The 144,179-nt window shown below is 43.5% G+C and overlaps 1 protein-coding gene across 2 annotated transcripts; it reads right to left on the bottom strand.

Annotated features, from left to right (window-relative positions):
- Positions 1–27,182: 27,182 nt before the first annotated feature.
- SOBP (sine oculis binding protein homolog) lies at positions 27,183–140,679 on the bottom strand. 2 transcript variants are annotated; one of them, XM_084203365.1, is made up of 7 exons: positions 140,533–140,679; positions 131,211–131,349; positions 129,213–129,398; positions 117,038–117,189; positions 77,524–77,619; positions 41,227–43,181; positions 27,183–28,881 (listed from the first exon to the last, which is right to left on the bottom strand). In XM_084203365.1, exons 1-6 carry the CDS (start codon positions 140,626–140,628, stop codon positions 41,229–41,231), a joined length of 2,622 nt encoding a protein of 873 aa, XP_084059491.1. In that variant the 5' UTR covers positions 140,629–140,679; the 3' UTR covers positions 27,183–28,881; positions 41,227–41,228. The 2 variants fall into 2 exon arrangements, with proteins under 2 accessions (XP_084059491.1, XP_084059492.1); XM_084203366.1 differs by lacking the exon at positions 77,524–77,619.
- Between the last annotated feature and the right edge of the window lie 3,500 nt (positions 140,680–144,179).

Raw genomic sequence — 144,179 nt, 5'->3', positions numbered from 1 at the left:
CTGCTCTAAGCTCTCTTCCATTTCTTCAGCATTAGCTTCCAGGGCTAGTGAAGCATGTACAGGGCTTTTTTGATGTATGTACAGCTATCAGTTTTTGTCTTGCTAATTGGGCTCAAAGTGTGTTAGCTTTGATTTTTATTGTTCTGTAATTTGCTAGATAAACCTCCATTTCTGCAGCAGCTATATAGGTAGGGCATCTTTCATCACATCTTGCAGATATTTTATAACATTGGAATTGTTTATATATCTGCTAACCTTGAAAGGTGAATGACAGCTCTTTCCTGGTACTGTTCAACCTTAGGAGTATATATTTTGTAACAGGTGTCACATATCAAGGGATGATATAGTTATTTTAATTTTTTTCAAGCATATGTAATATCTGCTAGAGAGAGTCAAACCTGACTAGACAAGCAATTTGGTTACAATCAAGAGTTCAAACTCACATTTTGACACTCCCAAGTTTATTACAGCCTATACCACCTACTGTTGATAGATACCCCATCTCCACATCTCGCACCATTAGAAAACCACATTTGTGACTGCTCTCATGCAAATCCCGTAGGAGATAACAGGAGCTTGTCCAGCACACGGCACAGGCTTCTCATCAGTGACTGCTCTCATACCAGAGAAATCAGTTCAGATACAGTAGCTTAGCAGGGTTCCTTCACCTGCCAGACTATATATTAAAAATAGAATGTAAATAACTAGATTTCATATTTATTAAAAATATGCTGTCATGATAAGATTATGGGCTTGAATGATGCTTTTGACTCAATCAAACTATTCTATGATTCTGTTCTACGATTCTGTGACTCGATGTGAGGTGTGTATAAGGCTGAGGATTTTCAAAAGTCCTCGGCTCAGATTGTCCCCCTCCTTTCACTGTCCTGTGTGGTTTTACTTGGCACTACCACACTGCTGTCACCAGGCTCCTGCTCTATTCCTGCTGGCAAAAGGCAGTGAGGTTTATTTATTTATTTCTTTCTTTATTTATACTGGCAGTACAGCATTGTCAATGGCAGCCCCGTGGGCCGTGACAGGAGTGATGCTGCCTGAGTGCCCCCTTGGAAAGACAAGACCAAGTCAACTGCTCTCAGAATTCTCCCACCCCTGTCCCCAGTCCATAGCACCACACAGCTTTACAGGGTGTTTGAGCATGTCCTGCTGTGTAAATATTCCTTGCTGCCTTGCTGTTTCTTTCCTGATGCTGATATAAATCCAGATCATCCCCGCCAGCCTCGACGCAAGGCTACCCATGGCACACTCACTGACAAGAGAACAGTCAGGGTTTCTGTGTTCATCTTTTACACATCTTTGCCTTAGTGCTGTTTTGTTTTGCTTTCTTTCAATGAGGAACAAGGAAGCATCTTAGCCTGTGAGCAGTTTCAAGGCCCCCACGCAGCAATGCAGTTCTGTGCCAGTCCATGCCAAGCCTGAAGATTTGTACCATTGCCATAAGTCCTGAGCTTTGTCTCAAGCTGAATATTCAACATGCTGAAGAGAAGTAATTTCTGATTCTGGAAAGCTTATTGTTCACTCTGCTGTCCACTCATTTTACTTATCACCATATTTTAACATTATTTTTCTCTTATTGTCAAGAGAGAATAAACAATTCGGGTTGCTTAGACGCCTACATAGATTTAGATGCCTACAGCTCTTCTTAATACAAGCCTTCTCAATTTTTGACCAAAAAGTCTTACTAAAAGTGACATACAGGATAAATTGTTAATTATGCCAGGATAACCATACGATTCTAACAATCATCAGGGAAAAAACATCTGCCTCTTAGTTCCACTTATTGGAAAAACAATGCAAACCCTTTCATACTTTGCTGTTTCTCAGCTGTCAAATCCTCCCTCAGTAAATAATCTGTAACAGTGAACATTGCATTATATTGGATAGTTTTGTATTCACTCTGCCAATGTGCAAACCTGGGAGAGCTGAGGTAAAATTATTGTGGAACTTACAAGTGGGGATAACATGCAAATAACATGCCTGGAGTCCCAGGAGTGGCTCGATTATGACAAACAGTGTATTAGTATTGCTCTCACCCTGCCTCAAAGGGTTTTTTGGAAGTGATTTGTCTTCAGCTGTGGAGGTGTGTGCCTTTCTACGTGTATGTACACACTGGCCTGATGTATGTACACGGATATGCACCTGCCCACCATGTGTACACCTCATACATATTCATGCATCTGAGCCAAATAAAGACTTATTTTAGCATGTTCTGTATGGGTGGGTCCGATAAAATCATTCTTTGTATGTAGAGTGTTTCAGTACATGTGCAGCCATTTACCAAATATAGTGTCAAACTGTGATTCTTTTTCTATTTCTTCAGACATTGTTCTTTATTAACTGCAACTTATTCCCTCCAGTGGGTTCTCTGTCACTATTTAGAGGCATGTTTCAATGTATAGCTGTATATTGCCTGTTCCGTGTGCTTTATGATACTGTTTGCATCTTAAATAAGCTGAGTATTTCTGGTCTAAATGTTCTTAATTTTGTACAGCAGACTTTTGCGTGGGTTTCACAAGTTGATGGAGTATGTTTAAGAATGTAGTATGGAAGGGGACCAGCTGTGATAAAGTAAAAAGGTCCTAAAATTTCAGATTTATGTTTCATAGAAAAAGCTAGTAATTTCTTTTACTATTGCAAAATTATTTCTGTATTTTTTAATAAAGAATTGGATTTACTTGGTTCTATGTATGTTTTCTCTAATAAACCTTATTTTTAAAATAAGGATCTGGGCTCAGTCTTTATGCATCTGCAATGTTCATTGTGTTCAACACACAAAGCACTTTTACCTACCACGCTCCCTGAAGCTGAGCCTGCAGCTCTCCTAATGCCAGAATTACCTCCTATCCTGCCCAGTGCAGAACTAATCTCATGTATTTATTCACCTTTCTCTGCTATGCAAACAAGAGATGGATACCGAGGTGCCAGCCCCTTGATAAATCCCCACTGCGATACATTAGCATCAATGCTCATTTGCAGGGCCAGCAGTTTCTTGGGTTCTCCACTGAATTAAGGCTGGGGTGTCAATTTGAGGCAAGGGCACAACACACAGGCAGACGCCTAATCCCTCAGGCTGCCTCTGCATGGCCATGCCCTGCTCTCATTTGTGTTGATGTAAATCTGAGGTGGCTCAGCTGAAGTCATTACAGTTATTCTGGATTTACACTGGGGAGAAAACAAGAGCAAGAGTTGTCCCAAGACCATAATATTTCAAGGTTGATCTGCCCCCTTTATACTCTGGCAGCTAGTGGAATACTCTAGCAATGTCTCAATAAAAAGCCTGAAAAACAGCCAAAAAAATCTCAGCTCAAATACCATTAAAATCTTCTCCTAGAAAATGAGAAATGCCTTCCCTGTTGTATAGAGTCAGCTCTAACTATCCAAGAAATACATTGCATTGGATGAGTCCCCTCTTTTCTGCCCTTTAATTACATTTTCCTCCACGATGCTATCAAATCTACAGCCTGATGAAGTTTCCCTTGAAGTCAATTTGCCATCCATGTCAGCGAAAGTGAGTACAGACCCTGGATAATAGTCTTTGGGTCCTATCTTCTTATTGCTCTTCCTAATCAGATAGAAATCAGATGCAAAAACTAATGTTACAGGAAAAGTAGATGAATCAGGACACCCCTTGATTTCATTGATTCTGGGCTCTCTTTATGAATCCTGAATTTAAGGTAGACTTTAAAAAAAATGTTTAAAAGCTGTTTCTTCTTATGCTATGCCTTTGCATGCTAAAAATGAAGACTTGTGAGACACAGAGCAGCCCAGCTGCTGCTCATCCCCAGCTGTGTCTTGCGGCCGTGCTTCTATTGCAGGGACAGTAGAAAGAGCAGGAAAGTACATATCCCAGTTCTGAGAGCCCAAAGACCTTGGCAGAGTTGACAGGAGGCCCTGGGCCAACTCCTGCTGATGGCCAGAGGTTCCTCTGCCTGGTATGGATGCTCATATTCTGAGTGAGTCACAGAATTAGGTCCCAGTTCATACAGCAAGCCTGACTCAAGCCATGTATTTCCCTTGTGCCCTCAAACAATCAAGTGCAGCATTTTGGCTCTTCTGACAAGCAGAAATTTGCCTTTTTTTTTTCACCAGACTGTTCTTTTATCTCCAGGCTTTAAAGCCAGAAGAAAGTTTTCCTTCTGACTGAATATATTTAGAAGCTGTCTGAAGTCATTTAGAGCCTGGTTTTTGAGGTGAAGCAATTCAACTTCATCGCTGGTTTATGTGTCTGCAAAGGGCTCTGTGGCCTCAGTTTGAAGCTCAGACACTGTCTGTAATAAATAGTGGGGGGAGGGAGAAAACTCCTTTCTTTGATTATAAGAAGTGTATAGAGTAGACTGGACTTCAGGAAGCCGGCATTGATCTTGAAGATCACTGAATAACAGGGTCCATAAGGCACTTTCATTTACTATTCTGTCTAAAGATCCCAGCTGGGCCTCACATCCTGGCTCCACAAGGAATCACACAAGGAAATAAGACAGCAGCATTCCTGCCTTGCACAGCAAACAGACCATGATTTAGACTTTGGGCAATGGATGAATATATATATACACACGTGTGTGTGTCCATATACATATAGAGATGTGTTTATAAAAATATATACATGCAGTATATGGAGAGAGCAAAACACTATTTGACAAAACTGGTAATGCAAAGCAAACAAAATATCTGGATGCTTTCTGTAATTATTATGTAAATTTTTATTTTGTTTTCCTTCCCCTGGTTACCTGGTGTGATGGCCACAGGGGCTTGGCTGTCCTTCCCCATAAAGAATTCTCCCTATACAAGTCCATGTGAGTCACTTGCTCATGCAGCTGTCTGCCTCTTGCACTCTGGTCAGGAGCCTGTGGTCCAAGAGCTGGGATATGGAGAGTGATGATGTTTTACACAGCCCTCTGCACAGACTGTTTATCTGCTATTACCAGGCAAAAGGGGAGTGTAATATGCCAGGGTATTTCCAGGTTTTTCAGATCTCTGGAAGGAAAGCCTGCCCACCTTCGCCATGGCAATCTACACTAACACATCTGGGAAGGATTTTCATATGATGCTATTGTGAGGAAAATTTCTGGTTAAGAATTATGTCCAGACAAGATGAGTTATTAAGCTGGAAAAAGCTGTCAGGAGATAGGAGTTGCTTCCCATGCCCTTGCCTCACTCTGCCCAACCAGGAGAAGGATCAGAGAGCTCCAGTTCAGCAAAGATTTACTCTGGAGGCAATGTTGTGCGCTTTTGCAATGCTGTAAATAATTCCAAGATCTGTCTGTCTGAGATCTCTGGAAAGAAGAAACAAGCCCTGTTCATGCCCCAGCAGTGGGACTCAGTTCCATGGACTCATCTGTCTGCCAGTGCCTTCTTGATTGCACTCGTGCCACCAATGGCTGAGCGGGACTTCCCTGCCCAGCTGTGTGCAGGCCACTTTGACATCTGGCACAGAAGCAAAGAGCACGAGCATACATGTCCTTTGCAAACTTGCCCAGTGCCCTGTTAGGACCTAGAGAGCATGAAGGAGAAAGATGTATCCTGAGCAGGGTTTCAGAGCTGGGTCTGAGGGATGGGCTGGTAGGAGAATGGACAAAAGCCTGGAAATAAATGAGAGATTGGGAATTGGTGGTACTCCCTGAGACTGGGAGAAAATAGGAAAGACAGGAATTGTAAGCAAAATGGGAATATGCTGAAACATGCAAACAAAAAAAGAGTAGGACAAACTGGTGAAGGAACTCTCTTCTCTCGACTGTGATGGTTTGTAAGAAGACAATGCTGGTTTCTGGGGTTCTCTGAACCTGGGAATCGCTGCAGGGACCTGGAGCACCCATGAAGAACTGCAAGCAGCAGCGACTGAATCTGCATAAGCTCTCCCCAGCCCACAAACACACGCTCCATGTGACACCATGCCAGACACTGAAGAGCACAGGGCACTCTCCACCTGCGCCCTGCGCCCAGCAACCATGGCTCCCCTCTTCTGAGCCCACTCAGATCCCTGGGTTTTCCTCCTCAGTGCTGATTTTTCCATTTCTCTCTTGCATTCATTTTTATCCCTCTGGCTTTTTAAACTGATGGGAGCTCTTTGTTCAAAAATAAGCCTCTTTTGAAATAGTGTTACTTCTCTCCTTGAACTTTTCCCTGTGAATGACTTGACATTAAGCTGATAGTTGCTCTTAACCAATTGTTAACCTATTAGGGAAGACCATAAAAATTACTGAAAGGCCAAGGCTAAAGCTGTTTAAATGAGAAATATTTCTACAGAACTCCCCCGAGACGAAATAAAAAAAAGCTCCTGCCGACAGAGCGGCTGCCAGTTTGAGACTAACGGGTTTGAAGATGATGTTTTGCTAACAGCAGTTAATCAGTAAATTCCCATTACTAATAAGGACATCACTCTTGGCTGAAGCTGCAAATTACATGTTCTGTTTCTCAGCGCTGAAGATAAAGTGTTCTTTAAATTCTGCGTCTGCAAATGTAATGTTTAGCACAAAACACCATCAGGAAAAACAAGAGGAAAATTGAAAAAATGTCACACACATTCTGCATCAATTTGCTCCACTGTCACTAAAATTACATATCTTTTTTGTTTTGGTATTTATTGCCACCTTGAAATTTATATTTAGGAGGGGAATGGAAACCATGGTTGCTTAGTTTTGATTTCAGGCATGCTGCTGCAGCATGAGAGGCATCCTAAAGTCAGTCATAGCCTGATGTAAGTGAAATCAGAACTGGCTCCTCTCACAAGACAAAATTAAAATGAAAACAACCTGAAAAGTTTCATTATAATGCTGCATCTTGATTGTCATCCAGATCTTTTGCTCGCTTACAGCACTGCAAGTCTGGCTTCCTTCCACTGATGCAATCATCAGTCCAGATTTCAACTCTCTTACTAAGAGAGTAGAATCTTTGCCATCAGTGTCCAAAGAAGAGTACAAAAATGTGTTTTATTATGGTTAGAGAGCTGGAGGCACTCCTTAATTACCAGTCCCTTTTGTACTGCTTTCCCTATCCCAGACCCAGCCAAATGCAGAGCCCATCCAGTTGCTTGGAAATGGAGGATGAAGAGTGCCAATAGCTAACTCGACAGCAGGGCTTTTTTCCAGTGTGAAGTGTTCTTTATCTACATTTCCAGAGACAGTCATGCAAAAGTCAGCTGCTTCAGGCAAAACTCCTCCCTCCAGTGCCAAATGGGGTTTGCAGGGACACGGCAGCCTCACTTTTGCTGTCCACTGATTTCATAAGAAAGTGTCTACATGACTGACACCCCTCCATGACTTTCAGCAGCAACTTCAGACTTACTGGGCTGCTGGTAAGAGTGGGATTTTGCCCTGCACTCCTAATTCTGCATAGGACTGGTGCACACATACAGGCAGACAGATGCCAACCCCACAGCAGTGAGCATGGTCCCACTCAGGGTTGGTGGATGTTGCCTGGCCTGCAGAGCACAATGTTCAGCCTCTGTGCTTGGGTGGGTGCAGGCAGGAGGCCCTCACTGTTGGTGCTGATGGGGGTGTTCCCCTATTCCCCTCTCTTTCCCCGTTTTGGAACCAAACCCCCTTTTTTTTTCCAATGCTGCTGGGCAGCCGCTTTCTGGAGCATGGAAAAAAGCCATGTTCCCCTGAGGAAGGAGGGGTGGTGGAATGGTGTATGGGCAGCAGACGGGAAGTACTGTGCTTTGGTTCAAGGGAGGTTTTTCCCCCACAGGGAAAAAGCTGAAAGACAACAGTTGTTTTGAAGGAGAAGCATATGTGGCCCAGGAAAAGACAAAATATGTTGGGCACTCTGTGATATCCTCACTGGAGCAAGCAGTGCCTGTCAGAAGTCAAGAAGTGCTCAGGACCAGAGGGTCAGAGCCTGATACCAGAGCGCCTTTTGAATCCCTGGTGCTGTGTTTTCTTGGCACTGAAAAGCTTGCCTGTGAATTTCTCAGTCAAGATGATGCCGGCTGGTGATGTCTGGTGTTTTCCTCTTCACTTTCATTTCTGTTAACACATCTTCTGCTTTCTCTTAGAGATATGTACGGCTTCTTTTTGGGTGGAATACTGCATTTTTTGGCTTTGCTCTACTTTCTGCATTTTCTGCACACATTTTCCCACTTTTGCTTGCACCTCCGTATCTTTCCTTCACTTAGCAGCTAACCTTGCATTAATATTTGCTTCCCTGTCCCTTGCTCTCCTCACTTAGAACAGCTCGGTTCTTCTCTTACAACTTTGTATTTTCCACCAGAAAATCCACTTCCAGGTGGATCCCTCCTTCAAGATCACTGTCTAGGAAACAAAATGTCAGCTAGGAGTTTTCTGCCTTGAACCGGAAAATGCTGACAGCCATGAAATTCAAGTTCCAGGGAACAGGATCAAGTTCCAGGGTCTAGAAAGCTGGAAACTCATTTTCTGTTGCAGCTGTACAATACGAAGTCTGTAAGTGGCCTCCACTGCAATTCTCAGTTTTTCTCTTCCTGTTGCCAAGGATGCTCAATATTAAGTTAACTCTATCAAGTCACCTCGGTTTTACCTCAGTGCACCAACCTGCACACAGCACTTAATAACAATTCTTCTCTGAATGAATATTTTTAGACAGTATTTCTCAGGTGCTGGCATCCACCTGAAGTTTTAACTGCCACAAGCTTAAAGTTAGGCACAGTGAAGTAGGAGAAGTTGTCTCATATAGTGACACATACACATCTATTTATACACACGCACGCACACATTCACATGAATGCAGTGATCACCATGTGCAGCAAACTGCACATCCCAGAGATAGGAGATGAACCTGGTCTCTATTTGAAGTGCCCTGACTGACAAAGTGCTCAGCCTTCCCAAACTGCTGCCTCCATGTGTTGCACTGAAAGAGCTTCAGCTGGACCCATGTCAGTGAAATTCTTTCCAGCTTGTCTTCTTGACTATTTCCCTGTCTATCTCCTTTTGACCTTCTACCTGCTAGCCCTTTGACCAGTTTGCACAGCTCAGCCAGAGGGTAGAGGCTCAGGGATGCTGAGATCCTTCCGGTTTTACCCATGGAGTCCCTACACTGACACAAAACCCTTTCTCTGTGAAGCAGCCAGGCCCACTGTTACTATGACTGGTGTGCCCATTGCCACGAGCAGCTACTTCTATTTCAGGGGCAAATGTCTCAAGTTGTGATCCTCAGGGCTGTTTTTTAATGTCACTTCCACCAAAAGGTCCCTAAGGACCACATCCTTCACCAGGGAAGCGTCCTGGGGACCCTAACAACTTGATTTTGAGCACGGGCAGTGGTTTCTAGCCCACACCAAAATAAGAATCTCCACCTTACTCATACTTTCAAAGTACACAAAATAAATATCCTTCTGCCTTATGTCACCTGGCAGGGGGTTTAAAGCTTTCTCCTTGGAGATGCAGATTCTAATCATCTCACTGGTTAGCATGCAAAACAGAGAAATCATAATGCCCTTCACTGGGGCTGTAAATTTATGGTGGCATATTCCACACCTCAATAAGCCATCTAGCCACCGAGCTGCCAAATAAAAGACCTGCCACCATGTCACCAGGCTGTCTTTTGGAATGACTAGGCCCTTCTCTGTTTCTGAAAAAAAAAATATTTTTGCCTCTGGTTCCAGGGGGTTTAAGGCTATGAATCCTAATTGAAATAAAGCACCTCCTCCAGCAAATGGAGCTCACCCACTCTGGGATGAGGGCATAAAGTTGAAGATGAGCCCTAGTCTGTAATGCTTCTCAGCAAGCTTCAGGAAGACACACAGCCTTCACACACTCACAAATGAAGGGGCATCTTGTGCAGGGGCAGGAGCATGAAAGTCAGATCACAGAGTTTTGAGTACTGTTCTGAAATGAATGATTTACAAATCTCCTCCGGCGTATTTAACAGAGTCAGCTAGCCCAGCTGAGTTGCAAGAAAACCTTCATCTGAAAGCAACAAACTCAGAGTTGACTGCAGGAATGGGGAAGGCAGGAAGGGGGTGGTTTTTCTTTAAATTTCCAGGTCTTAATTTTCCATTTCCACACATGAAGCTGTCTCCTGTGTTTTATTTATCCAGTTTGAAGTATTTCAACTTGGTCTTGATTTTATTGACTTGGGTATTTTTGTTGGCTCTACCTTCCCTCATCAGCAGGGACTGAGAAGGGTCCTTCACAGCCAAACCCTGTCCTATTCCTGCCTGTTAGCAAGAAGCATCAACGGTAGCCATGGGCAGCAGTGATCTTCCCTCTTCTCCAGAGAAAAACTACCCAAAAGAGTATGCAAACCTTCAAGGCAAGGCAATCTGTGATATTAGAAGAAAAAAAAACCCCTCCATTAGAACAAATGGTGCACTCTGGGTTTCCTTTGGTGGTTAATGAGGTGACTGGTTGCTTCTTTTGCAGAGAACTGGGAAGCAGGGGTTCTCAAGTGTGAACTGGTTCATTTTAAGCCAAGTGTATAGTTCCACACACCAGCTGCAAGGAGCTAGAACTGCAACCCTTGTTTAGCTCAGAACCAGTTTCAAGTGAGCAATCTGAGTAAGAGACTCCCCAGTTTAAGAAGTAAACTGAATTAGAAAGCATGATTAATCTCTACAGTTTACTGAGCTTCAGATTTCTCTGCTTTGCTTGCTTAGCAGAGAAATCCCAACACCTACATTTGCTACAAATAAAAACACTATTTGTGTTAATTGATTTTTATATTGTAAATTTATTACCTACAGTTTCATGCTGCATGGCCATGTGGTTTAACAGTCTGCAGCCCACCTCTGGCTCAGAACAGACGCTTGAATTAAAGCTCCACATGGAGAATTCTGCAAGTTAAACACCCACCACAACACAGAGTTCAGCACAACAGAGGTTTCCCAAATTCACCAGACCTATCCTCAGGCAATGAGCACTGAGGGAAGAGCCCTGATGGTCACAGGAACCATCCAGGATCCGACTCAGGGGTTTGAGAGGAGCTTCAGGTCACAGAGCCTGCGTCAAGCCTGGAGCTGTGCACAGAGAGAAGAGGGAGCTGGAGGCTGAGCAGCACATGGCAGGCAGCACTGCTTGAAGAGGCCTTGAGCTAAAAGGAAAGGATGCAGAAAAACAGGAAAGTAAAAATTAGTTATATCTTCTAATATTAAAAAAATTACTTGGTGATTCATGCAAAATTCAAAGCGTCAGTAATTTCTGAGGGTACAATAGCACTGTTTGCCTTTATTAAATTTTGTTCTCTTAAATTATGACCTCTGCCTGGATGTTGCCATTTCAAAAAGAGCAGAACCATTTTTTTCTCTCTCTTTTTATTTTTTTCCAACTTTCCAGAAAAACCTTCACCTCCAGCTAGAGAGGAGGCCTGGAAAATTTCAGCCTTCTAGGTGAAACTTTTGGATAGTTGCAAGAAAGTGAAAACAGGGAGATATAACATAATGGAAAAAACTTTGGCAGCCTCAGTTATAGCTGTCACCAACGTTCCAGCCTTAATGAAAACTTTCCTGAAGTGAGGCTGGGGTAGAGGAATTAACCCAAAGAGGGCCTTTCCTGACCTTGCTGTGGTTTGCAGGCAGGCTGAGCCCCTGAGACAGAGAGAGCTGCTCAAGCTGCCATGTTCCATGTTGGAAGGGGCTTGCATCTGTAAATCAGAATGTTATTTCTGCCCAGGATTTATTTCTCTTCACCTCGGGGTGAGAGGCCACAATGACTCGCCCAGGACAAGAGCTTTGCAAAAAATCCTGTCTGGTAATCCCCGAGCACCAGCAGTGCAGCTCTGGCCAGCTTCCCTGGACCTGCCATCCTACCACCCGCCAAGTTTCCATGGAAAGGACACTCAGCCTCGCCTGACAGGAGACAGAGATGTTGTGTGCTGAACTGCTGGACTCCCAGCAGACTCAGATGAACAGTCCTTGGCTCCTGGCTCGCCTTCCCTCACAGGGCACCCCTGACCCTGCAAGGTCAAGAACGTGAGCCTCAGTGCAGTGCCCCAGCCCAGCAGCAAAGGGTGCACCAAGGTTTCTCCCACCACAGCCTGCCCACAGCAGTCCCAGACAAGGAAACAGAGCTCCACCATGTCCATCCAATCCAGTTCAGGGCGTAGGCGCCCTTGGCCCCCAAAAGCTCTGCATTTGCTCTAGGTGACCAGCTGGTGTTTCTGAGAAAGGTTTGTGCTGTGTTCTGCACTGCTGGCTGCTTTGCAACATGCAGAAGTGAAAGGTGCTCCAGGTTACAGTCATAGAGTATCCTGAGTCAGGAGGTTTGATGACCCACAAGGATCATCAAAGTCCAACTCACATTATACCCCAGGCAACCCACATGAACTCTACGGTCTTGAAATGCCACAGCACTGTCCCAGTGGCTTCCAGGGAGAGCAAAACCCAACCAGCACTTCACTCATCATCATTTGTAACTCTGTTACCTGAGAATCTCATCAGATGAAACCAAAATAATGATTTAGTACTTGTCACTTAAAATAATTAATTTTTGGCCCAGACTTTTACAGTGCTGCTCAACTTCAAGAATTCAAATAAAAGAGTTTTCCTCATTACTTTGCAAGGTCCTGCACCTGGGCTGGGAAAATTCCCAGTGTCAATACAGGTGGGGAGGAAAGGACTGAGAGCAGCCCTGTGGTGAAACACTTGGGGGTTCTGGGGGCTGAGAAGCTGCACCTGAGCCAGCAGCATGCACTCACAGCCCAGAGACCCGGCTGTGCTCTGAGCTGCATGAAAAGAATGGTGACCAGGGGGCTGGGGGAGGGGATTCTGCCCCTTTACTCTGTTCTTGTGAGACCCCCACACGGAGTGCTGCATCCAGGTCTCTAAAGGAAGGACATAGAATTGTTGGAGCAAGTCCAGGGGAGGACCACAAAAATTATTAGAGTGCTGGAGCACCTTCCCAGTGAAGGCGGAGAGGGCTGAGATAGTTGGGGTTGCTCAGACAGAGAAGAAAAGGCTCCAGGGAGACCTTAGAGCACATTCCAATGCCTAAAGGGCTTATAAGAAAGATACAGAGGCAGACTTTGTCATCAGGTTTAGCAGGGCCTGTAGCAATAAGACAAGGAGTAATGGTTTTTAACTAAAAGGGGATAGATTTACATGAGATATTAGGAAAAAATGTTTCACAATGAGACTGGTGAAATATTGGAACAGGGTGCCCAGAGAGGGAGTGAATGCCCCATCCCTGCAAACATACAAGGCCAGGCTGGGTGGTTACAGGTGAGTATTGGTTTATACCGACACACACAGATTTTTTGGTGTCTATCAATCAGGAATACGTCAGACCTGTGGTGACAGCTGCCAGTTTTGCTCTGTAAATGCAATTGATCATTGGTTTGGAAGAATATAATAAAAAACAATGATTGCTTGTGTGTTGTTCCTCTTGTCCCCTTAAAAGAGGGAAGTTTCTGGCCCCACAGCTGGAGGATTGCTGGAAAAATGGTTGATTTTGCATCCAATATAACTGAGGTATGGGAAAGAAAGGGTAAAGGTTCCTCTAACAGCGAATCTACTATGGGTGGAGAAAGTTTTTCTTATGTCAGAAGCTGCTTGACACAAGGCTGCTGCCTCCCCTGCTTTACTGCTCATTTCTGCCTCCCCTCCTCCTCCTCCTCCTCCAAATCCCTTCCTCCCCCAGGATGAACCAAACAGCAACAGTGATTTTTGCAGAGCTAATCCAAGTCAGGGCTAAAAGCTTCCAGGAGAGGTTTGGAACAAACAGCTGGGGCTGCTGGCAGAGGTTAGAGGAAAATGTAAAATATTAATAAAAAGCAGTTATCATTTGTAAAAGGCAGACTGGCTACTGTATAACAGCCCTACCTGTGACCAGGATGATACTAATATTAAAACCAGGGATATCAGTGATGCCAAGTGCTCGGAAAACATTACATTTAAGCACAAAGGCTCTTAGAGGATCAGTTCACGTCTCGCTGACATACAGCTATCAGGCCACTCAGAGTCTCTGAGATATATGAAGCAATTGAAAGGACACATACTGTAATTACAGGGATATACAGATATACATGTTCAACCTTAGCTTCAGAGCAATAAATCCTCCTGAGGTAGATAAATCTTTGGTTGGTAAGAGAGGACTCTTGCCACTGGTTCCTGTGAAGTAAACGTGCTCTCACATTAATAAGCTTTTAAAGTGAATGGTTTCATTGATTTTGGTGGGGTTCCTTGCAGAAGTGAGGATTGTAATGTTTCTTCCAAAGAAATCTGACTAGGACACATTTTTTGCAATGTATTTCAGGCACATTTGCAGAAAAATGTAGTAACTTTTCCAGACTGGGGGGTCAGTGTGTTTCTTTTCCATTATTAAGCCAGTGATCTACAACAGACAGCATTTTTCTACAGAGTAGTCCTTGATACATTTCCTGCTGCAGGTAAGATGCAATGGTTTCCCTACCATACAAGGGAATAACCTTGCCAGTATTATCCTGTCTTGCACCCTGCATTTACTGCACCAATGGGTGAAAAATAGGGTCACAAGGCTCACAAAATGCCAACAACTGAGTGTGTGTATCTTCAGGGTTTACCATTGTATCATCAAAGGACTGACTTGTCTGGTTTTTATGTGTGCAAGTGGTTGCCTTAGCCATGGCAGGGTTGCCAGGAGCTCCAAGTCCATTTCAGAGTGCAGCCTCTCCCTGACTGGCCCTCAATGGAAGCATCAGAAGAAGATGCAAAAACCACAGATATACCCAGGTGTTTTGCCTGTCCCTGACAGCAAACAGCCGGCTTGTGCTCTGGAAAAGCTAACTCTGTTTATCTTTCTGTAAACATGTTATCCTTTTAAAAGTCCCTCTGCCTCTGATGTACTCTGGCAATGGTATTAATATGCAAGGCTAAGAAATCCTCATACTGATTTCTTCATTTCTTTCCACGCTGTGAAAGATAAGTCGCTCTATTTAACCTACCCCTCCTTTGCCATTGTTCTGTGTTTCTCTCCCTGCAAGGATAGATGTATCCATCCACCTGTCCTTTGCATGTAAATCTTTTCACACTTCCAACTGTTTTTGCTACCCATCCTCAGTCCCCATGTATTTCCCCCACAGTTATGTCCAGGTAAGCAGGTCCAACTCAACCACAGCATGGATTATTACATAGGATTCTTGCACCAGTCCATGTGTAGGGGCTGGCATTCATCTTATTCCGTGCCAACAAGGTCTTTGGATTGTTTTTTCCTGTTTTCTAGACAGTCTGTGACCCTGAGGGGCCGAGTCACTGGCAGGGACTATTTTGACAACACAAATAATTAACCCTTAACTAGCTGAAATCTCAAAGTCTAGCTGAACCCTTAAGCCAGGCTTAAGTTAAGCTCAGTGAGGTTTGGGAAACTCAGTGGCTTGCAGAATAGTCTCTCTTTTTTTTTTTTTTTTTTTTTTTTTTCCTCTGAAGTACTTTCCCAATTAAGTGGTAGTTCAGAAGAGGCTGTGGAATTTGGATCGTTATAGGTGACAGTCCTTGGGAGCTCCGAGCAAAGGGCCGGAGGGAATTATCCCCTCTTTCACTTGAGCAATGAGGTGACTGCCCTGGAAATCACTTCTTTTAGTGCCTTATTAGTATTCTGACACACTGCTCATCCTATTAAAAATTACCTTGTCACCAGTGCCTTTACTAACTGTCATAAGCACGGATGGGGCATTAACAGGCAATTCATTAGCCGTGCTCCCTTCCAACACTCTGAAGCTATCCACAGCTGCTGAGGCAGGGTTTCTTCCACAGGGGATGGAACCTGCCCTAGAAACAGCCATAAAGATGCACACACCTGTAAGTAGGTAGTCCAGAGGTCACAGCATTATTTCCCCCAGTGTTGCCTGCTGAGCAAGATCAGGTTTGTTTCCCCTCTGAGTCAGAAAAAGTGGGGAAAGCCATAAAAATAAAGGGACTGTTAAGGGCATGGGCAGGACAGGGGCAGCAAAATGTTTCAAAGAGTGTCACTGCTCTTCACCCTGAATCCTTCTTGAATTTTTTCAAAAAGGATTCCTAGATGAAAAAAAAAAGGTGCAGAAAAATATTCCTCTTTTTTTTTTAAGATAGTAGTTATTGGTATTTTTTCAATTAGTTTTAATCATGGGGATTAACAGTACAGCTAAAGATACAGAAAGTTTACAGAACTTTTTGCAGATAAAATCCCAAAATATGGGAACTACTGTTTAAAGATCTACACCCCCTTTGTAATTTTATTTGAACTGTGGAAATAACTGTTTTTCTCTGATCACATTTACAATAATAACTCTTTGGACATGAAGAAATATTAATTCTTAGTTTCTTTTTATCTTTCAAGTTGCTTTCTACATCCAATTTAGGTTAATTCTGATCCTGAAGTGAAATTTCTTCTATTAGTTTCTCTCTTTAAGGCCGTGGTGCCTTGCACTCCCCACCTGACTTAGGCCATCCTACAAGAAGGCTTATTTATATGTATGCTCTTTGGTTTTGTTTTTGTTTCTATGGAATATAACCTGCAGGAAATCTGCATATGCACTTTTTATTTGAGAAGAAGAAACCTCTTCAATGAGGCATTCTCTGTGCTTGAACACTTTAGAGAACAGAGTATAAAATCAGTTAGATGGAAGCACAATCCAGAGCTATTCTCTGCCAGAAACACCATCTCAGCTCTCTAGCTGTAGCAGACCATACGTGGGGGAGCAGCCTTCACCCTCTGCTCCACTAGCATAACTCAAAAGCAGAGCCATGGAGAGATCATCCTGACATCATGTGGGATTAACAGACCTAATCCAAGAAATCATCAAGTCTAAAGGATTCTTTGGATCATATACAGTCAAAGAATGGGATCATTTCCTTTTAAATGTGCTCTGCTTTCCCTTCCAGGGTTTGCATTTCCAGGTGCAGACAAAGCATTTTCTGAGACATCATTTGACCGCTCACAGTCCTGCAAAGGGTTGGCTGTAAGTTTATACACAGTAGAAGCCAATGTCAATCTGCAATGAACTCTAGAGTTCATAATGAAGAACAGGTGAGAAGTCAGTTTCCTGCTCTTTACCTGGGGGACAAGGAGCACTGTTTTGGGACCTGGCTCCTCAGTAGACATCATAAATAACCATGCACAAAGCAGAAAAAAGAAAAAAGCTTCTCTCTTTCCATGAGTTAAGCACATACTTTAGGAGTAAGTTAATCATTCTGTTGTTTCCTGTCTCCTACCAATAAAAGACTTATTTTAAGTATGATGTATACTGGTCTCCAACAGAGCCACTCAATTTTTACAAAGAACCGTTGGATCTTGTTGGCAAAATCCACCAGCTCGCTGACTCCAGGTTTATTGGAGCTGCCAGATCCTGTTTGATGGCTTCCCAGCAGGGAATCCAGGCTTGGAGAAGAGAAGCCTGCAGGACTGCCTACAGGAATGAGAGGGACCTTGGCAATGTCGTTCCTTTAGAGACCCAGCGTGCCATTAGAGCGGCCCTGCAAGAGATGCACCTGCCCACAGCGGGTGTGAAACCCAGCAGCCCCACAAACCTCGGTGTGATGAGGTTTCAGGGCCAGTGGACTTGTGCTGCCAGCTCAAAACACGGCAGCCCTGGTCCCAGAGGTGGCACCTCTGCCGCTGAACCACACACACTGACAACATTTGGGTCTCTAATTCCTTCTGGAGTGCTTTGCTTCCTTGAAACCCCTCGGAGATCTCAATGCCTTTGACGCAAGTAGGTTCTTCCACATCTTCGATGGATCTTCCTTGAACACGGAGATTTTCATATCCGCAGGACCCCGCAGAGCCGCGGGCATCATCCACGGCCGACATCTGACGGCTTACAAGCCACCCTGAGAGCAGGGCCTGCAAGAAGCGTCCCTCGCCATCCATCACCCCACGGGGAGAAGCGGCGGAGGGGACGGCGGTCTCCGAGCGGTCCCCGGGTCCCGGCCGCGCACCCCGCGGAGCCGCCGTCGGGCGCAGCCACCGGCGGGGCCCCTGCCCGGAGCGCGGCTGACACCTGGCGGCTGCCGGCCCGCACGTCGGCCCCGGGCGGCGGCAGGGCCAGGCGGCGGCCGCGGGTCCCTCCGGAGCGGGGGCCGGGGCCCGGCGGGATGGGCGCGGGGCGATCTCGGTGCGCCGCCGCCGCCCGGGGCAGCTCCCGCCGCGCGCCCGCCGTGCCCGGGAGCGGCCGGCAGGGGGCGGCGGCGGGCGGCGGGCGGGGATGAGCCGCGCTCGCCGGGACCCCGCGCGTTCGCTCCTTCGCTCGTTCATCCATCCTCAGGGAGCATCCCGGCCGCCCCCGCCCCTCAGCACCGCCACCCCGCTCGGCGGCAGAACTGGGACGTGGAGAAAGGCCCCTTGCGGCAGCAGGACGCGGGCTCGGGGTCTCTCTCTGCCTGGCAGTGGGTCTCAGGGCTGCTGCTGTTCCCCTACCTTCTCTTTGAATCACACCTTCCCGATGCTCCTGCGGCAATCTGCTCCGCAAGGCACCTCGGAGATTTTGGAAGCCAATATTAACCACAAAGACCATTTGTGTCTCTCTTGTCAGAAAGCACGAGAACGTGTCTTGGCTTTTTCATCAGAGAAATAGCATGTGCTTTGGACAAAAGAGGCTGGTTGAACATGGGCTGTGCCGTCCTCCATCTCTTTGGGGTCTTGCTGAGAGCTGCTGGTCTTTCTTTTCCCCAGTAATTACCAGCAGAGTCTGTAACTAAAAAAAAAAAAAAAAAACCTACATACATTTTTTCACGGAGGTGTCATGGTTTTATGTCCCCCCTTTTCATTTGGAGTACAGAAGCAGTGCAGACTGTGGTAATGAGTCTGGCTGGCCACCCCAGCCCAGCTGGGGTGAGTGGCAGAGCCTGGCAGAGCTGGCTGGCACATTCTGGAGAACATCATGAACCCAGGTGATTGCCAGACTCCGAGGTGAAGTTACAGAGGGGCCTCATCTGACTTCACTCATGTGGCATTTCATTGGAGGGCTTTGCGCCGATCAGAATGATGGAGCATAGGCCAGCGTGTTGGCTCTGCAGGCTAATTAGTCTCTCAGACCTTCTGCTCCTCTGGAAGTCCCAGCCCGGCTGGGCAGGACGGGGCTTTGTGCTGCTCGTGTGGAGTGGCCAGGTTCCACATCTGTGGTGCTGGTATTTCACTGGTCTGCGGGGCTCTCATTTGGCCCATAAACCACAAACATCTGCTGGGGTTATGGTCGGCTTGTTGGCTGATTCCAGCAGGGGTGGTGACCTGCTGTACTAGTCAATCAGTTCTGGAAGAGCAAACTGGATGTAATGCAGAGGAGTTTGAGAGAGCAGGAAAAGCACTCAGCCAGTCAAAAACAAAAACTTGGTCTAAAAAAGAGTTGTGAAAATGGTAAAAGGCTGCAGCTTAATAACCTGGGCAAAGCACGTACTTATGCTCAGGTGATCTTACTCTTTTCCACACATTCTCTCCCTTGCCACCTAGATAGTTTTTTTTAATGCATGTTGACAATAGAGCATGCTAGTTTATCCACCCAGTAAGATAAGGAAAAGTCTAGACTCACTTCAGAGGAAGGAAATTTCGAGAAGAAAATGTGCCTCACACCCACACTGATAAAGTCCTCTTAATTTAATTTAGTAAGGGAATAGTTTATTTGAAAGTGATATAACAGTGATAAATTCACCGTAGTAGCTCAGGTTGCAATGACATCTTCAGCCATTAATGCGGATGTCATGTGTGTCTCAGAGAAATGTCATCATAGCTTGGCAGCCTGAGGAATGACGTATAAGAGACCAGCTCTGCTCTCCATCCCAGCAGTGCTGCCTGGAAGAATTTCACTGACCCTTCCCTCCACTTTCCTTGGATTGACACAGATGGACACTAAGATAGGAATGGACTGTCAAAGCTCTCAGCATTCAGCCTCATTTCTTTAAAAAAGAAGTCCCTGCTGCTGGTCTGATTCACCTCTCTTCTGTTCCACGGTAGATCCAGACTGATTCTGGGGGATTTGCACCGGCAGACAACAGAGGTGTCCTTTCTCAAGTGAAACGTACAGAGTTCTTCCCATTTAAATTCAGTTTAGATGCAGGAGTTTGGATGAAGGACTGTTGAAGCTACTTATCCCACCAGTTATTCTATAGTCTCACTGAGAATTTATTTCCAGGTCAAGCAGGGCACTACATGCTGAAAAGGCAAGGATGGAGCACAGCTCTGTGTAAATAATACATTAGGCCTGTACTGGACCAATTTCTACTGGCAAAACAGACTCTTTTTACAGGAACCTGGTCCAATTGGGACTTCCAGCAAACGAAAGTATTTTATAGAGCAACCTTGTAAACTACTTAGGGATTTTGAAAATAAACAAATAAAAGCGAGGATACTGTTCCTGTTCCTCAGTGTCTGATAATTTCCCAGGAGCATGGATGGCTGAAAAAAGATCTCTTTTCTCGTGGTTACATACCCTGCTATTTCAGGGATGTCACTCACTGGACTGCATTATCAAAAACATTTAATGAATCTCCCCTTGGGTTTGCATTCCTGAAGAAAGCCACAGCAGCCCAGATTGCAGTTCATGGCAGCCTAACTGCTTCTTGAAGCCCTGCTTACCCTGCTGGGCGACCTCCTTAGGTCTCCCCAAAATGCATAGGAGTTCTTGGTCCCCTTAGGAGCCCTTAAAAAGCCCGGCCAGAGTATTCACCAGCACGTAACCCTTTCAAAAGACAGGGGCTGGACAGGAGCAGTGTCAGGAGACTTCTGTAAAAAGCAGTCTACAAACCTGTGAGCTTAATGGACACTGAAATACGTGGTACTTTTTTTAAATCAACTCCTGTAAGTATTAGAGTAGGGAATAAAAATTTCCACTAGATTCTATATGGTGGGAAGATTATCTCTTTCTTTTGAATTCTCTTGGATTTTCCTGTGAGAGCAAATGTGTCTGACTGATAGTGTGTGGCTATCAGACACAAGGAAAATTATCTAATTTATAGCCTGTACTGCGAAAGCTACCAGCAGCAGAATAAAATAGTTCTCCATATGGCACCATAAAGGTTCCAAAAACTATAGTTAAAGAAAACAACAATGCTCGTAGAGAAATTCTCCTTCCATGTATCAAAAAGGGGTTACAGCAACAAGGCTGGTAAAGACTCACAAGAAGGAACGATGTCTTTGATTGTCTTAGATGAATTTATAGCTTTTATGTACAGGATTACAAGTATTAGATGCATCTTTGTGCTAACAGGGCTCATGTTTTGAAGTACAAGAAAACTCTACAGTTACATTCTGTGGAGGCTTCCACAGTTTGCCAAATGGAAAAACATTTGGAGGTTTGGAAAAATCTTGCACATAAATTACTAAAGGCACGAAGCGCCTGAAAGATGGATGAAATCAGAAGCCAAGGAAAAGCAGCGTGTGTGCCAAGGAACAAAAAAAAACATGTAATGATTTCTTTTAATGACTCTCCTGCAAAATGGAGAGCAAGCTTCCAGGGCATGTCATATTCTCATAAAAGCAGCTTGCCTGGGTGATGAGAAATACCCTGTAAGTGGTCAGACCGAGACCAAATTTTTCATCCTTTCTGCACGTAGCTCTCCATTGATTATGTTAAGTGCTACCCACTGGTTAAAAACACAGCAAGCTCATTGTCTCTGCCTGTGGCAAAGGGCAGCTACACACTTGCTAATTTCCTGATTTATGACACCCTATAGAAGGAATTGAAAATGGGCACAAGGCGGGGGGACACACACGCACTCTTAGGACAGAGGGAGATCAGGAAGTTTGCGATAAAGAAAAGGCAGGCTCTCGTCTGACATGTAATCTCTCTTTTGGCTTGAAGTAAACCTGCTCCTTCAAGGCTATGCCATCAACAGGGCCTGGCTCAAGTTTCACCACTAAATCTGAGTCAACAATCTCTAATCTGGACACTGGGCTCAGGATTCAGGCTCAGGTTGCAGTTGGAAGCAGACAACAGGGACACAGGGAGGTGGGGGTCAGGGGGAATGGGGAGAGGAGGAAAAAGACAATCTTTGTTTCTCACTTGACTGTCCGCATAAGGCTCAATTGAGGTTTTTTTTTTTTTTTTGTCATCTCCGAGATAAAACTTTGCACCTCTCTGGCCCTGAAGTTGCCTTCCTGACACTTATATTAAGTACAGAAGATGTATGTCCGAGAATGGGGGACATAAGTTTGCGGAGCAGCTCAGATTTGGAGTTCTTTTCATCTTTCTGACATGTGATACCGTGACATAAGCTGCCTGCAGTGGGGTTGCTATGCAGATATACAGTTTCTGAAAAGTTACACCAGGAAAACTAAAACCTACCGATGGATTTAGCATTTCACAAAGAAGAGGGATAAAATGTGTGGCAGTTAGACTCAAAAGCTGGAAAAGGTGAATTAAACTTTCATGAAAACAATCTCCCTAAAAACCCAAAAAGGATCAATAAGTATAGAAGTATCTTGTTGCATTCCTAGCCTTTGGGCTGCTGACTTAATCCCGCTACTGTATATAATAAAGGACACCCTGTGTGTTTAATGGCAGGGACAGAAAGAAGTGGGATATACTTGGGTACTGTTCCTCCTAATTTCACCCTCTTCCCCCGTCTTTGTTTCTTCTTTGCCATAATTTTATTTTGAAAAATAAAGACTAGAATAAAAAATATGTTGTCTGAGGCTTCCAGCCAAAAATGTGCCAGCACTTTCCCTTCCCACCGCCCCCCCAATCCTCCTCAAACTCCTTAGGCCAAAAGCCTTAACAAAAGCTGTTTTCTGTTTGGAAGATCTCCGGGTCCTGCGCTCTCTTTCCTAACCCCTAACACAGGAAATGATTTTATAATTCACGTTATTAAGGAATTCTACTCATGCTCCCCCCTCTTCCCACCTCATTCCCTGGATGTCGACCGACAATAAGCCTGTGGGCTGGCACCCATCCTCTCTGACCCGTCTGTGTCAGCTCCTCTACCTGACCCTGCTCATAAATCATCCTGCTGGGTCTCCAGTGAGGGTGTGCAGGCAACAGGGAGCTTTCCCCAGCATCCAGCTGTGCTCCAGCACTCGGGCCCTGCTCAGCCATGTGTTTTGGGAGATACCTGGGAGTTCTACAGCGGGCTGTTCCCGAGTCCTGCATGTGTGTCCAAACATTACGTTTCACATAAGGCCTGCCATGCCAAAGGCCATGATAGCAACAGGGATGTACTGAGTCAATCTCCCTTGGCTAGAATGAGAAACCACATCTCTGTGCCGAGGTGCTCAGGAGAGGGCAGGTAATGAGGGCCAGCATCACCCAGCACATGTGGGGCAGATGTGTCAGGGCAGCCCTGCCAGCCTGGCACGCTGCCCTGCTCCAAAGCTGCCTGGGTGATGCTGCCAGTGCTGCTGCCCCAGGGAGCTCTTTGGCTGCCTGCCCTCCCTGTCCTGCTGTGCTGAGGGCCCAGGAAGGGTGGAGGACACAGGGCTGCAGCATGCTGAAGTGAACTCCTGGAGCTGGCTTGGGGGAGGCTTCCTTTGCTTCAGAAGTGGGCTCTGTAATGGGTCAGTAAATGCAGCAACTCTAAAGCCCTTTTGGGTGGAGGAGCAGATGCCCTTGCTCCAGGAGAGAGCCTCAAGCACTAACTGGAGGACTGTGTTCCTCTTCCTGGCACTGTGGATGTCATCTTCATGTCTCTTCCCTGCAAAATGAAGAGACCCTCTCCTGCCTTTCTTGGCATACCTTGTGCCCCAGTAGACCGGCCAGGACAGATTGTATCACATCAATTCTGGCTTGGGACATGGGAAGGGATCACAGCCTCTCTCCACAATTTGTTTTGCATGTGCCTGTGTGGGCTTGATTCCTTCAGCTGAGGAAGGGGAGTGAAGCTGAGTCTCCTGGTCCCTCGGCAAACCCCCAGAGTACAACACTTTTCTGGAAAAGAAGGCAGCATTCCTTCTTCCTCAAGCCTTTTTCTTTTACTAAATAAGTCCAGCAAGCTCCTTCAAAAGCAGGCCTGCTGAGAGCTGAGAATCACAACATATCTCTGTCCCCAGCTATCTTATCAACAAATAACAAAAAACTTTCCTTCCCACCTGGGGCAGGATTCCACCTGCAGCATGGGCTGCTCAGATGTCACAGAGCTCCAAGAGGGAGCGGGTGAGGCTGCCCCTTCTTTGGGGACAGTCATGTGCCTGGACTATTGATGTAGGGACACACAACTTTTAGATGTTTGCATCATTTGTAAGGAAGGTCCTGGGCATCTGGCATTTGGTTGCCTCTCTGTGTCATGAGTATGCTTGGAAAACTTATTTCACTAGGGCAGTGGGTGAAGGGGCTGGGATACACCTGCTCCAGCAGATAGGTGATACTTTAGAGACCAGGGAATAGCTAGGAGAAAAGACAGTGTCAGTGGCCTAAGTTACTACTTTCTTCTTCCTTGTGGCTGGCCCAGTTCTTCACATTGTCACAGAACTTCAGGTCCCAGCAGGTCTTGACTGGCCAGCATGTCAGGCTGAGGGGCACCCCTGGATGAGATACCCTGTGCCCCTTGGGGGGCTGCAGTGCCCTGCAGTCAGCATCCATTGCACCTCTGAGGAGCCATGCTCCCACCATTCCTGGAAGCAAGCAGCCAGAAGCTGCTGTTCTGCTGTGCTTTTTCATAGCTCTCTGTGTTTTGCTGGTGCTTCCCATGTTTTGTGCAAAATGCCCCAGTATTGCTCAAGGTGGCAATGCATTTCTTTGCTCAATACCATATAAATGACAACTAAGATGTGTGGAAGTCTATGAAAAGTTGTTCTCCCCATTTAAAAACATTTCAGCTGTTATGTTCAGTGTGAAGCTGGTTCAACTCAGTTCTGGGTTCTCTCTCCCTGTGCTGCACACGTGTGGGTACTGAGTACCACCTTCCCTTACTCACAGATCCCAAATATCAAGTCAACTTCCAGTGAGAATGGAAGGCAAAACAATTTAAGAGACTGCTTCTTTTCTGAGTTACACCTCTGTAAATCCAGAGCAATTCCAGGGGAATCAACCTGAACCAGCATCAGCAAATTTGCTCTTAGTTTGCACACAGAATGTTTGTCATAGTTGTTATTATTAAATGATGTCTTTATATTCCAGGTCTATTTTTAAAACAAAGGCAATGAAGTTTGGCCATCCAGTTCTATATATGGACACTCCAAATGGCATTGAAATGCCTCATGCATGTGTTTGGCTGAGTGTTGATTTGAGTGTCCAAATATGGACCTCAGAATGGGATATCTCACTTGGATAAGCATCCTTGCAGATTTGGCTCACAGCACTTATTTGAACAAAGCAAATTTATTTCTATAATTTAGCACGGAAAAAGCACAAATTGTTTTCGTTTTGAGGGACATCCTTATTCACAGAATCGGGCCACTCAAAAAACTGTCATGTGTAGTAGTTCTGAAAAAAATAAAGCTCTCAAAATCATCTAAGACAACAGGGGAGGAAATTAATGCAGAGTGCTTGCAGTGCGCAGACCCCCTTCTATCACAAGGGCAAAATTCTCGCTGACAGCAAGAATTCAGTGCTAGCAGAAGGGCCCATGCAGCTTGATCACAGCAAATTCCCCCTCTGCCCCGGCAGTGTGAAGGGATGCACGCACGGCCAGCTGCTCTGAGACCCGAGGCAAAGCCGCCTCGCTCTGCTGATGGAGACGGTCTCTGCATCCCAAAAACTGCATGGCAGAGCTGGAGCCGTGGCTGCTGCACACAGGAACCTTCCCCTGTATCTCCCAGTGCACAGGATTTTCTTTATCTGGCTCGTTGATGGCAAGGCTCCCCAGGAAAGAGCTTGGCTTGGCTATTAGGTCTTAGTGCTCAATAAATAATGTCAGCAGCAGGAGAGCACTGATCTGCAAGTGTTTGCTGGGCTCCTGTTAATTGCAAAGGACCTCTACATCCTTTGTGTAATTCCATTCATTTTGTTGGCATCGTACAAGGGATGGATTTGGCCTCAGAAATAAAGCAGGTTTCTCTTGAATAATGTATTGTACCATTTGGTCTGCATTTTCCTCAAGGTTTATGTATACTTGGATATTCCTCCCCATATATGCAGCTGGAGATATTTTTTTAATAGCAAACAATGAACTGATTCAGCTGTTCAAAGCAGTTGTTCGCATTCTGAATTTTGGGGTAAGATGTTAAGAAAGTATAAGGTGAGCAAATTCTCAGGAAAGCTAAGGCAAGTTTGTGATCACTGGAAACATGTGAAGCCAACTCTAGCCTAGATCACTTTCTCTACCTCTGCTGTCCTGATGATTTTTGACAAGCTGATTCCATTTCTGGAAAAGAAAACCAGTTCACCAGAGAGAAAGATTTCTCTAAAGAGTCTGTTGTTTTTCAGAAGAGTGAAAATGTGTGCTAACAATTCTGGACCACTGACAAAAGCAAAATCAATACACACGGCCTTCGTTTTACAGCCAAGTTCAGATGAATAAATAGAGATGCAGCAAGCTGTTTACTAGGGAGACAAGCTTTACTCTACATGCCCTTCCAAGCAGGCATGCTTAGGCTGTTGTTGTTTGCCTTACATGGCTGGTTAATGAAATCAGTCAAATAGTTCCAGAGCTCACCGGACATTTCCAAGCCCTCCATCAGCAGCGCTGGCTGTGCCGGCCAAGAGCTGGGAAGCAAACGCTGTTGTGTGAGATAGCTGTGGCAGAGGTCTGGGGGCACTTGGGAGGAGTTTGGTCCTTTGAAGAACCTCTGATTTCAAGGGAGTTCATGCACAGAAAAGCCCCATCCTCACAAAAGGCAGGCAGAATACTCCCTGTACATTGCCCCAGAGGCGGCATGAGAACAGTGTGCTTGCACAGATCCTCCCGAAATCAATGAAGCTGCAGCCACTGCATCTATCCAGGGATCTTCTCCAAGATCAGGACCTAACTCTGCACTGTGCTAAGTGCAGGATTTTTTCTCCCCACACCTTAAACACTGCAGAAAGTGAGAAGTGTCAAGGGAGGCATGAAGATGGAAGGGACATAGATACAGCTTTCAAGAACAACTTACACATATTTTTCTGTGGCTTCAGACTCAGGGGTCTTCTTGTCTGTGACCAGGCAGGTATAGGAATGAATAACTGCATGCACAAAGAGGGAAAAAAAAAAAAGAAAAATAAAACAACAGCACATTTAAGTGCATTTTTTTTTCTTGGAGATTTATTTTGTTTTAATAAATCTGACACCAGTCAGGGAGAGAGAAAAGCGTTGCAAGACCGAAAGGAAAGCAGAGCACGCTGAGGGTGCTTCAGATTCTTGCTCTCTTGAAGATGTTTCATCAAAATGTCTTTGAGCTCTCTCCCTAGACTCAGGAGTTGTTGGATTCCCCCCCCACCCACCCACCTTTTTTTTGTTGATTTTTTTTTGTTTGTTTGTTTGTTTTTTTAAAAAGCGAGCTTACTCGCCCGGTGTGATTTCCAAGCTTTCACAGCTCTAATAAATAAGGAGCACCTGTAAAACAGTAGCTTGACTTAAGTGAATCTGTACAAAGGAAAATATAGAAATACAGTATATACATAGTGCTCATAGTGCACCATCACTACAAGGCTCTGGTTCAACTGACTCTGCTGCCCTGCTCCCAACACCACTGACACAGAGACTCTGCTCCCTCCTCTCTTCCCCGCAGCAGCCTTATAGAAAAGGTGTACTCTGAACACTCAAGAGTGAACAATTGCTTTATTCGAGTTAGTAAACAGTTACACTGAATCACAAGGTGATCTGAATTTTTTTTTTTATGTTTTTTTCTTTCTTTTTGATTTTTTGTGGGGTTTTTACGTGTTTTTGTATTTTTTTTCTTTTCTTTTTTTTCTTTTTTATTTGTCAGAATGGGATACTCCACAACTCTCTTACCAATTCAGTGCCAGTATAACATGCTCTAGTGTACTTTTGGACTCTTGGCTACAACTGTACAAGTGCACACAAGTAAATTCTACCCTGTTATCCTCCACCCACTGATTGAGGATCAAATTGCACATTTCTCTTAACCATGACAGGAGAAAGCAAACAGTGAAACAGAATCATGGGGGATCTTTCTCACTTTACCCTTGTTTTCATTGGTTTGTCCATACCATTCTAATTATCATGAAAGGGCTATGCATATGGAGAGATTGTCTCACTGCCTTCCTGGATCACTGAAAACCATCAGGGTTGAAATTTCATCCAAGTCTTTCGTGACGCCCAGCAAATATTCCCCTCAGATTATTTTACACCTTGAGGGAATTTTGGTCTTTAGTTCAACACTCTTGCTCTGTTCCCAAATGGGGCGCTATTTAGGGGAATTTAAAGAGAAAGCTGAGAAGAATAAACATTTACTGAGTTCTCTTGGCATTCAGTCTCTGAAAAACCACAGTATAAACTATTCATGCTGCTTCTTACATCTGTCAAATCAAAAATTAAAAGCCATAAAAGTGTAACACTGAAAATATGGCATTAGAAAGGATAAAGGTGGCCTTTGTAAAAATAACAAGGAAAGTATATTAGCCAATAAAATATTCTAACTCTTCATTTAAAAGTGCATCATGGGTAGGATAGAGATGACTCTGAAGCGTTGCTACTCCAGTATTACCCCTCTCCCCCATCAAAACTTGAATAGGTCCAAAACCATACAATGCAAATCACGATTCTTAGTGTAGCAGCAAAACCACAGCAGTTTTTCAAAGGAAAAAAAAATTTAAAAAAAATCCGTATCATTGTCCAGTCTCAAATATCTGAACTTCGAAGTCAGTGAGGGAAAAGTACCTATGTTGGTCCATGTGGTTTTTGAAACCCGGGTGAAAAATCCCCCCCAGCAAGAAACGAAGAGGAAAAAGCGTTCCGAGAGGAGAAGAGGGGTGGTTGCAGGAATGCTGAGCACACTGTGTGGATCTATGATGTGCTGTCTTCTGGGTCAAAGGCACCCGTGGGACCGAGACTTCCTCAGGGGCTTCATGACAGGAAGCTGCTTTCTTTGCTGGACTTTCAGCCAGAGGGGTGGTGAGCGGACCAGCTGGTGTCATTCGGTGCAGTGACGTGGTTTGCTCTGCTCCCTTTCTCCATGCAAGGTACCCTGTCAGTGAGCGCTCCTGCAAAGCAGACAAGCAGAGGGGGTCAGGGAGAGCGGCAGGAGGCTCACTGCAGGCAGGCTGGGCGCTGCCTGAGCTCACGTCCCACTCAGCTGGGCAGGCAGCCAGGCAGGCACAAGCCCGCTGCTCCGGCCTCGCCGGCCCCGCGTGCCTCGAGGGCCATTGGGACACGCACCCTCCAAGGCTCCTGGAAAGGAAGATGGAGGAACTCCTGTGATATAAAGCCAGAAGTTTTATAGTCAATTCTGAACAACACCCTGGCAGCTATAAGCTCCCGAGTCTTACTGTTTCTAGGGGACACTGGGAGATACACCATTGACTTCCCTTGTCAGCTGGGCACGTAAGCTACCTTGCAGCAATTATCCCCCAGGTCTCCCTAGACAGTGAGCTTTGGACTTCATCTCCTTGGATGGGATCTGACCCTACAGATTTGGACTGAAACTCCGCAGTACTTATCAGCCTTAGTTTTGGTGCTGGGGCACACTTCCCTTGTCAGTCTGCTCCACGATCTCCCTTTCACACTGGCTCCTCTGCAATCCCCCTCAACAACGTGCCTGTATCCCCTTGCCAAACCTCCACCCTCCTTACAGCAGAGACTGGAGGGCACATGGAATATGTCGACCAGCATAAACTTCCATGGCATGGAGACCATGATATCTAGGTTAAGGAGTAAATGTTTGTGCTTTCAGGCAATGTGCCCAGTGAGATGAGCTTCTTTGTGTGTACAAAGAGCTGTGAACAAGAACTAGACTGAGAATTGGGATCTATCCACCTACTAAGGTGAAGTACACAACTGCTTTCTGTCACATTTTTTGGCTTGAAGTCTTGGTGTAAAAAGGGAAGCAGAGAGAATTAAACCCGCAATGTCGGAAGCCTTACACTGCTCTCTCTTTCCATACATCAATGGAAATGAATTTCCATACATCAATGGAAATGAATTTCCATCCCTCACTAACCAGTCTCACAGTACGTGGTACAGCACAGACCAATAAGGGATTTGGGAGGGAAGGCATAAAGAGGTTCAGTGGCTATTGATGCTTTCTGCCTGGAGCAGAGCTGTGTAAGTTCTGTCTATTTTCCCCGGGTGCAGATGGACTCTTGTAACAGGGTGTGCAGAAGGACGAGAAGGACCTTCCCTGTTGACTGGCTCATATGGCAGTAATCGCGTTTGACGAATGCATCTTTGTAGCAATCAAGTTACAAAATAAAAATCCGTATCAGGCATCACAGGCAAAGTTCTGTAAAGAAATGAGAACACAGCAGTCATCACTGCTTCAGAGCTCAATGCTACGCACCTCGTGCCAGCACTAGCGTGCATGACCAGCACAATAAAGTCAGCTATTTATATCTCCCCCCAAAAAAACCCCAAATTACTTTTTAGGAGAGCGACATATGCTCTTCACCCTAGCTGAACCTGCTTTCAACACACACCAAATATTGCTGATCAGATAGAAAAATTGCATCAACCACAGAAGAATTTTCATTAGGGTAAAGCCATGGAGCTGAACTTATGTGAGCTGTGCTGAGGTAAGCACACTGGGTTTTGCTTGCTTTCCAAAGTCAAGTAGGTCTGGGCTGATCCTGGGTTGGAAGACCACCTAGAAGTTAGAGGCAGGCTGTAGTTCAAACTGAGGAAGCAGCATGGAAAAGATGAGGGAAAGAGAACAAGTAAGAAGGCTCATTTCTGCCCTATTGTTAATGTGGGGGGAAGGAGAATAACCCAACTGGATGATGACCCAGCTCAAGCAGGTGGCTTGGAGGTTCATCTGTGTGGGCTCAGACAGGGATGCAGTGCTTCCATGCAACTGGTGAGAGCTGCATTGGTGCCCTGCATGGCTGTTAGTCAAAACCTGAGCAATTGGCAGCTGTGACACAAGCTGCACTCACCCACACAGAGCTTCCTCTTTGGCTGATGCCTGACATGTGAGGATTTAAGGACTTAAGTCCTTGCTCAGAGCAGCACAGAATTAGAGCATGGCAGGACAATTTGGCAGCTCAGGCAAAGCCTCCCCCCTCTTTGCTCCCTCTCTGCAGTTACCCAGCTATTTCCAGGCGCTGTTGCAGAGCCACAGCCCTTTGTTCTGTGGTGGGAATCTTGGTCCTCCTTGGTAGAGCCAAATGCTGGAAGTGTTCCTCACTTCCCTGCCCCTCCATGCTGAGGAGCTGGGTGGCTCAGCTGTGGGGAGATGTCTGCTCCCCCACAGCCAAGCACTGATCCCTGTGTATCTGCTCCCAGCACTGCCCCAGGAGCCAAGCTTGGCAGCACGCTCCTGATGGCCTCCAGAAAGAGCTGCTTTTCCACAGTGTCCTCCCCAGGCATGTCCTGCTCCCTCAGAGGGCCATGTCATTGACATGGCTTTGGACTCATCCACACATCCAGACGCACACACAGTTTTTTCCATGGTTGCTTCCCTGTCATTCTATGCCCCATTGAACACTTCTGTCTCCAGATTCACATCTTATTGTTCAGGAAAAATTAGAGACTGGGTGGGGAGGGCTGAAACAACCGTTGATGTGGACTGGCATGGCAGAGTTTCCATAATTTAGCACAGCACTTAATTCACCCAGACAATGAATGCTGATGTGCTAAAAGAGGCCTGGTTCATCTGGGACATGCATGGCCCTAGAGTAAAGGCGCTGCAATTATTTTCTCAAGGAAACTGTTCTGAAGATAAACCACAAGAGTGCAGCTAAAGTCAGCATGGGAGCAAGCTCAGCCCTGGAAACACTCGGGAATCATCTGTTACTTGTAATAGTTCTGTAATTTTTAATTTTTTTAAATTTTTTTTTACAATTCTTAAAGCAGTTCAAGCTTCTTCATTAAAACCTTCCCCATTTATCTTTCCGTGAGCAAACGGAAGGGATGCCACATTGCAAAAGACAGGGAGGGCTTTTAGCTCAAATGGGAGAACAAGCTGAGTCCTTAAGCACCAATGCTATATTTGAAAGATAGTGATTTCCTTCTGCTCTGACCTTGTAAGCTAAAGATCCTCCTCAGCTTTGGGTCGCCTGTGAAACTCAGGCTCTCCCTTCTACTGAAACATGAGCTGCAATCTGAGCAAACATTGAGACTTTAGGGAATGCATTGGGGAAGAGCCCTGGGATTTGCCTTCTATGCCTAGGGAGAAGAAGTGGTAAAGACACCCCCAAGTCTATGAATTATTGCACCATTTTCTCCAGGCTGTTACTGACAGGGGGGGGTCTCTGGTTTATATTTTGGGGCATTCTGAGGTATGTACATGGATCATGCAAAGAGGAAAATGCCATCATGGTTTTGGACTTCTAATCTCTACATTGGAAGCGACCCCTATGGCAGACCACAGAGCCTGCCAGGGCCAGTCCTGATTGTAATTTGGTATATCTCCACAACAGCAAGGCAGCCCAGTCTCCTCCAGTTAGTGCAGCACCAGTGTGTTTGCCAGCCTTGTGAGTAGTGAGCTTGGGGCAGATGTGGCAGAAGATATGATTTTCCTCTGAAAAAAAAACAGACAAATTTTCAACAAATTCTCCCATTCTAAGCTGGGATAAAATTGAAATTTTGCAAGGTACTTTTAAAAAATAACAAAAAAGCAACCACCCCCCACCCCCTCAAAAAAAAAAAAAATCCAAATCAAACTGAACCAAACAAAAAAAAAAAAAAAACCCAAACTGAAAAACTGAAACAGAAGATCAACCAAATCCAGACAGTTTCTACTCTCCTTTCCTGAAAACAGGCTACCACTGTGATGCGATAACCCTTCTTTAAACCTCCAATTTTGTCTGAATCAGAACAGTAACTTCAACTTGCATTTCAGCAGTCTCCTGTGAGCCTAAACCACTATTCCAAGGTGCTTCCCAGTTTTGTTATTCAACCTGATCTCTCCAGTAAAACCAGTAAAATAGCCAGAGAAAGGCAGTTTAACTGTTGTTGGTGGTAAGGAGGAAGGTGAGGATGGGTGTCTTGCTGAGCCACAGCCTGTACCTCCCTGAGAGAGGCCTCCTTCTCACCTGGGCTACACCTGGGCCCGGCTTTTTAACCTGAAATGTTACTGTGGGCCAGAAAATTATAACAATTACAATTACAAAATTTTCTGAAGCAGCAATGAACCTTCTTAGTGAAAAGTTTCAGCATCCGGTATCAGGAAGCAATCAGCATTTTCCCATTTTCCCATGAACAACTCCACTGTCCACAACCACCCAGGAATTCATGCCTGGCACTGTCCCCACGGGGTTTCTCCCTGGTTCTCACTGCCCTTCTTCTGGTTCTTTTCAAGTCTAAACAAGAGCAGATGCACACTCATCCAAAAGCAAGGGGGCATGCACAGGTAGCAAAAATGGATTATCTTGTCACATGGATTATCTTGTGGGAGAAAGAGGAAGAAAAGCTCATCCAGAGCACATAAGGAGCAAGTGGGTGAAACCTGGCATAGACCTCAGTACAGTGTCAGGCACCTTAGGGCATCTCCCTTATCCTCAGCACTGAACTGGGCACTGAAAAACCTGGATTGAGCCCAAACACTGCTTTAGATTTTCTCTATTTCTCACCCCAAGAAGAAAGGAACAATGTTTTTACCACCAAGATAACCATTTCTGCAATAATTGGCAAATTGCTTCAAATAAAGCTGAACTGGATTTTAGCTGGTCTTTCAAATTTAGGGTCACAATTCAAATTTTCAATGAATTTGTCATGTATCCTTTCTAGTCGTGTTCAAGGTTCTCTCAATTGGAGAATTCCTGTAGGAAAGGGCTTTTTTTTTCTCCTCTTTTTGGATGAGGAACTTAGAAGTTGCAGCACAAGTACTTCATGAAACCTTATAAATATTTGGAGCATAAGCAGACGACACAAAGTTTTATATTTAACCACGTGGGCTCCAAATAAATAGCTGAAAATTGCCTTAACCATAGGTTTCAATATCAATCACCTGATGATGGGATGCAGATCTTTCCAGAGAGGTCAGAATTCCATAGTTATGTCACTCAACACTACCCAATCCTGAAACCCCCTATTTCTTAATTTATTTTTTTTTTAAATATCAGCCTTAATAGAAGAGGATTACATTATACTGCATCAAAGTCCAAAACTGGGACTGGAAGATGGAGCACAGCAGGGAGTAGGGGTGTCCTCTCAGCAAACACACTTCAGCCTCTGTGCCTTTAGATAATTTGTTACTGAAGGTTGGCTCGAATTTAAGGCAGCAACGTTTCAGAAACACTTGGAAAAGCAAGCCAGCTGCAGGGCGGATATCATTACAAATTGAGACACATGTTGTACAGGAATACCATTCTTCTCAAATACCAAAGTTGCGTCTGGGGAAGCAAAGCCACGCAAAGGAGTCGGAGGCAGGACCTCGATCTGCAACGTGCCGAGGGCCTTCAACTTGCATTAGAGGCACCAAGCACTGAGTGCACACAGTACTGAGCAGGATCAAGCCCAGATATTTAATCAGCTGTAATTTTCATGGTAGAAGCAAACATTAAATAGTTGAGGGTTCTGCAGAATGTTAGAGGTTACTCCAATTCATGGCACTCACGAGATGATCGCACACGTTTCCAAAGACAACTTTTCAGTCCCGCGAGTGCACTGCAGCTCATTATCAAAATAATGTAAATAAGGTCATCATTAGGAGGTCACAGCTGTGAGGCTTTGACTGGTGGAGGGACCCAGAAACGTGCTTACCTTTATGGGACCAACAGGAGAGACTCAGCAGGTAATCTGGAAACAAAAATTGCTTCAGAAAGTCTCGCTTGCCACCGTCTGATTTCCGTCTGATTTCTTGGTCAAAGAGCTTTGTTTCTACTTTTCTTCAATCTTCCACTGTGTTTTTTTAAGCAATAATTTAATTTTATCTTAAAATCTATACCTCACTGCTTGAGTATGTCCAACCAAAGTCCTCAGAAGTATTTTGCTCCTTTCTCTCACACTTTCAGGTATTGCTTATAAGTCTGTCAAACAGTTTATAATCTTCTCACAGTTGTTCAGAGCTCACTGCTCCGCACTGAGGTTGGCCATGGTGTTTCAGGGTCAAGCTTCACAAAGGCTGTGAGGTGCTTAGCTCCTCATCAGATTTCAGTGGCAATCAGGCACATACCATCCAGCATCTTGGCCCCTGCATGTCAAGGCAATCGATGTCCAGATGATGTTTTTACAAGTGTTTTTACAAGAGTCTGTTTTACTATGGTCTTTGTTGTTAGGGGCTCTGTATTTAATTATGAGTTGTGCTTTCCTCCCCACCCCCATAAAATTTCCCTGTACCACCGACTTTAGTAGCTCGACAGCACAAGGACAGGCTGATGAAGAATTCAAGCCTCCCCATAGGGCTGTTTCACACTTAACACTTTTCAGTGCAGCCAAACCTGCTTTGAACCAACTTAAATAAGAGGAGCATTTTAGACCTTATAAGTATGAAAGTGCCTGATCAGTCTTTAAAGCCTGGCAAAGAATTATGAGCAAGTCATTGTTTTAACATGAATGTGGGTTGCACCAACTTAGGGAACGCATGGTGCTTATTTCAGTTCAAATTATTTCAATTTCATAAGACAATTAAAACTAATAATGGCAACTAAGCACCAAAATTATTTCTGAAATTGGTGGTCTGAGGTCCTGGGAGCTGTCAGGTAGGCTACAGTCCATAGGTGTCATAGATTCTTCAGATTTCTGTGGGTCTGTCAATTGAGCTATGCCCTTTTTGGCTGTCAAGTTCTGGCCGTGTGTGTTGCTTGCCAACAGCCCTAGATGATTATTACCTTTACAAATCAGACCAGGTGTAGTTATTTTCTAAACTGAGTTCAAGAATCAGATTTCATATTTGAAACATGTGCCCTAGGAGGTTTTATAGAAAAGCAGGAGGAGCCCATCAGAAATCAGCACTTGTTCCTTTGATTCAAAGAGTGTGCAGTGATCTATGGCAGCGTACCACGAGCCTGCTATTTACTGCCACTGAGACGGAAGTTAGCACTCCCACACCCCGGCAGCAAGATGTGGGAGCTGAAAGCTACCGTGGAAGTATGTCATTTTATACTTCACTATTTTGAGAACCTTTGTTTCACTTTTCTTTCCTTTTTTTTTTTTTTCCTGGGAAATCCTTTTTCTGATCTAATATACCTGAGAAGGTATACAGGCAATTTTGAAACATAAGATCACACTGCTAGAGTCAGGCGGCTCTCAAGGGCAAAGCTTCAGTTCCAAGCAAATGTGTTTAAGGCTTTGTGGTGTTAAAAGTCTCTCCTCTCCCCCTTTGGATAAATGGAAAATTTCTGTAGGCTCAAAAGAAGCCAGGTGAAGGAAAACTTCTGAAGCAGAAGAGTAGGTGTTAAGTGTATGAGTCCAATTACTCTGCTGATTTAAATTAGTTTGGCACCAGTGGAACTATATCCAGTTAAAATTAGCTAAGGCTCTGGCCTGTAATACCATGTCAACAAAGATGACTAGCAAAAAAATGTATTCAAATACAGAAAAACTGTTTTCAACTACATCTTTAAGGTCAAATTTTGTCAGAGCAAGCTGGGAAGAGGTAAGAAAGATGTTGGTAGATAGATACCACAGTGACAGAGGAGATCTAAAATCTCTAAGGCTAAAAAATGGAGGTTAATAGCTATGCCCCCTGCCTCAGGAATCCAGAGCAGAGTGGGAAATCTCATGCTGGCTCATTATGGGCAGAGGAGCTCAAAATGGGATATATACTACTTCTGCTCTGAACTGAGTGTTCTGCATGCTGTATATTTTTACGAGTACAGTGCATGGACTAAGTTGAAGGTTTGGGCCTTTCACACAGTAGATGCTGACCCTGGGACCGACAGGTTGGCTCTGTAGGTGGCCATACACCGACTACTACTTCTGAAAGAAATTCTGCTGTCACAAGCAGGAAACTCCTTCCTTTCCTGACCCCTCCGTCCCCAACATAGGATTACCCAACACACACACGCACACACACAGAAGCTAGTTGTGAGTTCAGCATGTGCCACTTCATTTTCTCATTTAGTTTAACATAACTATCACGTTAAATCCAAGCAGACCTCAGTGTTTTCATTTCTTTCCTTTAGGAAACATTGAGATCAAAGCTGGTGGGTTAAAACTGATCCCGCCAGGGCATAAAGCATGTAGGCAGGCAACACTAACACTGCTAATTTTAGAAACTCACATTGCTCAAACTTGAAAATATAACACTCAACAGAATACTCTTCCTAGCTTCATTCCTTTATCATAGCAGGACTTTGGCACTGAGACGTCTTTTGATAGTTTTTCAAACTGCATCAAGTTAAAACAGCTTGACAGTCCACATCCTGATGGAGAAACTAAACTTTAACATCGAGGATTACGTTGCTGATTAGCACTTTCAATAATCAAGTAATTGGTACATTAAATAATCCAGAAATTGGCAACTTGCCCAAAAAGGTCACGCTTGCACTGATTCCTTTTTAGAGAGTCCATGTTGCTGTTACATGAATTCAATCTGCCTGTCCAGAACTCTAGCGTAAAAATATTTGGCTAATTTCCTTCTTGTCACACAATTTGATGGGAAATAAAATCCAGGAAAAGTTGCACATTAGAGCAATATGTTCAGATTTTCCAATTCAAGTAGGTGAGAAGCAAAAGGGAAAAGACAACTGACTGGGCTTTTTTTCTCCCAGGTTAGTGTGGCCAGTGCTATCAATACAAACCTCCAAGGGCCCAAATCAACCCACTTGTTAGTGCAGCTTCTATCCTCCTTCTAATTTATTAGAATTTGTATGAGGTTGGAGTGTCTATTAAGATATCTTCCCCACAACTGGGCTGCAGAAGAAGGGTATTATCTCCCTGCTTCCTGAGGCCTGGGCAGGAAGAACTGACCCATGGGCATGGCAGAGGTCAGGGCTGCGGGTGCAAGAGGCTACACTGATGCTCTCCTCTCCCTGTTGTCCCCCCTGCACAGACACAGACAGACTCTGAGCCCTGCTCAGTCCTCACAGGCAGAAATCCCTCACAGGGGAGGGCAGAAACCTAAGGCAGAGCCCTTCTGCTCCCCCAGACTGGCTGTGACCAGCAATGCTGAAATAGCAAAAGGGCTCTGCAGGAAACCACAGAGTCCTCACCTCAAATCAATCATCAGAGCTGCACAAATCACTTGTGCGTGCCTTGAGACGCTCAAAACCCACCCGCATTTCACTGAGGTACCCACTGGAATGAGATGGTTACCGTGCTGTTTACTTCTGTAGAGTATTTGGAGTATCCTCTTTCCCGTGGAGCACGTAAGGACCCTGGTCTCCCATATCTTCTGCACAGAGACTACTTCTTTTCTTTTCCTGGAGAACGAGGGGATGGACACAGACTAATAACCATCACCATGCCGTGCTACGCTACTGCACGAGCCCCAGGGGTACGGCAGACGCCTAGGCTGGGCTTCTTAACTTCCAGTGCCTATGTGGACATCTAGGTTTGTGCCAGTCACCCTAAGTTTGCCTCATTGCAGGCAGAAATAGGCACTCCTGGGGCACAACTCATCTGAGCTGTCTTAGCTGTTGACTCTGGGATGAGCTCAGCTGTCTCTTTGAAGTGCCTGCTTCTCTAGGTTAAAGAGAGTTTAGACAATTAGCTCAGCTGCATCTTTGTTACAGATGTCTGTATTGGCGAGATTAATCTTGCTTGGCAACCTGAAAACTTTCCTGTAAGACAACCCTTACACTGAGGCAAAGAAACATGAAAAACTCAGGATGAAAGGGAAAATCGCTATTGGTGAGGATAATCACAATGGCAGTTATTGACATTTAGAGAATACAAAGGGCTGAGGACAGTAACTGAATGATAAAGAATCCTTGTCTTTCCAATGCAGCTTGTTCAATTTGCCAACTTTCTCTCTCAAATACTATCTGTGATGTCATGAATAATCATGTCAACAGGCAAAAATACACAACTCGGTGGAGCCAGAAGTCTCTCTGAGGGTTTAGGCTCTGGCTTTGAATGATACTAAACTCTTCTTGGGACTGGAACCTTGAAGAGGCAGCACTGCTGTAACCTGGATAGTCCAGGCAAGCAGAAATAGATGCTAAGAACCAGCCTGTCTTTGACTACAGAGTAAGCACATAAATGTGGAAGTGTTGTAGCACTGTCTTGAAATAAGCAGCTATGAGGAGCTTCAATCAGGTGGGAAAGGAAGGGTTAACCATGGCTCTCCTGAAATTTAATAAAAAGCATACAGCAAAATAGAGGCCTTCTCACTAGATCAAATCACTATCCCTAGGTAGAGGCATGCATACATTTATGAAGGGAATCTTCATAACACAGGGGTTTACAATAAAGATATCGATCCTGAGGGATATACATTCCATATCTCAGGGGTGGGTAGGGGGATCCCCACTAATAGGACCTAGGAGTGTGTAAAGATTTTAAATATTAATTTGACTTTCAAGTTCCTGTATATGCTGATTACTAGTCCAAGGATGTGATAGTTGTCCTCTCTTCTTATTAGTGTATCTTTTATATGTGTCAGTACATGCTGAGAGCAAAGAATAATGGTTGTATTTCGCCAAAGAAAGTAAATAAATACTGTTGGTGATCAAGGGAAGAAATGTTTCCAGCCCTGCAACTAGCACAGGGAAGGCTGTGTTAACAAATGAGAAGGCAGTCCTGGCTATACTATATATCTTTGATGGTGCAATTAGCCCACACTGATGGAGCAGGGAGATACTGCAATGGCCCAGATTACACAGCCTGCTGCTGCTGCTATCTGTGGCTGTAGGTGCCAAACACCACTGCAGCCATTATTTGTGCTACAAGGAACAGGGATTTACTGGAGGCTACAGAATATTCCATGGATTGTAATGAAATCTGGCATGTCACCAAGCCACATCCGGCAAAGCATCAGTATTTTACTGCTGAACAGATTTCTTGCAACACCCACCATTTCCCCTTTTCCTGAAAGAAGCTCTCTGTGCTTGCGAATCTAAATAAATTCCATTACATTAGTTTTGTTAAGGAATATATTCAGTGCAGGTAGCACAGTGTGCAGCTGCAGTGCCAGCTGCAGGTTGAGCTCTGGGGGGGCCAGAGCCCAAGCCTGAGCGCCAGGCAAGAGGCTGGGAATGGGCACTGATCCTTTCTACAACAAAGGACACAGGGTGACCAGATACCCCCAACAATCCCCAGACTGTGCTTAGAGTGTGAAGGTATACAAGGTAAAAAACCCAGGGCTTCCTTTGTTCTGGATCCCTACTCAAAGGCATCAGCTCGAGCTGTTGTTTTGTTATTTATTTATTCCATCATGATGAAATTATTTAAATGGGATATCTGAGAACTCTGTTATGGAAAACCTGGGGTCGAGCCAGTGAGGAAACCCGGTCTGATTGTGTGAGTGTGGGGTGTGTAGCTGTGGAGGGGCTTTGTCCCAGCTCAGGTGGTACAAGAGTGACTGCCAGAGCCATTCTTAGATGTACAGACAGGGAAGATTCATTATAAAGTTTCTCACTCGCAGGTTTGAAGCATCAGACACGTACTAAACAAAGAGTTTTACAAAGGTGCTATGCTATCAGAGGGATTCAGTAGGCTAAAAATTGGAAATGAAGGATGAGAGGTTTCTGCATCTGGAGCACTGTCCTTGGACAAGCCACGGGGGTTGGTGAGTTACCCATATCTCTGCCGCGCTTTGCAGCCCTACCAGGAGCCACAAACATACACCAAGCTCAGCTGCTTTTCTAAGGTGGGAGACTTGCACCAAAGGCAGATATCTCAGGAAGGGCAGTAAAGCCCCATGGCAGAGGTTTTGCTGCAATAAGCTATAGTGGGCAGTTCCCAAACAGCAGGCAGTCCCTAAGCACCAATACATGAGAAAGGAAAGCCCATGGAGAGGAAGGAGTTCAGTCTCTCGAAAACAGCTCAGTGGAAATCCAGGATGCAGTCTGGAGGCAGACCAAAGTGAGATGGTTGGAGGTGACCATTTGCTAAGTCCATTGGATCTGAGCTAGCAGGAAGCTGCTGGGTCATCCAGCTCTATGCTGCGCTGCAGGGCAATTTCAGTCATTGTGAAGTCTTGAGCTGCTGTGTAACTCAGCTGGAATAAGTAAGCAGATTAATGGCCCAGACCTGTACCATATTCTAGGCAGAAAACCACCGATTTTGACATACACAGCACAGTAACTTCACAGCCAGAATCATCATGATATGTTCTGTGAGCAAAAGTGTAATGAGGCTGCTGATGAATGGAGTACTGACAAGTACAGATGCAATACAACACAAAAAACAGTACTACAACACAAATACCAATAGTTTTCTGAAAGTGCTCATAAACTGGAATTTGTATCTTTCCGTTTCATAAAGGCCACATCCACACGAGTTTGCCCTCATACCTGAAAATACTGAATTATATTCACACAGAAGGCAGTAGTGATTACACAAACCTTTACTTATTCTGATTTCGAATTCGGAGACACCTCCTTTTCAATGGTGGCTCCAGATCCTCTGGCCCTGTGCTGAGCATTGGCGTTGAGATAATGCACGGCGCAATAGCAGTCTTTTCTGCTGGTTTTGGCACAGGCTGGATCACGCAACCTGTCTTGGGCAGCATCCTCAAAGCATACGCATGGTCCTCGTCTGCTGGATTGTTAAGGTTCGGGTCCTGTTTGTCTCCCCCAGCCAGGGGCTCCTCCCCAGCCTTCTTGCCAGCCTCTCCCTCAAGGTGGCAGTTCGAGGCGCAGTTGTTCTCCTTCACAGACTCCAGCTCGCTCACCGCCAGCTCCTCCGGGGACTGGGGCTTTTTCGGCTCCTGGGGCGGCTCCGGGTTCTTGGAACCCTCTGTGCTCTTTGTGCCATTCACAATGACGTTGCACACCGCTGCGCCAGCTTCCAGTCCTGGCGTGCCAGAGGCCAAGGAGACGGGACAGCAGTGAGCTCCGTCACTGCACGGTAACGTTTTTGAGTCAACCGGGCTGCAGTTGTCCCTGCAGTCACTGCAGTTCCTTTTGTCTGAGCTACCAAAAGCCAAATTTACAACACTGTTAGGTTCACGTTCAACTTTCACTTGGGCGTGCAGAGCCCTGTGGATGACATTGTGCAGCCTAGACCGGTGGCCTACTGTTAGGTCTATCACACCATCCTGTGGACCCTGTAGCACACTGGGGAAACCAAATTTACTGTTCGCTGGACTACTAGGTCTGACAGTCAAATCAACAACTTCATTTTTACTGTGCTCCTGAAGCACTTTAGCTTGATTAAGGGACTGGCCTGAGCAGCTCGGTGATGAGTCAGAGGATTTGGATGATCCTTGCTTTGACTCTCGAGGGGATGAAGAGCTATTGGCTGGCTTTGCCCCAGGCGTCTCGCTGGAGGTACTCGGAATGAAGCTTTCGCCATTGCTGGAGAAGCCGTTGGGGGGTTTGGAGTCGTTGATGTGAGGGATGGGGATGGGGATGGGGATGGGAACGGGCAAAGGGACAATGACAGGATATGGCACTAGTAGAGTTGGGGGTGGCACCAGTGGGGCAAGGGATGGCAATCCAAAGTTCATCATCTGTGGCATAGGCATAGGACCATTTGGCATCATGCTGACAGGGGGGAAGGGAAGACTGGGCAAAGGAGCTCCGGGAGGGGGAGGCGGCAACAAGCCAGGAGGATTCCCAGGCATGGTAGGTGTTGTGGGGGGATGGATATGGGGGGAAAGCATTGGCCTGTGCATGGGGCTAGAGGTGGGACCCATATTTCTGGGACCACCTGGTGGGGGACCAATTCCAGGAATCATAGGATTTGACAGAGGGCTGTTAGGATTTGAGGCATGGTGAGGTGGCCCACGAATAAACGGTGGACGGATTTGCTGCATAATTTGCTGTTCCATGAATATGGGCAGAGGAACTGGCCCACGGTTTGTCATCACCATGGGAGGACTGCGAGGAGGGACACCAATTGGAGGCACAATGCTAGCAGGTGGCTGGACAGAAACTGGTGGAATATTTGGATTCTCACTGATGGGAATAGGTTTGGGAACTGGCGTGGGGATTTTAGTGACAGAGCAGTTGGCAGTGTCAGACGGAGAGGCAGTGGTAGACGCTGATGGTCCAGGGCCTTGAATTTGGCCAGCTGCAGACGCTGGGGATGGGGCTTTTCTCCGAGCATCTGCTAGCGGTATATTCCAAGAATCTGGAGTCAGCAGCTGCACCCCAGTGCCTTCTGCTTTATTTTCGACTGGAGGATGTAATGTACTGCACAGTCCAGCTGGAAGATTGGCCTGTGTCTCTTTGTAGAAAATGTCCATTTTGTACTGATTGAGACATTTTGCACTGCAGAACTGAAGCCTTCTTTCCCCGTCCCCAAAATCCAGATACTCTTTTGTGTGTCTTATGTGCTTACACCAGTCACATACCTACAACACAGTAATAAAATCAAATCAGGTAAGAAAAGCAATCTTCTCTTCATAGTGTTATTTTAAAAGTAATTTTTCAGTTGCTAAACACATTATTTTTCTAACAGGAAAAAAAAAAAGAGTTACATTTGTGAAAACTGCCCCGTTTTTTTTCCTCCCGCATATTAATGAATTGAATGCCACTCCCTTTCCTGGCTCCCATGATCTCAGCTCTACCTTATACAACGCTTTATATGTCTTAAACCCAAAGCACAGAGAAGAATCCTCAGCTGGCATAAACTGTTATAACACGCATATGTAAGCATGCAAAGTCCATATGAGCATGGCTGTGATCACTCCTTGGTGGTAATCTAAGCACGCCTGTGCCATCTGAGATGCCATACTACACAAGGAGTGTGAGAACTGGAAAAGGACTCAGAGAATTGCTGGAAATGAAGGCAAACCATTCTCTGCTGAACTGCAGCGCACAGTAACATTTAGTATTCTACCAAGGGTATCAAATAATAAGCTGGAAAGTGTGTGATATTTCAAAATGGCATCACAAAGCAAAAAGTATCATTGATTCTTTGCACTTCGTTCCAAGGAGAAACTTGGAAAAAGTGGGGATATTTGCGTAAGGTTCGAATAGTCCCAATTTGTGATGTTTCAGCAAGCTGGAATTATTTTCTGAGCTGTTTGCCCACTCTTGTGTACAAGTCACTTTGAGTAAAACTTCTTGGCAAGCAAGGACCTGTTTAGCAACTCCTCAAATACTACGGCAAAAAGTTTGCATTGCAGGCTCAATTTTGTTTTGTTTCTCTGCTTTCCATTTAATCCTTTTTTTGTGTTGCTATTGGTGTGGTAAAGGCACAGCCAATTTTTTTTTAAAAATAAGGCTGCAGAACTAATTAAGCTGTGAAAGGTTTTCCCAGTTGTAAACCACTAGACACCAAAGTTCAAAAAATAGTCATTCTAGGCTTCAGAATCCATTACTTCAGAGAAATTATTGTGATTTCATTAACACATTAATTTTGCAACACCAACAGCTCTCACAGATGGTGAAGACATGATCTACAATTCAAATATGACTCTTGTTTGCACAAATGCCTTTCCTTCATATGGCATTTTAAACAAGAATTAATATGAGTAATCTTGCCATAGCTATAAACAGATAAACAGATGTCAGATTTTTCAGAGCCTCACTTTTTTGACAGAATTTTACACACACAAACCCCCCCCCCCATTTTTGTCATTTACATTAGTTCTCAAAATACTCCACTGACAGAGATTTTTGGTGCTTTCTAGCAGCATGTTGAGCCTATGACCATGTCATAATATATCCTGGTATTGTTTGCTCTGCCTTTTCCAAATAGCCCATATTAGCTTGTTTTGAAATGACTCTATCTTTTTACAAAGGAAAAAAAACACACTAAAAAACCCCAAAGAAGACTATGATTGTGAAAAGACTGCATTAAAAGGATAATTAATTTTAATAACTATTGGCCATATAAACAATTCAAAACAACATATGCTGGGCATCTGATTACCCATCTCATTTAACTCTCAGCTTTCCTTTAATATAAACAGTGGCGACATTCTTGAGTTTTCAGTAATATATCTTTAATGTATATAGACACACACACACTATATGCTATGGCTATTAGCCCATTTAACTCCTCCACCTTTTGGCTACCCTGTCAGGTCGCTGTTTGTTTCCCTCCTGCTCCCCTCCCTATTCACACACACAGGCACACGCTCCCTCTCTTTTATCCCAACATTTAAACCAAGCTAAATAATCAGTTGAGAAGCAGCAACCCCTAAGTCAGCCCTGAAGTTTGCAAATGCAGGACCCAGATTTTTAGCTTGGGCATGCAGACACTGTGCCCTGTGAGGTAAAGCAGAGGGGCTGCTGGTGCTGCTGGGCACATGTGGCATCAGCAAGGCTGTATTTCCAGCATGGTGCCCCATGGTAAAAAAGGAAATTTCCTGGTGCAAACAAGTCCAGCCCTGCATTGAACACACAGTGACGCTGTCACACCCTAAAATGTGTGGGCAAAAAGGCTGTGAAACGCACAGAAGTGCTGAGATGAATGCCTGCACTGCCATGGTGCATGCATCCCCCCAGGCATGGGGCAGATGGTAAAGGGGGAGTGCAGCAAGCAGGGCAGAGGGGACAATCCCACTTCCAATAGCTCCTGGATTTTATCAGGTATCAGCCCTCCACAGGAAGGCTGAGTGGCCATCACAGACAGCCCTGGAGCTTGTGCTGCAAATAATGCAAGCACACAGCAGTGGTACCAAACCATCCTGCACGTTTGGCACGGCTGTGGGTTTTGCCACCCACCTGGCAAGGCAGCACGCATGATGGAACCATCCTATAATCAACCTCCTGAAATTTTCTGGCTTGCCACTGTTTTCAAAGCAGACAAAAGGAGAATTTGTGAGTCTACACTATGAGGTAATAGGATACTATTTAACTCAGTAGAGCTGCTGCATTTACCTTAAAGTCATTTCTGAGTGAGAGCTCACTGCTGTAGCCGCAAAATGCTATCTATTTTGCATGTATGGAATCACGATGTACTCCACCACACTCTTCCTGCTGCTCGCAGAGTATGCTCTTGCCCCAAGGGCTGGCAAAGGTGCAGAAGGTCTCCACATGTACCCCAGGAGCTGTACAAAGAGATACTAGGAGCCCCCAGACAGCTCCTGAGGCAGGCTGGGGCAGGATGAAGCCCACCCTGGCCCATCAGCATCTTTTTGCAGTGGAAAGACAAGGAGGAGAGTGCCTCAGAGGTGTCTGCAGACAGGGATGGAGCAGGACTTCATGTGCATCTGCAGTGAAGACTTGCCCTTCCTTTGGGACAAGGAAGTAAACCACCTTGTAAGCCCGCTGCCAAAAAAGAGCCTGAGAAATATGAGAGAGTAAACCCAGTCTCCTTTCTAGGAAGAGCCTGATCCATGACCTTAATTAAAGAGACTGAAAGAGAAATACAGCCCCGCAAAAAATTGTGGCATCTTTTCTAATAATTTAGTTTTATTAGTTAGCATTTGAAAAATTCACTGAAACACTCCACTGTATTATTGCTGTATTGATCTGTTTATCTCCAGTGGACTCCTGTGTCTCTCCTGGCTAAACAAATATTTTCCCTTCCTTGGTAAAATATTTAGAAATCCTGCTTACAAATTCTCTACTGATTTCTCCAGTTTTCAATAATTCGGTGAGGAACAAGAAACTGTGCCGCACTCACATATCGATCACAGACCCTTCTGTATATTTTATCACTAAATAAAATTAATTAAAGCCAGAGAAATTAAAGGCAGAAAATCTATTCCTCTGAATACCCCGCATAGACAAAATATTCAATAACTATCTCATTGATTTCATGCAATAGCTCAAAGTGTTGAAGCTACAACATCAGTGAAAAATGTCCATCTTCTACATTCAGGCATTTCATAATTTTCTTTTGTTTTTTTCTTTCATTCTTTTTATTTACATGAGCAATCAGTCTGTGCTGCTTAGTTAAGACAAAAGGTATAAAAATGTGGGACTCATATGCAGGTAATATGCAGGTAATGTGATACCTTACAATTCCACACTAAAAGGCAGAAAAACAGTCTCTACAACAATGAGGAAATTAGTAGAGGAGAAAAAAATATCACTTAAGAATTAATGAATCAAGTCTGTCTTACAGAATTGATCATTTAAGATGAGGTCAATGAATTTATGATACAAATGGCTGTATCACTAAAGGTGATAAAATGCAGCAATATCATTCATTTTACATCTAACTAATGATGTGCTCAGAGTAATTACAGATTTCTTCTAAAAGCCTACACTGATTAGTTCAGATGTGATAGGTAAAACATATTTCTTTCCATTCAATAAAATAACATTTTCTTATCTGTAGAACACATAGCTGATGTCTTATCTTTTTAAGTACTTGCATTCTGTACAGAACATCACTGTTCTTCACAACCAGCTCAGAATTTCTCTGCTCATGTATTCCCTTTCCTTCCCTTTTCCAGCCTCATCCCTTCCTTTCATTGTACAACCAAGAGAAGAGCTAAACTGTTGCAGAGTGCTTATTATTGACACTGCCCATTAGATTTGGTAGTGCCTACACACGGGAGCAGCTCCCTAGGTTTCAGTGGGATTAGTCACAAGCATTAATGCTGTAGGATCACATTTGGAGGGCCTGACCCAGCACCAGTGGAAAACAAAGAAGCTCCTCTTTAATGCAATCCATCGGCTTTGGGTCTGTTGCTTAACACTGGCCCCTGCTCACCCTGGAGTCATCAAGAGCTTTGTTCCCAACCTCAACAGCAGCAGAGGCACAGACAGGGGTTTTGGAAGGAGCTGCAGGAGAAATACCCGGGAAGAAAATGAATGCAGTGAGACCGAGTTACAGACATTTCCTAACACACATAGGCACAGCCACCATTTTGTACATTTCTACCACGAGGAAGTTGGACCAGTCAGTAGTGGTGTCACTGACAAGGAGCATGAACATTTTCAAGATAGAGGGTGAAAACTTGCAAGGTGCTAACAGATCTCCTATGCACCTTCATTTCCCTTGGAAAACACTTCTAGGACTGCTCTGGGAGAAGCAGACTTCACACCATGAATGCCAGAACATGAATCCTGAATGACAGAAAGATCAGTATTAAGATAACGGCCTATCTCATTCAGCTGCAACGAAACAACCCTCAAGAAGATTAAATTTACCTAACTGGGGCATATCCAAGGCTAAACAGAATGAACATTCCTTCAGTACATTTAATGTATTTATATTTCGGTGGCGGGTTGCCAGCATGCTACTTATAAGCTCAATGACTTGGTATCATTTATCTGCTTTCCTGTGAAACACACAGCAAGCTACACCAGGAGACAACTCAGAAGACACTGCATCAGCAGAAACACAACTCATGCCTGATATGGGAACACTGAGGAAGCCAGGACTGAGAGATCCCGTAACGCTCAGATGTCTCTAATACAAAGAGTGGGAATAAAGCCATTCCTGTTGGCACCCATATCTTTATTTTGATAGAAACACCCAAAGTGGAGTCCAGACATGGCTACAAGGCTGCCTCGCAGGCACAACACAGGATCCTGCTGTGCCCAAAAGGGCCTGGACTTCAGGCACCAGGTAATTAATACTTAAATCAATTGCCTGTCAAATGCAGGCACAAAGTTCACACATTGGTGCAGTCCACCACTAACTTTTGAAGAATAATCTAGTACCAGACCCTACTTCATTAAGAAATACACTTGGTAAAACCTGTTTGCAGAGGTATTTACATCAGCCCTAGAGAAACCAGGAACAAGTAGCAATGGAAAAAACCCTGCTGTGATGAAAGAGACCCTGTGCCTCTTACACAATGCTTTGGACAACTATCAGCTCCATGGTAAAACTTAGCAAGAGGACAGAAAGTGGTCACAGGGCAAAGACGTGCCATTTTCCGCTTCTCCAGAACCAGGGGGTGACTGACAAAGCTCCTCTCCTTGCTCAGGACAATGCCACTGGGGTATGCCTTGCACTAGTGAGGGCTGAACCACATCTGAAGACCAGGCTTTTATCAAAGATGCTGAACAGATGCTGAAGATTATCAAAGACTCACTTCTTGGCATAAAATCCATGTATTTTACTTTGCTGAGTAGTTCCTATTTCCTTTTCTCACTGTGGTATCCAAGCGCTGTCTCTTTATATACATTCAGGCATATGTTCTGACTTCACAAACACCACTGCACATTTCCCATATCCTGTTCTGGCCCCGGTTGCCTTTCCTTTTAGCCCAGACTGGTCCTGGGAGGGTCTGGGAAGATGCCTGAAGTTTCCAGTACTGCCACCTAGCCAGGATGTGCGAGGCATGGAGGGAGAGGCTCCCACCCCATCCCAAAAGCCACAAGGAGAGGACACAGTGCCACTCTCCTCCTGCCTTGCAGCCCAGCGAGAACCCGACACACCAGCCATATCTTTTTCCACAAGGGCTCAAGATTTTTGAAGTCTGCCAAACATTGGACACAGCAAAAAATTTAGAAATTAGGAAGTGGCTAGAAGCACACATACAGAGGTTTCTAGCATACAAGCCAAATGAGTCACAGCTAGTGTCGTAGCACACAGCTCAGACACACCCTTTGCAGAACACCCAGCAGCCGCCGCAGCACGGACACCCAGGCACCTTGAGACCCGACTGTGAGCACTCCCAGCAGAACACCAGGGGAAAATTCAGTCACTCAGAAGGAAAGAAACCTAGGTCTGTGTGTCCTGCTATGTACCTAACTGTCTCTAAAGGAGTGTGAAACCCCTCTCTGCTGTCCTTGACAGCTGCCCAAGCTTATTGGGCAATGTGGCTATCTGCAGCCTCCCTTCTTTTCTCCATGTATCCATCAACAAGGCTTCTCTTCAGAGTAGTCGCCTAAAAGGTAATCCCCTCATAGATCCCACCTGCAATGCTAATTCTGCAAATGGCCCTGTTTCTGCAGTCTGTTGTCTGATTAAGAGCATAAAAACTTCGGGGCAAGAGCTGTACCCCAAGTGCTAATGTATCCAACACTTGTGAACACAGAGAAGCTCTGGCCCCAGTGGAGCTCTGGGTGAGACTAAGACTTTCTGTAAACATCAGTTTGGGTCTGTATCAATCTTCATCTCCTCTTCTGCTCACCTTCGGAGGATAACCTGCTGCAGAACAGCCCCTCAGGAGCCAAAGCCCCCATCAGGCTCTGAGGGCACCGCTCAGTTCTTAGCACACACACCGATTTGTTTGACACAAAGATTGTTCCAAGGTATTAAAGTTCCCTTATAGCATTTCCTGGCTCAGAAAGGACAAATATGAAGAAGAGCAAGGTAGGCACACTGCCATGGCAGTTGAGAGGGTGGGCAGGTGAAGATCTGCAGAAGGACACGACCATGCCCAGAAGAATGAGGTCAGAGTGAGGAAGAGGGGGATAATGTGTTCCACCCAGAGATGATGGAAAATGGCAAACTCCTTGGAGAGGAGCACATATAATAATCAGCACAATATCCTAATGCTGTTGTGCTTTTTTCACAGCTAATTGAGTTATCATAAAAGGTATTCAGCTGCCAGCACCCAGCGCCAAGAGATAGAGTGGGTGCAGCCTTGCCAGAAGCTGCTGTCGCTCACCAGCGTGTCCCACATTTCTCTACTTGATCCTCCTCCAAAACACCCACGCTCAGGCTTCCTCCTGACAGGGACCAGGTAGCCTGGGGCACAGCAGGGCTTGGGCAGGGCGTGCAGGGTCTGCCTGTCCAGCACTGCAGCCGCCGCGTGCTGGCCCATGGGGCTGGGGGCTCTGTCTGGGGCTCCCTGGCAGGCATGCAGACTGTCCCTGAAGGGGGAGGGCAGTTCACAGTGTCTACTTTGAAGACAACTATGACTAAGTCCCAGCTGTCATGACTGGGAATTGATGCTCTTTCACTACCAAATGTCAAACAATACTGTAACAGGCATAATCCTAAGTGCGGCTCTAAGCAGTTATCCAGCCTCGATCACCATTTTTGATGTCTCATTGTAAAACATTCAGCATGTTTATTGTGGCAAGATTTTTCTATCCAAGATGGCTTGTGATAATTTTTTTTATACTGATTGTTCCATTTGAATGGAGTGATTATTATAAAAAACAAAAAGAATCATTCCAGCTGAAACCTGCTGCGAAGGAACCCCGAGGCAGGCTCTAACACACTGTGAATGTGGTTACAATATAGCTCATAGCGATGCTAGGTGTGAAGGAAAACAGATTTTTACAATGTTTGGAGCTTTGTGTAAAAACAGTTGACAAAACAGAACACTGCAGTTGCCTACAACTTAAAACTGTCCTGTGACAAGTTTCTCTCTGTTAAAAAGATACGAAAGCTTGCGTGCCTGATTGTTTTTTCTTTCCCTGATGTTACTCTCCTGAACATCTTGTCCTTTCAAAAATCTTTACCAGTTTTCTGAGTGAATACTGATTTTATGTCATTTAAATGCAAGACTCACTCTGTCTCCATTTTTCATCCTAATTATGCAAAAGTCTAAGCTACATGAAGCATAAGGAGAAAATAGAGTTATTTGGTAATTAATGGCTAATGATAAATTGATTCAATTTTTTGAATCATTGCAGTTGTCATCTGTGGTATTTAAAACACAGGGCTTTTCAAAGCCCTTGGGTTCCTTTGTGTTGGGGGGCTTTTTAATGTTCCCAGTCAAGAAGAATGAATGTGAGTTATGCTAATGCCCGATGGAAATCCAGGTTGGGTCTTATTTCATCAGAGTGGCTACATATTTTATTTTGTATATAAACAGCTGAGCACTGTGTTTTCACCTTCAGTCTGAGGCTTTGAAACCACAGAAGGAACTTTGGATCTAAAAGCACTGGTGAAACCCAAAATATGATGGGCGAAACTTCAGGGAAAATGACTGTACTGTGAGGTGGGGCTTGCCAAGAGGGAAGTTCTTCTCCCCAGAAACGTTCCTGGCTAAAATAACACAGAATGGGACAATAGCAGCATTTAAATCTAAAATCTTTAATGTAAGGTTTTTACAGGGGTACTATACAAGAGCAGATTAAAGGGCATGTCTGTATGGCTGTTTCAGTACTGGCTAAGTCCACCACTGCAGCAGTGACAAAAGTCCTAAATAAAAGGAATGTGATGCACAAAATAAATAGAGGGTAAGAACAGGAGAGAGAGCTGGGGGTTAAATGCCCTCAATAGGTCAGACTGTCTGTCTCACACATTTCAGAAACATCTAAAGAAAACCTCAGTCTGAATGCCCTTTCCACAAGGGCATGCCATGGGTTTCCCATGCCTTGGAAACCTCATCCCACACCAAGTGCATTGGCCTTTGAGCATGCAAGAGTCTGTGGGGCAGAGCAAACCACAGTTCAAGCCATCAAGTCCCACACTCAGATCCTGAGCTCTCATCAAGCCACATCACACAGAAAGCCCAAAGAAACAGTTCCTCTTCCAGACTTACAGTCTGACAGGAGACCATACAACTGTGTCTGTAGCCATCTTCCTTGTGAGCATAATTTGAGGGATCTGCGGAGTCAACTGAGTCTCCACCACGCTGCTCATGGCCCTTAGTTCTTGGGTGGCAGCATGAGAAGCCAGCTTGGCAGAGCAGTGCTGCAAACACCTGCTGGTCAGTCAAAAAGTTTAATTTGGATTAGGTAGGCATTGGTCTCCTTGATGTTCAACACCTGATTTCCAGGCCAACACTTCTCATGATGTGCATTCCCAAATTCCTCTGCTCCTGCCATGATGGTGGGAAACAACTCAGCAGCCAGAAACAAGAACTACATCAAGTAGGGGAAGGTGGGGGTCTTGGTGAACTACAGCCTGTGCCTTTCCACAACAGGAGGTTTTGCTTTATGATCCTTAAGCTGTTAGTGCCCCAGCAGGAGCTTCACTTCTTCCTAAAGATGACACAAATGAACTTCACCAAACTGCTCTCACTAAAGCTGTGCAAGGTATCAGCAGCGGAGAAGCACTGCAAACACCTTGAGAGCAGGACAAGAAATGTTGGCTTTGAATATTCAGGAAGTCATAAGAAAGAAATTAGAGCCTAGCATCTGGAAAAACATTTCTGGGGCTTAGAAATGCTTCCTCAGAGTGTCCAGGCCCTGTTATCTCTTTGGGGCAGCAGAGGAAGGTTGCATTAGGAAATATGCTCCTTCCTCTTCCTCAGAGAGTGGAAATGCATCTCTTTCCTCAGGAGGACATTCACCTCCATGACCTTGGAGAACTTTCTGTATAACCTACACTCCCACACGTTCAGGAGGCAGCAGAGCAGCTTCTCCATCCTTGGCATGGCCAAGCTGCAGAGTCCCACCAGTGCCCAGGCTGACAACAGGGCCAGCACTTCTGTCATGCCAGGAGCTCCTCACTCCTTTCTCCTTTGGAAAACTGGACTAAACAACCACAGAAGGTTTCTTCTGCAGAACAGCTGCCAACAAGCGCAGTGAGAAAGCCTGTATGCACTAGGCACTGCAGCATTCCCTGCACCTATCCCCAGCAACTGGGAAAAGAAAGGGAGCAACTGACACTGCAAATTCTTCTATCAAATTCTTTTGAGAAATAAAGATGCTGTTAAGCAAAAAAAAAAGCTTAAGGGTAAAAAGGAAAGGGGCACTTTACTAGGCTCAATCAGTATTGACCAAAATCTTTCCAAATGAGAAATCTGCACCCTTAGGAATCTCATGCAACCAAGTCTGCAGATGACTTCAGAAGCCAGATGAAGATTTACTTCTCTAATTAATTCACTTTTTTATTCAGCGTCTGAATAAACAGGTTCACTCATCTTGTTTTCTGATCAAAACTTTATTCTGATAATATGGCAGACATTGTGAGGTGGAAAATTACCCATCTGGCTAGAATTTATAGCTAGGAATATCTTATATGTATTTTTTCCCAGTATATTTTCTTTTTTATATTCAAGAGAATATAAAAATAAAAATAAAACCCCCTGTTACTACTCCAGTTGCTCATAGATTGGTTGACAGAACTATAAATGTAATAATGAGGAGGTTTGAGGGGCAGGTTAAGGTTTTTTGCTAACATATAATGCTTTTAGCCTAAGGCATTGCTGGGGGCCAATACCACTTCACCTGAAACCAAAATCACCACTGAACAGTCATAAAATCACTCAGAGTTCAATGTAATATTACTGGGTCTAGAGAATAGTACTGTAATCCAGATTTGAAATTTCATTAGTCCATAGAATAGGAAGCAGAAGTGCAATCTGAAACCTCAGGGAATCTTTATTTATTACCCCTTATTTGTAATGAGGGGTTCTCGGTCCAATTTCTCCCTCTCACCTATTGCCATTTTACAGTGGTGTAACTCTCTCAGACTGGTGGGCTGTTTCTTCTGATTCACACCTGTACAGGCAAGAAGCTTACAAAATTCAAGTCTCTGGGTGCTTTGAAATATATATATATACACATATATACATATATATATATATGTGTGTGTGTGTTTGTTTTCTCCCTATCTACATAGCTCAGGGATCTTCAATTCTTCAATTTTTATTATTACATGGTAATCTTTCTCATGCAATAATTTTTACAAACCAGGACCCACTACAGTGTAGGAGGTGCTGTAACACATACATCACTGTGGCACGGGCTGCAGCTGAACTGGCTGGGTCTCACAGTCTACCTGACACAGATTCCCTGCATGTTTCCCCACCTTTCCCAAACATATGAAAATCCTAGAGGGACTGCATTAGCCACTAACTTGAAAAAACAACGTTAGGAAAAGATTGACTTGATTAGGGAAAGATTGACTTGACCATTAGTAAAAATGGATGAAAAAATCCCACAAAACTTCCCAAGAGAGGTGTGGCTGGGTTTAGGCTACAGAACTCTGAAGGGAGTCAAAGCTGTTTGAGATTTGAATGCGTGTGATTCACACTTTGAGAACTGCTGGTAATGGTACACACCACCCTGGGTCCAGTAGTATGTTCAGTTTGAAAAGCAGCCCTCTCTCTGGAAACCACATTTGATTAGAACAGCCCTGGGCCAGATCCAAAACCTGCCTGGATCAGGAAAACATGTGTCACATCAGTTTCAGCCCAGGACTGAGACATGTCACATCTCTTGCAGATTGGGCACCGAGAGTGGAATTCATTTTCCCATTTCCTCTGGAGTTGGGGCTGGAGAAGACGAAGCCAAGTAAGGGAAATTGCTCTGCCGCACACAGAGGAAACGTTCTGAGCCCTCTACTTTCTCTTGCTGCAAGGCACTGATCCTGGCTGAAACCCAGAGCCCATTGGTACAGACCCAGCTCCCCTTCCCCCTCCTAATTAGCACAACATCACCAGTGGAGAGAGGCTTATTCTGAGCAACTGTTGGTATTACTCTTGGTCACTCCCACACGGAGCAAGGCAGAATGAAATAATAGCCAGGGAATAGAAGAGATGGGGATTATAACAGTCTGCACATCCCTCAAACAGGGAAAAGGAGGAGAGGAGAGGAGAGGAGAGGAGAGGAGAGGAGAGGAGAGGAGAGGAGAGGAGAGGAGAGGAGAGGAGAGGAGAGGAGAGGAGAGGAGAGGAGAGGAGAGGAGAGGAGAGGAGAGGAGAGGAGAGGAGAGGAGAGGAGAGGAGAGGAGAGGAGAGGAGAGGAGAGGAGAGGAGAGGAGAGGAGAGGAGAGGAGAGGAGAGGAGAGGAGAGGAGAGGAGAGGAGAGGAGAGGAGAGGAGAGGAGAGGAGAGGAGAGGAGAGGAGAGGAGAGGAGAGGAGAGGAGAGGAGAGGAGAGGAGAGGAGAGGAGAGGAGAGGAGAGGAGAGGAGAGGAGAGGAGAGGAGAGGAGAGGAGAAAGATTACTCTGATTCTGGCAGGTATAATTTGCCATGAATATTATGGTCCCTAACTATATGAAACCACGGTTTTTCAGGATTTTAACCTTGAAAATAATAAATGAGGAGTTACAAAGGTCTGAACTGCAGCCTAGAGCCAAACATATGGTGAACTAATGTGTGTGAAAACTTCCTTGACGTCTTCTTCTGCTAATGCCTCTCTTGTTTTACTAAGAACATTCCTGCAGAGAAGCCAGGCTTCCTTTGACAGGAGCCAACAGCTGTGAGGGTGATGGGCAGCAACCAGCTTAACTTAGGTACAACACCTGAGGAAGGGAGGGCCGGCCCTTCAGACACCCTGCTTGCCCACTGTGATGCTCTTCTCAGGCCCGAAACATTTGCTGGTTCTCAAGAAATGCAAAATGCATCTTCTTCCTTGCTGATCAACACCTCTTTCTTTCTAAGTAAGGCATGGAAGTGAAAAAATTATCTTTCCTATTCCAATGAAAAGGTCTTACTTATCCCTCTGTTTGGAAAGTGTTTAGCACTAGAAGGTACCTAACACTAAGCTATTTACATAAATCAAATCTATTCTTAGCAATCCTGGGATCCATCTGGGATAACTCCACTGAAGCTAGTGTTGATTTTCAATCTGAATCATGTAACTGAGAGTTGAATTTGGCACAAAGGATTAATTTCTCACCAAGGAGGGTACATTACAGCAGAAGGCATCAGATGCACTGTTCAGCAGAGAACACAATCACAGAGGACCCTTTAGCAATGCATTGTGTTACTGTAGATGGCACTCCTTCCTTGCCTGGGCGCACGGCGCACACTGCGACTGCACAGATTCTATTATGTAAATGCATCATGCCAAAGCCTTTCATACTTACAAGACCATGCAGATGATTTTCTCCTTGCATGACATGCATGACAAAGCAGCTATGTGGAAGCGGCACACCAGGACAAAAGAAATCAACGTATTTAAACCATCACCCTGCAAAGCTCTCAAGAATGCTTTGCTCTTTAGATTCCTCCTCAAAGATGAACCCAGTCTGTCTTTCTCCAGCCTTCTTCCTCTCCTAGGTCTTCCCACAAAACTACTTCTGACAACAATTTCACAGGGTAGAGCACCACTCGAAATATTCATCAGACCTGCTGAGACCTGGCTGGCAAATGAAGACCTGCAGCCACCACATACAAAGACTTCTAACTGTGTATTTGTTCAATGCAACTCAAGTGCTTGTTTTTCTTTAAAGACCTTTCCTTTACATTTATTTTAACACCCATCCTGGGCCAAGCACTCCTCATCCAGTGACTTAGAGCAGTAGAAGGAAGGTTACATAGCTACAGCATTAGTTGGCATTAGTCATTCTCTGCAAAGACAAAACTGCTGAGTAACTTTGGACAAGGAGAAAGGCAGCCAATGAAATAATGCAAATAGCACAATTTTAGACATTAACTTTGATTGCCCAGCTCAGGTCTGTGAATAGATGTAGGCATCTCGGGAGGGTGGATCACAGCAGGAACCCAACTAAGGCTCTGAACTGGTCCCAGCAGAACTCTGTGTTCATCTATTGTCAGAGGAATGAAGGGAGACCAAGCAAGTCTCTACAGCTGGGAGACTTCTGTGTTCTTTATTTCCAGTATGTATCTTTGATTCTCCTTTTACCACTGGGAGAAGGCTTCCCCAGATCTGCCTAACCTGCTTGGAGCAGGAGGGTTTTGAAATGGGAATCAGGTCCTCTCACAGGTGTGCACGACATCTAGCACAGTCATTCACACAGAGTCGGTGCCTTGATCCACCACCATCAAACAACCAAAGTGCAGCATCCCTGTGGGGCTCTGTCCACCCTTTGGGATCAGAAATCAAGCAGGGCTTTGCTCACACTCTGACTTTAGGATTTGGTTCTCTGTGGCTCATTACAACCATGCACTCGTACACATGCTGTTATATGGGGTGGTATATGGAGCGGCTTATTGCAGGATGCTCCACGGTAGGGGGGAAAGGAAGATGGAGTTAAGTACAGTGCATTTACCATTAGACATGACTGAGAATATTGGCTGTTCTTCACATGTAGCAGGCACATTTGTCACCCTGTGCTATAGGAGGGGATGTGACTAAGAGGTGGGGACATGCCAGTTAACCTCAGGCACTTGTCCAAGCACAGCGAGAGATCTGAGGTATGCACGAGGGTTGAAATTCCATTACAGGTTTTAAATAATTAAACACTACATGTTTGGAAGCTCATTCATTCCTATTACTTTTTAAATAATTAATCTGTATTTACATCTAGTGAACTTCATGGAGCTATACACATAACAAATTTGAGTCAAGTTGCAGAAGAGAGATTGTTTCTGTCTGACAGCATTACAAATGTTTCTGTTGTACACAGTAACTTCAGCTATTAGGGATCAGTCAAAAGCCAAATCCAACCTAGATGCTGTACACCACTGGGGTTTTTTATCAAATTATTCACACGTAATCAAAACACTAAGAGAAACTGTAAATCCCCAGAGGATAAAAATGTGCTTCTTACATCTTAGAATAGTAAAAACCAATTCAAGACAGTGAAATGAAAACTGCATATTTTTTTCCTACTGAACATAATCACTATGTTCAAGATAATACTGCCAGTTTCATGTAACCTGCAGTACAGTCTGATTAAAAAATACTGATCTCAAAGCCTAGAAAAATACATATAACAGAGTAACAGGCTCTAGAACAGGGAAAAAAATCTTTATCCAGAATCCTTGTCTTCCTCAACACATTATTTCCTTCTATTTGCTTATAGTACAAGCTGAACCAGACATTAAACACCCAGCAGGTTTCACCTAACTGAACTACATGTGATGCACCAAAATGAACAACCAACACTGTTGAAAACTCCAAAACAATAGCACTGAAATAGGTGCTTGAAACCATAGCTCTGCTGTGGGAAATGAATTTGTAGCAATGGCATCAGGATTACATGTTTATTACACGTGTGATTTCCAGCTCCAGTTAGCCTCTATTTGCAAGGAAACAGATATATATGCATTCATTTATGCTATTCTAGCTGGTATTCCTACAAATTCAGCCCAAAACAAAGTTATTTCCTTTTCAAATAGCATTACTACTAATAGAAATGCTGCTGGCCAATCAGTTCCTTCAATTATAATAAGTGGAGCAAAGCTGCCATCAAACTGAGATCTCTGTTACACCTGCACAGTTATTCTGTAAGTTAATTGGATTGCACAGGGCTAAATATGGACTTAATGTGCTCTTCAGAGGCCTCATAATGGCAGAAGACATATGAGGGAGAGAAGAAAGAATCCAACTTGACTTTCAAATCCCAGGCTGGCTTTGCAAGGAAGGGAGCAAAAACATCTGCACCGTAGGTGAAGCAGTCATGCATTAGAGATCACGGAAAGCCCGTGTCACCTTGGAGAGGAAAGGTTTGCTTAAAAAGTACCTTGCAACCTTCTTACTTAGTTATTGTTATTAAAAAATAAAAAACCAATGCAAGGACACCTAAATCAAGGGCAGGTGTTGGATCCAATAATGACAAGTCTCCTGTTTGCTCCTTTGACCTGTGCAGCTCTAATTCAGAGTCCTGAGGACAGAAGCTGCACATTTCTGAATGGCAGAAGACAAACAGGGCTGCAGAAGAAGGGACCACAAGGTCAGGTTTCAGTGAAAGCCAGGCTTGCATGCCAGGCACAGAGATCAAGGAGTGACTAACTCAAAGCACAGGAAGAATCAGTGCTTCAGATGTCAGCTGTTTCAAGGATTACAAGTCCTCCTGTTTCCAGTGTCAAGGTAATAATCAGAGCAGTGGATGGGCGAGGATCCTCGCAGCGATAGCTGAATGTGCAGCCCTCGATTTGGATTCGGTTTGGAGGATTTTGTTTCGTTTTTAGACAAAGCCAACAGCACCAAGTATTCATATTTCAATGCTGTTTTAAGGATCAAAACCCATCTTAATAAAAAGATGAGCAAGATTCAAAGCAGAAAATTATATGGGAGCTTCACATTCAGTAGGTGGAGAAGCAGGATTCTGTGACTTTTTGTCAGGCGTATTCATTTAAAGATTGGTGCTAACAACAGCTTCTTAAAAATGTTGTTGTGTGTGTCCCTTCCTGTCCTGTCCCCCGCCCCCTCCCCCCCATATTCATGTTTTCACATAAATCCTGATTTTGGCTTATTACTTTATTGTGGAGACATGTTCTGTGTACTGGATGGCTTATGCAAATTAGCCAAATGTCCTACAAATTAGTCTTGAAATGCCTGGGATAATGAGCTGCTTGCATGGTGAGCAGTGCACAGTATTCAAAGAAGGACTTTACAGGTTGGGAGAGTAGGAAAACATTATAAATGTGTCCAGACTGCACAGCGAGGCAGGATGCCTCCCTGGCACTGTGCTGCTCACCTCAAAATGTAAGGCTGACTGACTAGAACTGAAAAATGCAATACTAGGAAGCAACCAAAAATTGGAACACCCCACCCTCCACTCCCGCCCCCACTTTTTACTTGGTAGGCAGGTATGCCCCCAGCTACTGAAGCCCAAGCTTGCAGATCTTCTTAGTTGACTTGGCCAACATATTTAAACTTTTGCAGGCTGGGTTTTCTTCCCTGCCTAGTTTGGATTCTCATTTAAGGTCTTTTGATATATGTTAAGTATGTGAATTGTATTGTATGCACTGCTTTCTTTTGGAGGTATGCATCTGTCTACCAAAACTCATATCTCCCTCGTGCTCCTAGCCTGAGATGGAGAGAATGCTTCAAAACTACACTCCCAGTTGTATTTTAAAAACAGATGTTTTATGTCACTTGCTGCTATCTTGTGAAGTGTAGATTTAAGAGCAAGCTTTGCGCACACAGGGCTGGTTCTCTGCTCCTGACTCAGGTGATCCTCTCTGAGGCATGTGAGGCAAATGGCAATAAATCAGATGACAAATCCAAAATACACCGCTTGCCAGTGGTGGCGATTGCCAGTGTGGTGTGTGTTAACTTGGCATTCCTTATTGAATTTGTGTGTGGGCAGCTTCATTTGCAACATCACAATAATTAAATTATATTAGCATTCAGAGGCAGGAGTATGAGAGAAAGTGCTGTTAGGATGCCTTTACCTTGCATTCCTTTATTTTATTACCACAGAACTAAAGGGGGGTGGTAAGGGAAAGAGGCTGGACGATGGGGAGGAAAACCAGAGATGGGTTTTACCAATGGAGTGTTCACCTTGCCTCCCTCCCTCTCCTTCTGGTTCTTCTAAGGCCCCATGTTTTCTGCTAAGGATCCTGTGGAGCAAGCCCTCAAAGGGAGCCATTTTATCCCTTTGTCCTGCAACAACTACTGTGCCCTCCTGAGCACCCTGCCTTGGAAACGTCTCTTTTCACTATTCAGAGAGAGCATAGGAAGCTCCTCAAAGCACACGGGAGTGCAGTAACAAATCTGGCTCTCTGCTGCCAGTGCTATTGGGATATGGCGAGTGGCTGGGCCAGCTGCTCGGAGCTTTGTGCTAAGCACGGCTAACCCCGATTCGGTGGCGTTTTATCCCCTCTGACAATTGTGCAGACAAAAGGGATGAGGTAAAGGCAAAGCAAGCAGGAGGAATTCATCGCCGCAATTCCACGTGAGCTTCAGAAGTGCAATTATGTTCGTTTTATGAATGGAAGCAGAGACAAAGAGAGATAAAGTGACTTGGCCGGGGTCACAGGGAATATCTGGAACAGAGCTGAGGGAAGAACAGGCATCTCATTAAGGACTGATCTAATACCATGCACTGGGGCAATCTTCCTTGCAGAGAACTCAGGGCTTGGTAATGCTGAGAAATCAAGCTGTGAGCTGCGGCAGGTAACTGACAGGCTTTTAGATGGCAAAGATCACATTTAGCAACATCTGGGCCTTACAACATTTAGGGATGGGGACTTTCCACAGCTAACAGCACTTACAAGCCAAAGACTACAGGAACGAGCAGGGGCTTAAAAAAAGTTACATGATTTATCATGGAACTGAGGAAGACAGTTAAATTGAAAGAAATAAAATAAAGTAATGGAGGAAGAGAGATATTCAGTGGAGGAAGAGAAGCCTAAGAAAAGAATTGCAAGTAGCAGGAAACCAAAATCAAAGGTCAAAAATAATTTTAAATAGAAAAATAGCAGGTATACTTAGATGAAAACAGCTCAACTGACAAGGACAATCCCTGCCTCACTGCACTTTCAATAAAAACGTACCAGCTTGCATGAACCTTGGGCAGAGGAGCTGTTTGTGCTGGAGACAGTCACAAGAGGAGCTGCCCAGGAGACAGAATCCCAGTGCAAGGGTACCCAGGCAGGGGAGGGGCAGCAGCTGTGCCCACCGACGAGCTCCACCTGCTCCCTGCTCAGCATCTGCAGCGAGTGTAACACCTGCAGGAGCTGTTTCAGTAATGTTTTAAACCTTCCTGCCCTCCTTTTCAGAGCTCCAACATGTAAATTCAAATCCCTGGACATTCACAAGCAATTATTTCCTAACAATGCTAGAAGAAAAGCTTCCAGCTCTACAGCTTCAAAAGCCCCTGCCCAGACATGCTCTGTGGTTGACCTTTTTCAAGACCTAAATATATATGAGATACCTAAATAGGATAATTGGCCACGTATAACGTTGGTGTGAGCTGGAGGCCTTATACCAGAGGTGACAGAGGCCCCCTCTAAGCAGGAGAGAAACTGCAGGAACTCCATCCTTGCTGGTTTGCCCCCTGCGTTCAAAGGCTTCTCTGATGCTTGCTCCTCTCCTGATTTTGTGTGATTTTATTCATGTGCATCCCGGTGTCTGGTCTCACAGTGGATGTACTTAGCTGTACAAACTGTGCCAAGTGAACTTAGCAGAATGGCAGTGCTGTGCAGGAGATGGCACTTTTGCAAGGGCAGCCCCAAATTTCTATTTTCCACTGCTGCATGAGAACAGCCTATCATGCCATAAAAGATATAAATGTTTTGTGGCCTTGCAGATAAGCTAGACAGATAATCCATCATCATGGCTCTGCATCACCACCATGGTGAAGGGATAAGGAGTGAAAGCTGATGGCTTCTGCACAACAAACAAACAAGCACAGAGACAGTGTTTGCTCATTTCAATGTGCAAAGCTGACTTGTTTAAATATGAATATGTTGCTTATAGACAAATTTTAGTGACAGCAGCCCCGTGGCATCTATCACTGTTTGCACTTCTGCTAAATATAGTTGTGTTGTCTTTGGATTTATTTAGATGCCACATCTGCAGGTAGTTCTCACTCCTTCCACCACATCTCTACCTGTTACCATTTCCTCCATCCTCCAGGGTACATCACACTTAGGAAGAAGCTAACCACACAAGGTTCACGTGGTGTCACAAACACCTGAAATCGCTTCCCTGACCCCCAAAAGGTTGTGCCTTTTTCTCTCTCATCTCCTCTCAGTTCTCCTTCTCTGTCATGCTTACAGGCAAGTCACACCAAGGCACAGCTTCAAAATGCCCCTGCTGAAATGCCTTTACTGAAGAGTGAGATGGTCTAAAAGGCAGCAAAAACTACAGAGACTGCAGAGTGCTTTCTCTCAGACCAGATCATGATAATCATTGCTTCTCCATTTACAGAAAAGTGAGCGATTTTCTCTTCCCCCTGTGCCAGCCTACAGCACGATACAGATGTGCTTTAGAATCAAAGCACTGTCTGGAGGAACTAACAGAACCTTTTCATTTCTAGGTTTACACTGTATATTTATTCAGATGAAGCACTTGTCTCAAATTCAGGGTGATTTGCCTTAACTCAGGCTCCTCCCAGAACTTATTTGGGCACTGTCTTAATACCTATGAAAAGGAGCAAATCCCACCCAGGAAATGAACAGTAGTGAGAAAACATAAAATGTGAAGTCTAAACACTACTGGTTTCCTCCAAGAGCCGCAATCCAGGCACTCTCTAAACTCCTCTTTTAAGACAGAGCTACATGGAATTCCTGAAGGTTCAACAAGGTCCAGGCTATTTTTGTTTTGCCTTCTTTCCAGTTTTTGAACCCTGAGAGCACTGGGGTTCATACCCACAGGAACCCCATGTCCACAGCACCTCATCCCTCTGTGAGCAGGCTGTGAGTATCTGCCTTCATGCATGGATTTTGGTCCAGGAACAGGGATTTGCACATCAGGGATGTGGCACCTCCTGCTGTGTCAGTGCACCATGATATCAATGTGCTGTCACTCTGCCACTCAGAAAGGCACTCTGAAAATAAAAAGTGTGTTCCCCACACCACGCACCATTTTGCTAGCTGGGCACCTAGGAACCAAAACCAGCCAGCAAAGACCATGAACTGCAGCTCCTGTTGGTCCACAAACCTTCAAAAAGGCATTTTGCCTTCTGCACACAAGCTGCACTAGCGGCAATCCTCAGCATTTTACAGCTGAATTATTTTCTCTGCTGTGTTAATCAGATTTGTCTCCAGCAGGTTTTTCTAACAACACAGGGGGAAATTGGGCCAAACTCCTCTACATAGAGGCTTCTCCCAAAACTCACACTGACACAGCTGAACTGGAGGCAAAGAGTAGTGGGATCATAGTAAATTCCATGGAGACAAGCACAAACTGCTTTCCAAACACATGAGCAAGGTACTGCAGCTCTCCCAGGCAGGCTGCTGTGGTCTTCCTAGCCCCTACCTCAGCTCCCAGCAGCAGTTCAGAGACACCAAAGGAATACATCTCACCAGGGTGGCATTAGAGAGAAAAGCCATCTCACGGAGGTCACTGCAGCTGTGTGGTGGCTTAGGGCAACTGAGATTTCAGCAAGATCCCAACAGAGGATTTTGATAACAAATACAGACAATTATCTCCGTCTATGCAAGGACCAAATCAGCAGCCTTTCCTTTCACTGACCACAGTGGTCTTGAGCTAATATCATTTGAACTTTGGACAGCTTGCACTCATCTGGTCCTTGGCCGTGCCTTTCTGCTGGGGAGAGTTTCAGCCCTTGTTTGTGCTGGAGGAAAAAGGGAACTAAAGCTGGACTGCTGGACTGCGCAAGCACACGAGCTATAACCCCTCATTAAATGTGCATGATGTGGTGACAAAGAAGGAGCACAGTGCAGTGGCAATTGCCAGAGCCCTGTGGCAATACAGCAAGCATAGCCACTGGGGAGAGCAGCGCTTGCTCAACACGGTCCCCTGCAATCTCTCGGAAAAGAAGAAATAGGATATGGCTAAGATAAAACTGAACACGTTTTCCTGGCCCTGTGCAAGCCCTGTGTCTGTAAGGGTGTGCCTGTCCCTGCTGAGGGCCCCATTCCTCTCTGGGCACATGCTCTGGGAAAAGCCCTGTAGGCTGCAGGTGTAAGCACACCTGAGAATCTCACCTGCTTGCTTTGCTCATGGTACTAGATGCTTCCAGTTAAAGCAGATGACTGGATCCTGAAGGATCCAGTGATTTTACATGAAATACCATCCCAGAGATTTATTAATGCAAAGTGAAAAATAACGGGTAAGAGAAACATTTACCATTTCTATCTAAAGAGTCAATCTCTTGGCTCTTTAATAGTTCAGTTTCCAGCATCCTTTGGCCCTGATGGCTTGGTAAAACAATACACCAGCACAGTGTCCCTAGCGCTGTCTTCCAGCACTACATAATCCTATGTTTGGGACAGATTCTCATCTACCTTGAGACTCCTTTACACCACTCTGGCAGCTGAAAGGGGCCACCTAAGTGCATTTCACATGCACCAACTTTTGAGGCTTCTTTCTATTGCCAGAGTGATGAAAAGGCATCCCTAGCTTGGGCCAGAACCTAGTCCTTTGCTCAGAGTTTTGAACAAATGAAGCTACTGTTTGGATGCCTAAGACACAGAAAGAGAGGGGAGCAGTAGCCAGGTGAACACCAAGTGCTTCTACCCTTGGCAGTCAGGAATTTATGTTGTTATGAAGCAGAAATGTATTGGCATGTGTTGCCTTCTCAACCACTAAAAAACTCACAGAAAACGATTGCTTCACATGTTGACTAAGGAGGCATTAATTTCAGTGTCATGTGCAGTAATGTTCATTTGGGACAGGCCACAGGTGGTCAATTATTCCTTTGCCTGTCTAGAAGAAGTATGTTTATTTCTCATCATAAAGTGTATTAGTACAATATAGAGCTTATCACTCAATTAGGAAGGTGACATGCAAAGAGTTACAGCTTCTTGTGGAGAATAGGGCTAAAACCAAATTTTTAAAACTGAGTGAAATACTACCCTCCTCCCCATCAGGCACACAGAAAATATACAGCTGGAGAGGCAACTGACAGGTACTTTAGGTTGACTATTTAACCAGCCTGTACAATTGAATATTATATTGTATATTAAAGCTCTAGATTGTATATTAAAGCTCTAGATTATAACTGTGTTCCTTTCTCTGTTTGAGACATTTTTAGCTGATTATTCAGGCACTGGTTAAAAAAAAAGAAAACAAAACAAAACAAAAAAACCCCACAAAATTTAATTTTGGTCCAAGCATAAACAAAGCTGTGCATTGAGCAGAATTTGAGAACATTGTGCACATGCACATTTTGATCACTTTTTGGGATCCACACACAGCTCTGCTTACTTCAGCTACTATGTCTGGGCAGTCAAGTTGTTTTTAAATACCTGAAAGTAAATCTTGGAACCTGTTGTCAGATAATCCTGTGTCAGATAATAATTCATAATAAATGAACTTTTCAAATACCAAGGATGCAGTTGTTCGCTATTTGGAGTACCACACAACATTAAATAAGAGATATCATTTTGCACTTCTAACATTTTAATCTCAAATTCAAATTGCATGCAAAGCCAATTAAATAGCAGCATCCCCATTTCAAAGCTGGAGACTAGACATCTAAACATAAAGTTAGCAGATACCTAACTTCCAAGCATACAAGCAGTCCCTCTGAATGGCTCTACGTGCAAGACTGACGTTGGACACATGCAGGAATATGCAGCTCAGCCAGTGACTGTAGTTTCTAAAATGTCTTATGGAAGGTATTTATCTAGTTAATGAGCAGATACAGGCACATCTAAACATTGGCTTAACCAATCCTAAATCAACATCTAATTCCCACTCTACAAATGCTTGCCTTTCTCTATTAACCACAGGACCTAGAAAGAGACTCCAGCCTGGATGCCAAATACTGAGATGCCCTAGCCAGGCATGTGAATGGAACCATGTCCTAAACCAAAGGGTGCTGTGGAACTGGGAAGAAGTGTGGCACTGGTGAAAACCAAAGTGAAATGTTGACCTAGCTGAAGCTTAGACTGAAACACCCATCACCTTACTGTGAATGCAACTGAAAACAACATCTGATCGCCTGAATCCCCCAGGATTGTCCTGTTATCCTGAAAGACATCAGGCATAAGGGGACGTGCATGGTTTTCAAACAGGGAAGCAACCTTGGGCGTAATGAAGGTTTCACTGAAATTGTTAGGGCTAGACTGGGGAAAGGTGTACAGCATAGGAATATTTCAGATTACTACAAGGAAAAAGCTGTGCTTAAAATACTGATGTGCTTTTATCTGCAGGTACACCCACCTGAAAGACCCCAGCCTGCAAGTGAAAGCAAGAACAAGAAAACTTCTTGTAGGGAAACAGACACTTCTTCCCAGGGTGAGAAACAACAGCACATCAAAATCACACTGTGCAAGACAACATTTATAAAAATGCTGATAGATATCATCCCCTTTTTGACTTATGGAGCCATCAAAAACTCACTTCCACAGAGCATTTTTGGACCCTTTATTTGACTGAATCACCAATTTAGAATCTGTCAGACTCCATTATGCAGATTAAGAGTCTCTCCTTGGTTTCATTTGTTATGCATTAATAAGAGAGCACTGGTGCCTGTATCCTCTCGCACAACCAAAGCCTTTCGGCCATTACATAGTAAATTTTGTTCTTTCTCATATTCGGAAAAAAACCCAACACAACAGCAACACGGCTTAGTTGCTATGCAAAGACTTTAGAGCCACTGCATAGGGATCAGTTCTAGAGTTCAGTTTGATTCCAACCAAGACAGGAAAATTATGCCTGGAAGTGATCTGATGAGACCTTCATCCTTGCCTGTTTCTCTTGTCTGCAGGTGTAGCATGTGCTCAGAACGAACCTGGGATCCCCACAACCCTTTACAATCCTGATGCACATTTATTGCCTTGCAGCCTGATGCCTGGTACTGTTAAAATTCTGAGTACCAACACAGATTTATTATGAATGCTGGTAGGGATCTTTTTTCTCTCTCATTGACTAGATGTGACTCAAAAAGTTAATGGTAATTGCTTTCATCTTCATTTAGCAACAAGAGAGAGAGAGAGAGAAATGGGAGCAATTTGCAGATATGAGAACAGGTCATTACAGGTGTGTTATATTAGTGTATTCATGAGCCCCCTGGGACAGCCATGCTGTGATATCCAATAACTTTTTTAATGTGTAATTACACACCATTGGACTATAATTGATTAATTGAAAAGAGAATGTAGGCAGATGCTAGGCCAAGGCTGCTGCTGCTTGTTAAATGAATATGTCCTTGCTTCTTTATAATAAGTTAAGTGAACTACTCAGAAGCAATTAAGTGAGAACTGAAATTCATTAGATTTTATGTAATTGTTGGTATTAACTTCTATAATAAAATGCAGGATTTATATTTTGGGTTTTTCTTCCCATCCCAAAAGCAATATAAAACACATCACTGCTGAGATGTAAAAAAATTGTCTGCCACAGACAGTGAGATATGTGCTCCCAGCATTCAGATCTTCCCCAGACAACTGTGTAGCACTAATCTTCCTTCTTGGGACATCATTCCTGGAAGCTCTGCACAGCCCCAGGGATTCCCTATGAGATGGAGTCAGACAATGTCCCAGAGCAGCCCCAAACCTCCCTGCAGTCTACTTGAATGGTGGCCAAGCTCTTCTCAACGCTCCTCTCCAGTGGCTGGATCTTAACTCTGAGAAATAAAAAGAGTACAGTCTCCTGATTTTCAAAACCCTACTCTCCTACAGCTGTGTGTTGGCTCTACAAGGGACCAAAGCCTTCAAACACTTTTCAGTGGGGAAGACAACACATGAGCAAGATGAGATGAAAGCCAACTGCACCATTACAGAGAGTGACACTTGCTAATGTAGGCACCTGTTCAGACCCAATAAAACCCATTCTAATTAACACCTTGCATCACTGAGAGCCAGGGTCAGAGGGGGGAAAAGGCTCAGCCCCTGGATACCAAAGAGATGTGGTGCAAGGGATGGTTCCCCCCAGGTAGCTGCCAGGGTATCCCACAGGCCCTACTGAGCCATCTGCATCTCCTGCACAGACCCCAAGAAGAAATATTTATAGCTTTGGGTGATGACTTGGGAGATTTCATTTCCAGTTTATATGGAAGGAAGTCCAGTGAATTTTAATTTCTCACACTTGACTTCCTTTAAAACAAGATATATCTTTATTCTTTAACATTCTATAAAAACTGACGAATTTTATTTCACAGAATCACAGAATAAGATTAGTTGGCAGAGCCCCACCAGGAATATCAAGTCCAACTCAGGTCCTGCACAGGACCACTCCAAAAAACACACCCTGTGACTGAGAGTGCTGTCCAAATGGTTCTTGAACTCTCTCAGGCTTGGTGCTGTGATCACTTCCCTGGGGAGCTTGTTCCAGTGCCAAACCACACTCAGGGGGAAGAAACTTTTCCTGATATCCAGCCTAACCCTCCCCTGACAGAACTTCAGGCTATTCCCTCAGGCCCTGTCCCTGGTCACCATAGAGAAGAGATCAGTGCCTGCTGTTCCTCTTCCCCTCATGAAGATGTTGATGACTGCAATGAGGTCTCTTCTCAGTCTCCTCCAGTCTGAACAGACCAAGTGACCTCAGCCGTTCCTCATACGGCTTCCCCTCAAGGCCCTTCACCATCTCTGTTGGTCTCCTTTGGACACTCTGACAGTTTAATGCCTTTCTTGTATTGTGGTGCCCAAAGCTGCCCCCAGCACTCGAGGTGAGGTCGCCCCAGTGCAGAGCAGAGCAGGACAATCCCCTCCCTTGCCCAGCTGGCCATGCTGAGCCTGATACAGGTTATGAATGCCAGTTTCCTAAAGCTAAGCCACAATTCCCAACTGGTTTTCTTTCCAAGAGATATGAACCTCCTTTTTTCTCCCCTCTCTTTTTCTTTTTTTTAATTTAAGGAGGTTCGGGTGGAGGAATGGCTGACAATTTTTTCCAGAATTTTTTATTTTAAAACTTATTGAAATCATTATTAAGAAGTACTCTGCTAATAAACGAATGCATTTTCATCTAGTAATTTCTTAACTTTTTACATGTTTACATTTGTGGTAAGAAAAATAGAGGCTTTTTTTAATAATAAAGAAAAATCAATTTTTTAATGACAACAGGTTTAATATGAAAATGATAACTTCAGCAAACATATCAAATAAAGAAAGTAAAGAGTAAAACTGCAATACAACACAGTATTGCAGTAAGGATAAATTAAGGTTAGAGAAATTATTCAGAGGTCATCAGTAAGTGCAGATTATTAATGAAAATTTTAATGCTTGTCCTGGGAAGGAAGATGACAGATTTGGAGCTGTAATGGGATTTTAATTGTTTTCCTTTTTAACAAATGCATTTTGTTTCTCTCTCGAAATAATAATAAGAGTGGTGGTAAAAATTAAAAACATGCCTCCTTTTGAGGAAAGGCAGGCTTGTGCCCACAAAGTGTCAAATGCCACATCGTAAAATAATGCTCCTGTACTAGAATGAAGGAAAATGCTAAATTAGAGGCACTGGGGCAAAGTTGCTTCCTATATGTAAGTGGGTGCAGTGGGAAAGGGGACATGTCTCACTCTTGCCTCCAGAGCCAAGTGAAATCAATAGGATCCCTCTTGACACTGCCTGTAGCCATAGCGTTTCCCAAATCTGTCCCATTGCCATTGCGCCTCTTCCCATGCTGCCCACCCCTCTCACTGTCACACCTTTTAGTCCATCTCTTCAGGGCCCTGAATCATCCCCCTTAATTCAAATCATCCTCTTTAATTCGGCTCACTGGATGGAAAAAATGGGGATTATGTAGAGCTCCTGGAGGTACCAGCCTGCTTGGGGAGAAAGCTGCATCCCTGGCCACGGGGGAGATTTTATCCTTTCCTTCCCTTCCTTCTTCCCTTTCCTGATGCTCCTGTGACTTTTATCCCTTGCATTTTGTGTGTTACTGGGCACTGGCTCTCCTTGACACCCCCAAGGTGACTGGTGCTCCCCTGCCCACCTCTGCAGGAGCCGTGGGGAATCCCTCGCCCTCCTTAGCGCTCTAAGAACTGGTCACTCACTAACCCTGGGTGTAAAAGGAGTGAGGTTTGGGTCTTATTTACAGCAGAAAATCTGCTACTTCAGACTTTGGGGCTTTGTTTTCTATTAGTTCCTGCAACAGGTCTCTGATGTCAGCCTTTGGCTTAGATATTATTAATAAATCTCATGTTTTCTACGCTTCAAATTAGCTGTTAGCTGGCCTGCTGAGGTTTTTGGTCAGACGGGAGGAAGATGTCTCAAAGCAGTCATTCATTTTTTTTTTGTTTACAGAACATAAGGTGTCATTCAGAACCCATCTAAAGTGAACAAGAGGGATCCTATTGTCTTCACTAGGCTTTGGATCAGAGGTTGTGGAGTCCTAAGCATGGTGTGAGTTAAGAAATAAAAGATTAACATTTTAAGTAGCATGGTAGTGCAGGACAGGGGAAGGGTAGCAAAAGGCCTGAATGACCAAGGAAATCTCTCAGGACCCCCTAGAAGTCTCTTGCAGCCCAGAAAACCTCCCAGGTCCAGTCCATGCTGCCATAATGTGAAGAATGGCTTCACTTCCATCATGGGATAGAAAAACATATCATTAAAAAGCAGGGCCAAGAAGGACACAGTCTGTGTGCCAGGCAAGACAGTGGCTGCATTTGTTCTAAGCCAGTAAATGGATGTGTGCAGACAGGCCCAGGGACTATCATTTCCTGGGGACAGCATGTGGCGGGGTGGCTGGCAGGCTGCAGCTCTGGGTTTGGTCCTGCGTTATCCCAGCGGGATGCTGACCATCGTGGCACACATGCCAAGGCACCCAGTGCCCCGTGGTGCCTACCTGTGCCAGCAGGCAGGGAGGGTCAGCTGGAGCTGGGTGCCAGAGCTCTCTCTCCCCAGGGCTGCAAACAGGCCCATGGTCTGAGCCTGCCTTTTTTCAGTGCATTTCCACAGCACCCAACAGGAACGTGCATATAAAGCGAGCACCGCTTAGCCCTTCATTCAGCCTGGCCGCAATCAAGGACAAAAAACCATTTAGAATAATTTTTCCTCCTTTGTTGCCGTTACTTGAAGAGAAACAGAGTGAAAGGTTTTCAGTGGGGTTTTGGGGAGTTTAGTTTCAAAATATTCTGCCATTGCTCATGGACAATTTACTTTTTTAAAATGAAACACTACAGGCGATTAATCTGCCGTATGACCTAAGCGTCACTGCTATTTCAGTCACAAGAAAGGTTGAATTTCATGTGGCCAAGATTACTGAGGTTTTAAGAGCATCAGTATCAAGTCACTGCTACAATTGCTTTTCTCCATATTTTTGTTCCAGGGCCATAACCACCACTCTGACTGCTCTCTGTGCCTGATCCAAAGACCCTGAAACCAACAGTGGGCTCTCCAATGACAGCTGCTGGGGGGTTTGCACAGTCATCTGCTTGAATCACTGCGTGTGCCACAGTGCAACTGATGCCCTCAGACAAACTGAGGCAAGAAACCGATGAAATCCATCAGAAAACCACCCAAAAACTGCACCAGCAGTGAGACAAATATCGATTAATGCTGAAGCAGCATTTAAACATGGCTGTGGAGGTTTTAAACTCATCAGGCTCGGTAGCTCTACGATCTGGAACTCCACAAGGTGTCACAGATCTCTTCCCCCTCTCCTCTCCTGCCCCGCCAAGGTGGCAGAATTGCCTCCTGACCACAGGATTGTACCTGACAGGCTAGATGTGGCCCTGCACCCACTCCTGCTCCAGCTTTCAGGCCAAAAGCCCTGCACATCCCCAGCCCTGCACATCCCCAGTCCTTGGCCAGAATGAAGGAAGTCCTCCCCCTGTTCCTCTGCTGCTTTGCACCCAAGAGGGAAAAGCCAGGAAAAGCACAGGAGGAAGTGCACTTCTTCCTCTCTCTCCACTCTGCTAGGAATAAGGAGACAGCAGGAAAGACAAAAAGGGTGGAAAGGTAAAAGATGGAATGAGAAAAGCTATTTCTCCCTAATTCAGTCCTTTTTTGGAGGCACTGGGATTTTAAACGGACTGAGCGGTATTTTCTGCAGCTGCTCAGACGCTAATAGGGAACAATTTTGCTTGACAGTGGGGCACAGTAAGCAGGTCAGGCACCTTAAAAAAAATGAATTTAAGCCTCATTTTCTGAAACCAAAACTCTCACAGCCTTCAAAGGATACCAATATACATATTTACATTTAACTCATCTACAACAGCAAAACCTATCAGCCTCATCTGATCACAAATACTCTCAGTACTTTCCAGGATCAGTCTAGCAGGTACGAAATCTTTCCCACATCCCAGTGCCATAATTCTGAAGTTAACCTGCCTGCATCCCCACTGCCCTGTCTGGGTGCCCCACATGTGCCACTTGTCCTGACTCTGCCCTAGTGCTGGAACAGCAGAGCACAGTGACACGACTTCAAGCAAAGCATCAGCTGTAGCTCTGGCTCACCAGAGCTTTGCCATAGCCTCCCCAAAGGCCTTTTGCTCATAAGTGAATATTTTACATTTCATTTTTCCATTGTAGATGTGTTTTCAGAGTTTTCTCTGCCTCTTTTTGTCAATGATTAAAGACAACTAGCCGTAGGTGAGTTTGCATTAAACCCAATAGCAAGCATGTTTTATTTTGAGTCTTTTACATAATAGCTTCCAAGCACCAGGACTTATAATTCATCTCATACTGCATTCACAAATTTATCCTCCCAAAGCAGAACTACTAGGAACAGACTTTTGTATTTCAAAGATGAAAAGATGAGGATTTTTCTGCAGGAAAAGCATGGATTCAGCTGGGTATAGGACTGGAAATGAATTTTTTTCCCAGGATATTTATGTTTTGTTTGGTTATTTGTTTGCTTTACATATAATCCCACAGCAGTGGGTGGTACTCACATCATCTCCATAAACAAATTATCTGGAAAGCAACCTGATGTTTAATTTCCTTAACCCATCAAACTCTCCTTGCCTCATACAGCAGCATGCCAATCTGAAACCTTGACTCAATATTTGAGTAAATGGGGGGAGGTAGGACGAACTTCTGGTTTTTCTTTCCCACTTTTGTTAAAAGCCAACCAAGCATGACTCTTCCTACCCTGACTAACCTGGGTAGGTGCCAGATGGATTTTTCCTTTCTCTAGGCAATGGCTCAGGAATTTCATCCGGCTAGAGCTGGGGCTGTGGGCTCCTTGCTGGCCTTTTCAGCCCAGCCTCCCCTTTCTCGGCAGTTAATCCCATCTTTCTCCCCACACCGACTATTAGCGGGACTGTACTGTTTCTTGACAATCAGCTTACAGCAGGGACTAAATTCTGCCTTTTCCTTCTGGAAACAAAGAGATGTGTCTGAAAGAAAAGCTTCCAGGCACTCATGGAATAAGAAATTGAAATCCCGAGGCAGTGCCTATGGGAGAAGAATGGATGGCTGGCCAAAACAGCTTGCTGACCCGGCTCTCTAAAAATCGATTTCTTTTATGTAGTTCCCAATATTTAGCATGGATAGCTAAACTTTAGACATCACGATTCTCAAAAATACTGTGAAGTCCACAAGGAAAATCTGTGGATCTGCTCATTGATTAGAGCATCTTAACCATTTTGGGTTTTGTGCCCTACAACAAATCCCAGGACACAACATATATGGATTTAGTTTGGGAAATGAGTTCCCTGTTCTAATCCCATAACTGCAAGATGGCTTCCTATACTAACCAAAATATTTAATTGTCACTGCTTTTCTTAATGAGCAGAACTACTGAACACACTTCAGGGGTTTCCTCTGCCTAAATTATACCTTTCTTCCTTCTATTTCTTATCAAACTTATTCGCATTCAAAAAAGACAAAAAACGAACGGAAAAGCTGAGTTCTGCCTCATCAAATTATCTGCTCTTGTGGTGTGTAAGCAATGAAGAAAGCATACAGTTTGTAATACTCCATGTTACTTTTGTAATACCCTATGTTGCCATGCTTTAAAACCTCTCCAAGTGTTGAAGAGTTAAAGCTGGCTGTGTGTGCCTGTGACCTGGGATGTTAAGATTCAGCCAGTGTAGCCTGGCTCCTGAGGGAGAGCCCTGGCACGCAGACCCAGCAGCAGCAACCCAGCCCTGGATCCCGGCTGGCAGCACTCTCCCAGCATGAGCATTTCCCAAACTGAGGAGCCTGCCTTTCCCGAAACAAACCTCACTGGAAAATGGTAGCTAAACCCTAAAGCAAAGAAAGCATTTTTGAGCTGAAGCCTCCAATTTTACCTGACAGGTTATTACTCTATTTACTCTGAACTGCCCTCAGAAAACTCCAAGGATTCCCTCATTCTCAAAAGCATAAACAAGTTTCAGTTTCTCTTTGATTTAAAAAATCTTGTCTTTTCATTCAGCTGGCATCTGACTTGTGCTATTAGATTCTGGGTAAGTTTTCACCATTGGGAAAATATTTTTTTAGAGGATCAGCTGTCCCCACTCCTTTCTTTTATGTTTGTTTTGGTTTTTCTCTCCTCTTTTAAGGAATACTGAGTAGCCTTTAAGAGAAAGAAGGTTTCTTGATGGCCAGTTCTGGTGAAATTGGCTTTTGAAATTTGAGCACATTTTAATATAGCATTGTTTCCATAAAGTAAAATGTAGAAGGAATAACACTACCTCTCTGTGAAACACATAGAACCTTCAACAAATAACACTAGCTCCCCCACCACCCACACCTAGGCTCAACATCATATTTTCACTGAAAGTTCCTGAAATACATCTTTAAAGATAGCAGAGGTACATATTCATTATTTGCCTACTTTTTTTTCCACATACAAATTGAGTGCAGATTACATCCCTGCCAATTTTGTTTCCAATAGCATAGGAAAAATAAAACTATAACAAATTGCTTTTATTACTTCCTTAAACAAGAATTGAAACTTGTCCAAAAAAGCACATGAAAGACTAACTTTGATGACTTGAGCTTTTGCCAGACACAGTGGTGATATAATAAAGCAAAAACTTCAACGCGTATTAACAGAGGAATAAGCAACTGGGCATTAAAAGAATGCTTGATTTTAATAGCACAGAGTGGGTTAATTGGTTCATTGATGGCTTGCACTAAATATAAAGCAGATTTTCAATGGAAATATGACATGACTTATATCCATGTTGTCTCTATTACTAAGTTTCTCCAGCACCAAGAAGCCCTACTGACTTTGGGAGTATCTTGGTGTGCTGTGATGGTTCGTCAGGCCTGATTAGCAGCACAGTAATTAAGCATGGCCTTGAAGAAAGAGCTTCATTTATTTGGCACAGGAATTATGAGTACACCAGGGAACCACTCTTTGTGTTTGTCTAGTCCCCTCTCCTTAGGATGTAACACTGCTAACCCTGAAACCACCAGGAACTTCGCAAAGGGTTTAAGAGGAGCCAAGACCAGAGCTCCTGGGTCACCTTGCTTTTGGCCGGGGAGAATTATACTGGTAACAAACCGAACCTTCCCAGTGACACCCGTGGCTGTAAAAAGCATTGTCTTTACCTAACCAAGGGTTGGCTCAGCACAGGGGACACCTGTGGGGAAGGAGAGCACAGGCCCAGTGGTGCAGGTGTGGCCAAGATGCTCTGCGCTCTGGCCAGCGTGGGGAGCAGGGACTGGCCACCAGCCCTGAGCTGCTGCTTCCTGCTCTGGGCTTCTCTGGCCAGCTGACTGAACCTGGAGGACAACTTCAGCCCTGGGTTATCAGCTCATCAGCTTGACTTTCACTGCCTGCTGCACCTGGGGCACCCAGAGTAGCATTTGGCCCGGGCATCCTGGGGGAGCAGGCTCTAATGCAGATAAAACACGGCTTGCTCCTGCACTGCCACCCGCCTCTTCTCTGGTTACAACGAGAAAAAAAGAATTGTTGTTTCAAAGTAAAACCCAGTGTACTGACTCTCCATAAACACTTCCATTTAGCTAAATGATATATTTTACTCAAGTACAGATGAGAAGAAAGGGGAATGCAAGGGAGAGATCTACGGATGTTATCTAAACCTCCCTTTTCGAAAGCCATGCATGAATCTCTTTTAAATGTATGACAATTCATCCGCTGTTTACTTTAGGCAAACAGAAAAACTCATGGTGGAGCACTAATTTTCTCAAGCTAATCAAGAACATTAGGTCCCAACAGATTCATTTAATAGAAATATAATAGGCATTCCTGCTTGCTTTTAATCTCGTCTAGCTACAAACGCTAAAATGAACAGTGAATTAACCCTGCCTTGGAACAGAGATTCTTTCACAGCTGATATCATCTCTCTTATGGCTTGTAAACACTCCAGGCTCCCTGCAAGTGCTTTCCTGGCTTTTGCTCTTTCCCCACAGCAGAGGAGAGGAATGGAGAGGAGAGGAGAGGAGTGGAGAGGAAAGGAAAGGATGCTTTGCTTTGGGTTGCATGCAGCAAGGAAGGGGAGGAACAGGCAAGCTCTGAAGGAAGAACTGCCTGTTGGCAGAACAAAATGCAGTGCCGCCGCCTGAAAACAAGGCAGAGCTAAAAGGTGGATGGGAGAGTGAGTTTTGGGGTGCTTTGGGGGAAGGGGTGGGGGGCTTCCCGTGCATCACCAGCCACTCCCTGCATGGCTCTCCCTGATTTACCAGTGCAAGACAAGGTAGTAAGACAAGGCCATTCATGTGCTGACATCAAATATATGATATTTTTCAAGCAATTTGAGATCTTAAACTGTTCACGGATAGCAGAACTAGCATTAGAACGCTAAAACAGTAAAAAAAAAAAAACCTATCATATTTCATAATGTATGTCATAATGAACAAAAGCCTTAAAAAAAAACGGTTTTCACTGTGCTAAAGTAACAATCTAGACTTGTTGTAAGTATGTTATTCTTACAAGTAGTTCGCAGTTATTCTTGAAGGCAAGTCTTGGAGTTTCCTTAGCATAGTGCTGCTGGGGAAAATTTTCAGCATGTCCATCTTCATCTCTAGCCTGAAGGGAAATATAATGGCCTATTTAGGGACTTACAAATAATGGAAGGAAAAAAATAGCTAAAAGCATAACAGCTCAGATCATTAAAACAGACGGGAATCCCAAAATACAACATTATTTAAAAATTTCTTTAAATAGTCAGTACACCTTTTAGATATGAGAACTTGGGATGCTGTTTTCTTACATAGCTTAGATTGAACATGCAAATTCATTGTGGAGTAATAATTAGAACAACAAAAGACAAAACCAAAATGAAATATTTGAGCTGGAAACTGAGTAACTCAGGGTTTCAATTTACTCCATGGCATTTTTCAGGATTACATTACATATGTACTCGTTTAAACTTTTTGACATGCTTAAGCAATCCCTAGATGATGTACTTGTATTTTCAGTTTAACAGTAAGGCCAAAAAAAAAATAAAACCTTTCATACTCATAATTTACACGTAATACTATTACAAATAGATGGATTCCCCCTCCATGTTTAAGTGAAGCTTTGAAAGGAGCAATCATTGAGTGAGAACAATGATCCTTCAGTCAAATGTGGTCAAAATATTTAATGACAAAGATGCATTAAAAGTTACTGGTTATTTGTAACTACACTGTTAATTAAGAAAGCTGAAGTTTAAATGGAGACATTACCAGAGCCCATTAGCAATCCTGCTCGCATATAGTATTTTTCCCTTCTCATCTCAAGCGTTTTCTGCTTTTTGAGTTAAAGCAAAAGGGAGAAGCAGGTGAAAGGAGGAGTGTCAGCAATACGCTCATTACACTGTTCATTTGAGTGACACTTGCACTCCGTTCCGCTCCATCTCATCTGATTCCTGACTGTTCACTCTCTCCCTCTCACAGCCTCCCAAAATTCACAGCTGAGCTGTCTCCCTCACATATGGCTTGCATATAATTATGCACATTCCATTTTACACTGCATTAAAATGATGAGCTCCTGGCTCCCTGCCAACCTATTTAAATCAGCCCCTGCCCAAAGAAGCCGGGGAGAGGAGGAGGGCAGAGGCAGGCTGACCGGATCGGGGGCGAGGGGTGCAGGCAGGGGCAGCGGGGCCAGGAGCAGCAGCTCCGCACGCCTCCCGTGTGTGCTCCCGGGGCAGGGGTGCCCAGGGATGCCCAGGGATGCCCAGGTGCAATCCGGGCACACCTCGGTGCCCGTGGCAGCGAGAGCTGGCGCATCGCTCGCCCCCCGCGCGGGAGAGCTGCCTGTCACCGCGTGTCACGCGCCCGGCACTCCGGCTTTTCAGCGCTGGCATCTATGAAAGATATTTACACCTTGCAGGCTCTGCGACTTGTTTGTCTTCAAACAGGCTTCTGCCTCTCCCCGAGGAGACGGGCTGGGGAAGGGGAGACGTGGGCTAACAGCACTGGCCATTTTTAGGAAAACATGCAGGGTCTGCGCCTCAACGAACGCCCCTTGACTCCAGCAGGCTTTGATTCGGGCTTCTGCTTGTCAGCCATGAGGCATGAACACAGTTTGCCCAACAGAAAATGCCATTTTTAACAGTGCAAAATTTGTCCAAAGGTGTATTTTGGGAAGTACCTAAAATTGATGATGATTAAAAGAACAAGGGAAGTAGGAACAAAGTTTATTCTGTATGATTCCTAACATGGGTATTTTCTATCAATGCCCTCAATAGTTGTGGAGTAAAAAATGTTTAAAATTTTCCTTTAAAACCACAAGAAAGAGGATTCCTGAGCATCTGACCTTTATATTGACAAAGGTTTGAATGTATTCTTCCAATTATTAGTTTGGAACTAAAAGCTCTCTTACACAATAAATCTACCTCAGTGCTGCGTGGAATATAAAGTTCAAATCTAACTGGATTTTCAAAAAAAAACCCACACCTCAAAATTCTCAAAATTTTGAAAATAAATTTTGTCCTTTCCTCCTTGAAGGAATCTGAGCAACTGACTGAAGCTCTTCCAGGTCATTTAGAAGACAGCTAGGGGATGAATGCCTTAAAAATGCCTTGCACAAATAGAAACAGACCTGCCAGCCTGGGAAAACTGATGCCAATGGGACGCTCAGTGAGGGACAGCTAGGGAGATACCGGTGGGGTACAGGTGTTGTGTAGGGCTCTGAACGCTGTTGGTGCCCCCAGACCCCTGAAATTTTATCTTGGCACCATGCAATACATCGTGCATGTGACGGCTGGCACATTGTAACCCGCCAGTGACCCTCTGGAGCATTGTCTTGATGCACGCACACACCTTGTAAAATGAAATGGATATCAGGGTGTTTGGAGTGCATCTGTCAAAATACAGAGACAAACCCCACTGAACTTGACCTGCTCACCAAAATTGCCAGTTACACAAAGGTTATTCACCCCTGCTGACAGAAACACGCTCTTGCTCCTACTGATCTAAATCTTGCTTTATTTAATTTTGAATGTTGCTAAAATTCCCTAGTCTCAAAACCTGTTTAGCTCAATACTGCCAAAATTTGCTCAGGCAGAAGAAATGCACCTAATTTAGCTAGCTGGTTTCCATTATAAAAAACACCTATTCTGAGCAGTCAGGCCTAATTCTCCAGTGTCTTTCCATTAATTCATTACTACCACCTTCCAGTTGTAAATAATTTGCAGAAGGAAACACTCTTAGAATGTTCATCACTGTTCTAAGCATATTAAAAAAGTGGCTCAGAATTTATCTTGCAATGGCAATATTGTGATGCATCTGTGTCTACACTGACCCACTCTCAATCACTGCTGCCCACCTCGTGACTGCCTCGGTTCCCCAGCATCTCACTCACAGCAAGCTGGCATCTACACCTTTGCCATCAGGCCTGGCTGCCGTGGGATGCTATTGTTCAAAAGAAAACAACTGCAAAAAAAACCCCATGCCAAATCTGTGATTGCTCTGATTTTTTTTTTTTTAAATGCTTTAATACTGCTAAAATCATTATAGGAGTGCACTCATCAAAAAAGATATATACTAACTGCTAGATGAGATCAATCGCATACATATAATATATGGGACAACTGCTCACACAGCACATTTCGTTCCAGGACAAGAAAAGGCATCAGCTCGTGTTCTGAGGCCTGGAACCATGGTTAGCTCTGCTAGTTTTATCAGTGCAAAACTGCTGCAACTTCACTGTGGCAGCGCCTCCCCTGGGATTTACTGAATCTCCTAATTCAATACCCTCTACTGGCAGACAGCCGCCTTCCCGTCAGCTGCATGGGATCTGAGAGGGAAACCGGTCCATTGCCAGCCCCTGGGACACCAGGCTGGACACTTGACAAGACCAGTGGCACACACACACACACACACAAACACACAAACACACACACACCAGCACACCACCTCACTGCTGCTGCCAGAGCAGAGCACACTGCCCAAGGATGGGCAAAGATGATCTAGTGAGGAAACTGCAGTTGACTTGGTGGAGGTGGCTGGGCTGTAAGGTCAGCCTGATGATGGGTTGTGTGGGAAATCATGGCCTTTAATTGCAGGTTAGATATCAGGAAGCCCTTCTTAATGACAGGTACAGCAAAGCACTGGAGCAGATTGCCTAAGGAGACTGTCAAAGCCCCATCACTGGAGTTTTTTAAGAGCAGATTAGGCAAACATCTGCCAGGAATGACACGCATGGAGTAGCTCCTGATGTGGGGAAGCTGGACAGATGAGACCATCTCCTTTCCTAGGTCCCTTTTTTCTCTGCTTTCTACCACTGAGCTTTGAAAGAAAATGGCAGGAGGCTAAGGAAAAAAAAATTTAGAAAACCAAATCAGAAAACAGGATCTGAAACGATCTCTCTGAAAATAGCACAGCATTTGATGTTCAGAGATATGTGTACTCATTAATAAGTGCATGATGACAACTATCTTTGGCTACAGAAACTGTGCTATTTGTTCGTAAGCCAGCCAGCCTATATTTGTGAAAGATGCCAATAGTTTGGAAACAGACTATATATTCAGTCAAGATTCCTTTTTTTAACACAGCAGAGGAAGAACAATCTACAGCAGAATTTCCTCCTCTCCAAAGAGCATGGATATTTGCTTCTCCTTATTCTCAGAGAAAAATTATCTTGATCCAGACAGAGGATTCCTTAGCTTCAGTGCAAGTCTTTTCATGCAGCTTTAGCCTTGGGAGAGGAAATCTGTGCTTACATTTTAATATTAAGGGCAGGATCTTAGGATAAGTCACAAGGCAGGTTGAGCCAAATAATTTATTAAGATGGAACTTGTTAATGCAAAGCTTCCACTAAAATGGGACAATGCATTTGCAATAAAATCCTACTGCTTAGTCCACAAAACTCTAATGCCACTTAACCAAAACCACCTAACATTAAGAGCAACAGTCACTTGAGTAAGGCAGAGTGACAGAATATTAGTCTGCTTATTCAGGATAAAATTGCCACCTAATTTCCATAAATGTCCTTGTAAACAGAGGAAATGTGGGAATGTTACCCCCAGATACGTTAAAGGCAGCAGGCATTAGCAGAATGTCTCTGCTAGGACAGAGAATAAGCTGCAAGGAGCTGAACAGCGTTGCTATAGAAGTGCAGATGATTGCGCCGCGGCTCCTGTCCCGTGGCGATGAACAGAGGAAATTCACATCACCCTTAATACCATTGTCTCCAGAGGCTGGCTGCAGATGGGAACTGAAAGCTCTGTTTCCGTTTCCACCACAAAGGTTATCTCTCCTTTCACTGAAACTCGAAGGAAATCCTCAGGGAGACCCTAATCCTTGAAATTCTAGTTCCTGTGCATTTCTGTTGTCCCAGATAATCAATTATCATGCTCTTCACACTCACTGTACCAGCAATAGTAAAAATAGTACTAAACTTCCACCTGCTGGGTATATTTTTCCCAGAAATATGAATGTGCTTGCTGTGGGCTGGGGAGCTCAGCATCAGGGTCCTGGGTGGGGGTGCTGTGCTGGGAATGGAACAGGCCCAGGGAAGATGGTCCAGAGAGGATGTTCCTTGGTTCAGCAACCATGCAGTTACAGGAATGAGCAAGCCCCCAGCTCAGAGAAAGTCTTCCCTCAGGAAAAGCTCCCACTAATGTTTGATGAGAGGTTTGCTCTTCACAAGGATTTCAAGATCTTCCTGAATCACAGAGCGATGGAATAAGCAGTATTTATTTGCTTGTTGCCTCTCTCAGCTGCACTCTATTCACTAATCTCTACAGTTGGAATATTTAGCCACTCCAAACCTCTAAAATCTTCTCAAGATTTTTGAAAAACTCACAGGTATTTTGAAAACATATCAAAACAAGATTTCATAAAATCTTCCAAGACTCAGATCAGTGAAAAGAAAGGACCTAAAGTCACGGTGGTTGTTTGTCAAGTTGTTATCATTTACATCCCACAAAAATTGAGGTTTATCCCTTTAGCCTGACCTCTGGTGACCATATAGGTTAGAGATGACCACCCTACCCACCATTTTCCAGCCTGGGGTGTCTTTAACAACAGTGACTTTCTGCACACTTGGTGGTGGTCTATGGAGAGCTTGCAGGTCACGTGCTACTAACTCCCCTTGTTTCCAGCTGCTAAAATGCATTTAAAGACAGCTAAAAATACATTAAATACTTTCCTAATGTTATTTTTCCATGTAAGCAACTGCTGTAGTCACCACAGGAATGTTATTTGATCGCCAAGGGGAGGGGAAGTGGTCTGCGAGACAATCTGTCTACTGGAGGTGATCTACAAAGTTAAAAAGAAATTGGGAATATGGCCTCTTGTAACTTCTTTATTAAGCATGCCAAAGAAAACCGGAAGGGCTTTTGCTGACTTGGTGCCTCCTCTCTCCCCAAACATGCCATACAAACACATGTACCAACACACACGTGCGCATCCCCACCCACAACTTAAGTTAGGAACCAAGACCTTGTTTATGCTGGAAGAAGGCACCAGTGGAGAGAAAGCAGCAGAACAACATCACTGTGACAAGCCAGACCTTGGCACTGCACGTGCAGCTCTCCCCAGCCCCTGGGGAAGAAGAGGGCATACTGCAGGAGACAGCTTCTGTTGCCCTTTCGTTGCCTGGGGTCTCTCCATAGAGTTCCTTGAAATCTCTCCCTGGCACTCAGCTGTTCCTGGCTCCCATACATTACAGTAGAGACTCCAGAACTGTGGGGTCCCTTTCCCAAGGGAAGTTATATGGTCCCCAAGAAGGAGCAAAGATGTCCCTGCAAAGTCCCTAAGCAGAGCCTGAGCTTCAATCCCCAGCAGGTATCCTCAGCAAGACAAGGGTCCCTGTTGCTGCCACAGCTCTTGCTCACAGCCTTGCTGTGACATGTTCAGTGAAGACAGTGATGAATCTAGACCCAAACTCCAACCTTTGACCTTTGTTCAAATTTTAGTCGCTATTTCAAAAGCAAATACAAAACCTGAATGCAAAACCACTAATGGCCGACTGGATTAGAAAAACATCTCGAGTGCTCGTGTTTAGGAGAAGGTTTGGTGTGGAAGCGGCTTCAGGAGGCAGCAATCTGGCCAGTGTGATTAAGCCCTGAGAAAATATCTAATTCTGAATATCCTGCAAACTTCTCCACTGTGCTGACAGACGAAATACTCCCTGACTTCAAAAATAAATAGTCACCAGGTCAAACCTGCAATTCTAACCAAACCCAGCCCACACCACTTCATCATCCCTTTCTGAACACATGTAAAATCTCCTGACAAACAGGCAGTTTTGCTGAGAAAAGCCAACTCAGAAAAAATGCATTACAACAAAGAAGGAGAAGGTGCCAAACTGTGGAATGATAGGGCAGTGTTTCTGAAATTATCCTTGTCAAAGCAACTGAGGACTGTCACGTTCATTTTCTTGCATAACTGAAGCACAGTAAAAAATCCAAACAAATGTGCCTGCAAATCTGAAAAACAGTTATTTAAGGATCTTTTCTTCTTCTTTTTTTTTAATGCTTGTCTTCCACAGGCTATGACTCTGAATGGTCCAGCTTTATGTATTAATTTTTTCACTCAGGATTTCATGGTATAAAATTCTCCACAGTTTATGTTTAAAATGCAAGCTGCAAACTCAATTATAATGTAAGGAATATTATAAGTGGATCAAAAGGAAATACTAATAACAGTACTGCTATAGTCCCTGCTAAAGTAATAACTTCCATCCTACTGCACTTAAACCTTACACCAAAAAATGCATTCAGCTTTCTGGATTCTATAAAACTTTTCCTCCCCTTCCCCCAGTTTTGTTTCATATACTTTGTAGAAGAACCCTGATCTCCTGCCGGACTTCTCATCCTTCCAGGCAAAACCAGGATATTTCTTTTATACACTTGGCAACGTTGTACATTTATGGCCCTTTCTACAGGGGTCATAATATACCTCGAAAAAACTGTTGGTCACTTTCAGTCTCCCAGTACATCCAGAAAGAGCAACTGAATTAAAAATAGCAGTGACTACTGCCCTGGATTGCTCTTCTAATTTTTGTAGGAAGAGGAGTAGAAGGTTTGAGATGTTAAGTGACTCAAGCCCACATGCAAGATGAGGTAGTACAGCCTCAATCCAGTTGCTCAAGCAGGGAAAGCTCTCCAGTGAAAACTCTGCATTGAGCCTCATATTCCCACTGCATTCCAGACTTATGGCCTTTTCCTTTCTCTATCAGCCAATACCCAGGGAGATTCCTGCCTTCCCCAGGACTGCACTATCCTTTCTCTGACAGTTCATGGCATGGTGATATGTGAGAATTGTTCAGGTGGCTAAATCAAAAGCTAATTTTTCAAACTGCACAAACCTTTAACCACATCATAAATTTTTTTATAACCACTTCCAAATTGTCAAAGAATAAATATAATAGCAAACACATAACGTTGAAATAATTTAAAATAAACTTTTTTTATTGCCGCTTTGAACATTTTTTCGACAAGTCACTGCTGTGTGGGATCTTCACAAACATGAGCCTGTCCTGCTAATCTCCCTCCTGATTCACAACAGGCCTGATCCAGAGACACTAATGGACCGTGCCTGACAGTTATTGCAACATATCCAATACCCAGCCTAAAATATGGCCAGGAAAGAAATGAAAATATACAACAGACTTGCCGGTAGCTTCCATTTGTGCAACGGGTAGCTCGCACCAGCCCTCTCTTCACATTTCCTGATTATTATCATTTATGAGATAAAATCAATTTCCAAAGTGTTCTGTGTGTTTCACTGTCAGGTAGCTCAAGTGTCCCTTGTCACTGCTGCCATTTCTACATGGGTTCCCCTGTCCAGGTGACAGATTTGGGCACAGGGCAAGCACACATTTCCAATGACAGAAGCAGGGAGACAGAACACAAGACCAAGGAGGGAAAACAAAAAAAAAAAAAAAGAAAAAAACCCCAAACCAAAAACCAGAAAAAAAAAAACCCATCAGATGTTAGTAAGGGTTACCTAAGGCTCACAGACCAAACAGATAGCTGTCCCTAGTGAATTTGTCTTAATGCATTTGCGTATTTCAAGCTTTTGCATTGTAAATACCAGAGCAACAATGCGGATTTTCTCTGATTGCAGTGTCACATATATGATTAATCATCTTGACTCAGAGCATATTTTTTTAAAGCAATTGCAGGGTGGTTTAATGAACTCCTCTCCCACTGGCTTTTATAGACTAGCCATGATCAACATACCATTAAGATAAACCTCGTGCCTCATCCCTCCCCCCTCTGACAGCTTGCCTTATTTGCCTCACAACAGTCAATATCCAATTAAGAGGCAAGAGATTTGATCGATACAGAAGGCAACAATAAGACTTAAACAGCTGGCAAATTCTCCATGTACTCTTTTTCTTCAATTCCCATCCTCGTGGTGTATACACGGTTCCGAGCTTTGCATAAATGCAGAGAAGGAAAGAAGGAAAAACAATGGCCAGGTCTGGCTGGTAAAGCTTTCCCTCGAATGAGCAGCGTCTGCAAGCTACTGCACAGCCATAAATGCTTGTCTGGGGCCACTGCAAAACAGGCAGGATCCTATTCTCTGTATTTTCTGCGGCCTTTTTAAGGGTGAAAATAGAAATGTCTTCCTGGTCTGGTTATAAGCCACATGTCACTTGGGTCATTCACACATGAAAATGTAATATTATTAAAGCAATCATTTATGAGCTGGGCCAAGGGATGACTGGTCTGGAGAGGGGGGCAAAACCCAACAGGAACGGAATGGAGGCAAGAGAACAGGCAAGTAGAGGGTGAAAAGAAACGAGGGGAAGCTTTGATACAAATGACATATTCTACAACCTTAATATCATCTCCCAGTCTTTCTGCCAATGATGAATGGCTGCAATAAAAGGTGGGATAGTGGCACATACAAGCAGGAAAAAAGCAAAACCTGCCTAGTGGTGAGGACCATTCATTTTAATTCCCAGCAGCCCAGGTAGAGGTCAGGGACTGAGGTCACAATATCACCACTGCCTTTGGGTCTAACACCAGGTACAGCACTTCTTCCTCATCTCCTGCCACCATTTTTCAAGGCTTTTATTCAAAGTTTTATTTTCAAAGTCGTTTCACAGAATACTAGGCTGATATAGTCCAAATAAGGCACCCCTCCTTTTCCAGAATTCCCACTCTATTTTAAATAAGAAGAAGCCATGACCATGTGGGATGCCACGCTCCCACTGACAAATGGGACCTAACCCAAACACCTCTGAGCTTGCTCCCAACACTGGCAGAAAGTTATTCCTAAATCACAGTGGCATGCCTGTGTTCTCTACTGCCCACTGCAAGCCTCTGTCATTTGGAGGGATTCCAACAACATATATCATGTCTAAAACCAGGAAACTGTCTGTTCAAACTCACAAGAAAGCTCAGAGCACGCTGATCTTTCTAGGCAACGGGAGGCAACCGACTATAATTTATTTTCCCAACTTGCCTTGGGATTTGAGAAGTCCCATTCTGAGCTCTCCTTTCTGTCACAATAAGATGAAATGTGCTGAAAAACACCTCCATCCTCCCAGCTCCCTTCCCTACCATCTTCCACAGGGAGCGGTTGCAAGTAGATCTTTGGCCAGGTTTCTGAATCTAAAGTAATCCACTTCTAACTGTTCCCAGCAGTTTACTTCAGGCCCCAAGTTTTATCAGACTACACCTTTTTTTTCAACTCTGTGCATTGCTATTACAGAAAAAAAAAATTATACTACTTTGACTCTTAAAGATAGACTTAAAAAATGGGTATGCTTCCACTCAAAAAAGGAACAGAAAGAAACACATTTTTCTGTCCTCTGCATTCACTCAAATGGCTCTGCCCCTGACTCACATGGCCCCTTACCAGACAGCAAAAGTCTGCCTGTTTTGCCATGTAATCCTGTAATCCTGATTTTGATGGTTGGACTTGATGGCATTAAAGGTCTTTTCCAACCTTAATGATTCGATGATTCTCTTTTCAACTTCTCACTCTCAGCTCCTGTCTTGAAAAGCATCCCTTAGGGCTTCACCAGACTCTGCACACCCCCAGTTAGCGCTGATATCTCGTCAGGCATATGTACAAGTATTTGCATGCCACCCCTACCATTTCATGGTGGCACTGTCAGCTTTTCAAAACTTCCATGTGTTTATTCCAGGCTCTTATGTGATTGCCCTTTAGATAGCTCCAACTTGCCAATACATATTACAAATACTTAGCCAATAGCCTTGCTTACAGCCCTGACCTCCTTTATCCCGTGGACTATTCAGTGTCACCTCTAATGTGTCACCCATTGTGTTGCTGGGCCTGCTGAAATCCAGCTGCTGGCCTGTGCAATAAGTCTGCTGCCACAGGTGTGTTTTATTTTCCTCAAAATCGAGGTACTGCTTCAACAGGGAAGAAAAAAGATGCAGATAGGCACTCCTCTGCAAAATTGGTACCACAGCTGAAGAGCTGGGAACTGCCAAAATCACACCCCCACACCATTAGTGCCATGGGTCCCCCATTCAAGGGCTGGAATTTAGGCAGGCTGGTAGGCATTGCAATATTTGGAGAGCAGAGCACTCCTGATGTTTCTGCACTCCCAGGCTGTGAATTGAACGCTTGTCTCTTCTGTCTCCAGCACAGGAGACCATTTAGGGCTCAGCTGAAAGGACGTTCCTGTCTAAGAAGAGTTTGGAGAAACCAGCAGAAATGTGGCCTTTGGTCTATCATCCACTGGCACAGCTCCACAAGTTTGCCCCTGTTTGACTGAGATGTGGAGTCTCAGTCTCGGTCACAGTGTATATTGCAGCAGGAGGCAGCAAGGCTTGGAGGAAACTGGTACTCTAATTATAACCTCCAATGGATTTCCATCAAATGCATCAAGCAAAGAACCAGCTCTAAATGAACATTTCAAGCATACTCTTACTCTACTAAATATTGCTGCTATCTGAAAAACTTCACATAATTTTCTATTCCCTAATTTATTCCATCAAAATTCAAGGCCCAATTCTCTTGCCTGCATCCAGACCACTTTGCATTGGTTTTGTAAAGCACAGGAATGGGCTTCACCTCTGTTGTTCCTAGTACACTTTTTCCACCTTTGTCTACAGATACTCTAAATTGAAGAAAGCACCTACTTGCCCTTCACACAATCACGAGTGAAGTTAAGCTTAGGCCAAGGCTAGCGCTAGCAAGATAACCACTGGGGTAGTGACAGATGTTCAGCCTAACATAAGATTGAGGCCAGTAGACAAGAAAATCTGTCTGTGTTTCCCAGTACTGCTGGCAGGAGGAGGACCGTGGTGGTAGCCATCATCTTTTCATTAGCAACAGCCTGGTCAGAGAGAAAAGAAGCTGAGGAATCGTCTTTTCATATTCAGAGTGTGAGTTCCAGGAACAGAATTACCATCTAAATTACTTACATCTAACTATGTAATTAATGTTTGTGTCAGTTTATTACAGGCATCTTCACCATCGATGCTGTGAAATGCAACTTAGTGACTTTTTTTGTGGGGAAGAAGCTGGAACAACCATTTGTCTCCTATTGTTTATATATTAATCGTTAAATTGTTACTAATATTATTAATCTCATTATCCTAATTACATGTGTTCTGTCTTTTTAGAGTAGCATTCCTTCCAGAATTAGAGCGTTTTGCACATCTCCATTGTTCCCCTCTCTCAGTTTAGAAACTTGATGGAGAATCACTGGCATGGAAGAAAGGTGAAATGAGTATTGAGCACAAGAAGCCGCAACATCGGCTGCTTAGCAGGGAGGGGAAATCTGTGAGCGCTCCTTAACAACCTGCATACACCGGCAGACCATTTCACACGGCGGGAGGTGAGGCTTGGAAAAACTGGTGCACCATAATCCTTTGAAAGCAGCCTGCATCTCTTTCTGGAAGTCTAGGTCATGTGCCTGGCACTGCCTCATATGGTGTCTCTCTTCCGCCATTTGTTTATTTGCTTCTGGCAGTTTTGGCAGTGAGGTATCGGAGTGAAATGCACACCACTCCATACATATGGTGGGAAGAATCTAGTGCATCAGTTGAATGCATACTGTACTGTATACACATTCTGTTTTATCTCTGAGCACAGCTGTGCTGTAAAAGCTTACAAAATGTGAAGCCTTCTGTGCAGCAAAAACATCGACAGGAGAAGCTGGCCTATAACTTATTAGGTTGTGACACAAGCCAAAAAAAGACAGAGTTACAGCTGACAACTCCTGGCATCGTGATGAAAAGCACAGTGGCTCAAGTTAGAGAGGGAGTGTCAGCCCTAACTTCACGTTTTGGACTTTCACTGCCACGGGTCACAAATAGCATCGCTGGTTTGTTCTGGGACAATGATTCCCAATCCCAGTGCACAGCTTCAGATAGTGACTGTAGCAAACAGGCAAATCATCCCCCTGGTGCCCCACTGTGCTTGCAGGCAGCCTGCACCAGGAAGGGATTCAAACAGGGGTGGGCAGGAGCCAGAAAGCAATTGTGCCTCTCTTCCTCACCCAGCACAGCAGCTTTCAAGCTGGGATCAGTCCTGCATTCCCTACTCCCCCTGCAAATTGGGCTGAAGGTAGTGGAAACACCTGGCAGGAAACTCAGGTGCTGGTTGAAGCAGATGTCTGGTAGGCTTTTTTTTCAGCACAACCTTGAAACAGGGACTCTATCTAAATCTGAGAAGGAATGGACACTCTGGGTCAAATCTAAGCTACCTGAGCTCAGGCTTGTCTCCAGCAGCAACCAGCATCACCCTCCTGAGGAGAATCTGAGGAGCAAAGGGCTACCAGTCCTTCCAGAAGTACAGACCTGCCCTGAGGGCAATGGGAATGGGTGTGTAAAAGGTTTGATAAGTGAGTTTGGCCTCTGCGTCCATGGATTTTTTACCTGCATCTCTGCGAAGGGCTGAGTTAGGTGAGATGGTAATACATCTCCTTCCCTACCTACTGAGAGACTCCATATGTGCACGTAGGAAGTGCAGTGAGTAAGCAAAACAGAGCAGGGAAATGCAGGTGAGATGGCACTTTTAGGACACAGAGGAACTGCCCTGATAAGAAAGCCATGACTGAAGACATCACACTTGCTTCCTGATCCCATAGGCATGAATTCCTTATGCTGCTGAGCACTGGACTCCTCAGGGCTGACCTGTGTTGCTTCCCACAGATGTTGTGAGAGCCCCCCAGCTAGAGAAGAAAATCCCTCCTGTCCAGCCCCTCCACTGCTTGGGGTGATATCCACTGTCAGGACAGACCCCTGGCTCCAGCAGCCTCCTCGACAGACACAGGATGTGGAGAGCACCTCATGGGGGGACAGCATTCCACAGGCACTGGCATTCCACAGGCACTCACCAGGGGACTCACAGCCTTTTCTGCTCCCCACAGAAACTTCTTGTTCTCAGGCAGGAGCCCACCTGATCCCAAGGGAAAAGGGGAGCTTGGCCCTTCTGTCAGTGGGAGCTGAAGGACAAAGTCATGCCACAAGGAAGCTTTCATCCAGCTGCCACCACGTCCCTCAGCTGTGAGGAGACTTCCTTCCTCTAGCACAGGCGTCTCATGACTCAGCTGCCCCTGGGGGCTGCCCAAATGTCACTGTGGGAGTCCTGCAGCCAGGTGCTGACCCTGCAGGGGATGAAATACAAGCCCCAGCCAGGTTTAGCCAGTCTGCCTTGTCTCGTGGGAGCACAGCTCCACGGCTTTTGCGCTGCACTGCCCTCTTCCCCAGCCCTGACAGCCCGGCTACTCCACAGTGAAGGGAAGGGGACACGACTGTCACACTTTGGGGGGAAGACAGACAAGAAGGAGCAATGTAAGGCCCTTAGTATTACAGCAAACAGCCCTCCTCCTATCAAATATATGAAAATAAAAGAGAAGCAAGGGAAGGGAAAAATAACAAGCTCTTGCCTCAAGCTCTAATTGCTGCTGATGTTAGTTTATTTTCAACAATTGACTTTAATTGCATGTCCACACTGGGTAAACTTTCTTTTTCAAAAGTTATTTTAAATACATGGCATGCTGCTCCTTAAAACCTGGCCATGGTCTGCACCAGAGGAAGTAGTGTCAGTGAAAGGCAATCAGAGCTTTGGAACAGCTCTTACATAAGATATTCAATAACAAGGACTTACCCACTTAAAATAAAAAAAGAGAGACAATTGATGTGATAGTAGCTTATGTAGTATGCTATATTTTTATGATACAAAAAAAAACCTCCCCTATTTCTGTTACCCAAGCAAAAGTAGCGATCCATTAACCATCCACTGTCTCTCACAAGGTAAAAAGCTAGAGGTTCAATAAATGCGCAAAAATTTTTTAAAAAAAATAACTCTTTGCAGAACAAGTCACCAAGCTGGGTTGTGCAGGTCAAAACCATGCGCTGTTCCAGGAGGAGTGTGGTGCCTTTTGGAAGGACACATCCATCAGCTATTAACAGCAGCACAAGCACTCCCACAGGAGAGCAGCTCCAGGGAACCAGCAGACACGGCCTCGATGCAAGCAGCCATGAGTCTGGCCTGCAGGGTGACCTCAGCTGGAGATTTCAGACACCCAGGCCTCCCTGCAAACTCCAGGAACTGATTTTGGAAATGGGAACTCTGGATCTGTTTTCAAACCTTGAAAGTAACCCATGGAAATTAGTTGGGGCTATCATTTCTGCCTCCAGAAAAGGGTAATAAATTGCTTCTGAGACTGGTAAGAGACTTCAGAGATGGGAGCTGCATTTGACTTTTAAGCAAACACAGCCACACTTTGGCTAAGAGGGGGAAGGGTGAAACACAGGTGTGCATCTCCTGACACAGATTAGCTTTTCTTCTTATCCATGCTCTAGGAAAGGTTTGTCATTGAAGGGCTTTTGAAAGCCAGGAGGTCACAGCTTTTCTGGCCTTCCAGCTGTCTGTTCATACCGCAAAAAAAATTCTAGGAATCCATGCCTGTTGTGAGAAAGTTCAGCACTCTTGAAATTCAACAACTTTGAATATCCTGTCTTGAGCCAAAAAGAGACAACTAGATTTGAAACACACAAATATCCACAGGAAAACACGCACATATAATGAGTATAACAGAAATAAATTTCACTCTGACTCCTAGTTTTCTTTTCTTCAGTTTTACCTGCATTTCTGAGTTCAATTACATGGTCCTCCAGGAAATCAACTTAGATTGCACTCCTACAGATATGTGAAGCAACCAGAAATGTCATCACTCTTGTGATGGCTTTCAGCAGGGGTTTAAATCTTTCTCTCTCAATCTAAGGAACGCGGTGCTGCTCAGAGGAATTCAGACAATTACAAATGAGCATCCTAGAAAACACCATTTCTGGAATGAGAGCTTGCTAGAATATTACCAGCTACTAAGAGACTTTCCCTAAAGCATATGAACAGGAAGGGAAAGGGCAGCTGGAGATACTAGGAAATGAATTTGTTTAGACTCTGAGCAGGACCTTTAAAACCTGCTTCACTAAAAATAGGATTAAAAAAAAATACTAGCCTTGGACACAGTTTTACTAGTTGTAAAGGACTTTCAAAAAAACCTTCAATAATATAATAATATACCTAAAACCACAGTCTCTTGCTACTGTCAGTCACTTGCCTGGTAACAAGTGGAATGTGGCAACATTTATGTATTCTGGGACATGCAAAGTAGAATGTGGTAATGGAAAAGAAGAAAACCTTTGGCTGCGCCAAGATATGCCATGTCTTTTTAGCTGGTTCTGAGGAAAAGATACAACAGCCTCACTATGTGCATAAATGCATGTATGAACATGAATCTCTAGGTTTAGTTCCATCACTCACAGGAAGTAGTTAGAAACTTTAAAGTTAATTAACATCCTAAACATCCTAAAACTGCAACTGTTGTGAAACAGCTACGACAGTTGCTTCACAAAAGGGTGGAGCTGCCACACGTAGCTGCGGCTGGTCAAATGCTGCGAGAGCTCACAGAAGCCTACGTGGTTTTTATTTCCTTTTTCTATCATTTTTCATCCCTCTTGGTCACCAGGCGCTTGTTGCTGTAGACAGATCACTGCAGGAAGCAGAAGTTCTGCAGAAAAAGAGTTTCTGAACCACCTTTGTTGGATCAACCAGATCAGATGAACTTGCTTTTTTTTTTTTCCCCCACATCCTTGCTCATCCCCACACTCACCAGGAAAACCTGTGTTATTCTAGACTGACTTAAATGCAAAACAGACTAATAGGAAACCCTTATCTAGGCTGGGGCAGGGAACAGACCTGGAATACTCACAATAAAATTGACAGGCTTGATGGCTGAATGGATTTAAGCAACAGCTGGAATCTGATGAGTCTAAAATCACAAGTAAGCTGATCAGGAGGATAAATCTTTCATGGATTACATTCAATTAAGTGCTCCCACATCACTGAGAGGCAGCTAGACATCCATGCACAATATATGCTAAAACTAACTGGGTTCCAGATTCATCAACTGAGGCTGAAAGCACAGAAATCTGGAGTTTGTGTGCCAGGCTGGGTATTGAACACTGGCAATTAATGTGAAAAAGTGACCAACACTTGTGTAAACTCTAAACATCCCTCCAAGGTATCCCCTCTCCATATGTGAAGAGGGATTGTCTTTAAACTGAAAGAGGGTAGGTTTATATTGGATATTAGGAAGAAATTCTTTATTATGAAGTGATGAGACACTGGCACAGGTTTGCCAGAGAAGCTACACATGCCCCCTCACTGTCTGTGAGTGTTCAAGGCTGGGTTGGAGTTGGACCCTGAGCAACCTGGTCTAGTGGGAGGTGTCCCTGCCTATGGCAGGGGAGCTGGAACTGGATGTTCTCGAAATTTCTTTCCAAAACAAACCATACTACAATTCTCTGATAACAAAGCACCCAGCTCCTTTATGTTTGCTACATGTAACATGCAGGAGATGGGCTGATTTCTAAAAGCTGCCACTCAATAAGAAAGGCAGCAAATGTTTATGCCAGCTACTTTTAGCTATGGAGCAGAAAGTGGCAGAGCCAAGCCCATCACGCTCTCAAAGGCTTTCATTCCACAGGCTCCTAGGGCACTGAAGCTGTGGGGTTCTCAGCAAATCTGAAATAGCTTTCATGGTTGGAGATCAAGTCTCTGCAGTGAAACATCATCAAACAGTAAAGACAGAGAGGCAAAGAACTGAACTGAAGCAAAACAAACCAACAACTCATCAGAAAGACAGCATGTCTCTTGGGAAAAGTGTCTAATTGTGACTGATTTTACAATGCTAATATTTTTCATTCATTCCTTTCATTTATTTCTCATTTTTCATTAGAGGAAAGTTTTAAGAGGAACTGAAATTTCTTGCTGAAATTTCCCATACTGTATGTCACAACAGTAATTAAGACACGACAGAAGGAAATTTTGGTGTGTTTCTAGATTTATACAACAGTGTTGGAGTCAAGAGCCCATGCAATTCCCTCTAAAAAAGTCACTTTGGCTTGGATTTTCAGAAGACCTTGTATAAGTTAAGCCAACAAGGTCCATTTTATTTTTCCCTAGGGAAATCAGTTGCTTAATTTTGTCCTGTGCTTTCAGAAATTTCAGGCTTGGCAAGAGAAGCAAAGGAAACACTTTCCCTCATTCCAGAGCGGTGATGATGACAGGTTACCAATGCCCAGCTGCATCAGAGCTGCCCAGATGTGGTATTCCTTTAGGGCGGCTCCTTTCATGGGGGAAGGGGCTCATGTGGTGCAGGACAACCCACCTGGCTTTCATGTGCCTTTGTGGGTGCCTTTCCTCTCCTGATGAGAGCATGCACATCTCTGACTGCTACAGCTGTCCATCAGAAAGGAAAACAAAGTGGCAGAAGCCCACCTCTGCTTGATTTGTAGTTTGTTGGTGGGAGAGGCTCCTCCCTGTGAAACTGTCCCAGCTGCAAATCCACTGCAGATCTTCAGCTGTCAGCTGCCCAGTTCACAATTACCTTAAACACTTTGACCCCTACTGTGTCCTGAGTATCCATCAGGCAGTGACTGCTGTCTCAGACCAGTTCCAAAGGACTCCTCCTTTAACAGCCACTGCATCAGATACGCTCCTCTTTGTTTTCCATTATAGCAGTGGCTTTCTGAGGCCAGACAGGGTTGTGCTTTGCTGTCTGTTTTACAAAATCAACCTGTAACTCAAAAATTAAGCTGTGTCCTTTCAAAGATTTTCACTCCTGGTAATCAAAAGCCTGCGTGTCAGGCTTTCTTGACCATTACCCTGATGATTCTTACTGAGGTGGGAAGGCATCTGGTCGTTCTCCAGGCACACTGACATGGACAAGATCCATCTGGGTCAACCAGGAAGCACACAGAGCATGCAGAATTTCTTTGTTAAACAAGAAGGTGCTGTTTTTCTAAATAACCACTTTCTTGACTACAATCTCATTTTAAGCAGAGGTCACTGGCTCTATTCTTCAAGGAATAAGAGTAGTGTGATAAAATCAGCACCAGGAAGGACAGAGGATTAGAAACCGGGGTCAAGGAACAAGGATTTAGGAAGTTGAGAAGGTGTCCCTAAATCTCAGAATATTCTCACTTTCCCCAAACAAAAATCTACTATTTGGGTGTTGAAATCTGAGACTCACAATAGGAACACGAGCTCTGTCAAACCAGCCGGGTTTTCTGCAACTCTGACAAGGAATTTGGTGCAACAGCTCGTGAAAACAGGTGGTGAGTGTCCAGTTCAGACTGGGAAGTAGTGTACTACTGTAAAATTCCCATCTTCCCACCCTTTATTTAAGAATTTCCGTGTCAAAAAAAATTGGTCAGTTCAGCAAAGAGACTGAACTATCCTGTAAAATCCTTGTCTTTTTAATTGCAATAGCTGTGGAAAACACAATGCATCTCTAAGATTTTACAGTGCTGGTAATATAAAAAAACTGAAATATTTGCCATTATCTTATCAAAATATCAGGTCTGCAACTTACAGGAATATTTTATGAATGGTAAGCCAGAAAGACTTGATTTTTCTCTCTTTCTTGGGTCACATTCACAGCAGTGCACGAGCAAAGAATAAGCCCTTCTCTCTTTTGCAGAATTGATTTGCTTCATTAAAAGCCAAAACCCTTTCTCTCTTGCCAGCTGAAATAGCTGCCTTTGTATCCTTAAGTGAAATCATTAAGAAACATGTCAGACAGAGAGAGATGTGTTTTTCCCAGGTATTCCTAAAGCCATTGAGTACTACAAGACAGAGCTATGAAATTATACTGCACCACTCCAAGCATTTGTTCCTCTTCCCAAACAGAGCATCATTGTTCTTATTTAAAGAAATAATCCTCACAAAGCTGAAATAATTATTCAGCCCAAACAGCCCATAGCAAGTGAAACAGTCTTTAGACAGCTGTCATGGCTCAGTCTTCCGGAAGCTTTGATTTTAATGAAACTCATTAAGGAAAGAAATTAACAGAAATTAACAGGAAAATATCATAATTTGTCTTGTTTCAGAAAGCTTGAATGGAGACAAAAGGCTCTTAACATGACACGTAATGTGACCAGTCAAAACTCTGAGTGTCGCTGAATATCGCAGGCTGAGTAAGTCCAAAGCTGCTTATACTGCAGCTCCACAGCTTGGTGCAGTGAAATGAAAACAGTAAATGAGAATACCCTGTCTTTGGGCACTAAGGAGACTCTCTCCTAAGCATCTGTGCACTGTGTGCCCATACAAGCATCCAGGTAATGAAGATGCTACCTGTAAATATGTTAGGATGATGAAAGATGAAGGGTAATAAACTCTCTTGAGAAGGAAACAATTTTATAGAGAGTTCATGACAACTCTTTCTCTTTGCAATACTCTTCAAAGGAAAAAAAAAACACTTATCTTTTCAGATACATATTAGGTGTCTAAGTAATCTCTGATTTCCCATTCAGAAGCACAAAAAGAACATTCCATCATGGCTTTTAATCTGAGTGGAATTGACAGAGGAGCATGCGGTGTTGTAAGCAGCTCAGAAAAGCAGCAATAACAACATTGACATGTCTTGGTTTAGTGTCCTCAGCCTCTCCTCTGGCTCTTGCTGGCAAGCTCTCCCTTAACTCAGCCTGTTACTCTGCTGCCTCGCCCCAGGAGAGAGCCACACACACCCTCTACAAGGTGGGACTGGCATCTGCTCAGTGCCTGGGCTAAATCCTGCCCTTCTGCAACCAAATGAGTTTCACCTTTGACTTTCAAAGGGGTCAGGATTTAGACTTGAGGAGTTGTGAAAAGGACAGCCATGGTGCTTGGGACCAGAGGGAAGCAAAAGGGACAGCTGGAAAGCAAAAGGGAACAATCCACAGACCACATTCATAAATAAAATTTTCTCATGAATGTCTATTTGTTCCTCATGGGGACCAGTCATCTTCCTACAGAAAACAGTAACACCACTAAGAATCTGTTGAAAGCACATGCATAAAAGCATTACCTATTTGGCATTTGCCCCTTGCCACCTGCAGTGGCAGTCACCTCCTGAGGCAGAGCCACGCTGTGCTGCCATCGTATTATGAATCTACTTGCAATATCAGGGCAATAACAGGCACACAGTTACTGCAGCTTCCTAGCACAAGGAATTTGAATAAATATAGGTTAAAAGACAAGGTAGTGCTTCCGGGGGAGGGAAAAAGCCTTAGTTATATGGAATTTAGAAACAGTTTTTCTGTGATTTCCTGTGGAATTCACAGTAGGTGTCAGTGGCATGTAGGAAGTGCTGGGGTCCATAGGGGCAGGTACAGAGAGCAGGTATGACAGGCAGGGAAAGTCAAGGGAGTAATCAGAAGCTGTTGGCAGGAGGGAGACAAGGATGGGCACAGGAAATCAAGACTAATGGAAATGTTTCTGAGAGAAGTAAAAATTGCTGGGCCTTCAGATAAAGCAATTCTTGAGAAACAGACATCAGCAGAATGACTCCTCCTCCAATTCAAATAAAGCCTGAATGATAATACAAGCCATAGAGGATATGGAAACTGGATCCTATCCAAATGGCCTCAGAACAAGCTGAATATGTCTAAACTGGAATCACCTGGACCTTCCTTTATCCCAGCTGACTAGGAATCTGTTCCCAGCTTTTAGTTAGATAGTTCTCACCTGACATTTATCCAAAATCGTATGCTGTTTCTAATCAAGAGCACCAGCAACATCCTTCATACTAACACACTTAAAGCAATGGTCCACTTGTGAATACAGCTGCTCAAAAAAAAAAAAATCAAACTTACTCTATTGAAATCACTGGAGACAAACTGATTAGAATGACCAGAATTCAACCCCACAATTCTATACACAATCTGGGAAAGTTTGTGAACTTTTCATTATTCTTTTAAACTTGCTGAACTTCAAGGAGTTGAGGAAAGCTATTGAAATATACCAAAAAAGAAGTACCTCCTTACAGTCTCTCAGACTATTTTTTATATGCTTTTATCTAGTAACACTGTGATCAAAGACTACAATTAATTTAAACAAACCCTCTTTCATTGTAGGGAAATGCCTGGATGACCTCCAGGAGGTTATTTCTGCCCTAACTTGTTCAATGTCAGAGCCATTTTAGGAATACAAATGAGTGGAGAGATTAGGAATAGATGAATCCTGGACATTGGACTGCTGTGGGTTCACCAGCTCCTTCTGAACTAACAGCAGTGATTCCTTTCAAAAAGGAAACCCCCCAAATTAACCTCCTATCACCTAATTACCTTCTCCCTGACTGAGAGAACACAGAATTTCTCTTCTTTCATTGGCACTCCTTCTCATGCAATGCATTAGACTATTTACTTAGGCCCTGAAGACTACCTTAAGTGTCCTCTACCACACAAACAAAAATCCATACATAAATGATTCAGGAGTACATGCTTTATCCATTCCTCCTGTTTAAAAACATGCAAGCCAAATGCTTATCACTTACTGCCACTCAGCTCGAGCTTCCTACACACTTCTGCCTGCCTTCAAACTAAAGGCTAAAAATGACCTGACTTTCCCAGGTGTGGATGTCTAGCTGTAAATCTCATCACATTTTCTGGAAGATGAGGTGTTTACAACATCTAGGAAAATCAAATTGTTATGATACAGCTCTTTATTCTTTGTTTTGTTTATTGTGGTAAGCAGAAAATATTCCACCAAAATTATTTTGCTATCTTGATTTGCTCTCATTTATTTTCACATGCAATTCACTGTGTGTTTGGACCAGTCACTCACAAGAGTTATTTCAAAATTGCTTGCACTTTATCAAGTTTCCTTTTATATCCTCCCTTTTTCTTATTTCAAGGAAGCCAAATATAATTTTTTCACCTTTTTACAAAGGAAGCCTGAAATCCTGCTGATCCTGCCCGATACCTCCACAATCAAAACATTATGTCCTTTAGCCTCCAGTGCTTCTGTTTTTCTGCAATCCCTAGCTCTAATCTGTCTGCTCCTGCAGCATTCCAGCAGCAGAGGCTGTGCCTCAGAAGGGTCCCTATGAACTGCTCCACTCCTGGTTTGGGAAGAGGTCGGCGCATCCCTCCCAAATGCAGCTGTGGCACAGAGACGTGTGCTGACCCACTTCAGTCCCTGCTCTCTCATTTATGAACCCCACTCCAAGGACAGCTGGGAGAGGGACCCATATTTCCACCACTACTCACTCCTCCGTAATACTCAGATAAGGAGGCCTGTCTGTTCCCTGAGAGAAGCCAGAAACCATAGCAAGAAAATTGTATCAAGAACACAGAGCTCCTGCAGATCAAAGAAAACCCCTTCCCTTCCTATTTATATTGGAGACTTCAAAACAGCCACCTCAGCTTTTGCTGTCACTTTAGCTGTTACAGAAGAGCCTGTTCTCTGCTTTCAGACACGTGTTTTTTATGTAGCATGACAAGAAAACACAGTCAAAACTTTTCCTCACTCTAGTCTGAAAAAACCCCTTTTCTTCTGTATTATAAAGGAAGAAAAGCTTTGAGAAATTCTCAGGCAGAATTGTTGAAACAGTACTTTAAATACAGAGCAGAAAGCTTTCTTATTATGATTCTTTTCATGAGTTTATTCATGGGACATTTTTTTAATTCTGAAAAGAGGAGCACACGGCTGCCGCACCTACAATTTTTCAACCAGATTTGCCTCTAGCTGACCCCAGTTTTAAGGGAACGTAATTAAACCGATTTCTGTGGGACTACCACAGTATAAAACAGGGTGATCCCATGGAGAATTTCTTCCCCAGTGTTCCTACTGTCACTTACTGCAAAAATAGCAAGATTAAACACAGTGAGACAGTCAACTTTTCCACCAGTATTGTGCACACTGCAGCAGCCCACGATGCGTGCTGTAAATGATGACAAGAAAACACAAGAAAAATGGAAACACTCAGACCACTGATGTCACTTATGCCTGGTAATTTGTGTGTGTGCATGCGTGTGTCTGGGATGCAGGGGACATTGGCCAGCTGGGGATAATGTCTTTAAAGCCACAGAGCCACATTATACCTGGGACAAGGCTTGTTTCACCTTGGGAAGTGTGCTATGACTTAGTGGAGGGTCACTTTTGCCACTGACATTACTCTGGTAGACAGAGACCTCATCTCACAACCAGGCCCTACCTCATATTGAGCATCTGTGCCTGAGCACTGCCAAACATGCACATCCTTCCTGACAGGCTACTCAGAGCCAGTAAAGCCTGGCAAATGTGTTTGTGCACGGCACTTTACCAATGCAGCACACGCAAAACCTGCTAGTTTTCTTCCATAATATTTGCAAATTCCGTAACAGTTGATTATTTATATATTAACCCACAGACTTCATTTCTTCCATCTTATACCCACCCATTGTAGATGTAGTGTTGTTGCCACTTGCTCTGTTAGGCACGAATTAATGCATCAGGGCCGTGTAATTTATGCATGCTATTTTGTCAAGTCTGTTTGTATGGAATCTGCTTTGGAGAGGCAAGCTGCTCTCTACTCAGGGGCCAGAAATAATATTAATTTTTCTTTTCTTTTGGTGCTACGGATCAAGGTAGCTTTAGAGCAGTCACCAGCAAATCTCTGATGAGATGGAAATTGCGGTGTTCTGTGTTTTATGCCGCTTCAGGTAGAGATGATTTGTGTGCATGCAGAAGTATGACACTGACACAATAGAGGAAAACCCTAGCTGACATGGTTATTCAGGGATGCCATTATCAGGGCAGCCAAACGACCAAGGACAAAGCGCTGATTTACTAAGTTAGAATATGACTGTGCGCTTCTAGGTTTCAAAAGCGAGGGAGGAAACCAAGCTGCCTGCCTTTCCCAGGAAGAAGTATTACAAGGCAGACAGCTTGTTCCACTTAAATGCGCCCCACTGCAGTAACAGTATTACTTGTGAAATGAAGACACAACATACAGTCTTTTCTTAGCGCTTTACAATTCTCAGGTCAAGTGCTAATACATATTACAGAGCTCTCCCTGGCAAGTATTGTTAGAGCTGTCATTAAAGACCTCCAAAAGTCTTAGCTGTGCAATTCAAAATGTTTCCAAATCCTCTTATCCCAAACATAACAAATCTTGCTGTTGTTAAATCTGATGTTTTGTAAATTCGATACTACTTGGCTTATTGAGGGGGCTGGAGAATTTTTTGTGTGTAATAACGCAGATCTCCAGAAAACGAATAAAGCGTCTCTGCGGCAGGGGAATAAGATGGATCTCTGGGAGGGGATTTATGTAGACCCGTGGAAAAGGAAAAATCAAAGACCACCTACAGTACAGTATGAAGATGATTCTAGGATTAAAAGGCACAATAATGCTACCCAATTACATCTCTGCCTGGGTCATGTGCTATGCATAGCAGAAAGAAGCAAGATGGCAGATACCCTGGGTTATTTTAATTAATTTAATCATGTGACTAATTGGTCTCTGCTGGGTTTCTGTGGTAACTGCTTCCTAAGTGCTGATGGGCAATTGTGTTAAATGTAGCTTGGAAACTGCACGTAGGGTGCAGTGCCTTCTAGGGAGCAAAGGGAATTGTACAGCTGTGTGGAGAAGGTGCTCCTGCTGGGGCACTGATTATCTCCGTGCAGAATGTCTACAGCTGTACCGTCCTCTTTGCTCGCCTGCTTCCCGAAGGAACACGCAGCAAACATGCTAGACTTTTCCCCTCCTGGGCGTGAAAGTAGATTTCCTGTAGGAATATGGGAGGGCACATGTATGCGGCAGAGCACGCGCGGTTTGGAAACAAAGGGAGAGCAGCCAGAGCGCCGTGCGTGCAGAACTGAAACGACTCCTGCGTGCACAGCGTGAGGCCCTGCAAGCCAGAATGTCTTCTGAGTGCTGACTCTGTTTGAGGGTAAATCCATTACCAAGCCCTGACACAAACAACGCGTGAAACCGGGTGGGTTTCTTTCCCCAACTGCTCCTGCTTCTCTTGTATTATTCATGAAATCCCTAAATCCACACGGGTCATAATTAGCATGGAGTACTGCAAAATGGCACAGAGCTGCCTTCAAAACTGGCAAACATGAAAATGACTTGTAAAAGTCATTCTTTGCTTCCTGGGTTGAATTTCAGATCACCACGAACAAGAAGTTGTCATCCTGTTGGATCCAAACTTACGCCCATGTCTCCTCACATGATTAATGTAACAGCAAGGATGGAAAGATGATTAATAATAGCAACCTACATTCCAGCAATCACAATTGCACATAAATGACTGTTTAATGGGGTGGTAAGTTAAACCCCATTAAGGGCACAGAGAAAAAACAACCGAGAATCTCCTTTCCTCGGTACCTTTCAATGAAAAAAAAGCAACCTAAGAAAATATCCTTAAGACAACACAAGACATGCTGCAAATACAGAACACAATAGGGAACAGAAAATGCCATACCTTATCCTAACCTCGCCAATGAAAATGCAGAAAGAGGATAGGAAATGTAGGAAGACGTAGCCAAAGAGAGGTTAAAAGTTTGGTAGCTGTATTGTGAAGGCTAGAAAGGCTCCATATTATAAAGCAAGGGAAAGGATAAGACAGAATGGTAAAGGAGGAAAAACGTGCATTACCTCCCTGCCCTGGGCTACTGGAGGATAAAGAGCTATCCAGCCTAACTGCAGCAGACCTGAGCTTTGTTTTATTTAATATAAATTAGGTTAAATTTAAAATACCTTTTACAGCTTTATCAGCAAAAAGTTATAGCTGTAGAGCACAAATATCAAATTCCTCATTTTTCCTGTCTTAATGCCACTGGCATGAAGTTTGTGATTCAGTTCTCATCTACTGACATCAGTGGAAATATTGCCCCTGACGCTCAGAAGACCAAAATACTTCCTTTGTTTTGAAACTGGTGGTCAGCATGCTATTGCATATTCTGTTCTGCAATTTGTATTGAGTTATTCACACCTAAATTCAAGGCTGAAGAAATAAAATGCTCAAAACAACCACATTTGCTGTTAGCTGTCTTTAGGAAATCAATTTTAGGAAACAACTTACAAACTAGGCGGAATGCTGTAATATCTCTACTGTGTTCTTTGGAAAAGTTAGACATAGTGAAGCTGCTACACGTTACATTTTATGCTGAAATGTCCAGATATAATGAATTAGAGCTCTACATGAACTTTCTTTAAAAACAGCCCTTATTGTGTGAGATTGAACACAACCTCACATACTGCTTTAGTCTTTTTATACAAAGTCTTTTACACTTTCCATATTTTCATCAACTGCAAATACTAGAAAATATTGACATTTTCAAAATACTCCAAAAGAGCAGGGTGGCGACCCTGACAACTGCATTATGAAGGCTGAAAATTTTTAAGAGAGACTTGAGAATAACTGAAAGTGAGACAAAACATTTTCATTTGAGTGATAGTAACAAAAAACTCCCCAGTAAGACGATACCAAACCTACTGCTCCTGCAGACCTAATAAGAACTAAATGGAGCCATTACAACTCCTACATTGGGCCAAAATTACTGCTGATCCAAGAAGCCTCGTGTATTTTAATAAAGCTACACCTGTTTACACCAGCTATGTATTTGCCCAACCAAATGGGACACGTCAATCTGGATCTGGATTATGTCACAGAGCCCTTCATGCTTGCTATGCCAGCAGTGCAACCACTCTGATTAGGAAGATGGGTCTCACCATAGTGATCAGCCCATTTGTTCATCTCATCTGGCAAATTGCAGCTGACAACAGCCAATACCTGAAGGAAGGAATGAAAAATATCCCATAGTCTACACAGTTATAGGATGCATCTGGAGCTGACACAGCGGGCAACATCTCTCATGGATGATATTTGGTTTCTATTGCTCTTTCACTTGGTTTAGCTTGCTAATGGTAATCAGCTTTATCAAACCTCTGCAAGTACACAATTTAATTTTAGTACCAGTTCAACAGCTACTCCAAACAGAGCCCTCCTGTTTGTTTCAGTGGTTTGTCACTCAGGCCTTTAACTCTTTGTAACAGTTGAGTCTAAAAATGGGTGGTTTACTTTTGGGAATTAATAACTCCTGCTGAATCCAAGCATGCTATCCTTTCATTTCTGCAGGAGACAGAAAATACACAGGACAGTGCATCTATCCCCCTGCCAGTGCCAGCCACTGTGTTCACTAATGTTTGCTTTGTCCACCTTAGTCAGTCCCAAGCAAACCAGCTAATTTCAGGCCCCAGCTACAAGTGTTAACACCTCAGAGTATTATACATCAAAACTGCAGAAGAAGAACCTCTGGTCCAGCCCCCTCCTCCTTCTCCACAGGCTTAACATTTTCATATTCCCTAAAGCATCTTTGATTTATCTCATCACTGAACTCTGCATATCCAAACTCTCTCCAAATCTTGCCACCCCTTGTTCTACCCACATTACAGCAACCACCCAACTGTCCTCCCCAACACTCCACCACCCCAGACCCTTGCCCATTTAACTACCATTATAAATGCATCCTCCAACTTCTCCTATCCTCAGCTTCAGGCTGTTGCCTAGCTTCACTCATTCCTCAGGTTGCTTTTTTGTCCCCCCTAGACATAATATCTTGCTTTTGGAAAAGTACAGGTTGGATTTTTTCATTATTTCTAATTCCTCCAGAGAATTATTTTCTGTCCTGTCTGGTATCTGCAACTCCTCCTAGTTCAGTATCAGCTGCAGAGTTTGTGAACTTGCTCTCTGTTCTCTCCTGGAGATCATTAATGAAATATGAAACAAGACCAACCTCACGAAAGTCCCCCTGGCACTTCTCTATCCACAACCTGATATGCTGCTCTTTATCACCACCCTTTACTTTATTCCTTGAGCCTGTTTTCAGGCCACTTGACAGTGTTCATATCCAAAGTAATTTGAATTAATCTGAGGGTAAGATTTCATGAGATGCCATTTCAAGTGCTTTACTAAATTTCAAATCCATTAGAACTTCTAATTTGTGTCCCTCAGCTGATTTCCATGCGTGTGTACACACTAGCCGTGGTTGCTGGGCAAAACCTCTGTACTCTTACTCCTTGCCTGTGTGGTACAACTGCAGAAAACAGGATTGTGGTTGAGTGGGTTCGTGCATTGAATATCTGCCTTTGTTGGAAAAGGCCATTTTTTTTCTAAAAACCAATTCATTTTTCTCAAGAAAATTGAATTAAAATTTTGTGTAGTGCATACAAAAACAATCCTCGGAATTATAAAGTAATTTTTCTTTTGGCAGGAAACTTGAGTCCTTTTCAATGCAAGCAGTTTCTTATTTAGCTGTCCAGCTTCCTATGAAAACGTGGACTGAGGTATGCTGCATTCACTGCTTCCTTGCAGGGCATCAAACTATCCACAGACATCAAAACCAACTAATCTTACACAGCAAACATGATCCTGAATCCAAATAACTACCTTAATATCTCTGTCTAAAAGCTGTTATGTATCAAAATTATATCCCAGCTGTTCTTTACAGTGTTACTACCAGCCAGGTCAAGCCTAACTGAAGTTACTTTATTCTGCTGTTAAGCAAATTAAATACAAATTATTTAGGAACTCTCATTTCCTGTGCTCAAGAAGAAAGTAACCTTATGTCTCTTTTTCTTTTTTTGTTTTTGTTTTGGTTTTTTTTAAGCATCATACAAAAGACTTCCAAATTTTCAGGAACAGTTGCTGGTTTTAATGATATATTGCAGATCCTTGTCAATATCTCTGCTGCTTCACACTTTTATTTCCTCAGGAACACTCGGCTGAGCACCATCTGCTCCTGGTGATTTACTGCTCTCGAGTTGCTGAAGTTGCTCCATAACTTCATCCTAAGAGACTTCAATTTCTGTTATAAGGCCACACTCTGATTTCCTGTGGATAGTGTCCTTGGGACAGGAATTTCCTCATCATCCTCTGTAGTGAAGATGGACACAGGAAATTTAATTTAGTTTCTCTGCTGTTCCACTTTTTCAGAAGAGGTCAGAGCCATGGCTGGATGGCTTACAGGCACAGGGGACTTACAGGTGGCTTTTTGTTTTCTACAGAGCCACTTTCTGTATACTTCCTACACTGCCTGGTACCTGCACCTTTCAGATAACTTCTGCACTCCACCTCAGGAACCTTTAGCTATAACTGATCATGTTTTCAAACGTTTTGAAGGAAGTGTTTTGTCTTAAAAAGGCAAAACATTTGGTATTTCTGCTATATGTATGCCTAGGACCCTGGTGGCATTTCCATCATTTAACAACCACACTTCCAATTTGGAAAAAAAACGGTTTTTTCCTCTCTTGCTGTGTGAAAAACCACAGAAACAATAGGAAAACAGACCAGATGCAAAATAGTTGAATTGCATGTACACAATGTACAGGGCAAATATGCACAGGGCCTGATCTAAAGCTAATTGCAAGCAGTGGGATGTCACCCGCTGATGCCAATGGAATCTGGATCAGGCCCAAAGAAAGAAGTACACAAAAAAGCAGAGGGAGTTTTTTGTCTCATCTTTCAGTTACAGTAATCATAGGTGTTGTTTGTAACAGTAGTAGGTAACAAATTTTCCAGTAAAAGTGTGATTTTTAAGTTGACAGTGTCCCTTTAAGCTTATGCACTTCTTCACTTAACTATGCCAGATTTACTCTCCCCTTTCTACTTTTCTTTGCTCAGAGGTATACATACCATCTGTGCATCTAATATGGTGTTCTTAAATAGCCTCCAGAGAGATTCAATGCTTCTTTTTTCCCCCTTTTTAAACCTTTTCTTGTTTAACCCTTTTCCTTGGTATTTGAGAACCACCTCTTTCAGAGCTCCTGGTCTTTCTTCCTCAGGATGAAGTTATCACCTTCACACACTGAAGTCAGTAGTACAGCTACTTGCTCTTTTAATGCTTGTACATTAGTCAAAACTCACAGGGAGTTGCCTTATCAAGGCAGAGATATTGATAAATTCCTTCTGCATAAGGAGGCATGAGACTGGACCATTCAACAATAGCCAAAGCCAACCATTATTTTAATACTACACAATGAAATAATTCAAACCTTTCTCCCCATAAATATTTAAATGTCAGTACTTTAATCTCTAGATTAATGTTTTAAGACTTATGTTTCTAGTTCTAGGAGCTCTCTTCCACCTAATTTTTAGCAGCACTGTGCACCACAACTGTGAAAGCTGCGGGGCTAAATGAAAAATAATAAGAGTTACTGAGGCTGAGTTGTTTGATTTCTAACTCAACAGGTTTCCCTTTTCATTTGAGACTCCAAATTTCAAGGGAGAGAAGGGCCACAGGCATACAGGACACTGCAGTGCTGCATCCATCCATGCGGTAGGAGGAGAATCAGCACACTCGGCCAGTCTAATGGAGATGCTGAGTCCTCGGTGGCTCCCCACGCTCCCCAGCAAAGCTGCACCAGGCCACCATGCCCCACTAAAGACCCTTTCCCTTGCAAAGCCCAGAGAAGGGCTGGAGAGATGCTCTGCTCTGCTTCTGAAGTAAATGGGCAGCAACAGAGCCACATCTCTCCTTCATCCCATGGGTGCCAGCCAAAGGACTGGCTCCTGCCCGAGCATCTCTGCCAGCCCCTCTGTGTGACAGAGGCAGAGATAGCCTCCTGCTTCTTAGGCTGGAGAGTAAATAAACCCAAAACATCTGAAGGCACACGCTCCCCACCTCCAAACCCACCAAATGGCTGTTTCTAAGTATTACTACGCAGATGAGTGCATTTATTTTAGATACAAAATTGCATCACGTCTGACAACTCTCAACATATGTTTACTTCCAACTTAAATTCCAATAGGTGAGCTGTAAATGCTTGGGGTTTTGACAGAGCAGAGCCAGTCGCTGAATTTATCTGGTCACCAAGTGATCAAATATTATTGGAGAAACGATTTTCTACTGGAAAGACATTTTACATTTTCAGACTTTTGCTCTATAAAACCCACCTCATTCTTCTATCAAGTTTAACGCCTGCACAGTGAGCACGGCTTGATTTATAGCAAGAAACTGACTTCAACTAACAATCCCCAGTAGTACATTTTCCTGTTCATCCAGCAGAGTATAAGTTATATCCATTTGGCCTCTCCTAGCCTCATTTAAACTCACAAGGCCAGATTCAAGGTTAATGGGTGTAAGGGTTGCTTCAGTCTTCCCATAGAGCAGCAGATGTTTCCAAACAAACCTAAAAGGATGAAACTTTCCTGGCTAGAAGGGGCCAAAAAGATAGACAATGTGATTTACTCCCTTGGTCTGACTCAGTTTCATCCTTGAATTTATTGCAAGATTTCTATGGTTGATGGAAAGGAAAGTCGCCACACTGGGAGTGTAATAGAGTGATTAAATACAGACCGTCAGCTGACAAGAAATGTCGCAACACCACTGAATTGCTGCCTCACCTGCACAAATTACTTTGCCACTTGCGAAATGTGACAGCAATGTCATCTCCTGAGACACTTTAGGACTGGAAATTACCTTCCACCTTCAGCTGGGCCCCTCAGGTTTTTTTACTTCTGCCCACCATGCTGCCCTGACTGGGTGGAATTTTGCCTCGTTAAACGACGCCGTTAATTCCAATTTCTGTATTCCACACACCCTTTCAGAAGTGTGTACGAATGGTGTTGCTCACAACATTGTTCCTAATCCAAACACATTTTTGAAAACCATATTTGCTTAATTTTGGTTTTCAAATAAAAATATATAGAGTGAAAAAAATACTCAACCTCCCTTTCAATATTTCCCTAAGTTAATGAGCTGACTGATAAATGAACAGATGCCATTAAGGCAATAATTTATTCAAATGTCATGATATTTTTGAACAAACATTTAATATGCATTTCTTTATTTGCTCAGCTCATATTAGTATTAATGATTGATGTGTTCATTAGGAAAAGGAAGAGTGGCACCAAATATAGTCTGTGCAAATTAGATTCACTTTGGAGATCTACCCTAAGCTTTTGTCAGAACAAGGACTGTTCTTGATGCTCATTCTGTGTTGAGCACGTGAAAACAAAGCTGAAAGGTTCCTAATTTCATAAAAAGCCAAGGTTAATCTAAGGCAACCTGAGCTGAGACATGAAACAGAGGAGAGCAATATTTTTTTGAGCAATTGGCTAGCTCACATAGGTTGGAACCAAAGGGTTCAGAGGTAAAGCAAGCATCAGTGTGTATTATATCTGCTCATTTTCTGAATGCACCACTGTTATTGATTTAAACTCTTTAATCAAAAATCCCTTGGTGATGTAAAAATGTCACGGATACAGACCATGAAGTCTATCTTGCCAAACTTTTTAAAGGACCAAATGTCTGTTATCCTCTAGTGTCTTCCTCTCCTCTTCAAAAATTCACCCTAAGTGATTTAAGACCTCAGTAAAACTCTTTAGTAACTTCCAGAAAAATGGCTACTGGCCATATTTCTCCCTCAGTCACTCTGCAGGTAGCAACTTCTTTCACTTCTCCAACACCAAGGTGTCAGAACAGCTATTTAAATCCAAATCATTGCTCTAAACTGCACTCACCTGGTGTGCAAGAAACGTAAAAGCATTTCCAGTCAAGTCCTAACATAATTAGTGGTTTTTGTTGAACCATCTGTATGTAAACAAAACTTGCTTCTGGGAAAAAGGAAAAGCGCAATCGTTGAAGCTGTCCAAAACTGATGTGAGGACACCTTGCATAAACTGGTAGCTTTGTTTGAATCAAATGCCTGCCCCCCAAGAGGCAGCTGTAATTAGCATATTCATCTTGATAGAACCAAAGCAGCCAGAATGCAACACGACTGATGTAATGTGACACGGTGGTTAAAATTAAAAGTGAACACGCCTTTTAATTGGATTGGATACCTGCTAGTAATTCAGACAATGGGAATTTGATTCAAATTTATAGTATTAAAAGGCAGCAGATGGACATTAAAATGTCCATTGAGTTTGCAAACTGACAAGCATGCTGGGTTTGCCAGATCCCTTCATTAAGTCACTGGTGGCATCAGTCAGGTGCTGCTGCCCATTTCACTGTTAGCAATGGCAATACATTTTGCTTTGTTGTGGGTGAGAGGCGAGATATTCTGACTGATGGCCTCAGTAGGTTAATTTGGAATTTCATTTGCCTCTTCTAATCATGAAAAATCCTAGCTCTGGTTTAGGGAAGCAGTTCTATGAAATCTTTGGGTTTAGCATCCTGTAAATAACAGGGCCAGCTGATGACAGCAAGACAATGATGCCAATCTTCTTCCTGACCAATGCCACCCATTTTTTTCACAGCACAGGATTTTCTTAATATTTCAGTCTCTGTTCCAGATTCTTGGTCACTATCTGCAGCCTTCAACCCTCCATAAACTTTAAAAACATCTTCTGAATGAGGTTATTTTCCTTACCCCTCCTTCTCCAGCCAGTTCCTCAAAGTTTGCAATTGTGCCCCACGCTTGAGCTGTTTCCCCTGCAGACTCAGCGTCTCATCTGCATTCACTCATCAGCGCTCATTTATGTCTCAACAAAGCAATCACAGCTATGGAGATGTTTGTTGTCTTTTTCCCCTCTACCTTCAAGCGTTTGCAGGAAACCTTTTCAGTGGGCTGCTGTGGCAGAGAGGCGCACACACACACGCAGATGTGCACACACAAATACACGCACGCACGTTCTACGCAAACCCGCGGCGGCAGAAGCCGCTCTGTGGAGCCATTTATTGAATCCTGCTTTTCTCTACAGCTCCACAGAACCAAATATGGGCAACTGCATGCAAAGATGGTGGGACACCTGCTCTGCACTGACCTTTCTGAACACCTGATTAATGCAAGTTAAATCTCTAGGAGAAATAGATTTCCTATTCAGAGCCCCGTGCTTTTCAACTATAGAAAGGGAGTCTAAAGGAACAGCTAAGCTTTCTTTTTTTTTTTGGTCAGGGCATTATTTGCATCAAGTTGCTCCAAGCAATTTTCCAAATTTCAATGAATAATGTTCACTTTACAAATTAAATTTTGTAGATGCATAAGAAAGAGATGAAAGTAGCTTTTTTTCTGCCATTACTCATTGACTTAACAGTAAGATTGTTAAATATCTCTCATGCACTGTTAGGCCGCACAATTAAGCTTGAAATCAAGAGAACTTTCTCTGACAATCCTCAGTAATAATTCTGGGGAATGATAGCTGCTGTTTACTCCCAGTTTATAGTATGTGTTTGTATCTAAATGTCCATATTATCACCTAGTGATAGATATTAATTAACCAAAAAATTATGCAGGCAAGAGCACTAAAGCTATATGATGTTGCATGCTCTTTATTATCTTTAAATATAGCTTGAAAATGTGAGGAGCTGCCTAATGCAACAGAACTCTGAACTAAATAAATGTATGACTTCTTACAGCTCCATTTGATAGTTCACATTCATTTTTGCCACACAGATGAGATAAAGGACCCTAAACCACACTCCCTGTCTGCCTACTAACACGCAGTGCTGCCTACCACTATACTTTACAGGGAGAAAAGGGTCATCCTTGTTTACATCTTCATGGTGCTGCAGAGTAGCTTACTTTTACTTTTTGATTTATGCCTTTTTGTTTATTAGCATGAATGAAATTGGACTGCCCTGTAAACAAAAACATCTATCTTTTTTCCTAATTGTGAGGCAGTGAGAAGCAGAGACAAGGTCAAGTATAAAATACTGCCTGAGAACCTTGCAGTCGCTATGTCTCCAAAGTCTTAGTCAAATCAAGTAAATTACTCTTTAATATATCTGTGAATAGAGTTTATAGCCTCTTTGAAGTCAGTTCTAGTTCTATGTTTGGCAATTTGGTCATAATAAATTTGTTTTCTGACCCATTGAGTCAAACAACTTAATTTCAAAATTAATCTTTTCAAGCTTCAGACTCACTGGATCAAATTATGAGTTGAACTGTTCCCTTTAAATTTCATATTCTGAAACTCGGTGGTCTAGTGTTTTTTGCTTTTACATGACTCTTTGGAACTTAACTTTGTATTAGTTGGCCTCTAAAATTAAAGCATCCAAATCTTATATCTTTGGGTACTAACATTAGTCCCAAATGCTTGCTTTTCCAGCAATGGTACTTTTTAATTGATATTATTCTACACAACAGGTTGTCATTATACCATATTCAATATACAATATTACCCATTACTACAATATGTGCATTTGATTGGGCAAACAGGACAAACAAGAGCAGGAATGCAGTTTTGGGTTATTTTTGTGTCGGGATGTCAGTGGTGTTATTTTTAGGTTTCTTTCTAAATTGGATCTTGTCTAAATATTTTGGGTTTTGCTTAATTGGGTAAAAGCCTCAATTTTTTGTTCATTTATCACTAATAATTTAGATAAGCTTATTCTCTTGGGGGAGCCTTTATAATTTCAAAACATATGTATTTCTATTCTTGCAAGGTGTGGCTGCTGGCTGATATAATTTTAAACGGTCATGACTTTAAAATACCTGGAGCAAAACTTCTTATAAGAAAAGCAACTTAATGTTGCTCCAGACTTCTTCCTTACAAACTTCCCATTCCAGGCATGAAGCTCCCTGACAACCCTGGCTATGCATGGATGCAGAGGACACAGGGTCCCAGCTTCCAGAGCACAAATAGACAAGACTCCAGCAGGACAAAAAGCAGGAAAGCCTGATGGGCACCTCGGACCTAAGTCCTTGGGTTCAAAGCTCCCAAGGCCAGGAAGGTCCAGCTTATTCCAGTGTGTTGCTACTCTTGCCAAACCCAGTGCAGGAAAGGGCTGAGAAGGAGCTAGAAGTTGGGAGCAGCCAGTGCCCAGCTGACCTGGGGCTTTGTGGAGCCCTTTCAGGGCACTTCAGGGTGGGCTCATGCCAAGCCTTCTCTCAGTTGGGAATCTGTGGCATGCAGCACTGTAAAGTGCATTTGCCCTGTGTATGGGAAAAGATTTTTTTTTATTAGAATGATTACAAAAGTCCTCCTTCTGAACACAGCAATTGTCATCCAGGGATGGATAATTCACAGCATTACTTAGTGCTGTTTTGAGGCATTAGTGATGACTAATTTTTTACTACTTAAACAGTCCTATCTTCCAAAGCAAGCACTTATTACAGCACTTCTTATCTAGGGGAGAGAGGGAAGACTGCTCAACGTGATCCATTAGGAAACTCAAGCTTTAAATAAAGTGACCACAAAGTCCTATCAGCTCCCAGAAATGCAGCAGCTGTACATATTTAATGTAATACAACACTATATTGTGGCAGAGATCCCTGTTTAAAACATGCATAAGGCAGGTGAAACGTGACTATTTTGCTCCTCTGTTTGAAAAATGAGAAAGTGTAGAGTGGCATAACTCCTTGAAATACATAAATAAGCATTAGAGTCATGGAGAAGACAGGTACGCTGTTAGAATAGCAGTAACAGAGCAAAGGTCAGCAGTTAAATCTGAAACTATTGCATCCTGATTCTTTTGATCTTATTCCTCAAGACTCCACTCTGTTACTAACAGGTGAAGTGCAAAACCAGAAGCGTGAGGGTCTGCTGAATTCTACCGTGCTTGTCTTCATTTAACAACAGCACTTCCTAAATATTCTGTCCCCAGATTATCTAATGCCATAAATACTTGCAAGGGGCAGCTACAGATTTCCTCTGCTCGATCAAATCCTGTGAAATTCCAGGTTTCACAGGTCCAAATAAAAAGAAAATTTAACTCACTGGCTTAGCTTTGAAGCAGAGCCAATCAACATGATAATGTTTTCTCACCATGTTTTGCCAAGTCCTCCCACATGGCATTTTGTTAGTTTGAAACCTCTTTAGTGAATAATAGAACATTTCACTGGGATGTGCTGGTATATGAAAATATTAGGAACACCTATTTTGTTTATATATGTATATGTGTATATATTTTTTTACATGTGTGTGTCTGTCTGTATATGCACACACACAAAATAATGAGTACAGAGAGCTTTCTGGATGGAAATATTTGGCATCTTCCAGAAGAAGTTAACAGAGGTGTAGGAAAGGGAACCAAGGAGAATGTGAAGCTCTAATTCATCCTTTCTCATAATACAAGGACAAGGAGGCCTCCAATAAAGCACAAGGATAATAAATACTAAGTCAGGTAAAAGAGAACTTTTTTATATATACTGCCTCACTGATTGAATTCATGGTCATAAACTATTACTGAATTCTACTACTAATGGGTTACTAGAAGGTTGAGTACACCTATGCATTATGTTAACATGCATTTATTTTCATTTAGTGGAGACCTCTTATTTCAGGATCTAAGCTGTGGGTGAGAAAGAATACACCAAGTCCTTTCATCTGCCTCTCCAAGGTTTCCAAAATTATCTGGTACTCATCAGTTCTGGTCACACAGGACCACCTAACCAGGATCACTGACAATGCCTCCATTACTCCATAGCAAGGATCTTATCCATGTAAATTTGTGACTGGAAGTCACAGGAGCATCAGCTGACAGAGATCTGCATCCTGTCAGCCCGGAGTGTCTGGACTGTGCCCTGCACATTGTAAGGCACACAGAACTGCATGTGATAGAAGTGCACATGTGCACATGCATCCGTGTGGATTTATTCTCAAATGAGGAGCATCTAAGGAGCACATATTTCCCTCCTATAAAAAGAATGTAAACAACACTCTTCACAGAATATTCATGTGACTTTTATTTGCCTGTCTGCTCCAGTAGATACTATGAGCTTGATTCTCCAAGACTGCCACTAAAATTCCACTCTACTGATTTTTGCAACGTAATTCTTCAGGCTTTTTTTTTTTTTTTTTTTTTTGGCAGGATGATGTGACCCAATTTTATAAAGGAGGTTAATTTGCTATAAGATTGCATCTTAACTCTAGAAACCATATGTACTTATTTGTTATTATGACAGATGTAAAAGACCAGATTTAGAGACCTGAAGTCAGTTTGAACTTGACAGGCTTGAAATGTCCTGAAGCATAAATGGCATCATTTAGAAGCCAAAATGTAAAGAGTTTTATGAATGATAAACATTTCTAAGACAAGAAATTTACCAAGAGGCTCACACTATTAAGCACAAAAAGGACACATTACTTTAACAACTAAAAATTTGAGGGGTTTCTTCTCTATTTTTCTTTAAATGACACGTTACAAATTCTGCTGCAGAAAAACAGCTGCTGAAGTAACCTAGAGGGCATTTTCAGGCACTGTGCTTCAGTGATTACAGCAATTTTTGTAGACATTCAATATTAGGATTGCTTCTAATTTTAGATGGAGTTAAATTTAAATTGAGAAGGAGGGGCATTCATGTTACTCTAGATGTTCTAACTTTGTTTACCCCAACCCAAAAACTGAATAGTATCTGAATTTTGTAGCAATGATAAGTTATTAAAAATTATATACTTTGAACCTACAGCTCACTAGCAGCAGTGAAAAGATGTCCAGTATTGTGATGGGACTGAGCCTTAAGCCCTAAAAGCATTTATCCACTGGCCACGATCCCAATGCCATGGGACTTGGTGGCACTGTCCTACACAACCTTCTCTACTCTGTTTCTCTGATACTTCCTCTTAGTTGTGTACATGTAGGAAGTATCCTGAGACTCTAAGGCCAAATTCAGAGTCTTATGTTAATGCTTATTAGTATTTAAATTTCCTGACCCTCACAAAACCCAAGTACCAAGCTGAGAGAAACTGAAAGAAAGAAGGTTAGTAAAGGGCTGACAGTCCAACAGACAATACAGATGGAAAGTGGTGGGTCTAGGTGAAACAGAGAAAACAAAAGAAAAGAGTTTCTATTAGATGCTAAATGAGACTCAGGCTGGGCCTGATTAAAGCCATGTCTATGTAGGTTACATCTTGCCTTATTTCTCTTACCTTGTTTCTCTTGAAATATGCTCTTCGGCAAGCTGCAAAGCACTTCTCGCTGCAGAAGCATTTCACTTCACTTCCCATACTCAGGGAATAGCGCTTGATTCCAACTTTCTGGCACCAGGCACACATTATTTGTACATTTGACACATCATCTTCTACAACAAAAATATAAGAACAATGTTTACATGAGATGCAAACACCTTCCTCAGACATCTGCACACTTACTCTTAGATACAAGCAGCACCAGCTCATCTTATTGCTAACTCCCTCACTGTCAGAGAGCAGAACTGTGCCTGCCTGTGATCACCAACCTTGTCCTCAGGCAGCCAGTGACCTGTGCCAGCCGGACTCAGCAGCCTGGCAAAGCTTCTAAAATGGCTGGAAAAGATGATTAGCTTCAAAAATTGTGCACTGCTGAAAATGTCTGGAAATCTCGAGAACTTTTTAGCACGCTTAAGAGCACACAACTGTTTATTAAATGAGTAACCCAGACTGAAGGTTTAGTGGGTATTGCTGTTTTGTTCTTGTTACTTACAGTCTGCTGTAGTGAGTCCCTGAGATGCTCTGCTCAGCAAGCTGGTGATAAAACACAGCCAGAAGGTGCTGCACCAAGGCAGGTCTCTAACATGAGCCCTCTTCTAAATAAGAAGGAACATAAAACACCCCTTTTCTGTATTATTTTGAAATGACTAGCATACAAAACAGGGAGCTTTTGAGTGAATTCAGCAGTCACAGAAACGTAGATTTAAACAAGGCAGAAGTTGCCACACTGTGGCAAAATCTGCCAGATTACTTTTCAGTAATTATGCTCATTGGTCAAATTTTAATTCAGGCAGAGTTTGCGAGCCTCTTTCAAGCTCTTCTCTAACATGTGTTACAAATGTGGCATGTGTGCCTTCTGCCATGTAAAAATACCACAGAACTTATTTACTAACATAAATATCCTTTTGCAATATCCTTTTGTGGTCATCATTCCCACCTCAGGTTCACAGACAACAGCAGTGAATAGTTAAACCTACTAAACAGATCAAGTCAAGAAGTTAGCAGGAATCTTTCTGACTTAAAACTCAGAATTCTTCAGTTCTTATGTCCAGTTTGTGATACTGAATGACCTTTCAGTTACAGACAGCAGCCATTGTCTAACTTCTGGGAAAAAATATCCCTGGAGACTAATTGTTAAAACAGTTCCTGGTCCATGAGCTGTGGAGAATTCATAGCTTAGAGATTCTCTCATGCAGCCATCCTATTTCCCTATAAAGGATTTGTTTTTGGAGCTACGCTGTCATCGTTCTGTAAAATTATTGGCAAACTAATTTTTAGCAGAGTGATTTGGCTCCTTTCCCTGACTATCATAACTCAGAACTACGTGCTGCATTTTACTCACCTTATTGGAATAAATACTGCCACAGTTTAATAACTTTTTTCCTTCCACAAATTGTGTCATGATTTACAGCTACAAATAAAATTCTACAATGTAAAATAATGACCTTTTAGTTTTAATCAGACTGTCTACCTTTAAACCTACATTTAAGGCCAAGTTATAGCACAGATTTGTGTTTAATGTGTTGTATCACTTACCCTTTAGAGTGGGATTTGCCAGTATTATAAGCACCTTCATATACTGAACACGAAGGGAAATCAAAACAATTTGGCCAAAATTATCACTAGCCACCTCTAGGGTGAAAAAGCCTGCCCTGAGCTGGCTGTAACATCAGCCAGGCACACAGGGTGCTGCATGGTGATTTTTGCATGCCCCTTTCTCTGCAGATTGGTCTTGTCCAGGGTGCCAGCTACTCCAGCACAGACCTAGAGCTCTTCTCTCCATTCTTGTCCTGAGCCATTTGAAGTACTTATCTTTTACAAAGGCACCCTGATTCAGCTCCTTTTGCACCATAATAAACCAATTCCTTACAGACTGAACCTGCCCCTTTGAATGCACCAGGACAACAGAAGATCCTCTGAATCAAAGGAACCAGACAGCAGACTCTTGTTTCAGATAACAGTAACATATATTCCCCTACTGATAAGAAGCATTTTATCTCTGGAAAAGGGAAGATCTACCAGTGATACCTTTCTAATAGCCTTCATGTCTGATGAGAGGAACTCTCATAAATGAAAAAAGAATATTACAGAGCTGAAAGAGAGTTCACTGGCAAAGTAGGTGCTGAAGTAGCTCTTTTTGAAGCAGGTTAGCTTGTCTAGGGCACAGGTTTTAAGGGGAAACACAGACGCACCACTGGGATTCTCAGGAGCTTTTATGAGTGATTTGATAGGGGGAACACCTCAGCTGTCATTCAGTTCCTGTTCACTAACACACATGAACAGGCTCCCATAGATGATGAGAAATATCCACACAATTGTTTATTTCTAATTACACAGGCTACCAGCAGCAGCTGAATACATGGAAAAGCCATGTTATTCACTTCTCTGCACCTCCTTCTACCAAAGACCCTCTAAGATACATCCTGGCAAGGGAAGGGGAGGGGAAGAGAGGGAGAGGGACCTTCCGTGTCAGGTTGCTGTCTTGCCATGTCCCGTCCATCAGAACTTCACAACCACCTCACAGAGAATCCTTTGAAGCAGCATGGCTTCACTTGTGCTCCATGGATCTGATGGTCAAAAAAATAGCAGAGAATGGTCTACAAACTACTATTTCCAGCCATTGTATGCACTTCCAGGAAGTGATATGCAATACCAGGAGGCATCATCAGTATTAGTCAAAATGGTCATCATTTTGAAAGAAGGAAGGGGGAAAAGGAAGGAAATAATCTAGCTACACACAAAGAACTCAAACTATTTCTCTAATCTACCTCTTTCCCACAACAGTCATCAAACAATGTAATCCTTTTCATTTCATGGTAACAGCAATAATAGAACTAGATGCCTCTTCAATTTAATAGACTCAGGAACACTGCTAGAGAAGGATTAAGCAACTATGTCAAGCAGCCAGGAAATAGCAGGACTTCAGAAGCAGATTCAGAGTACACTCTTCCTGGGACAGGACTCTAATACATCACTTTTCAAGTCATCTTTGCTCCCTCAAGTGTACATCTGCCCAAGACAATTTTTGATGCAACTGGAAGTTTTTGTAATGCAGTTCATAAGTGAAATAGAAAACATCCACAATCACATTTCTACGGACCATCAATCGGATCCAGTCTAGCAGGAGGAAAACTTGGTCTAAACTCAAATCCTTTCTTTCAGCTACAAGTGATGCTAAGAACAGCAGAGAAAGGAAGCCATGCTTGGTACCTGGGAGAGTACAGAGCTGTGCCCTGTGGGTGTGGGTGACAGCTGGGGACAACGATAAAGACAGAAACCTGACTGTGGGCTTTCCTTCTTCTCACCATTTGTGGTAAAGATCTGAGCAGACCTTGTGAAAAGAACTAATAGGCATGTTTTGTTACAGTGTATTAAGCTTAGTGACCAAAATTCAGGACTGCAACATTGGCATAAAGTATTACTTCATGTATTTCTACCAGCAGCGAGAAGCAATAACGTAGCCTCAAGTCATTAAGACTGTGTGAAATCGGAAAAGATAGAGTCTTGGGATTTAAGTGCTGTCATCTGCTAAATACAAGCTGGAATAATCTGAAACCAGAAATTCGTATCTTGCATTCCATTCAAGATAAAATTCCACTCACTTTTTCACAGACCTTTGTTTTTCAAGGCTGAATTCTTTGAAAATCACTTTACCAGATTCCTGCCCTGCTTTCAGGAAAATGTATCAAATCCCTGTTCCTAGAGCACTCAGCTAGAAGAACTTGCTGCTAGGAGATCACAGGGAAGTAGGAATTTTTTTAATCCAGTAGTTTAAGACTGGTTATCTGTCTTCAATCTTTATTCTAATCTTTTCCTGATTAGAACTGCACTAAGAAAGCTCCTCCACAATAATTATCCCAGTTTACTACATTGGCAATAGTCTCCTTTGTTCATAGTCCATGTTTTGCTGGTAGTCTAGCTTAGCATATCTGCTTAAAGTAACATGAGCTCATCCTGACACCATGCCTACATCCATCATGTGAGCTCCCACTGGAGCAGCTCTTCTGATGAAGATCATTCACCATCACTTTTAGGACACATATAGCTATGCTGACACATGTTTGTAAAGTACAAAAATATCATTTGCAAGTCCTGGCACAAATAACATTAAAGTGAAAGAAAATACTTAATATCTGCTTTTTTTTCCCCCCTCCATCTGGGCCTGCAACTTTATGACCTGCTTTTGTGAAGTGTTTAGCATGCTCTCAGATCTGTCACACTTATGACAGGTAGCACGGGCACTCTTACAGGTGAGACAAAGAGGAGATGGGACTGACACAACTGAATAGTAACAGGAGGGCTTTCAGCAGAACATACATATTGCTGTCCTCTCTAATTAGACCAGGTAATAGAAAGATAAATTCTTTCTACGTACTGCACAAGATCTAAATTTCCAGCCTCTACTTTTCTGAGTTCTCAGCTCTTCACAGGGAGAGATATTGTGGGAGTTACAATATTGTGATTTTCTGCCTCTGGGTTGTGTCATTACAGGTGGAAGGAGTACTCCCTGCACCCACCACACAGATACTGTTCAGTTACATCTCCTTGTGGTTTTTATCCTGTGTATTTTTCATAATGAACAATGCAATAAACACGGAGTGTTTGCAGTGTTAAATCACGTTCCCAAAGGGAGTAGTTTGTATAACAAGATAAAATTATCACATTATAATAACTAAATATGCATCAGTCTAAAGCATGCTTCAATTAATCATCAAAAGTTTGCACCGCCTCTTTAGATCTTAATTAAGCAGAATGTTTGGAATTTTTTTCCTTTCAAACCCATGTGAAGGAGCTGCAGAAAATTGTTCCTCTTAAACCCAATGAGCAGCAGTTTACACTAATCGATCTTATATGGAGCCATAATTTAAACAGGTGGGGGGAAGTGAAGGAATGCAACGAGTACAATGGATTAAATCCATCATGAACAGCTCTGTCTCTTTATCTAAGCAAACCAGCATCATCTCTGGTGTTTAATGCAATGTTCCTAAAATCCCTACAATTCTGGAGTTAAATCCTGATCAGTTTTCTAAGTTTTAGGTTGCAACACTCTACTAATACTGTTTTGAACTGAGATGTATTTTTAATTTTAACTCCAGCTTCAAGAAGTTGGGTGAAACTAAGTGCAGCTACAGTTCTAATCCTGCATATTATGATGATTCAACGGCAAGTACTTCCAAACCTTATTTTCCATATTTCCTTGCAAGAAATTCAGTAGGAGATAGTCAACTCTTCTGGTAAGAAGATAACATCTCTCCCAAAGGTGCCCAACCCTGGTACTGCCATGCAGAAGGAAGACCAGGAGGATGGAGTGTTTGGGATTGAGATCTCAAGTATGGCACCCAGACTGAGTGAATCTTTGTGAAACCTGTACCTTGACTGTGGTTGTATCCATGATCTAATAAAAAAAATATTTTGGAATCCCATCCCTCCTCCATGTCTTCCAGCCAACCAACTCATCTCTGGCATGAGTTTCTTTCCATCACACTATCAGAAGCCGTGTTTCTGCACTACTACTCTCCTCTCTTTTTCTCTTTGTTGCATCCTATCCCCTCACCGAGGCAGCTTGGATCCTAGGTTTTTTGGATAGGGAGCTATAATAGCCCTTTTACTTAGAGCTGGGAACTGCACTCAATCCACTGGTGTATATATAACTTTAAATATTTTAACTGCTTTCACTATTACTTTCTAGTGAAAAGCTGCAAAACTTCCTTTTAAAAGACTTAAGATCTTAACTTAACTTGAGCATCTGCAGCAATAACACTAAGGGCTCACTGTTTCCACTGGGACCTGCCAGGATTTCAGAATTAGATAATTCCGAGTTACTCTCCTGCTGCTCCTGAAATCCCAGATCGCCATTGAAGAAAACCAAGTAGCATGTGTTCAGATTTTTCATCCCCAAGTAGTTCCTGAGGCTGTTGATCACAAGCAAGGCAGAAAGAAGCACCATTACAGTCAATTTTCTTACACCCGAAATGCTTTACCAAACTAATCTCAAACTAAAACAGGTGAAGAAACAAAACTCCTGAGACATTGCTGCAGACCCCCTTGTGATATCACCTTCAGCACTGATCCCCCAAACAGATGGGGCACGTGACAAACTTAAGGTACAAAAAGCACCTTAAAAAAGTCCCTACCAGAGGAAGATTAAAATCCAGGCCTGACAATAGAAAGCTTGCTGCAGCCATCGCTATGGAAATATCAGAGCCTCTACAATGCATTTCCTTTTAAGGACCAGTCTCTTCAAGCTCACTACTCTGCCAATAAAGCAAAATGTCCCAGCCCCTTTTGAAAAAGTCATTTTGGGGAACCACTGCCTGCCTACGTTTTCTATGCATGAGCTGAGGCATGTTCTTATGCATAGTTCAGAAGGGACTGAATGCACAACACAAAAGCTGGCATTTAGGAAGGTTTTAAACATGCAAACACAAAAAGCACCTATTTCAGCTAACAAAGAGGGAACTCCCTGAATGCTTGAATACATGTTATTAAGGTGCATACATGGACTTTATTATTTTCTTTTTAGCACAAAGGAAACACTTGGCCCTCCACAGAGAGCAAAAGACATCAACAGCAGGCTAGATAGGGCAGGCATCCTGGCAACCACCGGCATTTAAAAACCCAGGCAGTAATAACCCTACAATCATTGGAAATTTGATGATGTTTCAAACTGAAAACAAGAGAAATAATTTGAAGAGTAGTGACTATAGGATTTTTTGCAGTGTTCTTTACCAGAGGGCAAAACCTACAGTCAGAGAAATTGTAATGCTGTTCAGCAACCTTCAGATATCTTCTGAAGAGGGATCCAGAGCACAGTAAAATGAAAGTCTCCTCCATATACAGACCTAACTAGATCTGATAATGTGGTCTTTACTTAAGGAAAACTGCTACTCAGTTCTGCCTGGAATCAAACTTGCTAGTGTAGTCATAGATCCAATTCGTCAGTGAATTTTGACAGATGATCTCGGAATTCATCTTTAGCGGCCTGCTAAATACCATTTAAAACACCATTTATGCTTTCAGATTCCTCCAATGCAATTTAAATATTTAGAGAGGTTACAGCAGGCTGTTCCAGAATGTTTGTGGGGCAGGAACTCTGCTTATTCCCATATGTTGCACAAAATTACTCATCTGCACTTGTATTTACAAAATCTCCTATAAATTTTAATTCTGAAGCAATGCTAAACCATAACACAGAAAATTACTGATTTCTTTCTATAAAATAACTAAACACTTACTTTAGTATTTGAATCTGATATTTCTTTGCCAGCCTAGGTCACAGGTAGATTTTACAAGTCAGCACAGGAAATGCTTCTCCTTTAAGACATTTTGCCTCATCAGATACCATTCCTCCAGCCTAGTCCTCCTTCACCTTCTGATAACTTCTGGTACAACTCCAGCCATAATTCAGAACCTAAAATTATTTGGGGACACTTATCTGTGGGTTGTAGGATATACATCCCCTTTCTTTCTCCAAACGTACTCAGTATCTTGTGAAAACATTGGGAGGGAGCATTATTTCTCCCTTGTACTTTTTTCCTCTGTGGAAAGCTCAGTCAACAGCATGACATCGTGCTTTCTGCCTCCCCTTCTCCTGTGTCCCTTGGCAGTGACCTCCCCTCGCAGCACAGCATCGCAGGAAGCTTGTTCAGGATGCTCGGAGCAGCCGGCACACTCCGCGCATCACTTGTACACAGAAGGAGGCAGGAAAGGGAAGGATTTTGTCGACCATCATGCTCAAAGGACAGACCAACCAGCAGCTGTACCCCCCTACCAAGGCACTGCCATGGGGACCACAAGATAAAACAAATCAAAGAGCGCTCAAAGAAATGGGAAAACTGAGACACCATAGCCTCCAGCAGGTGCCAGGGGAAGGAGGCAGCTTGTTCTCACCCGCATTGAAAGAATTTTTTGCATTCTTCTTTGACTACTCTTGATTTCAGCCTTCCTTCATCCCTGCTAACAAGAGTTGTCTGGGCTTGCCTGAGCAAAAGGGCAGAGTCACCCTAAGTGCCCTCTCCAATTTACTGTATCATTAAAGGCTGCAGAATAACAGAAGGTTTGCACACTACATACTAAGGCCACATACCCCACACAGCTGTGGTGAGATTTTTAGTTCTGGATCATTCCAGCCTATTGCATTTCTGTTCCTCGCTATTTCTATGAGACTTTTAAAATGGGAAAAAACCCAACCAGATAAACAAGCAAATTAAAAAAAACACCAGCCTTCTTTACATTGCTGTGCAGGAAATAAGAACCTTCTAACAGCAAGCAGAACTAATCTTAGGATCACTTTGTAGCAATAGGTTGTACTCAAGACTAACCCTGAAGATCACTCAGAATCTGCAGCCAGGTCTAAATGTAGTTGCCAACCAGCTGGGCAAGATGGACTCTTACTAGCCACAAGGAAACTCCTACAGCAACTCTCTGGAGGCTGCATTGACTACTCATATGCTTCTAGATGCAGGTTGGATGGCTGATGCTGACTTATCAAGTGATGTTTGATTTGGGCACTGTTTCAGTGTGGTCTATCTGCCTGGTGCTGCAGATCAGGGGAGTGCTCTTGCAGACAGCCTCCACATCTAAATAATTTGCATTGTCCTGGTGGAGGCTTCCCATGACTGGATTTAGCATCCTCCACTGACACATCATAACCTGAGTCTGTAGATACTCAGTGCACCACATAGGGCCCATGAATTTAACTCAGCCTTCTTTGGGTTTAATTATGAGGTACAGCAAGGAGAGAGTGCCTTTATTGGAGCTGTTCCTATTTGGTTGGTAGCACCCTAATGCTGTCCAGAATCATACAAGCAAACTGGGACCTAACATTTCATTTGATTAAAACAGAAATCTGAACAGCTTGAAGATAAAATTTTAGTCAGACTGCTCAAAATTATTTGGTTTTCAAATTAAAAAAAAAAACCCAAACAAAGAAAAAAAAAAGCCAAAAAAAACGAACCCACTTTACTGCAAAATAGGCATGAGGGGAAAAAAGGTAATTTTGTCAACTCTTCAAGGTTTTAGCCTGGTCATACAAAATATGAATGCAAGCAGGACACTTGGTCCAACACTTTCCAGCACACTCAAGGAAAACCTAGTCTACTGAAAACTTCAATGACAGCTTCCTAGGCAGTTTAGGATCAGCACTCCTTCCTCCTCTTTTTCAAACTGATAGCTGTTTCTGATAAAGAATCGTATTTGCCTTCCTAGAAATCCTGTTTCCCTTGGCTTCCTGACTGTGTCTTTTCTCTCTCTGCAATTGCTATGTCAGTGCACATTGCAGAGTATCCTTCTTGTTTCTCTTGAGGTTTGTGAGCATCCCCCATGCTCTGCTCTCCTTCCTCTTACCTGTGTTGAATCTTATCAGCAAAATTATTCAACTAATAATTCAATGGATCTGCTTATCCTCTTCAGACCATTACACTCCTGTCCAAATGAATACCTCAGCCTGTCTCTCTGACACCTCTTTACTCATGCTGACCCTTCTGTTCAAGATCAATACAGCAAGAATTAAAGTCTTAATAATTTCTCCCTGAGTGCTCACTCCATATTATTCGCTCAATAAGGATGGACTGCACCATTTTTCCCGTCCTTCAGGTTGATGATTTAGGTATCATTTTCACCTGTGGGCACTCCCTTTTGAGCTACAGTGAAGTCTTGTAGATTTTTCTCCTGTATGATATCTAAAAGCTTTTCTCACCATTCACAAACCCTGGACACATCCTAATTCTTAGCCTCCCAGTCACTACAGTGCATCACTACCTGGTGTTCCCTCTGGCCTGTAATGTAGCTTTGCCCTCTGTGTGTCCACACAAAACATGCTGCAAAAATCCCTTTTTCTGCCTGGCATTTTAACCTTGAAACTTGCTCTCAGCCTCTTTCTGCCTTTCTCTCCTGTCCCTTTACTTCATTTATCCACTCAAACGTGGATAAATGCTTTTGTGGCAGGTCAGTCATAGCCTGACTGTCCCCCATGCTGAAAATGTCAACTTTCACCTTATTAATTAATGATGTGAGTCTAATCATTTGCCTGCTCAAGTCAAAGAAGCACCTTTGTGCTGTTGCCAAAGTCATCCCCCCCATGCTTGTGAGGGACTCCAAGAAAACATCCCCAGAGTTACTCTTGTCTGGCCTTGTATCACTCTGAAGTTTTCTGCTTTGATGTAGTGCCCACAAAACGGTGTCAAAGTGCAGTGCCAAGACCACTGCCTTGCACACTGGCTCTCCTGGAGCCTTTGTACTCCCTTTCCTACCAGTTGTTTCTTGCCAGGCTCTTCAGGGTGATCATGGCTAGGGCACCTACACCCTAAGATAAAACAAAACCATTACTACCCATGCTTGTTGCAAATCCCACAAAGGTGGTGATTCTCCTCCCCCTCCAATCCTCCCAAGCTTTGGTCTCTAAAACAAAGATGAGATAAACACATTCATCTGCTCAGAAATCATGGTAATCTAGTGCTCATTACCCATCATGGGATAAAGCCAGAGGAGGCAGAGATTATGCATTCATATCTCCTGTGCAGGTACAACAACATTATTCATTGTTAATGAATTAATTAAAAACCGAAAGGTGAGAAAGACTTATGAAAAGCTCTCTCTACACATTAGAGGTACATTTGAACACAGGATCATATGTTGTAGGTGGACAGGCAAAGAACAGAAGGCAGTTGACTTGGCCAAGATTCCCTTGTGTCCACTTAACTACTGTTGCAGTAATTTGTTTTTCTACTTCATAGTTCAATCTCCTCCTGCTTATTTGGTGCCATAAAAATCCAGCAACTCTGGCAATTTGCACAATGCATGCTATAGCCTTGTGTTCACATACCACAAATTCAGCATTCTGGATTCATTCGTGACTCAGATTGGAGGGGAAAATAGCTTGGGATGGCACAAGCCCTTGATTAAAGCTTTAGGGCCAAATCAACAACAGCTGAGGATCCAGCCCATATGGCCTGAGATCTTTAGCTGTGTATAGGCTGCAGGAATGTGCCCAAATAGCTTTGGTAATTAGCAAATATCATATAAAATAGATTGAAGGTCTTTGGCAAGGAGCACGTATTGAGTAACATTAGAAAATTATTCCTAGCATATTATATACTTCTTTAGAGATAAAACTCAGTGGCATAACAATAATTTAGGAGGGGCAACTGTAGTCTATTACATGGCCAACAACAGGCAAACACTTTCTGGGATCAATCAGTATTTTACAGCTACCTTTAGACAATGTTACAAAGGGCACAGGTAACATGGGACCTGATCCTACAAGAAGTTCTGCTTCTGCAGGAGCACCTTGTCACCTGCTGACATCTCTTTGGCCCTGTGTGTAGAGAGATGATGTTCTTGGGTAGGAGTTGTAGGAGTCACCCTTGGTCACTCAAGAACAACCACAACAACAGGGACATCCACGGAAGCAGGACTCAGCCTGCTCCTATCTGGATTCACCAATTTTCACACCATGTGGAGCAGTAAACAATAACACAACAATTAATCACCCTGGTGTAGCCGTAAGAGCTCCTTCCACAGATTACAGTAAGCAGCAGGCAGAGGGGAATAAATCATTTTTCATGCAAACTCTGAGGAATGGCATGTTAGAAAACCACTCCTGATAAAAATCTAATGAAAATGTAAAACGTCTCAGCGCAGTCTCCTGGGTAGAGTCAAAATCATATTAAACCCTTGAGAGACAGTGGTCAGGGATTTCAATGGGAATCAAGAGACAGTTTTCCCAGTATGAGCTTGTTAACCTGATATAAAGACATGATACTGATTTGATGGCTTTGTCTCTCACTGTTTCCTTCATGCAGCCTATTTTTAATTTAATAATCTTGCATTAATTTAGTTAAAGGCTTTATTCACCAGAACAATTTTTTTTTCCTAAAAGCAAATGCTGTTGAAATGCTGAGAGCATAATCCAGCATGAGGAGTGTCACAAGCAATGCAAGTTTGATGTCATTACTTTTGCAGGAGTTTTTCAAGAACACTAAAGTGATTAAAGCCACTCTCCCATTCATTTTTAAAGTACCCTGTGACTGGATTTTAATCATTTTGAAATCAGCCCTCTTGCTAAGACACGGGGATCCAGTGATCTCAGGACATTGTCAATAACAGTAACCATTTTTACATGTTCATTAGGATTTACCTGCTGGTGGCTTTATGAAAGGTGGTGGAATTAATGGGACAATAATAGGTACATTCCCATGATCCTTCGACCCTGCTGGTGAGTCTGATAGTCCATTTCCTGTGGCAAGCCCTGGGTAGCTCGGGTTTATATTGTACGGTGAAATAACACTGTCCTCAGGTAATTTTGGTTTTGGCAAAGAATTTTCTGTAAAACACAAAGAACACATTGTACAGTATGACACATAAATTTCTTAAATAGCCCTAAATACTTTCACCAAATCTCTTCATTAAATTACTTACCCTAATACAAGAATAGTGCACAAAAATCCAAGGTATTTTCCCTTTTAAAGAAATTGATACTTTCCAGTAATCTTCAGAAGTGCTCCATTCTTTTTTCAAAATCAAACTCACACTTTCTTTTTGCAGTAGGTAAAAGGTGGGATTATTTTGTCATGTATAGCCTTAGTATGCCTGATTTAGTCAATGGCATCCTATTCTTGTACCTCATTTCTACTGTTTGCATGGTGATCACACTCGGTGTGCTGTGATTTCACCAGTACAAGGAGCATGAACTGAAGAATAAAAGAATTCCTATTGTCTATAAATAATATGAGGAATAATAATAAAAGGAATTTAAAGAAAGGAACAAAATATTGAAATCACAGCAAAGCATGCATAAAATGATGACAGCTATTATTCTAATTATTTAATCCCAAATCACCTCTGGATTCTTATTTCTAAGAATTTCTCTAATATCTCCCAGCCATGGGCCTCCCTCTTCTCCCATCTCTCAGAACAAGTAATATGCTTTTTCCCCTCCCAAAAACTGCATACACCAAAAATTTCTACCCGTCACAGGCATTCAACATCTGTGGTACATAAAACATGATTTGTATCATGTGCCTGTTAAAAAAGTATTTCACAAATTTGATCAAGCACAGACTGGAGCCAGTAATCATTCAGTAAAAGATATATTTATTAAAGCAGAAATAAATTAATTGTATTACTACACAGGCACAAGTTTCTTCAAAGGTAGCTTAACGACATTACGTTTTCAGTGAAAAATAAATATTGATCAGTGATGTTGTAGTACTAACACGCTGCAAACATTCTATTTTAACACAATTAGGTTGTTTCACCTTACCTCTAATTTCTTCCCCTTTTTTCTAGCCATCTGTCCCTCAGCACTGGTCTCTCTGGTGTCAGTACTCATTGCAACAGTCACTGAATACAGTGCTGCTGCTGCTGGCTATCAGAAAGAAAACCCAAACACTGCTGTCCACAAACACAGTGAAAAGTAGCACTCCAACTGGATAAAAGCTGCTGGAATCTCCTCTCTTTACCTCACCTTTGAGGAACTCCTGTTGGATAAGTCAAGATGCAGAAATTTTCTACTCCTTACCCTGATGACAAGCCCCTACCCATTCTCTGAGACTGAGGAGTCAGAAGGCAAGAACTGAATGACCGAACAAACCATCGGGCTCTCATCCTTTACATTTTGAGCCACAAAGATTCAGCCACGTCTCAAACAAATTTCATCCACGGAAAATTTCTAACACAGTGCAGAAGACAGTATAGTACAAACATGGACAAGAAGATTTTGTGAACATTCACACTTGTTCCTACACGTGTGAATATTCCAGTTTAAAATCTTTCAATATTTTAAAATAGTGTAGGCCAACCAGCCTTAGTATGGGAAGCCAAGGGATTCCTTAAGGCCATCCTGCTAAGAAAGTAGTTTATTGATACCACAGACACATGGCTTTCAACTGACACATGAAAGGCATTATTTGTGAAGGTATATATCAATATATAACAACATATCAATACACCAACAGCAAATTTATTGACTTTCCTCATAGCCTATCGGCTTCCCTGTACCACAAGGTACTCTCAGGTCTTTTTATGTAAAGCAACCAAGACAGAAGCAGCAGAACATGCTTCGCAATCAACACCCATCAGAGTTTGAGCTATTAATCCTTCTTTACATGAGCACAGAAACATGAAGTCTCGTTACCTTTGAGAACAGAAATGTGCTGGCGGCTTTCCCCATCTGCCGAGTAGTTCCTGAATTCAATATCTTCTCCATCTTTCAGTTCTACCTTATCATAACCATACCAGCCAAGAAGCTCATTCATAGTGTTTTCAGCAAAGTTCTGAAAGAGAAAAATTACCTACTTATTTATGTAATCAATAACCATTTGGAAGGAAGGGAGGACTGCATAAATCGAACCATATCTGTGCTACACGAGGAAGTGTCAGGTTTGGCCCACCTCCTCAAAGACTAATGCTCATTTCATAACTCAAGTGCATAAAGTGAAATGCATTTAAATCTCCAACTGGCACATGTAATTATGACAGAGACTCATATGTCTGTAATTTAAAGAAAATGAAAAGGAGAGTTATTTATGACTTTTGCTCTGACATTCAATGTCAGAAATATTTTAACATACATTCCTCACACAAACTTGTCTGTGTTGCCATAAAATATTTAAGACTGCAGCAAGAGAATAACAGAAAACCAAGATTTTTTTTCCAGCCAGCAGTTAATCAATCTTACTGCGTTACAGTCTTTTCAGCTGGAGCAGGTCACTGACACAATTATAGTTCCTTGAGGTGCCCATGAACCAAATCAAATAAAATCACAGCAGACTTTTTTTTCAGTTATAAGCCCTTGCATAGTCAAAGCACTTAAAAACTCTTCACTGTGAAAGCATTCTACCATCATTTTTAATACAAATGTTTCTTATATTTGTTTAAGAAAACCTTCCTCAATTTTGCCATATTTATTTTCAAACCAGTTTCCAAGCGGCGGAGTGGTTACATTTTATGTTTGTATGGAAACGTAAAGTATGGAACATGACTGTCATAACCCTCAATTTCTATTAAAAATATGTCCTCTAGGTCATGAGGCAAAAGTATTTCTGTAGAAAATGCTCATTACTGGGCCAGGAGATTTAGTGGAGTAAGTTAAGAAATCTGCAGCCAAGCAACAAAGCTTTCTGAAACCAAATAGTGCCACAGAGCCCCACAGCTTATGGATTTAGGAAACTACCAAAGGAAACCAGCTAACAAATTATTGCAATGGCAAAGATCAGTTTAAAGTAGTATGACAACTATAAGTTGAAACAAAAAAGCCACACACAGAGCCTTTCTATTTGGTTTTCACAATTTTTTGCAATTTTTTTATTAACACTCTTCTAGAACAAATTCCAAACTTCATATTCCTCCAAGATCTTGACATCTAAATTAATGCCTCTGATAAGCACTGCCTCCCAGGACTCTGGCAAAGGAATAAGGAGAATACAACACCAATTCAAAACAAATGGTGAATGTCAAATTTGCAGGTTGCCAGATTTTGTCTAGTAACTGCTCTAGCTTAATTTTTGAGTGGGAGAAAGTCTAATGATAGAACACAGCAATTCTCCAGTCATTTAAACAAATAAATAAAATTAATCAGATGATAATTGCTTTTGAATTCAAAGCTACAGCAGGCGCTGTGTCCCAGAACCTCGGAGCGCTGCACTGCTCCTGGCTCATTCATCACACCAGATTACATAGGTGTTCCTGTCACTCAAGGAGCACTGTAAAGCAGCTATAAGCAATAAACACAAGCAATTTGTACTCTTCCAAGAGTATCATCTGTGCAATTACGCTACAAACACATTTCAGGAAAAGAAAACCCAAACCAAAACCCCAGAGCAGACTCCTAAAGCACACATTTCCTTTTGTTTTTTACCCTATGCGTTTTCACCCTACCATCTGATGGAAGTCACAATTCTGTGGCTGTCCTGTGCAGCCCAAGATTGCTGGAAAATATTCCATTATCCCACCTCTGCTTCTAGATTCAGCATTATAAGTATGATATGTGAATTATGCCACTGCTACAGTTTTCAATGGGTACAATGCAGTGCAAATGTGGCTAACAACTACCTAAACCATTTGAATGATGCAGTATTGTGTTTTAAATACTAGCAAAATTTAAAATTTTCCTAAAAGTTGTTTTTCATTGTTTTTTTTTTGTTTGTTTTGGGGTTTTTTTGTTGTTGTTGTTGTTGTTTTAGCATTTTAGAAAACTTTTCTCTTAGCATTGAAGAGGCCCAATGCACTAACCCTGTTTGAAACCCATGGGAAACCAACAACAAAATGACCTGGACCTGGGAAGTCAAATCTCACCACTACAGCTCACCCAAAATGACCTGAAAGGGCCCATGGAGGCCCAAAGGCAAGATCTGCCAGCTTCTCTTGCTTTGCTAAATTTCAACTATGGAAACACAGCCCTAGAGACTAATCTAGCAAGGTAGAGACCAATAGACAAAGTCTTACCAATTTAAACCCCATGCAACCAAATTAATTGAATAGCTCTAAATTTGCCTCCTGTGGATGCTTTGTGCTTTATTTGCACTGCTGATCAACTCAGACAATGAATAATTTCTAATTACTTGTCAAGGAATACATAAGCAAGGTTGTACATATGTTTGTTTTTTCCTGAAAATTCATACATGCACCTGTCCCTTTGAAATGTAGTCAAAATGACGGTTGGGTTTGTAATGGCACAAAATTTAAGTACCTTTCACATCTCATTTAAACTATCCATGATAAGTGATGCACCAAAATGAACACTCATAGTGACAAAAACTACATTGGATTTCAAAATCATTCATCAGAGAGATGTGACTCTTTTATAAATAGTAAATCAAGGGGATCTTTTCTATTAACTTCAGTGAAAGTACAATGAGGTTGCATGCCAGCAATAACAAAAGTTAGCACCTTTTTACACCGGTTTCCCAAAAAGAATTCCCAAAAAGAGTGGCTTGGACTTAAAAAACAGAAGCAAACAATTAAGCCATTCTCCTTCATAATTCATCTTGCTACTACAATGATGCAAGTCACCCTTAATACCATTCTCTCAATGACTAACAGCCAGAGCTCCATTACACCACACTCACAGCAAATGGAAAGCATGACCCCATCCCCAGCAAGCTGAGTGTCAAACCTGAGAAGTGTTTTTTTCCACACTGACTCTATTGCATAGATGGGTATCCAAAGAACAACATCACCTTCCCTCAGTCTCCTGACTACAACACCCACTTGCAGAGATGTCTAAGACCCTGACAGTTATGCTGAGATCATGCTGAAGCCACTGTCCTGAAGCTGACCACTATTAATTAATTATTTCCATGCATTTCCCCTTCTTTTGTCATTTCAATGATAGACACAAAACACATGGATTCAAGACATGGTAACAAGATGGGATTTGTAAAGACCAGTGTGGTGGCAATAATCAATACACAAATGATTAGGTATTTTTCTCTGTGTGAATGCAGGGAAGGGGGGGGAAGAAGAAAAAGACAAAAATAAGAGAGACAAAGACCAGTTCTTGGTGAAGCTAAGGAAAGGAAGAAAGCATATTAATACACAACCTGTACATGCAGAGCAGAACATCGCTGAAAGATACACAGGTGTCAAAGGCTTAGTGAAAGGAAGGGTGACAATTGTAACACTGAGGCTTGAGAAAAGCAGGAATGTGGACTCAATATTGAAGCAGGAAAGCAGAAACAGCAGTGATCAAGCAGGCTAGACAGGAGCCAGAGGAATTGCAAGATCATAGACCTGTCAAAGACCAGGGAGGAGATGTGAAGGCAGGTGTGGATGACCAATGGAAGATGTGCAAGGAGCTGCAATTCAAAGCTTTGGCAGGAACAGGACAGCAAATGCATTAAGGTAGCCCATGCTTACTTTCAGACTCATTACCCAAAAGGATGTGGAGTGTCTGCAGGATGAGGCTGCCACCCCACTCCCACAGCTGTGCCAAACGGCTGGGATGAGGTGACAGACTAGTGTAGAGAGAAAACCTTACTCATAATCAGTAAAATCTCAGGTCAGCAATCACACTGCTAAGCTGGGACTCTTACATCCACTCAGCCCAAAAGGAGCCCCTCTGCAGGGACCCACAGATATCACTGCAAATGTACAGCATGGAGCCTAGCTTCAGCAGGTATGGAGACAATGCTCAGTCCCCTGGTGCCACCCACAGTGTGGGTCAGCATCAGAGCTGAGAAGAAAACCACAGAAATCCTGTCCCACGTCCTTCTGTGCTCATTCTGCCACACCATGCACCAAGCACACAAGCTTTTGAGACCACAGTGGAAACACCAGTCCCCTCTGCAGCTGCCAGTGCACCCAGGCAGTTGGTTAACATCCCACAGGAGCCAAACCTCCTGCTCTTCCCCAGCTGACAGAGCACCATTACAGCTGCTGACTGCCCGAGCGCTCACTACGGCTGCAGCACAGCCAGCTCATGCCTGCCAGAGAAACCAGCCCGAAAACGCTCCGGTGGCCCCAGTCACACACCACAGCAAAGCCCTTCCTTCCCAAGAGATGGCAATCCAGCTTTTGCCCACCACTAAGTCCCAAAGCACTTATCACCACTGTGGGGCAATGTGTAATTTGCGTGTTTTAACGGTATGATTTCTCTACTCTTGTACTACACAGAAATACCTTCCCTCCTGGAAGAGCCAGGATAACTGACTGTTATGCTCATTGGTATTTCTACTTGAATTTGCTTCCTATTCCCCTGAAAGATGAAGAAGAGTGTGTTGACTCGCTAGACTGCAGTTTCCCACCTTTCTGAGTCTGACTTATATGCTAGGCAGTAAAAATATAATCACATTTATTCCCACTTTCGGATTCATTTCATCGTAACAATTCACCTACAGTTTGATTTTTTACATTACAATGCATCATTTCCCCAAGTCTTTGCTAATTAATACATTCTCAATCTATGCCATGCATGTCTTTCCATCTTTTCCTTCTCTATGAACCCTATTCACAGGGGGCAAGGCCTGGCTTCACCGAATGAGGCCTGGCAAACATGGAGGCAGGAAACACAGAGGAGCATGAGTCTGTCAGACTCATTTTCTTCTAGGTTTTACTGCTGTTGAATGTTTATTTCAGATCTGGGAGGAAGCATAGTGGCTCCACTCCATTTCCTTGCCTGCATAACCCACTCAGTGCAGAGCCCCACAAATTCACTTTTCACTTTCACTGCATCAAGGAAATAAAAATGTTTCTAGGGGCACTATACAAACTTGGATCTTTTTCCCCAGCACTCACATTCTTTGCTTGTTTATGTTGTCACCATACTGAATTCTGTGATTAGACCTTTACACTATCAGAAAGCACAATTCCATTATGCTTTACTTTTCTTTGTCCTCCCATGTATGTGTGGTTCTGTATAACCCACTTTGTTTGGGAAGCACTATTTCTGCAGTGCCCTGCCAGGCGAGGCTCCCTGTGCAGACAGGCAACCCCTCTGCAGCCATCCCACAAAACTTCCACACATATTCCACAGAAAAACCTTGGTCTCCTGAAATAATGCAATTGATAAAGTCTGTCTGCTTTTCCACTTTCCCAAAGATATATTTTGCTTTTCAGGAGAGAAGGGAGGAGTTTCCTTGGAACCTTCCGAGAGCTCTGAGCAAACTGGCTCGCTCCAGGCGCAGGGCTGCTACGCCTGCTTCACCGCTTTCCTCCTTCTGACAGTAGTACTTTCAAATGCCAAATAGGGACTATTTAAACACTAAACTGAAAGATATTCCAATGAGTTTACTATTAAATGATAACAGATGGGGCTGCCCTAAGCTCTAGGCACCAGGAACAAAGCCCAATTTTAGATACAAATTAGTTTTTGAGAATATTTATGGACAGCAAACTCCTTGGGCACACGGAGCAGCCCTGTGAAATTACAAGGGAAATTAATTGCTTACCTTTCAACTGCTAGAGACACATGGATACATTGCCTCATCTGTGCAGGAGAACTTCCAGTGCAATTCAGTACTGAACGTAACCTCACCTCACAGCATCGCAGAGCACCTATCTATTCCTCCTGAGCACCACTGCTTCCTGACAGCAGGATGGCAAATGGAAATAAGGTGAGGGGAGATGGATGGGGGATCCACCACTGTGCCTAGACAAGTGCCTTCATCAATTCAACTTTTACAGATACTTTGGTCTTAAAACAGTAGTGGGTTCCCTGATGACAATAGGTTTGGATCTATGAGGTGTTCTGTTATTCACCAGCAAGTGAAAATGGCACCAAATTGAATTTCAGAATAAGCATCTGCTTTTCTTCCAGAGCATGAGGTGAATGCTACCTCTGGAAGAAAAACTGGAAAGTCTCATCTGAAGGAGGAAGGAGGACAAAAGAAAAAATAACTAGAAAATATAAAAGAGTGGCTGTAAGGGTCACAGTGTAACAAAACAGTTTCTCATGAATATATTTTTCATTGAAACATAATATCAGAAAACTGTGCAGAGTCATGTACTTTTTGCACACAACATTGTATCAAATTAAAATTTGTTATAACCATCGTGTACATTAGGTTAGCGATAACAAAAACGTAACTCAATATCTGGCATAAGGAAAGAGCGAGCAACCTGAATATCCATCCAGTCATGCTAAAACCAAGCTGTGACACTACTGTTGGAAAACACTAAAGCAAGCAGTTAGGTGTTGTGATCCTTCTCGAGTAAATATCTGACTGTATCAAACAGTAAATCTCAAAGGAAGTCTCTGTGATGAGGTAATATTATTGCTCATTCATAGTGCCTTGAATTTACTGTACTTAAAATAGACACTTGTACCAATGGCCTTTTTATTATCCAAAGGGGGAAAAAAAGAAATCACATATACACCAGTCCTTTTTCTTTCTGCTAGCAAAGGGAGGCAATCTGATCCAACGTGGGCTGAAACCTGAGTAGGTCACTGTACACCATGATAAAATTCCCTAACCCCTGAGCCAAATTTCCCTGAGGGGGCCCTCCTACTTCTCCTTTACTTTCCAAGCTGACTTTTCCATTCCCTCTCTCGTCTTTTCCTCCCCTTCATCTCTTTCATTTCCCCTACCTTAAAGCCTTGATATCTGATCTGCTGCTGATACTCAGGTTACAGTTTTTACAGCTTAGGCTGTCTATTGCTGTATACATTCCTTTCTTTCTGCTCTGCTGTGATTACTTACCAGAGCTTATTTTACACTGGTCCAGATGAAAGCAGTTCAGATGAAGGGAAACAGCCAGCCTGTTTGAACATTACAGATACAAACCTACACAAGGGCACATTGTGCTCCCTCTGTCATTTCACTGCAAACATTTTGCACACTGTAACCAATTTGTTACATTATTATGTTCTCCGGGTTTATTAAGAACTAGACGTCAGTTCATCAGTAAAGAAAAAGGGTAAACGATCATCACAGGATTTTAACTTTCTCAACCAGTCAAAAATTCAAACTACTTCTTTTTCCTCCCCCCCTCTTTTTCCCTTCTTAGATGATAGCAGCCAACAGCCCTACTAAAAATGCATAGTAGATATAGCACAGTTTATGCTGAAAGGTGGGCTATGGAAGGTTCTGCCATCAGCTGTCTCACTCTCAACAAGAAATTACATGGGTTCAAAATGTCCTTTCTACACACCTTTAGTTTTTAAGTCAGCTGAAATATTGAGGTTCCTTAACCTTAAGCAGTTAGCCATGATTAAAAAAGAGAAACTCTCTACATGAAGGTTAATGCCAGTGCTTAATACCAAAGTATTAGTTTAAAATTGTGTAATTTTTCTCCTTCACACAATGTTGTTTTTGTTTCTTCCTCACCCTTTCAGACAAACATCTGTTATACTGTAGAAGAACAACTATCTCCCAAACCGCTGAGTGTGCCTGCAGCCAAAGTAAACAAAACAAACCCAGAGGATCCAGCACAGTCAGCCTTTATATCCAGCCAGGATAACATTTCACATGTTTTGATTAAAATTAGCTAATTTGTAATTCTAGAACCTATGAAACTTAAAAGCTGCAATCCATATAGATCGCATTAGGCGATGCTCTGAGGGGCCAATGCCCTGTACTACAGACCTCTGCAGTCCTCAAAACTATGTGGGATTACAATGAGCAGTGACTCTCCGGTGGCTGCACAGAGCCCTCTCCTAAAATAGGATGTGTCACATATCTCACAAAGAAAGATCCCGCTCCTCTGGACTTGAAGCTACTACAGTTTGTTTCCAAAGAGATGCACCAACACATTATTTTGTTTGTGCCCCTAATACTACTCTCGTCCACATTTACACTTGAAGGGCACACAGAGCCATGTACACGCTCATTACACAGGCAGCAAGAACAAGAACGCCTGCCTTGGGCAGGAAAGGGCACCTAACCGAAATTAGTGGTGTGCAAAAGAGGGGAGAGGGGAGGGGACGGCGCATTCCCGTTTAATTTTATATGGGGAGATCAATGTTCCGGAAAGCAAAGATATTTTCACTAGGCATCATGCATATTTATACACTCGCCTATAGAGTATACATACTATGTGAACGAGTGACATTTTCCAGGCAGTCTTCCACTTATAATCAGCCTTTTAATAAATGACATATTCAAATTTAATCTCAGCGGCTTTATCTCGTAGCCAGACTATACTGTTTTAGTCACTTTATCTGCGCATTTAACAACAAGTTCAGCTAAAGTCTAGCAATACATTGTCACCAACTTTGGGGAATTAGAGACATCAAACAGGCAGGGAACAGACATGGAAAACAGGCGCAAAAAATAGGACCGGTCCAGCTTGGAACAGCGACCTAATGACAAAAGAAGTTCCAAAATAGCGGGTTTGTGCCACCGTAGCCATCCCAACATCTGGAGCGGCCGCCAGAGCACAGCTGGAGTGGCACCGGTTCCTATCAAGCAGGACAGCCCTCCGCGCGGTAAATACACTTCCATCAAAAGCAGCCCTCGGACAAGCCACCTTCCAGCGACACCTCTGCGCTGCCGCGAGCCGCGGAGCCAAGCGGTGCGGCAGCGGAGGAGGCGAAAGGGGCAAGGGGAGAAAAGGGGTCTCCGCGCCCAGGTGCCAGACTGATGCGCGGCTCAGACCGCAACGTTTCACTTTGACAATTTAATTACACAGTTGCAGCTGGCGACTGAAAAAAGGACAGAAATACAGTGTTTAAAAGAGATCCCTTTCTTTCCTAACTTTAAGGGCTTCGCAGCTACCTGAGGGGGTGGCTATAGAAAGAAAGAGGGGAAAAAAAAAAGGCTCATCATTGGCACCCGAAGAGCTTAAAAGCCCAACGAGAGAGTTATTTTTAAAAAATAAATAAAGCTGGTCAATGAACAGGATTTGCAGCCTGTGAATTCGTCTCTGTTTGCAGCCCAGGAGGCGGAGTTGAGACACATTCAGTGCATCCTACAAAAAAAAAAAAAATGACAAGAGATCCTTTCTTATTTCATCTCCATGCTCGGAGGCGGGGGGTGCGGGGGGGGGACCCCGCTCCCGTCCCCATCACAGGCACCTACCTTCATCTCCTCGTTGATCTCCCGCTTCACCGGGTGAGCCGGCTTCCTGCTCCTTTTATTTTCGGGAGGTCTCCCTTCTTTCTCCATTTCTGCCATTTTTTGCGCCTACTTGGTGGTGGTGGTGGTGGAGATGAAATGGCTGCTGGTGCTCTGGGGGGGCCGGGAGGGGCGCGGGGGGGCGGCGGCGGCGGCTCTCAGTGGTGGCAGGCGGCGCCGCGGAGGGCCCGGGGGGAGCGCGGCGGCGGCGGCGGCGGCGGGCGGGCGGGGGGCGCGGGCGGGCAGGGGCGCGGGTGCCCCGGCGAGTCAGCCATCTTCTGCCTCGCCGCCGGCCCGCATGGGAGCGGCGGGGCGGGCGGGCGGGAGGCAGCGCGGAGCGAGCCGGCCCCGCGCCTGCTGTGGCGCTGCTGGCGGGCTGCCGCGGAGGGGGCGGCGGAGGGAAGGGGGAGGCCGGCCCCGGACCGCCGGCGGGCGGGGCTTGCCGGCACCGAATCGGCCGCCGCTGCCCGCCATGGGAGCCGGGGAGGGGGGAGGCGCCGAGCATCGGGCGGAGCGGAGCGCGGCGGAGAGGAGGGGGCGGTGCGCACCCGCCCCCGCCCACAGCCCGGGATGGGGAGGGGGGCCCGGTGCCCCCCACCAACACCCGAGGGGTCCGCCCGGTCTGTGCCCCTTACGCAGCCGACCCGACCCGACCCGACCCGACCCGTCCCGTCCGCTCGCGTCCCGTCCCGTCCGCTCGCGTCCCGTCCCGTCCGCTCGCATCCCATCCCATCCCGTCCCGTCCCGTCCCATCCCATCCCGTCCCGTCCCGTCCCGTCCCGTCCCGTCCCGTCCCGTCCCGTCCCCGCCGCTTTCAGCCGAGGCTCTTCCCCTGATCACTCCTGGTTTTCCCTTTATCTGCGGCGGGGAGGTGCGGATGAATGGCTTGGTGGGACGCGCTTCAGCGAGGAGGTGCCGGATTACAGCACACACTGTGGGCGATACATTGATTATTCCTAGGCTCTGCTTTCCCGCTTTCCCTGGCAGTCCCTGATTACCCGATACAACACATTACGGCACGGGGGTGTCCATTGTTCCGATAGTCAAAATTGTAATCGTACGGGGTTTCTCATTACGACTGCGGCGCACCTTAAAATGATACAGTTTTTTATAAAAACACCCAAACCCACAGTCGAAAGATGAACTGCGTTCCGTGTGGGCATGAGTAGGCTCCCCATAAAAATCTCTGTTTAGCCTGTCAAAGACAAGTTCGGTTTGTGTGCAACAATGTTTAATTTACATTCTCTGTTTCCGAAGCTTTAAATCACTGGCACTTTTTAGCATGAAAAGTTGAGCACAACTTTGTTCGTTTCGTCACTAAAATGAGCCTTGCCTGCCTGCCTGCCTGTCAGAGCGATTTCCAGAGACACGGGGCACATTTTCCCCCGTGACTTCGAGAATAAAAAGAAACGGGGGATTTTGCACAGTCTCGGCTGTTAGAGCATCGAGCATCAAAAGATGAGAGAGCAACCAGACTGAACCTGTAAAATCCTAGAGCACATCCGCAGTGGTAAGGTCACGGCCGCTGCGAGGAGAAGGTGCTGCCACTCCCCTCGCTGCCTGGAAGAATCAGGCAGATGTTGGAAAAAACCCAGCCCTGATCGTTTGTTTTTCGCAGAGCTGCAGGACCTCGCAGAGACCCTCGAGAAGGCTCTGCTGACAGCAAAGAGTTGCAGGAGTTCAGCCGCAGCAGCACTCGTGCTGTGGGCTCAGTCTGTTCCACACACCCCAGGAACACAAGGTCTGGGCTCAAACCCACCAAGCAGCAAGCATGAAAAGAAAACAAGGTTTATTTTTTTTCTTGCTCGTAGTATTTTAAAATACAGTGATTTCTCAAACTTGTGGAAACTAACTTTTGACTACAGGTAACAAAGGACAGTGCTTAGTAGGGAGGTTTCCCTCCTCCTGTGCCCCACCACCACCACCAACCTCACCTCTATATTTTGCTTACCGTGTTCTATTACAAACAAATGGGTACAGTTAAGCTCTCATTAAGTACAGGAGATATTCCTAGAATCTCAGTGTATTCTTTCGCACAATAAGAATAAGGCAGACAGCACAAGGGAAAGTTGCTTTTAAACACAAACCCACATGGCTCTTTGAAACCTTTGGCTGGAAAAAGCCAGCCAGCCTCAGATGACTGCTTCCAACAGCCACCACCTTGCTGATACAGTGTCATTCTAATGAAAAGGACAAAACTAGTTCTTGTATTAGACATATGGCTAGTTTCTCTGCAGAGTGGATGGAAGAGTTTTATGGAAAAACCTTAGAATTTCTTGCTAAACATAGTATTGCCTCAAATGGTTCTTGTTCAGTGAAACATCAGAGGACTGCTTCTCAACGCTTACTATGTGTATTGTAATAAAGCCCTGACACTGTTTCATTAAGCACTGCATAAATTTAACAGGTTTGAGCTGACAATCTGACAAAAAGATTAATCTCAAACTCCCAGCATAAACAGAACTTCCTTTAATGCTGGAAGATACTTTACAGAAGGTATTTGCAAGCCTAGGTGATGTGACTACAGCAGGTTACAGCGAGTAGACCAGAATGAATTTTCTTCAGGATCAAGTCTGTCATTCCAGTTTTCCTGACTAGCATCTGAAGGTTTGGCTGCAAACTGAAGCACTTCCCACCCCTTTTGCTACCAGTTCTGAATGCTGATTCTCACTTCTTGATCACCAAAAGTAACGACATTCAGCTGGGGTTTTTTCACAGTATTTTTCTGCATACTTTTGAATGGAGATGTGAACTTATTTCTCCTGACAGTAGGCTCAATTTCTCAGCTACTTCTGATAAGCTCTTTAAAAAGAACCTCCAGTCCCCCAGTACCTTGTCAACCTCCAGATGAAAGCCACAGTCTTAAAGCATATCCTGTTTATCTCAGTATTTAATATAGGACTGGGATGGATACAAAAGTTCTACCTCTCTGTGTCCTAATAATAATATCTCCATCTGTCAGCAGGTTATTTCTGCAACTGTCATGATTCCTACTTTTCTAGAGCTGTTATTACCTTTATGTATTGCATATTATTACACTGCATATTCTTGGGAAGTTGTTCTTCTAGTGGCAGCATATGGAGGACCATCAACTGTCAACACAGAAGTTCATGCATTTAGAGTGCTCAGACGCTATCTGACACACATTGGAGGTACCGAAATAAGTTTTGGAAACCATCTAGTTATTCCACTTGTTACTAAGTGTGAGGGAATGACTAACAAAAAGGAACACTTTCAGGTTTTAGTGGTAACTCGTGAATTCATAAGGGGAGGCAGAATATCAGAATCTATGGAAGCCACACATTTGTCAGCCATACAATGGCATTGATCTGAACATCTCCAAAAAGTTATGAGAAAATAAATCTGCTATTTACATTACAGGCACCCTAACATTAAACACATTTACTGAACTGTGGCAGCACCACATATTTTTTGTATAAAAACCTGTATTTTTGGTAAAGAATCCTGTTTCTGTAGTTCTCAATATGGATTCCACAAACATCTTAAACAGGTGAATAAAGGTGACATCTTGGATCAATAGAACTGCTCAGATTTATTTTAGGAGACAGAGATACTGGGGTATGTGGCTGCAGTCTGCAGCCAAAGATGAA

This window comes from Fringilla coelebs (genome assembly GCF_963513975.1).
Source record: "Fringilla coelebs genome assembly, chromosome: 3".
Lineage (NCBI taxonomy): Eukaryota > Metazoa > Chordata > Aves > Passeriformes > Fringillidae > Fringilla > Fringilla coelebs.
Note: the sequence above shows the minus strand (reverse complement) of the source record. Positions and strands in the feature narration are given on the sequence as shown.

What these genes read in the sequence shown, in the direction of transcription:
- SOBP (XM_084203365.1), bottom strand. Translation starts at nt 140,628, where the DNA reads ATGGCAGAAATGGAGAAAGAAGGGAGACCTCCCGAAAATAAAAGGAGC. An exon ending in AGATCAACGAGGAGATGAAG is followed by an intron (nt 131,350 to 140,532) that starts GTAGGTGCCTGT and finishes TTTCTCTTTCAG; the next exon opens with AACTTTGCTGAAAACACTAT. An exon ending in AGAATAACTGCGAACTACTT is followed by an intron (nt 43,182 to 77,523) that starts GTAAGAATAACA and finishes ACTGTGTTGTAG; the next exon opens with GTATGTGACTGGTGTAAGCA.